The sequence below is a fragment of the Manis javanica genome, chromosome 11, assembly GCF_040802235.1.
Source record: "Manis javanica isolate MJ-LG chromosome 11, MJ_LKY, whole genome shotgun sequence".
Lineage (NCBI taxonomy): Eukaryota > Metazoa > Chordata > Mammalia > Pholidota > Manidae > Manis > Manis javanica.
The window spans coordinates 45,180,276-45,302,171 of NC_133166.1; the positions used below are offsets into that span (position 1 = coordinate 45,180,276).

Sequence of the window (121,896 nt, forward strand, 5' to 3'; positions counted from 1 at the left end):
AAGGGATTGTTGTATATAGAAATTACCCTAAGACTATATAGTTTCACCAGTGAAAATAAACCCACAGTAAAGATAGTAGACAAATTAATTATCAAGCAACTCTGAAATAAAAACAAAATTAAACAAGCAAAATCAACTATAAACGAAATCAGTCAAGGGATACACTAAATGTGAAGATTGACATCTAATAAGAAAAATGTGGAGGAAGATGAAGAAGAGAGAAAAGTACCTTTAGATTTTGTTTGAAATAGAGTAATCAGCAATTTAAGATAGAATATTATATAGCAAAAGAAGCTAATCCTTGAACATTTGGCAATCACAAAACTGAAGCCTATAAAAAATACACACACACAAAAAAATAAATCTTAAAAAGAGAAGAAATCCAATCACAATACTAAAGAAAAACATCAATAACAAGAGAAGAATATAAGAAAGGAAGAGAGGAACAGAGAGGAGATATAAAAAACAGCAGAAAGCAATTGATAAAATGGCAGTAAATACATGTCTATCAATAATCACCTTAAATGTAAATGGACTGAATGCACCAACTAAAAGACAGAGAGTGGCAGAATGCATAAGGAAACAAGTTACATCTATGTGCTGCCTACAAGAGACTCACTTCAGACCCAACAATATACACAGACTAAAAGTGAAGGGATGGAAAAAGATATTATATGCAAATAAAAGGGAGAAAAAAGAAGGACTGGCAGTAATTATATCAGACAAAACTGACTTCAAAACAAAGTAACAACAGACAAAGAAGGACACTACATAATGATAAAGGATCAGTCCAACAGTAGCATACAGCCATATTAAATAGCTATGTTCCCAACAGAGGAGCACCTAAATATATAAACAAATACAAACAGAATTAAGGGAGGAAACAGCAACACATTCATTTTAGGAGACATTAACACAACACTCACATCAATAGATCAACATCACAACAGATAAACAGACAGAAAATAAAGAAGGAACTGAGACACTGAGCAACACATTAGATTAAATGGACATAACAGATATCTACAGAACACTCCATCCAAAAGCTGCAAGATACACTTTTTCTCATTTTGTACATGGAGTATTCTCTAGAATAGAACACATACTAGGCCATAAAAAGAGCCTCAGTAAATTCAGAAGGATTGAAATTGTGCCAACCAGCATCTCAGACCACAAAGGTATGAAACAGTCTAAACTCACAATTAATGAAACTAGAAAAAGAACAAATGAGGCCCAAAGTCAGTAGAAGGATGGACATAATAAAGATCAGAGCAGACATATATAAAATTGATAAGAATAAAACAATAGAATCAATGAAAACAGAGTGGGTTCTTCAAGAAAAGAAACAAAATAGATAAACCTCTAGCCAGACTTATCAAGAAAAAAAGAGAGTACACACATAAACAGAATCAGGTATGAGAAAGGAAAAATCACTATGGACACCATAGAAAAACAAAGAATTATTAGAGAATACTATGAAAAATTACATGTTAACAAACTGGATAACCTAGAATAAATGGACAACTTCCTAGAAAAATACCACCTACTAAGACTGACCCAGGAATAAACAGAAAATCTGAATAGACCAATTACTACAGCAATAAAATTGAACTGGTTATCAAGAAAACTCCCATAAAACAAACTACATGGGCCAGATGGCTACACTGCTGAATTTTATCAAACATTTAGAGAAGACCTAACACCCATCCTCCTTAAAGTTTTCCAAAAAGTAGAAGAGGAGGAAATAGTTCCAAACTCATTCTATGAGGCCAGCATCACTATAATACCAACATCAGACAGAGACACAAGAAATAAAGCAAACTACAGACCAATATCCCTGATGAACATAGATGCAAAAGTCCTCAACAAAACATTAACACACTGAAACCAAAAATACCTAAAAAAGATTATCCATCATGATCAAGTAGGATTTATTCCAGGGATACAAGGATGGTACAATATTCATAAATTCATCAGTATCATACACCACATTCACAAAAAGTAGAAAAAACACATAATCATGTCAATAGATGCTGAAAAAGCATTTGACAAAATTCAACATCCATTCATGATAAATACTCTCAACAAAATGGGTTTAAGGGGTATGTACCTCAACATAATAAAGCCATGCAAGACAAACCCACAGCCAACATCATACTTAACAGTGAAAAGCTGAAAGCTTTTCCTCTAAGACCAAGAATGAGAAAGTATGCCAACTCTCACCACTTTTATTCAACATACTACTTGAAGTCCAAGCCACAGCAATCAGACAACACAAAGAGATAAGAGGCCTCCAATTTAGTAAGGAAGAAATTGAACTCTATTTGCAGATGATGATATTATACATAGAAAATACTAAAAAATCCACCAAAAACTACTAAAATAACTGAATTCAGCAAAGTTGCAGGATACAAAATTAATACACAGAAATTTGCATTCTTATATACTAACAATGAACTAGCAGAAATAAAAATCAGGAAAACAACTCCATTTACAATTGCAGTGATAAGAATGAGATACCTAGGAATATACCTAACCAAAGAGGTGAAAGACCTGTACTCTGAAAACTACAAGACACTCATGAAAGAGATTAAAGAAGATAATAAATGGAAATCTCTCCCATGATCATGGATAGGAATAATTAATATTGTCAAAATGGCCATCCTGCCCAAAGCAATTTACAATTTAAAATATTCAGCGCAATTCCTATCAAAATACCAACAGCATTTTTCAATGAACTACAGCAAATCATTCTAAAATTTTTATGGAACCACAAAAGACCCCAAATAGCCAAAGCAATCCTGAGAAAGAAGAACAAAGCTGGGAGAATTATGCTCCCTGATGTCAAACTCTACTAGAAAGCCACAGTATTGAAACAATTTGGTACTGGCATAAGAACAGACGCATAGATCAATGGAACAGAATAAAGAGCACAGATATAAATTCATACATATATGGCCAATTAATATGTGATAAAGGAGCCACAGATATACAGTGAGGAAAAGACAGCTTCTTCAACAACTGGTGTTGGCAAAACTGGACAGCTACATGTAAAAGAATGAAACTGCATTATTGGTTAAACCCATACAAAAAAGTAAACTCAACGAGGATCAAAGACCTGAAAGTAGGTCATAATACCATAAAACTTTTAGAAGAATACATAGGCAAAATCTTTTGAATGAACAACTTTTTCCTGAACACATCTCCTTGAGAAAGGGAAACAAAATAAAAAATGAACAAATGGGACTGTATCAAACTAAAAGGCTTCTGCTGAGGGTGCAAAGGAAATAAGTAGAAAAAAAAGGTATCCTCAGTATGGGAGAGTGTATTTGTAAATGACTCATCTGATAAGGGGTTAACATCCAAAATACATAAAGAACTTGTATGTGTCTCAACACCGAGAAAACAAACAACCCAATCAAAAAGTGGGCAGAGGACTTGAACAGACACTGCTCCAATAAAAAAATAGGGATGGCCAACAGGCACATGAAAAGATGCCTCACATTGCTAATAATCAGGGAAATGCCATTAAAAACCACAGTGAGATATCACCTCACATCAGTTAGAATGGACACTACCCAAAAGACAATAAATAACAGCCGGCGAGGGTGAGGAGAAATAGGAAACCTCCTACAGTGTTGGTGGGACTGCAATTGGTACTGTGGAAAGCAGTATGGAGGTTTTTCAAAAAACTAAAAGTAGAAATACCATTTGATCCAGTAATTCCACTTCCAGGAATTTACCGGAAGAAAACAAAATCCCTGATTCAAAAAGACATATATATCCCTATGTCTATCGCCACAGTGTTTGCAATGTTTAAGATGTGGAAGTAACCGAAGTGTCCTTCAATGCATGAATGGATAAAAATGTGGTACATATTCATAATGGAATATAATTCAACTATAAAAAAAGAAATCATGCCATTTGCAACAACATGAATGGATCTGGAGGGTATTATGTAGTTATTATGCTCAATGAAGTAAGCCAGGTGGAGAAAGACAAATAACATATGATTTCCCTTATTGTGAAATATAAAAACAAAGCAAAACAGAAGGGACAAAATAGCATTAGACTCAGAGACACTGAGAAGTGACTCGTCATTACCAAGGGGGAAGGGAGTGAGTGTGGGCAAGGGGGCGGGGGATGGCGATTGTTGAACTACTGTGATGTACATTTAATAAAAAAAAAGTCAGTATAATTTGTATGCCTTTTCTCCTGTTAAAAAGAACAAAGAAGGAATGAAGTTTGTGTTGCAAACACTATTTTCTCATAGTTTTTACTTTACTTGCTCACATTTTATATTCTATGAAAAATGATTTATGATATTCTAAAACCTATTAACTAAGTAAATGACTCTCTTAGTACCTGAAGCATAGAGGTAATGTAGTCTGAAGGTCACTGAATGTCGAATCAGAAGGCACAGAAGTTTATCCTGATTAAGAAATTGGCGATGAGAAGGAAGAACAGAGCCTGGGTGTTTATCATTATCACTGAGCAGCTGAACGGATACTAACAACTTCCATTCAGACTTCTTGTCATGTGAGAAAAATAATCCACTTTTGTTTAAGCTGCTGGAATGATCCTTTGATTTCCTGCAGCTTAATACAATTCCTAAGTGATTAGGCTCTATTTCTTAGTACTCAAAACAGACTCTTCTAGAAAATCTAATTTTTCTACCACAGTTTATGAAGGTGTTCCTATTTTCTACTCCTGTAGTTAAAGAAAACACATTTCCGTATTTTAAAGGGAAACACCAAAACTGTCTCATTTTAATTTTAATAATAAAGGTCAATCATTTAATAATTAAAATGTACAGATTTTATGCCTTTATGACATTGTAAGACTTCTTAAATAATGCATCTATAAGTCAAAAGAAAGTCACAACAATAAGCTTTTTCTGGCTTTGTGCCATTTTTTCCCCTAAGTATTTTATATGTTCTCTTTTGTTCCTATCAACTGGATCACTATTGACAGAGACTTTTCCCAGCATTCCTTTTAAATTCATTGTTCTGTAAATAAACACATTTGGGAAATATCACATATAATGCCCCTCTTCTGCAGATTGACAAAGCATACTAATACATTCAGGTTTTGGGAATTCATGCAGTTTAATCATTAATCATATCCCTGTCCTACCGCTGCTCCTATGTATAACACTTATTAACACCCCTGGGAATCAACTTTCATAAATGCTGAAGTTAATTATGCTATTGTAAACAGGAAAGTGTACCAGATATATTGTCTAAATATCACAAGTTTCAGCCACAGATTTAAAAGGAGGATGAAAATAAATAATATACCTGTTTAATGCACTAATAAACTTCACCTTCTTGTTCTCAAGTGTACATCAACCTACTGTTCATAAATTGTTACTTTCAAACTGAATTGTAATTAGCAATACAAAGTTGTAATAATTTTTCTAGAACTTTTGCATTACAAGAGAATTTACAGATAGAGGCAAATTTATGATCATGGTGAATGACGCTTCCATTTCTCCTTTTGCTAAGGACAAAAACCTTGGAGTTTCTCTTGATGCCTCTCTTTTTCTTATACCTCATATCAAACCTGTTTTCAAATTCTGTTAACTCTAAATATTTAAATGCATTCCAAAACCAGATTCATCAAAATATATCAGGATTTCAACTATTTCTTGCCACCTACATTGCTACAGTCTACTCACAGCCATCATCATCTCTCACCTGGATGACTGGCACAGCATGCTGACAAAATTCACTGCTGGATGCCCATCTGATCCACGCTGGATTCTTGCAGAACATGTATAGTCATCATTTTAAATTGGAGTTCAGATTGCATCACCCTTCTATTCAGAACCCTTCACTGGTGTTTCAGCTAACTCAGAGAAAGAGACAAATTTCTTAGACAGAATTATAGGCTCTCAAGCTACCCCCATGACTTCATCCCCTTTAACTCATCCTCTTTGAAGACTATTGCTCTCACACTGACCATCCATGGTCCTTTCCACATACCAGTTACACTTTCCTCAGAGCTTTGGCACCTGCTCTTCCTTCTGTCTGGAGTGCATTTCACACCACCATTCACAGGACTTACTGCCTCACTTTCTTTAAAAGGTCCTATTCAAAAGTCAGTGTTCAGTGAGGCCTTTCCTCACTGCTACATCTAAATATGTCTGCAGCCTCTGATACCCTTTGACTCCCTTACTCTTCTTTATTATTCTTGTTAATATTTATTAATTAAGATGTATGTGAGAATAGCCTTTAAGTGAAATCTTGTTCTTTTATCCTTGTAAGACCATTTGGCACAATTTTTATGCAGATTACTTATATTTTTCATTCTTTATTCATGTTACATGTATCAAAGAACAAACCAAAGTAAATGACATCAAAGACACAAATAACAACTTTCTCCCTGGAGAAAAAAAGTAAGATAACTCGCAAGAGACCAGTCTGGAAGTTATTAAGCTTTTAAATGCTTCTTCTTACATGCTACTCAGGTTCTAAGTAAATTCAACAACTGGCTCTTCCTAACTTCAACGCTCCCCTAACTTCAAAATAGACATAGCGTAGATGGTAACTTAAAAAGACTAAGACTAATTTACATTACAAACCTGTTTCTATAAATGTCATTTCCTAGAATTTCCAATAGCCTCTTTCTTGATGTTTGGATGATAGACATAAAGAAAAGTACTTGCAGTTCTAATAGTCACTGAGTAATTGATGAGAATATTTCCCTTTGTTATTGGCATATGAAGTGAGAAATGAATCATAAGAACAAAAGAGAAAACTCAAAAATACACTGAAATACAGATGGAAATCCAGGATTCAAAAATGTCTCAAATCACTGAGGAAAAATTGACTTTTTAAATAACTTGTGGTGGACAACCTGATAGAAATTCGGTAAAAGAAAAACTGAACAAATGCCTTGCACAATACACAAGAGTAAACTCCAAATGAACTATAGATAAAAAATAAATACATAAATAAACAAATACAAAGCCATATTAGTACTAAAAACAAACAAAAAAACAGATGAATTCTTTTATAACCTGAAGATGAAAACAGGTCCTCTCAACTATGTCATAAAAACTCAAATTCAATAAAAAAGTTAATAAATCCAACTATAGTTAAGTATTTATGAAAGCAAAAAACACTGTAAATAAAGTAAAAAAATAAAACAGGGAAATATTCCAAAAAGTATAAATGATAAAAGAATGAACTTCTTAATATAAAAGGATCTTACACCCCTTAGGGGAAAAAAAAAAATTCTGAACCACAATTTTAAAATGAATAACAGTATAACTGGTTGATAGTGCACAAAACAGATATACAAATGACCTTAAATTTATAAAAAGATACTCAAATTCTTCCATAATAACAGCAATGCAAATGAAAACTACACTGAGATGTAATTTCTGACCAATTGGCAGAAATTTCAAAAGCTTGACAGACATACCCTATGGGTCAAGCTGTTAGAAAACAGGCACTTTTTCTTGTGTTGCTGTTAGGATCACAACACTTTGGGAGAGGCATTTGTCAATATCTACACAAACTAAATATCAATTTATAATTTAATAATGCCATTTCTAGGAATCTACTTTGAAAGCTCCTCTTTAGGAATGTAGAAAAAATATGTACAGTTTTACTCACTGTGGCATTATTTTTAAAATGATAATACTGGGAACATGATCAAGGCCAAAATGGGGAGTGAATAAATAAACTATTACATATCCATAAATCCATACAACAGAATATCATTACTATGCAGTTGCCAAAAAGAATGAAGACAGTCTCTGACTGATTTGGAGTGATTTCAAGATATATTAGCAAATGGGAAAAGCAAACAGCAGAATAGTGTATATGATAAGCTAGCTTTTGTATTAGATAAAAGAAAAACAAAAATTGATGTTTGTGTTGTATGTGTATATTCATGTATAAATTATATATTAACATACATATATGAATATTTTCACATATGTATTCATAGACACACACACACACACACACATTAACTTATTTTGTTTTTCCTAAAAATGTTACTTGTCTGAATTCATTCTCCTCAGTTCTTAGCCCCACTGTAACAAAGAACTGAAAGACAGAGACACAATACCGAAGCAGTGTGAAAGTTTTATTTGAACACACTCCATGGGAGGTTTGGGCCAGAGTCAAGGTAGACAAAGGCCTTGATCCAGTAGGCAGGAGGCCTATATATTACATTCTGGCTGGTAGGAGTCGGTTTGATTGACAAGGTGGGGTTATTTGATTGACAGGTCCATTTATTTAGCCCTCCCTCTTAGTGCACATGTTCTTCCTCATGGTGAGGTGTCGTTTGAGCAGTTCTCAGTTTTGTTTGATTGTGCCCACATTGGGACAGGTTGGGACTGTTTTGGCCTAGTCCCAATAGGCAAGGAAGTTATCTCCCTGCAAAGCCTTTGTTCTCTTCACATCGGACTCCCTACTTGGGAAGAGTTTAGGTGTTTTTTCTTTGAACCTTATCTTCCCCTTCTCCCATTGCTCATGTCTATCTTCCTACCTAACATTCTTAACAAAAGGAATACAGGATGGGTGTTCTTACTAAAAATGAGTCAAATTGATCACCTACATGGGATCCTACTGGAAGAGAAAGGGAAGGAAATGTGGTTTTTCTTTTTTTTTAATTTCTTATTAAGGTATTATTGATATACACTCTTTTGAAGGTTTCACATGAAAAAAACAATGTGGTCAATACATTTACCCAAACTATCAAGTCCCCACCCATACACCAATGCAGTCACTGTCCGTCAGAGCAGCAAGATGCCACAGATCTACTATGTGCCTTCTCTGTGCTACACTGTTCTCCCCATGATACCCCACACCATGTGTACTAAACGTGATACTCCTCAGTCACCTTCTCCCTCCCTCCCCACCCACCCTTCCACACCCCTCCCCTTTGGTAACCACTACTTCATTCTTGGAGTCTCTGAGTCTGCTGCCAATTTGTTCCTTCAGTTGTGCTTCACTGTTATATTTCACAAATGAGGGAATTCATTTGGCATTTGTCTTTCTCCTCCTGGCTTATTTCGCTGAACATAATGTCCTCCAGCTCCATCCATGTTGTTGCAAATGGTAGGATTTGTTTCTTTCTTATGGCAGAATAGTATTCCATTGTATATATGTACCACATCTTCTTTATCCATTCATCTACAGATGGACACTTAGGTTGCTTCCATATCTTGGCTATTGTAAAAGTGCTGTGATAAACATAAGGGTGCATATGTCTTTTTGCATCTGAGAAGTTGTATTCTTTGGGTAAATTCCAAGGAGTGGGATTCTGGGGTCAAATGGTATTTCTATTTTTAGATTTTTGAGAAACTTCCATATTGTTTTCCACAGTGGTTGAACTAGTTTACATTTCCACCAGCAGTGCAGGAGGATTCCCCTTTCTCTGCATCCTTGCCACCATTTGTTGTTCTTAGTCTTTTCGATGCTGGCCATCCTTACTGGTGTGAGGTGATATCTCATTGTGGTTTCAATTTACATTTCCCTGGTGATTAGTGATGTGGAGCTTGTGGAGCACCTTTTCATGTGTCTGTTGGCCATCTGAAGTTCTTCTTTGGAGAACTGTCTCTTCATATCCTCTGCCCATTTCTTAATCAGGTTATTTGCTTTTTGGGTGTTCAAGCGTGTAAGTTCTTTATACATTTTGGATGTTAACGCCTTGTTGGATATGTCATTTACAAATATGTGCTCCCATACTGTAGGAGGCCTTTTTGTTTTGTTGATGGTGTCCTTTGCTATACAGGAACTTTTTAGTTTTATGTAGTCCCGTAAGTTAATTTTTGCTTTTGTTTCCCTTTCTTGAGGAGATGCGTTCAGGAAGAAGTTGCTCTTGCTTATATTCAGGAAATGTCCATGACTCTGTTCTTGTGATAGTACCAAACTGCCTTGATTACTGTGGCTTTGTAGTAGAGCTTGAAGTTGGGGAGAATAATCCCCCCAACTTTATTCTTCCTGCTCAGGAATGCATTGGCTATTTAGGGTCTTTTGTCATTCCATATGAATTTTAGAATGATTTTCTCTAGTTCGTTGAAGAATGCTGCTGGTATTTTGATAGGAAGTGCATTGATTCTATAGATTGCTTTAGGAAGAATGGCCATTTTGATAATATTAATTATTCCTATCCATGAGCACAGGATGTGTTTCAATTTATTGGTATATTCTTTAATTTCTCTTATGAATGTCTTGTAGTTTTCAGAGTGTAGGTCTTTCAATTCTTTGTTGTATGATCCTTTTGATATATTTTTGAATTCGGTTTGCTAATATTTTCTTGAGTATTTTTGCATTTACATGCATCAGGGATATTGGTCTGTAATTTTCTTTTTTGGTGGGGTCTTTGCCTGGTTTTGGTATTAGGGTGATGTAGGCTTCATAGAATGAGTTTTTTGGAAAACTTTAAGGAGAATGGGTATTATGTCTTCTCTGTATGTCTGATAAAATTCCGAGGTAAATCCATCTGGCCCTGGAGGTTTTTCTTGGGTAGTTTTTTGATTACCGCTTCAATTTCTTTGCTTGTAATTGGTTTGTTTAGATTTTGTGTTTCTTCCTTGGTCAGTCTTGGAAGGCTGTATTTTTCTAGGAAGTTGTCCATTTCTTCTAGGTTTTCCAGCTTCTTAGCATATAGGTTTTCATAGTAGTCTCTAATAATTCTTTGTGTCTCTGTTGGATCCTTCATGATGTTTCCTTTCTCATTTCTGATTCTGTTAATGTGCTTCGATTCTCTTTTTCTCTTAAGACGTCTGGCTAGAGGCTTATCTATTTCGTTTATTTTCTCAAAGAACCATATCTTGGTTTCATTGATTTTTCCTATTGTTTTATTCTTCTCAATTTTATTTATTTCTTCTCTGATCTTTATTATGTCCCTCCTTCTGCTGACTTTAGGCCTCATTTGTTCTTCTTTTTCCAATTTTGATAATTGTGATGTTAGACTATTCATTTGAGTTTGTTCTTCCTTCTTTAAATATGCCTGGATTGCTATATACTTTCCTCTTAAGACTGCTTTCACTGCGTCCCACAGAAGTTGGGGCTTTGTGTTGTTGTTGTCATTTATTTCTGTATATTGTTGGATCTCCATTTTAATGTGGTCATTGACCCATTGACTATTTAGAAGCGTGTTGTTAAGCCTCCATGTGTTTGTGAGCCTTTTTGCTTTCTTTGTACAATTTATTTCAGGTATTATACCTTTGGGGTCTGAAAAGTTGGTTGGTAGAATTTCAGTACTTTTTAATTTACTGAGGCTCTTTTTGTGGCCTAATATGTGGTCTATTCTGAAGAATATTCCATGTGCACTTGAGAAGAATGTGTATTCTGTTGCTTTTGGGTGTGGATTTCTATACATGTCTATTAGGTCCATCTGTTCTAGTGTGTTGTTTAGTGCCTCTGTGTCTTTACTTATTTTCTGTCTGGTGGATCTGTCCTTTGGAGTGAGTGGTGTGTTGAAGTCTCCTAAAATGAATACATTGCATTCTATTTCATCCTTTAGTTCTGTTAGTATTTGTTTCACATATGCTGGTGCTCCTATGTTGGCTGCATATATGTTTATAATGGTTATATCCTCTTGTTGGACTGAGACCTTTATCATTATGTAATGTCCTTCTTTATCTCTTGTTACTTTCTTTGTGTTGAAGTCTATTTTGCTGATACTAGTACTGCAACACCTGTTTTCTCCTTGTTGTTTGCATGAAATATCTTTTACCATCTCTTGACTTTTAGTCTGTGTATGTCTTTGGGTTTGAGGTGAGGCTCTTGTAAGCAGCATACAGATGGCTCTTGTTTTTTTATCCATTCAGTGACTCTATGTCTTTTGATTGGTGCATTCAGTCCATTTACAATTAGGGTGATTATTGATAGGTATGTACTTATTGCATTTCAGGCTTTAGATTCGTGGTTCTCAAAGGTTCCAGGTTACTTTCCCTACTATCTAAGAGTCTAACTTAACTCACTTAGTATACTGTTACAAAACACAATCTAAAGGTTCTTCTCTATTTCTCCTCCTTTTTCTTCTTCTTTCATTCTTTACATATTAGGTATCAAATTCTGTGCTTTTTTCTATCCCTTGATTGACTTTGGGGATAGTTAATTTAATTTTGCATTTACTTCATAATTAGCTGTTCTACTTTCTTTACTGTGGTTTTATTACCTCTGGTGACAGCTATTAAACCTTAGGAACACTTCCATCTATAGCAGTCCCTCCAAAATAGACTGTAGAGATGGTTTGTGGGAGGTAAATTTTCTCAGCTTTTGCTTATCTGGAAATTCTTTAATCCCTCCTTCAAATTTAAGATAGTCTTGCTGGATAAAGTAATCTTGGTTCCAGGCCCTTCTGCTTCATGGCATTAAATACATCATGCCACTCCCTTCTGGCCTGTAAGATATCTGCTGAGAAGTCTGATGTTTTTCCTTTGTATGTGATCTCATTTCTGTTTCTGGCTGCTTTTTAAAGTCTGTTCTTATCTTTGATCTTTCCCATTTCAATTATTATGTGTCTTGGTGTTGTCTTCCCTGGGTCCTTGTGTTGGGAGATGTGTGCACCTCCATGACCTGAGAGACTATCTCCTTCCCCAAGGTGGGAAAGTTTTCAGCAACTACCTCCTCAAAGACACTTTCTATCCCTTTCTCTCTCTTCTTCTTCTTCTGGTATCCCTATAATGCAAATATTGTTCCAATTGGATTGGTCACACAGTTCTCTCAATATTGTTTCATTCTTAGAGATCCTTTTTTCTCTCTGTGCCTCAGCTTCTTTGTATTCCTCTTCTCTAGTTTCTATTTCATTTATTGCCTCCTCCACCATATCCAACCTGCTTTTAATACCCTCCATCATGCTCTTCAATGATTGGATCTCCGACCTGAATGCCTTTCCATACCTCCATTAGAATGTTGATGATTTTTACTTTGAACTCCCTTTCCGAGGAGTCACGAGGTCCATATCATTTAAATATTTCTCTGGAGTTATGAATAATTTTACTCTGGACAAGGTTCCTTTGGTGTTTCTTGTTGGTATATGGGGTCCCCTAGTGTCTAGAAGCTCTATTCTGAAGCTGCTCAGCTCCTGAAGCAATGTTAGGGCTGCAGGGGAGTGGTACTGGTGCCTTGGGGGAGGAAAGAGCTGTTCCCCACCTCCTGGCTGCTGTGCCTGTCTACACTTACTGAGCCAGTGGGCCGGTCACACAGGTATAAGTTTTTGTCCCAGAGCAGCCAGATATGGATCCCTGCTTTCCACAAGCGGCCAGAATCCCAGTCTCCCAAGGAACTCTGCCTGTATTAACTTTCCAACCCGGTAGTCATGCGAGTGTCATGAAAGCATCATGAGATGTAGGTTTGTGCTCCCAGAGCAGATCTCCGGAGCTAGGTACCCAGCAGTCCCAAGCCTTCCACTCCCTCCCTGCTCCGTTTCTCTTTCTCCCACTGGTGAGCAGGGGTGGGGGAATGGCTCGGGTCCTGCAGAGCCACAGCTCTGGTATGTTACCCCGTTCGCTGAGGTCTGCTCTTTTCTCCAGGTGTGTGCTATCTGACACCGTCCTCTTTCCTGTTGCTCTCTCAGGATTAGTTGCACCAACCATATTTTCTAATTGTATCCAGTTATAGGAGGAAGCCTCTGCCTCTCCTCTCACGCCACCATCTTTAATCTGTCTGACAACAACCTATCTTAAGGCAAGGCAAGCAGTCCTAACTGGTATTTTCCCAGTGCTTGAGGAAAACAACTATCTTGGAGAAGAACAGGATCAATAAATTCCTAGTGATAATTTTATCTTACAGAATTATCTATAGGACTGACTGTGGAGAGTGGCATAATGTCACTCACTGGAGACAGACATCATGAGACTACAAGTCAAGCCTACGTCCAACAATGCTCCAGCCCTGCTGCACCGTCCTTTGCCCCGTTCTTGAAAGCCTTCAAAGACAGAATCCTAAGCCCTAAAATTGTCTCCTGTCTGAGGTTGCCTGCACTCTACTTTCATTCTCTGTGCACGTTTTGCCTTAAATAAAAAAATTCTCACTGCTCAACCACTGCATTTTTTCTCTGTGCTCTTCCAGTGGTGTCTTTGTTACTCTGCTATTTCATTCTATTTTTTAGACTTAAGCACAAAGTTCACTTTCTCTGTCTACTACAGATAAGTAGCTAGGGGCTACTGAGATGGCTGATTTGGGCTTGCAAGTTCCTGTCACCTGGGTGGCCTGGGCAGGTCTATAGCTGCAATATCATGCTCTTTAGTAGCATGCCTGAAAATCTCCTTTCTTTGCCTTTGCAAATTTCTCAGAACATAATCTCACTCCATCCAGTGCTCTGTGGCTCCCCTAAAACCTCGGCTGGTAGAGGCTTAGTTCCTATGTTGTACAGATTCATGTGGACACTGGATACCAGGTTGATCCTGGCTTTAGGAGTTGGCAAGGGATTTGTCCCTTGCCAAGCAGTTCAGTGAGCTTCCCTTTCCTCCCTCTGCTCTTTCTTGCTCTCTGCTGCCTGCAAGGCAGCTGTGATTCCCTGCTACTCTGCTTTAATGAATTCCTTTCTTACCTACACTCATCAGAACTGCTTGAGAATTCTTTCCCATTCAAAGTCAAGAAGCCTTCCCTGTCCTGGCTGAGGTTTCTTCCGGTGCTTCACCTACTGCACAGAAAGAGACCTCCCCAGATATAGCTGCTTGGCAACAAGAGCTAGTATAAATGATGCACTTTGTTGGCTTGAATGTATGGAAATGCTCAAAATATAACATATCAGAGGATAGAGAGGATTCAGGTTGAAAGGTCTGCCAATGGCCATATCTGAGACATATCGAAAATCAAAGGAAATAATGACTAATGAATTATAAAATATTCAATATAAAAAATTAAACTTATGAAGTAATCTATGAACACATGATGATACAAGCAATGCAAACAGACATAAAGGATGAGAACACTGAGAAGGGATATTTAGGCATTACAAAGAATATCAACAATCAGCTGTAGAAGTCATGATTGAATTAGCAAATCCCTATTTTAAAACCTGTATTTCAAAATAGCTTCAAGCAAGTAATATCAATAAATACTAAAATCTTTGGGATCATTCCTCATATTACTTAATGACAAGAGAAAACGCACCTTCACAGTGGAGACATTTGGGAAGATACCATCTTAATCTAGAGATCAAAGCTGGTATCATCAATAATGATACAAACTGATATCTCAATGTATCACTGCAGCACACTGAGAACAGTACAATATCACCTTATAAAATTCTAATTAAAAATAATCTGAAACCATAAAGAAACAGTAAGATAAATAAAAAAATATTAGAGACATTATGGATAACTTGTCCAAAATATTGAACATCAAATTGCATTTTGGGGAACAAAGATAAATTCAGTCTACAAAATTCAAGTGAGCATTTGTTTTAGCTGACAACTTCAATTTCACCTTCACTGCTACCATTGAGATCTTTTATTAGTACCAGTACTAAAGCAATTCCCTTGTTCTTTATAAATTAAACAAATAAACATGAACCTGTACTTGCAAGGTACACATAATCTGGGTTGATACCGTGTAAAAGAAAAAAAGCTACGATTTTTTCTTAAAAAAAACGGAGAAAGGAAAACAAACAAACAAAAACTACGGGGTGGCACCGTACTGAAAGTTAAGTGTGTTACTTTTCCAAGGGAGAGTTTTCATAGCTATGGTACATAAGACAACAGTTACCTGACAGTTCTTGATAGACCATCAGTGATGCTATCACCTGGGGGATTGTTAAAAATGGACCTGAGGTACCACACTCACAAGAAGCAGAGCTGGTGGAAGAACAGCAAGTAATCCAGTGAGGAAAGGATGATGATAGGAGAACTCAGGACTGGAAATTTAGATTGAGAGCACATTATATAGGACATTAAATGCCAGCTGAATGATTTAAATGCTATTTAGGTGGCAATGCTGAGACTTGATAAGATTCACTTACATTCAGCCATCCTAGTGGTATGAATGTTATTTCATGATTTTGATTTACATTTCTCTAATGAATAATGACATTAAGCATTTTTTTCATGTGCTTATTACCTATTTGTATATCCTCTTGAAGAAACGTCTATTCAGATGTTTTACCTGAAAGATAACTGGGCTAACTTTTTAGTATGAAGTTTTAAGAGTTCTTTATTATGTGGTTAATTGAAACTTGATTAAAATTGGTTAGGTTTCTGAGGAGATTTCAAGTACAAACTCTAGACCAATGTTATGATTCAGAATAAAACAGCAGCAGCATGAGAATTTAGACATAACACTTAAGTATTTTCTAAGTCTTACACCACATAAACTGTCTCATTGTTGAAGCCAGAGCTCTTTTCAACTTTTCTGTTTCAGAAATATGCTTTAATAAAGAGACTAGAAAATTTAACAGAGGATATCAGACGTAAGCAATTCTACACATACTGTTGCAATTTGAAATTCTTAAATATCAACTCCCAAGGACACTTCCTCCCTCATGAAACATTTTGTTTTCTCAGTTCTGAAGAAATATATTGGTCTTTTGAGACATTTTATTTCTGGCTTCTCTTTTTTGATGATGCCTTTGAATCTGACCTTTATTTTTATGAGAGGACTTCATGGACACCTTTGAAGTCACACAGACATTTAGAAGTAATGACAAATGCATCTTTAACAAGCAGAACTAGTTTATGTAAGTTTTGGATAAAGCCTGTGCTAAGAGAATTATTATGTTTCTATCAAACTTCAAGTATAGTTGAAATTTGACTCACATTATTTACTCAGACAGCCAAAACATTTTTGTTCAGAAATTTGGAACAAAAATTGTAATGTATACTTAAAGAATGTATTTTAGCAAAGAATCATCCTGACATTTCAAGTCTCTAAGGATCCATTTCAAAGAAAAAACACTTCCACAGAAGAAAGTGCACTGCAGAGGCTATAGACAATGTACAGCAAGTAGAGATTTCAGCAGTCACACATTCTGCAGCTTTGAGATGGCTCATGTTTACTCATTTGTTTTCTACAATTGATCAATCTAAATAGGTTTCTGAAAACAGCTATCCCATCAGGTGAAGCACTGGTTTCATTGAAAATGCTATCACCTACATCTTTAGCCACAGCTTTCCTGTATATGCATACTTATTCCTGTGCTTTTAAATATGTGCAGGTACAACCACAATGTTGAGAATTATAGTCAGTCAATAAAAATTTTTAAAAATATTGAGTGATTATTTTATATCAGGTATTTTTCTAAGAATTATGCCCTTATAAAGTTACTCTGATGACTATTATTGTTATCCTCATTTTACAGATGAGAATAGAGACACTGAAAGGTTAATTTGATTGTCTAAAATCACAGAAAGATTAAGTTTAAAAAGATCAGACTGGAATTTGACTCCAGGACCTACCATTTTAAACACTACAATAAACTAGATTCTCTAAGAGGCACTGTTAGCTGAATCAATAATCAATTTATTTAACTGCATTTATTCTAGGACTAATAATTCAACTACAGTGAAAATATGAAACTAAATGAGAAACATAACCCGACTGAATAGTTTAACCATGGGCAAGCAGGAACACTCATTATTCATATTCAACAAATATTCATGAGGTATTTACTCTGTCCCTGTGCTGGGACTGCAGTGACAGCCCTGAATGAGAAAGACTACAGACTGGCTCCCTGAAAGCTCCAATTGTGGAATAGGAGGGTAATAAATAAGGAAACAAAAAGAAATTATTTAACTTAAGTGGTGAAAATAAAATAAAATAGTCAATATGACAGAGAATTCCAGTGTGTAGCAGATGATTTAATGTGTTTTGGAAAGGTCCCTGAAAAAGAGGCATTTGATTTGAGACCTTGTTTGTGAAATGGAGCCAGACTAGGGTTAACCTAGTGGAAGGGCACTCCAAGCAGCTAGAACTACAAGTACTGAGCAATGAAGATGACAACACAGGCATTGGAGAACTCACACTGAACCCAAGTCACAGAACCATTTTCAAGAGCTGTATATTCGTGATTACATAGGTTAGCCCTGCTTCTTGGGCCGAAACCCTGAAGCAGTAAAAATGGGAGGTCACCACCTTATGGTTTCACATGAATTAGGATTTAGGATTGTAGGGGAATCTCAGATATTTGTCCAACCTCTTAGAAACCAATTAAGAGTGACCTCTGAGTTAAAAATTATATTTTTTTCTGTGTATGGAAGTAACTAATTATCAAGTCAATAGTTAAATAATACCTCCATGCATTTCTGACTTATAAAAAGAAGAAAAAAATTATCAGCACCCACTGCAATCCTTACTCTACTGTAATTTTTCTTTTTCCATCTTTCACCTTATAATATACTTTGTAAAATAAGTATTATATTGACTCTTAACCTAGAATATATGCTTCACAAGTACTGAGAGAGGGATCTGCTTTGTTCACTGATGTAGAACTTTGAATAATGTTTAGCCCATAATACATAGAAAGTAGTGAGTGAATAAATGAGTAAATGAATAAATATGGAATTATGTTCAGTTACTGAAAATTTGAAATAAAAAATGTCCTATGTGGTCATCAGTGGTGTGAGATTTTTTTTCAGAGTGGCTGGGGTTGGACCAAGTCATCTCTTAAGTTATTTTTAGTTATACTCATCCATCATTTGAGTCAAGACCTAACTTTGAACACTGTAAAAATATCACACTAAGTAATTATTTTGTTAACTTTTAACATTTTATTAAAAGAATTACTTTGACTTTCCAAGAATTCATAAAAATTGTACAGTAGGATGGCTGAGTTTTACATTTTAAGGATGTTTTCTCTTTGGGACCAGATAATGCCTATTGTAATTCAGTCTTCAAAAGGCAAGTTTAATTGGTCTGGATGTAGAGTAAACTCTGAAAGTGTCTTTCCATTGTGCTTGTATTTACATCCACATGCACATGATTTATGTACAATATAAATGGGGTACTTCTAAGTGGGAGATAAACATTTTCTTTGAATCTCTAGACTGTGTAAATGTGGAAATCTTGGCTTATATTATTCATATATAGTTTAAGTAACTGTCTTTGTAAATTGTGCAGTATTTTTTCTTAAAAGCCATTCACCAGAAAGGGAATATTATTTTAGAATCACAGAAGTTTCTAAATGTGACATTCCAAATATACTCAATTAAAAATAACATTTCTAAGTGAAGAAAAAAGACTAAAGTAAAAGCTATGAACCCCCAAAATAAGAATAGAGAAGAAATAAAGAATCACATCTTAAATTCAGCTCATGCCTTTGGCATATGTATTTTTATTCCTTGTTTTATTTCTTTATATTGGTAAAAAAAAATAATGATTTTTGTAGAGGATATAAATATATGAAGAAGAAAAGATATAAAGAAAACAATTTCTTCTCAAAATAACATCTAGATGTAAATTTCATCATCTTTATGGAAATCTTCAGTGACATATGCAATTTTAAACATGAAAGGATCTTCAAAATTATTAATCTTCCAAAATTAAAAAAAATAATTCCTTATGACCCATTTATTGTTATTGCTATCAGCCTTATTTTAAGTGCAGAGTATAGAAATAAAATAACATATAAATCTTGACTAATGAAAACTCCATTATCTTAGCAAGCAAAATTAATTTTTTAAATCAATAATTGATTATTACTAATATCAACTAATTAACAAAAGTATATCTCAATCTCATTGAAAAAAATAGTAACACAAGGATACTTTAATGTCAAATTGAGGCCAAACCTATATCTAAAACTTTTTTAAAAAGGGTAGAGATGTGATTAAGGCTTATTTTGGTCTAAAAGCTCCAAACAGAGATTTTACATTTGATTATAGTTTTACATAATTTTTCTTCAACCAATCCTTAAACAACACTACAAAGAAATTATTGTCTAGTTTCATTGAATAAGGCAGGACTCAGACATGATATGCAAATTCTCACAGCAAGAGAGTGACAACTACAGGATTTAAAATATTTGACTTACGAATTTTTAAGAGTACTGCCATTCTCCACTTGGAATTGTGAGTAGAAAGGAGATAAAAGAAGACAATGAAGTGACAGACTTGATAAATTTACATATTTGCATCACTGAATTACCGTCCAAACTGTTTTTGTGTCAATATGATAAAATTTAGGGAGTATATGAGTCCCTGTTTTATTCACTGATCTGTATTACTTGAAAATATTTTTAAGTGTTCTTACACTATGAGGACAGAGATGTTACCTGTTATTTACTATTTGCCTAGTACATAGTACTTTTCAATAAGCACTTTGACTAATTTGTGTAGAAATTTAAAGAATGAGTGGGAGTGACCTAGGCTGTGTGAAGCTTCTAAGTTAGAAGAAGACATCACCTCAATTCAAGGAACTAAAATGACTCATTAGGCTAGAGTGGGAAGGTACCTGGGTGGTGTTAGACAGGTGGGGAGATGCCAGGTACATACAGCTTTGCTGACTAGTGTCTAAGATTTGAGACTGTATCTTGAGAACAATATGGTTAGAAGAGTACAGGTTAGGAGGTATTACAGTCTATGGAAAAGATGACACTGCTTTAAGGCCAGGGTGATATTTTATATATATCCATATTTTCCCACAATATACATTCTATACAGAGAGGCATGGGTCATTAATGTTCAATTAATTTTATCAAAAACATAAATCAGTGAATGAACTTGAATTTCATAATGCTGTTATGTTTTATTCCCAGACTCCTATCTTGTTTCCTTAGTTCTGTTCTTCCCTTATATGGTCTATTCTCCTTGGGGCAATATGAGTGTTCATTTTATAACATACATATTGTCATGGGACTACTTAGTACAAAATTTCCCAGTGATCTCCCATGCTACTGAAAACATCAATTTACTATTGAATCTATACCCCCTAATGAGTACCTGGTTCAGAATAAGGGCTTCATAAGTATTTAACAAAATAATTTTTTGAGACTGAATTATTGACCCCAGGTGATTATCACAGATTTGGAAGTTATACACCATTCTACTTGGGGCTTTTATTAATATTGTGGTAAAAAAATATGTAACATAAAATTTATCATCTTACTGTTTTGTTTGTTTGTTTGTTTGTTTACATCTTACTGTTTTTAAGTATACAGTACAGTTGTGTTAGCTGGAAGGTCTTTAATTTTCCTTCAGTTCTGAAGTACTTTTTGCCTGATACAGTCAGTATTCCTAGGTGGCAATTTTTGTCTTTCACACTTTGAATATATCATCTCACTCCATTCTGGTTTATAATGTTTCCTTATCTGTAAAGTGGTTAATAATAATTTGTCACAGAGGTTACTGTATATATCAGATGTCACAATCAGTGGGGCCCTCAGTAAAATGCCTGACGCATAGAAAGCATGCAGTAAATGTTAAATGATGATTATGATGATGATAATAATAATAATAATGACATACCTTCCTCATAGTTCCCTGTGGGAAGCTTTTATAAGCACTGGGTAAAAATTTCTATTTGTTAATTACAGAACACTATGAGTAAAGTTAAATAGGCATGCCAAAAGAAAAATTTCTTATAATGAAAAAATTCTTTCATTTAAGTGTAATATAAATCTTTGCTCACATTTAATTAACCCAATTAGGATGATAATGTTGAAAGGGCTAATTTAAATTAGAGATTTATACTTGTGAATATATTAAAGTTCTGTGAAATATACAGACTCCAAAAAAGTAAAGAAAAAGAAAATTTGCAAACAACAAAGTCTCTGACTTACAGTGAGATCTAAATGCCTGTGATGTCAAGAGGTTAGGATGCATTGTGCTTGACTTTCTGCAATGGCCATTCATGTATCCAACAACCAAGTCCTTACTGTATTAAATCTAGACAGACAGATTTTACGAGCTTGCACATTTTTAAATTCTTTTTACACTATTTCTAATTCCTAGTGCTGAATTTTCATCGGGTGTGACATAAACTCTATTAATAAACAGTAAGTTTAAGGAATTAAGTACATGTTAAGGACACTGAGTATTTTATAGATAGATGGCAAAGAAGTTTCAGCTAACTGATCAAACACAATTAGTACTGGTGGTTGGATTGTTGCAGGGGACAGAAGGCTGAGCCCTCACAGGAACAGAATGCCATGGAGATGTCTGCTAGAAGGACATGGCATTCACAACTGGAACCATGCAAATCAAGGACTTTTTATCACTGGTTGTCTTTATATCCAGAATGGATACATGGGTAATAAGAGCTCTGATAAATATTAACTACTCACAAAAATTTGAATCTTTTTTTCCCCACTGCATGTCCTCACAGATTCTGTTAATTTATCTTAAGGTATATTTTCGTATTTTTAATTTGACTGCAAAGTTTTTGAAACTCTCTCACACTGTATGTGTATGATAAATGCATGTATGTCTACGTGTGTGTGTGTGTGTGTGTGTGTTTTGAAAATCACATTTATTGATGATCTGCTGATTACCAGCCAGGTGCTAAGTACTTTTTATCACATATAACTCTCATAATAAGTCAGAGTTGAACACTTAGCTCAACACTGAGAATACAGTGATCAAGAGAGAAATAGTACCTAATCTTTGAGTTAAGTCCGGCAAAAGAAGACAGGCATTAAATAGTTCATGAACGCTGATTAAATGTCACGGTGACTGAGTGACTGTGAGGAAGTTGGGGTTCCTATGGCCGGGATCCTCACTGAACTTAAACCACCTGATAATGTAACTGGCCTGTTGCGGGGCTGCCACTTCCACACCTTTAGGCAATAAGCTATTATTGCGCTATATAGAGAGCTCGCCCGAGTGCTCTGGGCGGAGGCAGAGACACTATTGCTCGACCAACCGCCAGAGAACAACCCGGGTAATAAACCCTTTCACCCCAAGAACGTTTTGCTGTTGATTCCTTTGGTCACACTGAATCCATAGCGAAATTGCCTGGGGCTGAAACCCATTGGCAAGAAACTGACTCAGGCCAAAATATCCCCAGCATGCTATTACATACAATCACACTTCGGAGATACTGCGGGTTCAGTTTCAGACCACGGAAATAAAGCCAGTATGGCAAGAAAGTGGGTCAAATAAATTGTTTGGTTTCCAGGTGCATATAAAAGTTATATTTATACCATCCTGTTGTCTATTCAGTGTGCAATATAGCATAATGTCTAAACACAATGTAGATAACCTTAATTAAAAAATACTTATTGCTAAAAACTGTCATCTGAGATTTCAATGAGCCATAATCTTTTTGGGGGTAGAGGTCTTGTCTCAATATTGATGGCTATTGACTGATCAGGGTGGTGGCTGCTGAAGGTTGGGGTGACTTTGGCAATTTCTTAAAATAAGAGAATAACAAAGTTTGCTGCACTGATTGACTCTTCCTTTCCCAAATGATTTATCTGTATCTTGAAATGTTTGATAGCATTTTACCCACTGCGGAACTTCTTTCAAAATTGGAATCAGTACTCTCACACTCTGATCCTGCTTTTATCAATTAAGTTTATGGAATATGGTAAATCCTTTTCTGTCATTTTAAGAATCTTCATGGCATCTCCACCAGGAGTAGATTCCATCTCAAGAAATCGCTTTATTTACTTATCCTTAACAAGGAACTCCTTACCTACTAAAGGCATGTCATGAGATTGCAGAAATTTGCTCATATCATCAGGCTCCACTTCTAGTTCTCTGGCTGGTTCCACCACAGTTGCAGTTAAATCCACTCAAAATCATCCATGAGGGTTGGAATCAACCTCTTCCAAATTTCTGTTAATGCTGATATTTTTACCTCTTCCTATAAATCACAAATGCTCTTAATGGCATCTAGAATGGTGAATTCTTTCCAGAAGGTTTTCAATGGACTTTGCCAAGATCCATCAGTAGTATCACTATCTATGGTAGCTATAGACTTAGGAAATATGTTTCTTGAATAATGACTTGAAAGTTGAAATTATCCTTTGATCCATGGGCTGCAAAATGGAAGTTGTGATAGCAGGTATGACAACACTAATCTTTTTGTACATGTGAAAGCTCTTAAGTGACCAGGTGCATTGCTAATGAGCATAAATATTCTGAAAGGCATCTTTTTCTCTGAGTAGGAGTTCTTAACAAAGGGCTTAATATATTCATTAACCCATATTGCCAACAGATGTGCTATCACCCAGGCTTTGTTATTACATTTATAGAGCACAGGCAAAGTAGATTTAAGGGCCCTAGTATTTTCAGAATAGTAAATAAGCACTGACTTCACCTAAGTCACTAGTGCATTAGCCACTAACAAGAGAGTCAGCCTATCCTTTGAAGCTTTGGAACTACATAATGATTTCTCCTCTCTAGGTTATGAAAGTCCTGGATGGCATCTCCTCCCAACAGAAGGCTGTTCTATTTATATTGAAAATCAGCTTGCTGCTCAGGTAGCCACCCTCACCAACATCTCAGCTGGAACTTTTGGATAACTTGCTGCAGCTTTTATGTCAGCACTTAATGCTTCACCTTGCATTTTACTGTTATGGAGATGGGTTCCTCTCTTGAACAAAACTCTGCTACCTTCAAACCTTCTGTAGTTTCCTCACCTCTCTCAGCCTTCACAGAATTGAAGAGAATTAGGACCTTGCTCTGGATTAAGTTTTGGCTTAAGGGAATGTTGTGGGTTGTTTGATCTTCTATGCAGACCCCTGAAACTCCCTCCATATCAGCACGCAGGCTGTTTTTACTTCCTTGTCATTCCTTTGTTCACTGGATTAGCACCTTTAATTTCTAAAGTAGGACTTTTTCTCTGTATTCCCAACTTGGCTGTTTGGCACAAGAGACCTAGCTTCTGGCCTACCTCTATTTTCAACATGTCTTTCTCACTAAGTTTAATCAATTCTAACTTCTAATTTAAAGCCAGAGGTGTGTGAGTGTTCCTCTCACTGGAACACTTAGAAGACATTGTAGGATTATTAATTGGCCTAATTTCAATATTGTTGTTTGTCAGAAAACAGGAAGGCGTGAGAAGAGGGAGTGAGATGGGGGAATGGCCCGTTGGTGGAGCAGCCAGAACACACAGTGTTCACACATTAGGTTTGCCAGTTTACGTGGATGTGTTTCATGGCAGACCAAAACAATTACAACTGTGCCATCAAAGATAAATGAGCATGGATCACCACAGCAAACATAATAATAATGAATTTGAAATGTTGCAAGAATTACTAAGAAGTGACATAAAGACATGAAGTGCACAAATGCTGTTGGAAAAATGGTGCCGACAGACTAGTGAAGGTTGCCATAAATCTTCAATTTATAATAAACACATGATGAGAAGCATAATGAAGAAAGGCACAATAAAATAAGCTACGCCATTACTCTAAGAGAAAGTCACTGAAAATCAAGCTGATATTGAATCATATGTGTATGGGGAGGACAGATCAGGAACGCTGACTCTCTGGGCACATGTATTCCCCTTCTGAGGCTTCTCTAAATGTAAGGCATGACATTATCTGGCATTTCTTTGTGGAATGTTACATTGTTCTGCATTTCATCAACTACAGAATGGAAGAAATGAGAGTTATCTAGAAAAATTATAAAATATTTGAGAGCAAATGATGTATGGAACCTACTCTTATATCTCTCATTACGCCAAAGAGTCCTGGTAACTTTGTCGACACACTGGCAATTCTAGCAGTGAGGAATTCTTCCTTAGTCTTATGTTGATTTAATAAATGTCACAATTATTCTTCATTAATAACTTACTAAGTGACATTTACATCATGGAATTCTAATGTAGTTTAATGAAATAATGGTTTTCTAGACCTCAGCGACATCTTCAGAACTGCTCGCTCAGGGAAGAGAAAACATTATCAACCCTGATTCTCTGATGGACCGTGCTGCTTGAAACACTGTGTTAAAAAGGATTCTGAAGACATATTTACCCTTAGAAGCAGATAATTGGGAGAAGTTATGATATCTATGGACATAGTAGAGTTACCTATTTGTAAATTGTCTCCCTGTCCTTTTACATAAAATCACATCAGTTAGTTTTCTGCCCATATTAGGCAAAGAATGTCTCTGAATAAAATGTGACCTAATTAAAAGTACATTGTTTTATTTAAATATAAGTTTCCAAATGTACTGTTGGAGTCAATGTTCAGCCCTGATTTTTTTATGCTAATGAAAATTGATCTGAATTCATTGACCTGAATCATCTAAAATCAAAATAAATTGAATGAACATGCAAACTAGTTAGAAACTATGACCATTCTTTCTATGATCCATTCGACCTATGTTTACCAAATGTTATTTTCACATCTTAACAGCATGGTAGAAAAAAATGAAAACTAAGCTAGCGTCTCCCCATAGTGGGCACACACAGTGGCAACTGAAATACATGGTTCATATGAGAAAGAGCTTGACATTCAGAAGCCTCTTGAATACATGGATTGATCTTTTCAATAACTATTCTGGCACCAAAGGTCACTGGAAAGAGTGTAGATTGTGGGTTCAAAAAGAAAGTGTGAATTCTAGTTTCACAGTTTCTTAATAATATGACCTTTGATACCTTGATTGCTTATCTCAGCTTGAATTTCCTTTTGTAAAGCATGATAAATGAGAATGTACCAAGCCAAGAGGACATTGAAATAATTAATGTATGTACAAATTTATTTCCTTTGTACACCAAAAATTTTTAATCCTCTGCTTATTGCATACATTTCTGCTTCATAATCAATAATCCCAGTTACCTAAATGAGTAACTTTACTGTTCACTCCCAGTCTTTTAGGCAAGCTGCTATTTTTGCCAGGATGCCTTTCCAACCCTTTTTGTTTCTTACTCATTCCTTTTTGTTCCTTGGTGCTCAGTTCAAACAACTCCTCCAGAAAAACTATTACCCCTGGGTTTACTCACATATTCTCTCTCTTCAATCCCATAGCATGCTGTGTGCCTACTTCTATTTACATGTTAATTGCTGACATAACTTCTGTCTCACCCAACAGTATAAGCTCTTGAGGGCAGTTAACAACTTACTGTAATTTGCATTCCATGTTCTCCTTGTCAGCTGCAGGGAGAGCTTTTTTCATATATACAATATATAATTGTTCCAATATTATTTTCAACTCCACTTAAAAAAATGCATGTTAAATTTTTAGAAACCAAAATGACCACACATTGAGTTCCAGTCCACTGAGAAATAGGAAGAACTGGACTACACGCAGCCTCGGAGCTAGGCTTCTGATGGCTTTGGTTGTACTCCTTTGTTATACTCTTTTACTGCCACCTTCTGACATGATCTACGTTTGCTGCTGGGGTCCTTTCTCAGTTTCTGAGCCTCTCCTCTTCATGGGCTAGTATGTAAGCAGCACTGAAGAATGTGAGCTAACGCTAGTGAAATGTTGAAGATTATGTTATAAGATACTTCACCTGACACTCAAGGCTCACACTGATTTATTTCCCTGATGGGAAAGCCTAGGTGACTGTCAAAATCTCTACTAAACTATTGCATTGGGATTAAACTATTAAAGTGAAAATATATTACATTATTCAATGTAGCATTTCTTTCCTTGGTGATGATTTTGTATATCCTGTGTCAGGGAGCAGAGATTCCAGTCCAGTTTGAACATGAAAAAGTCACAGGTCGCATGTCTATAAAATATGATTAGAAGTGACTGTCTTTAATGTTTTTTATAGGTATCAAATTTTATGAGTCTCTTTCATTTTATGGTATTTCATTCTAACTCAAGAATAACAGAAGACACAGACATGTTCCTCTATGAATGCATATTAATTGCAAAGCATGCTCACAGGGTTAACTTCATACATACTTTAACAATCCTATTAAGAGGGCAGGGAACATCTGACTTTTCCATTTTACAGTTGAGAAAACTTACACATGGATTCAAAGCTATAGAAAACTCTAGTTATAAGCCTTGTGTATTTCTTTCCTTAAAACAAATTACTTTGGTCCACTGAAGACTATTTTTAAAATATACAAAAATAAACATTTATATAAGATTGTAGAACTTGGACACACATAAGAAAAGATGGTATTTTGAGTCCACTCCAAAACAAAATCCTATAGAGATTTTTAAATAATAAAATGATCTACTAGAAGAGTATATGTATTAGTTTCTTCCAATTCTCTCTCACTACCGAGAAAAAAAATTGTAGTGATGTTTCTTAAGGGAAGAAGACCCAGAAATGTCTTCTTTAAAAATAAATCAGATAATTTCTTATTATCAGCCCTTATACAGAAATCAAGGGAAATTGATGAATGACAATTGTAACCAATTAAAACTGAGTTAATAAACAGACAATAGGATCTTGTAAACAAAGCTACTCATTATACTTTCCCATCCCAAATGTTTCATTCCCTGTTCCCATTTCAATCAAAAATATCTGAAAGATTTCTATCAGACTGCTTGATAAAAAGGGCACACACCCTCTGTATTTTCAAATTTCGGTAAGGTTAAATTGGAACTCTCCTTTCTTGTTTTGTTTCAACCCTAGGGTTGCCTTAGTGTGTAAGGTCTAATGAACAAAATTTATTCCTGGATGGCTAAGGATAATGAAGGGTCTTTGAATTACCAGTAGCTGTCTTAGATACAGCCCTTTCTGTCTAGTATATTGAGTCTTAATTATGGAAGATAGAGTGATGGTATATTTATCACAGAGCATGTATGTAAATTTTTATCAAAAATTAATTTTTGTTCTCATTATTGTTAATTGCATGTATGATAATTATAATAGAGACATTTTGAAAGACCATTTATTTTTTAGAGATAATCACCACTGCGATTTCCAACTGTTACACAACAAACCAGTCTAAAAGTTAATGACCTACAATAAAGAATAATTTCATTATCTCTCATCATTCTTGGGGTTGACTCAGGTCAACTCAGGAATTTTTATCCAAGATTATCATGTGGTGGTCAGCCCAATGGGGGATATGTTTAGATTCAGCTTAAAGTCTTCTTCAGTTATATGTCTTGCAGGTGAGATCTAACATTGTGGCTGTCAGCCATAATACCGACATAGGACCTCTACATACAGCCCCAGCTCCCATGCAGCATGGTGGCTGAGATAAAAGAGTACAACCGGACAGACAGAAAATGCAAGCTGCCAGAATCCTAAACCATGGACCTCGACACTGTCCTATTGCCACATATCAATTCTAACATGTACTACTGTTCAAGCAATGTAACACTCTAAGCAAGAAGAGGATAGACGGAATCCACCTCCCAATGGAACAAAGCTGAATGAATTTAGTGGCCATATTTTAAACTGACAGACTTGGTTCTCTGGTTAAAAATTACATACATACCAACAACATGCAAAAGACTCTCACCCACTTTTAAAACTCCCCACTCCAAAGTAACATCTCTCTCTGGATCAGTCTTACCTTGAGTCCTGAATACTGTTGTCTACATCAGGTACAGATCCATATGCACTCCTTAAATGTGGTTCCCAGGCTATGCTGAGTACAGTTCCTCTAAACATAAAGAACTCCCAATTAGAGAGACCAGTTTTTGTCCCTCCACTGACACACAATGTCAGAAAAGTCTATCTTTCACTCAAAGGGTGGGAGATAAGATTCACACAGAAGTCACTGTCCCACAGATATCTGGAAATATATCTGGTACAAGTTGCCAATCCCTTGATTAGGGCTCAGACCTACTCCCTGAGAATGATTCTGTTTGGCTTTTGGCTCTGCCCTGTTGACTATTATTATTAGCTCTGTCCTCTGAATCCACCTTTCCTTTTTCATAAGAAATTATCAGTCTTTACTCCTATATAGTTTTCTCATCCAGCTTTCTAACTTTAGATCAAGTGCCTAAAGTCCTCTTTTCATTTCTTGAGGTCTCAAGTACTTTTAGTACAAGCTAGTGGTACTTCTACCAGCATAACTTCCAAAATGTTGTAAAATTTCTGTGAATCAAACTTGGGTTTACTGGTTTAGATTAAAGCTACAACCATAGATCTTATTAAGGTAAGTCCTTCTCTACCTTGGCTCCCCGTGATGCTGCTATGGGACACAATCTTTATGATTCTTTGAAGCCTTATTGTTTAACAGTGTGATTCCATTTGATATACAAAATCCCTACAGGACCCTTTTATGTTTAAATAGTTCTATAAGATTGCCTAAGATCTTTCTGATATCTTAGAAAAGATTCAGAATAGTGTTCCCTTGGGTTTCTTCTACAGCCTGAAGCCCTTCTGCTCTCAGGAGGTACTTGGGATAAGACACTTTTATTTTTGTACCCAGCACGTCTTTGCTTCATTTTATTTAAGAGCTCATTCTTCACACATCTTTCTCTTATCATGTTCTATCATACAAAGCAGAAGAAAGCCAGAAGGCAGCCTCAATTATCCCACTTAGAAATCTGTTTATTTAGATCACCAAGTCTACTAGGAACATTTCCTATTTTCCATGTTATTCCATACAACACTGTTACTAAATTTCTGCCAGTATTTAACAAGGATAGCATTTCCTCCAGCTTTAAAACATTTTCCTCTCTTTGAACTTAAGGTCTTTTGGGTTTTCAATATCAGTTTCTTTGCTGCCCTTTAAGCTTTCCCACTGTCCTTGAGGCTCTTCTGACTTCCACCTGCCATCTGGTCCCAAAGCTAATGCTGTGTATTTTAGGTTGTGTCATACCACACAATTCTAAGCACTGAAATAAACCTGTTTGAGTTAACATTTGCTGCATCACAATCAGCTCAAATATTGAATCTGCTAGGTTCTAGGCAGAGCCCTCCTTGGTCCCATTGTCTGGTAGAAACCCAATGACTGCTCAGTAATCAGTCTATCAATAATTCTGGCCAGTGCAATTAGAACCATCTCTGCCTCTTGGTTTACAGACATGAGAAACCCACATAACTAGGAGACTCTATATTCTCTGACTCAATAATTCTTTAAGCACTAAGACTTCAAACTCACCAAACTCACTAAGACTTTGGGTGACAGGAATCTCAAATTTCTGGTCCAAACCTTGTATTTCTGGTCTGAGCTATCCTAATATCTGTAAAGGGCTGGCAAGTAAATATTTTAGGCTTTTCTGGCCTACATTCTCTATTGCAACTGTCCAATTGTGCCATTAGAAAACACCAATTGACAATGCACAGATGAATGGGAACAGCTGTGTTCCAATAAAACAAAACTTTTTCTTTTAAAGCTGGTAGTGGGCCAGGTTTGGGCAATAGTTTGCCTACTTCTGCTTCAGTGTAACAGATGTGTCAAGCTGAGCACATAATTGGTACTGAATCTAAAAACTCATATTCAGGCCTTGAGATTGATTTTCAGCCATATCTACTATTGGAGATAAGGCATTTTTGAAGATTGCTTTAGAGGTCTTCCAATTTTCCTCTTATGCTTTTATCTGAGCATTCAAAGCTTTTTTCATTGTTCTTTTCTTTGTGTACACACTCTAGTTTGGTTAGGAACTGCAGCACATAATTTAACTGTTTTTAATCATTATTATTAACAATAGTAACTACATGTGTTCTAGAAACTTTGTTTTTAAAACCTTGCTCTCCACTTACAGCATGTTTGTGGCTGGCTGGCTATATGATTGGTGGGGTTCAGGGCAAAATAAAAATGCAGGCTTCTGTAGAAACCTGAAAAAAAGTTTTTCTTTATTTTGTGGATAGAGAAACTATCATGGATGCTTTGATTTGTTACTACGTGTCACATTTTGCTCAGACATGGTGGAAGTTGTGGCCAAGTCCGGACCTGCCCTGTGACAGTGATGCAGAGTGTGCACACCTGACCTCTATTCTCCTGTGCCAGCACCTAGGTTCCCACCTGGGTAGGGCAGGGCAGCAGTCACTCTGCATTGGCAGGGGAACAGGTGGCCAAGAACCAGTCAGAGGGAGGTAGAGAGGCAGGGAAGGCAGAACTGCATGTGAACTGAAGCTCTAAGGCCCTGGCACATGCTCCATCATCATGGGACTTCACTCACATAACACAAATTCCAAGATAAAATTATTAGGAATTTCAAGAGGGTGAATAGAGAGTATTAAATTACAAGCAAAGGGCCTTTGTGACTGTAGTGTTTATACATCCAGAGTTGGTACTGACTACATTCTATATTTCCACATCACAAACAGTGAGAATTTGAGTAACTATGATGCCTCAATATATGTAACTGAAAGCCATGGATTAACATTTTTTCATGTTTTTCTCACAATAAAGATATCTATGTGCCTATCAAACATATGTGCAACTTGATCCATGTACTCATCAAATATATATGCAAGTGGGAGAGTAACTTATTAAAAGATTTCCATTTGGAAGTCATTTACTGTGGCCATTGCTGGTCTAATCATTTTATTAGTGAAGGTCCCAGCAGGAAAACAGTCCATCCACTCAAAGGTGGTGATTAAATAATTCAGGGAAAACACTGTTTATGGAGTTGTTGGGCAAGGTTAAGGAAGAATAACAAGGGAGGGTTCCACACACTGGAGCTAGCTGGAGGGAAAACAGTACCACTTTTAAGTCTGCATGGATAAAGGCAGGGAGCTGTTTTCAGAAAGAAAACTCTGGTTGCAGAACAAGCAACAGTAGAGGAACCTATCCACAACCAACCATACCAACCACATACAGGAAGCAGGAGTTGTTGGAAGAACCATTTCTCTCTCTTCCTCTACCCTCTGACGCCCCACTGGTGCTACCCATTCGACAACAAAAGTGTTTCAAATGCTACATTTCATGAGACTCACACTTCTGAGGCACAGAACAATACAGAGGGAGTTATAAAATGGAATAATAAAACAAATGGAAGATACAAGGCATTTTCACTTTTGTGCCTACACCTAACAGTGCCCTACTAAACCACCACCAAAATGTTTTTTTAATTAAAAATCAATAAAAGTGCAATTCTGTGGAGTAAATGTGCTGAAGTTTCATATTTCTAGAACAAGACAACTAGGCCTCAATAATTATCACATTCTGAAAATTAAAGTTAAGAAATCTCTTAACTGGGAACTAACTGTGCAGCTGACCCATACATAGCTTCACATGCATAATTATGGAGTTGAACTGAAGGACAAGCAAGCTCTGAAGTCATTTGTCAGGGATGGTTCTTTCTTCCTAAGAATAATAGTAATGATAATACACAAACAGTAATAGACAAATTAGGTGCTAAAGTGGACTATTTCAAATAAATTTTCATGGTGGCAATTTGAAATGCATTGTCAGAGACAATACTTCACATACTCTCATATTATGCCAGACTCTTTTCATAACTATTTGGTATACTTAGAATAAAGATACAATATAAGAGGTTTGGAGGCTAAAATACATCAGCAAACAAAATTTATGTTATACAGATTGTGATTACTTAATAGAACAAATTTTCATACTCAAAGTCAATCTTATGAATGACTGTATATTCTAACAACATATGTGCATCAATTCATTAGTATTTTCTCAGTACTCTTCAAGTGCAAACACTGTTCTGGTCTGTCTTGAAACACAGACAAACTGTTATGTATTTCTGCTTAAAAGCCAATTAACTGACTTTCAAATTATTTAGAAAACACAATGACCCCTTAACCAGAGGTTTCTATTTGAAAACAACAGAAGCCACCCCAGTTAGTTCAGGTAGAAAAGCAATTAAAAGGTATCTGTGGATAATATTTGCCTCAGGCTGGGAACACACTTTTCCCCCAGAATTAGAGTATCTAACAAAATCTCTGGGATCAGATATTAGGTTTAAAGGCTATCTGACTAAAGAAAACAATAAAACTACATTGCTGAAACTGGGAAATGGGTATCAAAACCTCAGGCACTCAACCCCCAAAATTGTATGTTTTTGTAACCGACATCACTAGAAAAAACAGATTTTTTAATGTATCCACATCACATTGCTTACCTCTGAATCAAGGTCACACACTGGTGACTCTGTTTGTTGGGTTTAGATTTTTTGTCTTTGTTTTGTTTTTTTCTAACTGCAAGAAAACCTAAGAAATTGATGTTCTGGTTTCTTACTTAAAGTAAATAAATAAAATTATGGAAAATACTCCCAACATTAAAAAGTCACAAAAAGGACTTCTCCATGGAGAAATAACATGCATGGGTTAGATTTACTTTCCACTATAGAAAAACCAGAAAAGAGGACATTGTCCAACATATAATTACTTTAAAGATTAAATAAATCCATTTTTAAATAACCCATAGGTCAGAGAGAATACCACAAGGAAACTGAAACATTATGATCTAAAAAACAATGAATCAAAATTTATGTTTACATATTACACAGTACTTAAATACAGGGAAATTTATAGACTTAAATGTCTATATTAATTAAGAAGAAACATCCAAAATCAACAATCTAGGCTTCTACTTCTTAAAAAAGCTAGGAAACAAAAGCAAAGTAAGTTCAGAGTACATAGAAAAAAAGAAAAAAAAAAAGAAAATTCAACCAAATAGGAAAAAGACAAAAAAAAGAGAAAAAATATTAAAACCCAAAGCAGTTATTCTGAAAAGATCAACAAAACTTAAAAGCCTTTAGTTGGACTAGTCAAAAATAGAGAGACTATGGAGGTACCATAATGGGAATAAAAGAAGAGCCATTACTACAAATGTCACATACATTGAAATCATTAAGTAAAAAATATATGATCACAATTTCATGCAAATAAATTCCACAAATTACATGAGTTGGAAAAATTTCTTGAAAGATACAAATCAAAAGGTTGATGCAAGAAGAAACAGCAAATCCTAGTAGTGCTACATTTGGTAAGAAACTTAAATTTTTAACTTAAAAGTTTTCCATGAAGAACACTTCAGGCCTAGATGGCATCTTTGGTCCAACCCATCAGACATTTAAAGAAGACTTATCACTCTTTCACTAAATCTTTTGGAAAAAAATAAGAAAGAAGGTACATAACCAAACTCATTTTATGTGGCTAGCAACTGATACCAAATCCAGACCAAGATATGTCAAAGAGAAAATTAAAGACTGATATCCATCACTGATAAAGAAAAAAACAGGCTTAACAGAAAATTAGCAAACAGAAGAAGAAAATACATTGGGAACAAGTGTATTTCACCAGAACCAATTAAAAATGAATAAGTGTAACTTGCCACATTAAAAAAATAAGGGAGAAAAACCATATGATTTCAATAAATCGCATGATCATTTTAATACATGCTGAAAACGTTTAAAAAATCAATAACCACTCATAATAAAATTTCTCAAAAAATTAGAATTAGTGGGAAATTCTTCAACTTGTTACAGGGTATTTATCAAAATCACATATAACTTCATATGTAATGGTGAACGATTCTCCCTTATCATCAGAAACAAAATAAGACGTCCACTCACCAGTTCTATGAAACATTGTATGGTAAGTGAGAGTCAAAGGAAAAATAAATACTGCAAGGGGTTTGGAGGGAGGGTGGGATGATTAGGTGGAACACAGGTGATTTTTAGGGCAGTAGAATAGTTCTGTATAACTCTGTAATGTTGGATACATACAATTACATACTTGTCAGAATAGCAGAAGTTATGAAGCACATCGGTGGCAACAAATGCACCACACTGATGTAAAATGTTAGTAATAGGGGAAAGTGTGTGTGATGGAGAGTGAGGGGCTATATGGGAACTTTCTGCACAATTTTTCAGTATGCCCCCAACTACTCTAAAAAATAGTTTATTCATGTATATAAATATAAATAAATATGCATATATAAATTATATAAGTATATATGTATATAATAAATACATATAAATGTAAAAAGAGGTGAATCCAGCAGTACAAGGGGTGTTGCTTTGTAGTGTTCAACTTTCCAAATTATAAGCTGGGGGAAATACTTAGAAGAGTATATAAAGCAATCTATAAAATTATATTTAAAGATATAAAATATAATCTCAAAAAATTAAAAAGTTGTGTATTGTCTTTGGGAAATGTAATCCTGTCACATCCTGACTTAAAATCACTAGTTTCCCACTGTTCCTGGAATTCAAACAAAACCACTGAAGGCAGATGAGGCCTAGCCTGGCCGTGGCCCTTGTGTCTTCCCTGCTGTCTGCTCTCTGGCATACCCGGCCATCGATGCTGCTCTCCGAGCTCCAGTTACACTTAACTTCACCCTAACATGGAGGGAACGACACCCCTAAGTTCTCTTTCCTCCTAGCCTTCGCAAGTGCTGCTGCCCCAGGGAGGCTAAGAGGGGCCACAAAGTAATTTTCACGCTGTCTCTTCCAGACCCTCCATCTCCTCTTTTCAATTTTCTCCTCCCTCAAGTCTGTAAACTAATGTTTCCTTAGCATCCCGTGCTTACTCCCATCATAGCTTGTAGCACATGCTTACTTACCTGGAATCCTGAGGACAGGGCTTGTCTTTATTTCTCAGCCTTCAGCACTGGGTCTGGTGCACAATATAGTTTTTTCAACAAATGTACCAAACTACCAACTTCTTTTATGTGAAATAGAGGAGTCAGACTAGGACTGTTGACAGTAACATCCACTGGATAACCAAACCGCAAGAACTACCTTAGTCTTTACTTCCCTCTGTCTCTGAGCGTCTGACCGTCGCGGCTCCGGAGAAACCGCTACTAGAGATCCCTCGAACCGTTGGGACATCACGTGGCCTGCTCCGGCCACCTCCAATCCATGAACTCCATTTCCCAGCATGCCTCAGCACGCGAGGACCATGCTTCCCCACCCGAGCGCGGCCCCAAGCCGTGTCTGAGGTAGGGGCCAAGGCTGAGCGGCCGCGGCGGCTGCAAGGACCATGGAGCAGTCGCGCAGTCTCCAGTGCTGGCTGCATCTGTGGTCTGTCCCTGCGCAGGGCGGACTCATGGATCCCTGATCTGGTGAGGCTGCCGTTGGTGGGAAGTTGGAAAAAGGACGTGAGCCCCGAGGTGGTGGAGCCTTTCAGGCCTTTCAGTGAAAGGAGAACCCGTCAAGGAGCGAGATGCGTCTCTTCATGGCCGAGGTAAGTTCTAGCCGAGAGGCTGAGCTTGTCCACGCCGCACTGCCAGACAGCTGGCCAAGCTTGTCCTTATGCTGGCCATCCAGCTGCGGACCCCCACCTGCCTAGAGGATGGAGTACGCTTGTCTGGGCACGAGCCGCCTCTGCCTGGGTGGGAGCAGAAAACTGGAGGAACTCCCTGAACCCCGGGAGAGGCGGAGGAGCAGGCTCTTGAACGGGCCAGGGGAGAATTAATCACCGGGGCCTTCTTCCCCTCCAAACTCTCTGGGGTCTGTTAAGTCTAAGGACTCCATACAGCCCCATTCTACTGGCACATATTAATGAGAAACACCAATTTATTCAGGCCAAAGCTAACCCAAGGAAAGGGCAGAATCGTTCAGGACTACTCACACCAGACTTACCCAGTTATTCCTTATTTGATGGTGAATAAGGAACCACACCTAGCCTGATGAGTTGGACACAGTCTTGTGTGTTAGAAAAAAAAAAATATTAGAAATAAGATGACATTCCAGATGACAGTATTCTATATAGGAAATCTGTAAGTACATATAGAAACAACTAGATGCAATAAGATAATTTATCAATATCAAAAGATTCAAAGCAATATGCATACTATTGTATCCCTATATTTAAACAATGAATGGTTGTAAATTGAAACTAAATACCATCTAAGTATATTAAATAATTTTGGAAAAAATAACCTAGAAGAAATGCGCAATATATGTACCCTGAAACATAGAAACCATTGCCAAAAGAAATTAAATTTTCATTCTAAATTGCTCTATATATTGAACTTAAGCTCAAAATCCCAGTAGTCTGTATTTTCTGCAATTGAAGAAGCTACAATTTTAATAGATGTGGAAATTCAAAATATTTTTGAAAAAGAAAAAGACTTACACTATCTGATTTCAACATTTACTATAAAGATAGAGCAAAAAAAAATGTGGCATTTGTGTAAGAGTATGCAAATATATAACTTGAACAGAAGAGAGTCCAAAAATAAACCCACAGGTATGTGGCCAGTTGTCTTCCAAAAGAGGTGCAGAGTCATTCATGGGGAAAGGGTAATGCTTGCAACAAATGGAACAATTAATTATCTCTTGTAAAAACATACTGTATATCACACTATCTAAAATTGAATTTGAAATGTATCATAGATCTAAAATTGCATTTTTTTAGGTGAAAACCTAGGAAAGATAATTTATAAACTTGGGCTACCCAAATATTTCTTAGGAAACAAAACATGAATGATAAAAATATTAAAATTAAATGTAGTCAAAATTTAAAACTTATGTTTTCTGAAGACACTTAAGAAAATGAGAAGCCTACTCACAGTCTGGAAAAAAACAAAACAAATTACTCATGAAAGATTAATATCCAGCATATTATACACATATACATGCATGCATGTATACATAAAGACATATGTAAATACATATGCATGTGTATGTGAGTACTGAGTTATAAGATTGTATATATGTATACAATTCAATAATATAAAATGAACCGGTACAATTTAATAAAATGGGAAACATTTTAAGCAGACACTTCAGCAACGAAGGTCTACTTTTGGAATATAACTAAATGAATGATCATCAACATCACGGTTCATTAGGGAAATGAAACTAAAACCATAGTGATGTATAAACACATCCACTAGATTGGCTGAATCTAGACATGCCAGCCAAGATGCAGAATAACTCAAATTTGTATACAGTCTTGGAGGGAATGAAAAATGCTATAGCTACTTTGGAAAACACTATGCTAGATTATAATGAATATAAACTATAGTGTATAAAAATGATAGCTACTATATAGTAAGTTAAACATTCAATTGAACTAAATCCCACTCCTAGGTATTTACCCAGAGAAATGAAATTTGTCCCCCTAAAGACTTGTACCTGAATATTCATGACAATTTTATTCAAAATACCTCAAAATTGCAAATGACCGAAATGTCTGATTAATGAATTGAAAAACAAACTGTAACAGTTCATACAATGGAATTCTACATAGTGATAAGAAGGAACAAACTACTAATGCATAGGAAAAGATAAATAAATCTCAAAGGCATTATATTAAGCAAAAGAAACCAGCTAAAAATTGTCACATAGCTAAGCCATTTATATTACCTTCTGGAACAGGAATAACTGTAGGGACAGAAATCAGATCAGAGGTGTGCCAGGGTCTAGATGCGGTGAGAGGTGATTGATAGTAAAAGGACATAGTGGGTGATGGAATTACCCTGTATCTTGTTTGTGGTGTATATTTTAAGACTATTTACACTTGTTAAAACTCATTAACCTGTGTACTTAAAGGAGGATTATTTTGTGAATAAATCGGACTTAAACTTCCAAAGGAAAAAAAATATGTGTGTGTGTGTGTGTGTGTGTAAGTGTGTATTATATATATACACACACATATTTTGATGGTAGTGTGGGAATACAGGAAGGCAGAAGAGGGAAGAGGCAGTTAGGAAAGACTTCCCAGAAATGATGCTTGAGCAATTTGTTAAAGAACAACTATGAGCTACCCAGACATGTGAAGAAGCAGGTGGGGAGAAAAGAGGGTGCATATGAAATTTAAAGAGAGTTTCAGCAGCTTCAACAATGTATGAAAAGCCACTGAGATACAGAAAAGAGAATTGAATATTGGCTCAATATAATAGGAGTTTAGGGTGTGAATGAGGATTTAACAGGAAATCATGCTGGGTGTATAGGCAGATACTAATGGACAAGGACCCTGGAATCGAAAGCTGAGATTTTAAATTGTATCTTTTATGTGATGATATGTAACCAAGTGATTTTAAACAGGAGACTGACTTAATTAGATTTAGTTTTTGTAAACTCTGGTTGCAGTACAGATGTCAGACTGTTAGATGGGGAGACTAGGTGTGAAGGCTAGTCATAAAGGAAAGACGAGGGTCTTAAACATGACATGGGCAGTTACAGTCAGCCCAGACAGTTAGAAGGTGATGTGATTCTGCACGGAGCAGAGAGGGAGGGTCAGAAGGTGAGTGTGATTTGTGGGTTGGACGTGGTGGTGTTTCCTGGGTTGAGGACTATAGCACAATGGTCAGATTGGCTTTAGGAGGACAAATTTAATGATCAAAGGTATAGTCTTAACTATGCTGAATCTGAGATTCCTGTGGAATAATTTAAGTATTGGCTGATACAGTTCCTTTATTCATTCCCCACAAAATTGCATTCATTTTATACTTTGTTTCTTTAAAACCTATTTTGTCTTATAAGCTTTCTAAAATTGACTTAAATTTATTTTTCCCTATCCTCTCTCTTGATCCTCTTTCCTCCTTCTACTGTAAAATTGTTTACTGTAATGTATATAGTGACTGTGTATGTAAATATACATACACATCAAATGCTCTCTAACAAACAGGTGTAATTTTAAGTATCCTCTCTTCTTTTGATTAAGGTCAGAGCTTTAACTTTCTCCTTAAAATGTAACTCTTGAAAATCCCTCTTATAAAACAGTTCTAATTCTAGTCAATTAGGAGTAATACCAATAAGTTTCTCAGTGTTTAGATTGGATGACCATGTTTTCTTGTGGCTGCTGCTGCTGTTTATCCAGGGGCAGGCTGCACTTATTCACTTACCGATACATTTCAGAGCTAATTAAGCTTCTATCAGAAATCAAGCAAAGGAAGTGAGAAGAGATGCTACTTAAATTAACTACATCTATTTTGAAATTGATTTTGAGCTATGAAGTACACATTGGATTGTTAGAACTCTTCTTTTAGGCATCCTTGTACTCCATATTTCTCTTGAAACCGAAGGTGCCTGTTTCTTTTCCCATCCCACGCTGGGAGTCTCTGCTTCTACTGGAGCTCTCATCCCTGAGTGCTGTGTTCGACACTACATTGCCTTTCTCTGTTCAACCATTCATGGTTAGAATTCTTCCTCGGTAGTTCTTTTTCAACTCCTATTTGATAAAATATTTTAGTCCTACTTTTATTTCTCCTTGTATCCTCTGATTTGTTTGTACTTCTCATTGCAAATCAGTGATTTTTATTTTGTTTTAGTCCTTTTATTCCTTTTTCAGCTTATCCTATTGTTCTGGACATGAGCATAAAAATATACAATTAAAATGTTTCAAATAATAACACACTTTAAATTTTGATGTCACTAATGTCAATTTCCGCTCTTTCTCCCAATGGCAGGTTGTCCATCTAAATCAACAAATCTTTCAAGTTAGAGTAAATTTTTTCTCATGCTTTAGGTTTCACGTATACGAGTAAATCTATAATTCTGAAAGACATTACTAATTAAGAGAAGAGGAAAGAAGTAATCTCTTGCGAATCTCATTTTAATAGTATAACAATGGCAATTTAGGGAATATTTACTTTTTAGCCTATTGGTGAACCCTCCTAAACACATGGCAATTTCTTATTTAGAGCCATCACTAAGTTAATCACAATAATTAGTGTATCTTGTCAACTACACAGAATTTCCAAATCATTGGAAGAATTATGTACAGCAGTCTACTAGTTGAAACTGTCAGACCTGAAGCAGATAGGCATAGTGAAAACCCTGCTAAATAAAATTGAAGTGGAGAGATTGTGTTTCTGGAAAGAAAGCTCATATGAATATCTGTTTATTTCAGCATTATCTGTGTAACAACTTTTTTTAGGCCTAAGATCACTGCTTCTGTTTTTTTGCCTATTCATGATATAGTTAAATTTAGCTTTGAGTACATAAAGCAATACATTTCTCCTAAAATTCACACTTTTCTTTTTACCTTTCATTGATTTGTCAAGCTTAGAGGCTTCAATATGAAGTGATTTATTTCTGTTTTAATAATGTTTAAATATTTGGCTCTTATGGTCAAAGCATTTATATGTTCTGCAGTTTTAAATACTTCACAAGATAAAAAACATAGAGGTGGCTGTAAAAGGATATAATGCTGGTTTGAAATCTTGGAATGGGGTCTATGGAAAAATTTGCTTTTAATCTACAAATGACAAACCCACTTATTACCTGATAATATGTCCACATCAAAATCAATAGAATGTAAGATCTGATAATTCTCTTTTTATCCTACTCATCCAATATCATCATTTGCTATTCTCATAATGCATTTTCTCTACCGGTGGTGAATATCAGGTTTGATTGTAAGAAGACATGCAGGGTAATCAGATACTCATTTATTAACCTAATGAATATATGTTATATGCCTTCAATATGCCAGGCACAGAAATTATATAGTATAAAGTGTCCAATTTAGTTCTTTTTCAAAATCATTTAAAAGAACCTATCAGGAGTTTGCTTGAGGTTTAGCTAAATCTATAATTAATTTAGGGAAAGTTTATATCTTAACAATATTGAATCTTCAGATTATAGGCATGGTATGTCCAATTATTATTTTTTTGCTAATACATAAATGCTTATACTAAACTTTTGGGAAACTCACTTGTTAGTTCTAGAGGCTTTATGCATTCATTTTTATTCCTCAAGGTTTTCTACATAAAATATCATACCATCTGCAAATAGAAACACTTTTATTCCTTCCTTTCCATTATGTGTAACTTTTATTTTTCTTCCTTTACTGCATTGTCATCTGGTGCAATGTTGAATAAAATTGGTGAGATACTGTTGCCTTTTTCTGGCTTTAGAAGAAAAATAATGGCTTTCATCATTAGGTATAATGTTATCCAAAACTTTTCTTTGTGTGCATTTTTTCAGGTTAAAAAAGCTACCTCTTTCCCAATTTGCTGAAGATTTTTTTGCTATCCCTTGAAGTGGAGCCAAGAGATGAAAAACAGAGGAAAAAAGGTGAGTTAGGGATTGTTGGACTGAAGCTGTTTCTTTGTGGTTGCAGTTACTATAGTTTCTAAACAATTATCTCAATCTGGCTGAACTATGCATTTTAAGCTCCTGTCCCCCTCTTTAAAATCCACTAACCTTGTCCCCATCACCTACAGGATAAAATTCAAATTCACTTAGCATGGTGGTCATGACCTCTGCCTTCAGCTTCATCTCCTTATTCTTCCTTATTATCTTGCATGCTTTTCTATACTCTTGGTATTTGAACTATGTGCATTTCCTAAAACATACAATAACTGTCACAGTTGCTTTGTAACTGCTATTCCTTTTGTCAGGAATGTCTACTCAGTTTGTACTGTGGGAGAAAACTTAAACTAACTTAATTTAAACCACCTCTATAAACCAGTCTCAAATATTTCACACCTTATTATAAACAATTGTCTCAGAGCACAATGTACAATTGCTATTTTCTAGTCTTCCTTGATTCCTCCACTGGACTGTGGACCTATAGTGGATTCTACATGGAGTGTTTATATCCTGAAGACCTAACTCACTGGTGTAATGAGTGGCATACGTTAATAGTTCAGAATGAATTCTTGAAGGAGGCAGTTAACCTGTATTGGTGAAGGCTGGGCACAGGCATTGTAGCAGAGACAGTTTGGGTTGGCTTTTCCTGGTATTTATATATAATGATATCTGAATGGAGTCTTAACTTTTGAATTTATAGATGTAAGAAACAGATTTATTATGAATGTCTGATTATTAATTTTGGAGCAAGAATGGGTTTTTACAATACATTACTAAGTATAGAGTTAATTAATACAACTCTTTATATAGGGAATCTGAAACAGTTTCCATCCCTTCCTCTCTAGTAATGATCTAACTAGGTAAAAGATACAATTTCTAACAGATCTAGTTTTGAATACATTTATAAAACTTTTCAGTCCTTCAAGTAGTGATTTTACAGCATCTTACTATGTTGATGGACAGTGACTGTGAACGGGGATGTGGGGGGTACTTGGTGAAGGGGGGAGCCTAGTAAACATAATGTCCTTCATGTAATTGTAGATTAATAATACCAAAATAAAAAAATTAAAAAATTAAAAATAAAAAAATAAAAAACTTTTCTGTCCTTATGCACAGCTAGAGTATATATTCTCTATCTTTCTAAGCATCACCAGGTACTTGACTTCATTCTACCCCTTACTTTCCCTGTCATTAGCACTCTGGAGAAAACACATTCGCTACTCTGCCTTACATCAAGAACAGTGCGGGTGTTAATTTCTACAGGGTGATTTTCTAGGGACAGATCAATTTGTAGCTGTGTGTAAGGCTATGGAAACTGAGAGATTCCTGCTTTTGTTTCAGGGTGTCAAATAAAAGGTGAACTATAGTAACTGCCTAGCCAAAATTGACAAATAAAAGAGTGACAAGGGACTGAAATATGTCTTTGATAGATGTGTTGTGTTGGAAGAGTAAGTTTTCTGACATGCAATAAATAAAGTCCTTTAGAGAAGTGTTTCCTTTAGAGATGTGCTCCATATGAACCTGCTCAAATTGCAGCCATTAATTCCTAACTGGGCTTGTAATTGTGTCCTATTTAGGGCCAGTTTCTTCAGCCAAGTGAGATAAGGATACATCCTTTGTTCTTGCCACCATCTGTGGCACATCCTTTGAAGCAATGATTTGTACAGTTTAGAGTTTCATGGAGTCCCTACCCTAATTACCCTGTAGCCAACAGGTTTTTGTCAAATAATATTTGACTTCCTTTCAGAAAGGACCACTTGAGAATGTGGCAGACTTCATCCTCAGTACCACCACTTTACTTTAATAAGAGGCAAGGGTTTGTTGTCTGGGAAGCTCATGACAGAACATTATAGCCATAAGATGTTCTGTTAATGTTATCAGATGTTTGTCTGACACTAAGTTTCCCATTAGCACTTGCAGAGAGTTCCAGAAAAAATCTCAGTAGATATATTCAGACTGTTATGATGTATGTAAATCAGACCTTTTACTCATTTTGTTCTCATATATTCAATTTTCCCATGAAATTAATGTCAAAATATGTTGGCACATCTGTAATAAAGTGAGGTTATGTGCAGAAATAGCTGAAAAAACTTCATTTTCCCTTTAGTGTCTTGCATTGTTTTATTTTTCTAAAGTAATAATTAGGATTAAAGACTAGATGATGAGTCATTAAGAAACATCAGATATTAGAAAATAGAAAACTCCATTTTAAGTTGGTGATATGTAATTACAAAATTCAAATACCTGAATAGTGGTACAGATTTGAATATAGTGATCTAAGATACATGTTAACAAAATTTTAGAAATAAAACAAAATAATATTTAAAAAAGCAGGAAGTAATGTCAATGTGTAGATGAACAAAACTAATAACTTTTTCTGGACAAATGAGTAATCTCTAGTGTTAAGAACACAGCTTCTTTTCTTTCTTTAACTGTAGGCCAGAGAAATATCTTTGTATAGAAGTATAGCCATTATGTTAATATTGGCAATGTAAGAGAGAGATAGTATTATATTTCATTGTTTAGAATCACTGAGACAGTTTATCATTTGCTGTGTTTTTAATGATCTAGTTACTTCCTGTTGTCAAGATTCTAAACTGTGAGTTAGAACTTCAGGTTCATGTCACTAATGAAATAGGGAAGATGCTACTGGTTTAGCATTGACTAATCAATTAAAAAAATAATTAGCTTCCCGATGTGTGTTTTTAATACTGGATTGGAGACTAATTTTACTATAGTCCGAACTCTGGAGGGCAGTATTTCTCAGTTTTGTTTACCACCACCTGAAGCAGAATTAACTAAAATGCAGTTTTCTAAATCCTAACTGTAGAACTTCTAAACCAGAATTTCTGAGGGAATGGGATGAAGAAGAAATATCTAATGTTAAATAATTCCTCAAGAAAATTCCTCACATTTTTTTTTAGAAACATTGTTCAGAACTATATTATATTAGGTGAGTAATGGAGTTTACTCTGAAATTTCCTCTTAAACTTCATAACCCCAGATGTAATCTGTCTCTGAATCAGATCATTTGCATCACTTTACTGACCCCGACTCTTACTGACACAAGCAACATGCTGTAACTCAGACATACCTTATTGCTGTGATTAGGTCTGCATTATTTAATACAGTAGCCACAAGCCCCATATAGCTGATGAGCACTTGACTGAAAAAATGAAGCTTTGATTTTATTTACATTACATTATTACAGTTTATTTTATTTACATTAGCTCAATTATAATTTGTAAATGAATACTTAATTCATATATTAGAAAACTTTTAAACTTAACCAACTTGGAAATATGAATCTACTTTTTCAACAGACAATTTTATGAAATCTCAATGTAAAAGAAGCATTGCTAATGTAAATTTAGCATGCAAATTATATATATGTTAAAAAAGTAGCAGATCTCAAAGATTTAGTACAATAAAAGGAAGACAAACTATGTCATTAATAATTTAATATTGGTTACATACTATAACAATAACTTGTTATATATTTATCTAAGTAAAATATATTTCTATTCAACTTTGTTTCTTTTTAATTTTCAGTGGCTACTAGAAAATTCATAAATTGCTCACATGACTCATATTTCTGTTGGAGAGCTCTGATTCTCCTAGAGTGAGGAAGCACATTATCATTAGTATGAGCAGGACCATTCCTAACCACTAGTGAAAGAAACATGCTTTCAGAAAAGCCTAGAAGATGAAGGGTAACGAAAAAGAAAAGTTGGAAGGCAACATGGGGATAGTTAGGATAGGTAAATTGTAGGAATGGGGTGATTCACCTACTTAACATTTAACTTAATAATGAAGTAAACAGGAATACCAGTATCAGATTTGTTTTGCTAACTACTTAAGAATTTTTTCTCAGTATGAAGGACTTGTTTTTCCTCCATGTAGGATGGACACCCAGCAATAATAATCAAGGAATTGAGGATTACATAACTGGGAATGACTTTCTTTATAGAGTAAGCTATAGGCAATGTTCCAGTCATTCAGTTTCATAATGTTGTCATTAAAAATTCTGCTTAAGAAATGTCATCTTCATAACTGTCCTTCAATTTTATATATTAGCCATTTAAGGAGAACACACTGAGGAAGTATAAAAAGTTGAGAGGAGGGCCTATGAAACAAAAGATTCAGTAAGGCAATCTCAGTATGTGTGAAAACTGTGAGAATGTTGTCCTTCTCTTTTTATTCCACTCCTTCTCTTCCCTTTTCTACATTTGTATCTCTTTCTCTCCCTTCCTTTGCAATCAAGTCTTAAAGCCATTTAGTATGGCCAAGCAAGATAACAGTCTGCACTAAACGGAAAAGAGTCATGGTGGCTCAAAGCAGGGGTCAGAGCCCAGGGGGATGAGGAAGGCATTCACATGGGAAAGAAATAGGAGTAAGGAATGGAAGTCCCAGCAAAGTGAGAAGGAAATGCTGTCAAGTATGGGATACTGAATCTAAGTGAGGCGAGTTCTACACAGGTGGGTGGTAGTTGAGACTAGGTGTAGAGCTGAAGTAGGGTGTAAAGGGCATACACACAAGTGAAGGAGAATATGTCAACTATAGCTTACTGAAGTCAATTAGTGGAGCTAAACTGGATTATATACACAGATATTATTCACTCAGAAACAGTCATTCTGTTGAAATAACTTGTTGAAGTTCTGAAGTTTTATTTCTTTGTTATAGTCTTTATTCTATGGAAAGCACCAGTCTTTTGTATTTTCTTTAGATTTTTGCATACCTTTTAGATATGAACTATAACTAAAACAAGGATAAAATACCGACCATGACTTACATTCACTATTGAAAATATCTTCAAAATATTTTGTAATGGAGGCTGATTACCTACCTGTGCACTGGGGCATAATGGATATTGATTGCCATATTTGAACAGGACTCAATCCAGGTGTCCTTCAGTAACAATGCGTACCTGCAGGGTTTTGTTTGCACTGGACTTTGTGAAGACAACAAAGGATTACTTTTACAAAATGGAATTTATTCTCTGGAATGCCAATTGAACACTTTCTAGTATATAGTTAACATAAGAGATGATATATATATGTATATATATATAAACACATTGACAAGGATATAGTGATATTCTGATAGTAATTATCAGTTGCTACACAAAGGAACAGAGGGAGAGGCCTTATCCAACTTTGGCTAAGGGAGTGAATTATATAGTGTTCCATCCCTATTACCAATTCTATGCTTTTTTGGAGTGATGAGGTGATTGTGCTAAACTAATTGATGCTTTTTTTTTAAAGGACGGGTCAGAAAGGAAATATAAATACTTTGAGAATAGCTATGTCCTTAAATATGTTCCATATTATTTAATATACTGCCTGTAAGCTTTTCTAATTTATAAATTTGTAGAAATTTTACATTAAGTGATCCTTATTGAGTTCTAAGAAAATAATTTCCTGTAATGTAGACTGAACTGGGCTGCAGGACAAACCCAGAAATCATAGTAGTTTAACACAGATGATGTACTTGTTTTTTTACCATGCAAAGTCTGCTGTAATTGCCTACTAAGCAGTGTCTCAGGTACCTAGTTATGTACTTGAGGCTTTGTTCTCTCAACACATGACCACTTTTACTGTGACAGAAAGAAGGGAGAACACAGGGAGAACATATGTTGTTTCCCCTGACTGAAGTGACTTGCATCACTATCACTTGTGCCTACAGCCCAGTGGCCAGAATTGTTCACTTGGACTCAACCTAAAAGCTATGAGGGAATCTGGGAAGTGTAGGCTAGCATTTGGAGTATTTGGTGAGCAGTAACTTTCTTTACCACTTTCTTTGCAAAAGCCCTGCTCATAAAACTAGGAAAAGCTTGCTTTTCTATTCACATGTTTTTGAAGTTTTTTTTCTCCTACAGCTCGCAGCACTTTGTTTTCTGGTTGGCTGCCTCGTTGTTCCATGCATTTGTGGTGGTGAATAGAGAGAAATACAGAAAGAGTCGAATCTGTTGTCTCTGAAGAACAGTAACCATTCAATTGCATTTTGAACTGCAAAAGCCCATGATAGGCATAGATCTTGAAGTGTGACATGTTTGAGCACCCCCTAGGTCAAAGTACTTCATGTATTCCTGCTTAATCTTCTTGTTTCCAATATGAAGACTATAGTTAAATTATTAGTCTTCCAAGGGATACTATTTTTTAGCATTTCTACTGCCTGACACATACATTTGCTGTTGTAAGCTGATTTTATATGAAAATTTCTGTTGGATTCATCATTGCCATTATTCAACGTTGAAGGAGTTTACCACCTGAAAGATAGTGTTGAGGTACTAAATTGACAATCAGGAGAACTGAATTATCTTGTTAGTTGTGTCACTAGCTAGTTGTTTTCCTCTCTGGACATTTCACTTAACTTCTCCACATATTTCTCTCTTTATCTGTTAAATGAAGGTGCTATCTTAGAGGTCCCTTCCCAAATTTTATACACGTGCATGCACATAAAACCTGTTTTATTTATATTTTTAATGAAATCTGTCTTTATACTCCTAAATATAAAAAGGAAAATGAAAATTTTCTAACTCAAAATGGGGTAAAAGGAGTGAAGGTTACTTTTGTACCCTGGCTCAAAATGTGAGAGCCAACTGATTCTAGATCTTTAAAGAATAACCATTAATATGTACTGAATCACATGTTTTCAGAAATTTTCCAACTCTTAATGTTTATGATTTGATAATTCAAAAAGAAGAATGAGTTTTAATTTATATACATATATAGAGATAGATAGATTAGATACATACATCGAAGTTAATAATTTACTGCAAACACTAACCATGAATTGGGTTTCCCTTCAATAAGACATTTCCCTGCATTTTTCTAACATTTAAAATAAAAGAGGATAGAGTCAGATTTTAAGTTAATGAGCTAGTGCCATATATAGTTAATGCATAAAATATTTTCAATGTTCCTTGTTTTTTGTTTTTCCCAGAGAAGAAGATGTGTCCTTAATTTTTATACCAAAGATTTAATTATGCAATTAGGAGAATTATTCTCCTATGCAACCCCAAGATGTTTTGTTTTCATAAAATTAAATTCAACTTTAGCTTGACTCCAAAAGAAACTCAGAAGATTGCATTATTTAATACAAATTTTAAAAGTGATATGCTCTCGTAGTTACTGACTCATTCTGATTCTGGTGTAGGAATACATAAAAATCATCATGAGAAAAGACATTCTGAAGACACTGACATCCTAGCTATGGATTACTGAAGTCCCTACAGGAAATCTCTTTTAGTCTTCAGATAATTTTCCCGCTGTGTTCTGAGTTCAGAAAAGTTCAGAGTCTCTTATGCAGTGAAGCTGATGAAAACCTTGAGAAGAGACATGTAAATTTTGTTCTTTAGTTTTCTAGTATTTAAATTTGAGCTGTTTTTAAACTCTTCCATGGAATACTATTTCCATCACCTCCTTTAGAAAAGTGAGTCAATATAATGAAAACATTGATAATTTGGTGCTCCTAATCATTTAATTTATATTCTTTTATTCTATCTAAGAGTTTTCACATACATTTTCATGCATATATTTGGACACGTCCCACATCTCTGATTATACATATTAGACAGATACACACATGCATTTTACACAACTTCATGCCTGTTTTTCTTCAGCACTCACCCAGTGAAACACATTTCATTAAAGTTTATAAAACCACATTTATAAAACCACAATTTCATAAACTTCTTTTGATCTTTTCATATTATTTATAAGGTCTGAACAACATTCACATTTAAAGTAGAATGCTAGTATGCTAGCACCCCAGTAAACCATTTAAATAGTTGCAAGACTCACATATTACTGAACCGAAAGCACTTGAATGGTGTGCAAATCAGAGCTTCCTTTGTTAGATTTTAGTTAATTGAAAGCCAGATTCCACACAGGATAGTGGAACTGGGGTAGCAGCATCCTGTGTGGCACAAAGATGTTAGGAGTTGAATTTCTTTAATACTTCACGTTGTGATGACTGGATCCACAGAAGGACCTTCTCACTGCACTATCTTTGGTAGAAGCCATTGTTGTGGCCCGTGGCACTTTTCAGCACACACGAACACAATAGTTACGCTATTTCCCCAATGCTTTCCAGCTCTAGAAGAGTATTCTGAATACATAAAAAAATAATAGGATACTTATTGGACACATTTTGACAGTTTACAATAAGAGAATGCTTTATTTTGAAATCACCTTAAGAAATTAATGAGTTGATTGCCTTTTCTTTGCAGATGAAGAAATTGAAATTAAGAGATAATGACAGTTTTATCCAAGGCCCAACATTCAGTCAATGCTAAAGATGGGATATGAGGCCAAATAATCTGATCACTAATCCACTATACTACCCAACCCTGTGTTTGCCAACTTTGAAAGCAAATCTCAGGGTTAGAGATGAGTCAGCCACTCCCTGAGCTATCTGGGCTTCATGGACAAGGCCTCTGGTTCATTTGTTTGTTCCGTCTGATATGTTGGATGCTGAGTAGATCATATAGGGGCCAGGATGGTAATTTGGGAAAATACAAGAAGGCGTGCTCAACATTAACACGCAGTGCTAACCAAGCATTTGCATGCGGTGGTTTCATTCCGGGAGGAATTGCCAACACCTGGATTGTGCTTTATGTTTTGGATTCAGCCATATGGAAACAAATTTAACATGCCAGTCTTTCAATCTTCACAAGGCTGGAGTGTTTCCTTTCAAGGCTGATGACTCACTAAGGCTGCAGTATTTCCTGGGAAGGTATTATCAGGTTAATATCATCATGCACTAAAGTAAAGGTTATAGCTACCCCAATTCAGTCAGTTTCTTTGTGTCAGAGAGCCTAAATATTTTAAAATCTAATATAGTGATGCACTCTTTGTATGAACTAGAATAACTTTGAATGGAGAAAGATAAATGGACATACAAAAGAATAAAAAGTAGAGCTGGAGAAATAAACTCTCTGGGCCAGATACTCTATCTACATTTAAAATGACCAAATTATAATGAAATTATCTGTTTCTGTCTAAATTCTTCAAAATGATTATGAACTTTGCTATTATCTTAGTAGGTATTACTTAGTACACGTGGTGTAAAACTGAATTACATAAATATTTAATTATTTCTGAAGCTTGGTATTTTATTGCTGGCTGATAGTACTCAGAATTGAGTTTACTATTATGCTATTTTAAATATCTCTGTACACTTTAAGAACTTGAGACAAGATCTGTTTTAATCTGGAATGACTCTTTAATAAAGAGCACACTCCACATAGATACTAATAAGATTTAATAAAAAGTCATCAATGTAAATAGCAGGGTTTCCATATCCAATTGAATAATGTGGGGTTAAAAATTATGTGACACTCAGGAGGTGATACTAAATAATTCAGTGGAAGATGTTATTTTGTTCTAGGCATCCCTGCATAGCACACTGATAGTGTTTCATCTCATTTAGTCCTCAGCATAATCATTTAAGGTTGGCCTCAATATTCCAGTTTTATAGATGGAGAAACAAGTTTATCAATGTTAAAAAAAAGTTGCACAAATGGAGTGATTGATCCAGAATTCAAATTCAAGCCCTCAGGAAAGCCCATACTTTGTTCATTACTTTAAGCCATTTCTCTGTCATGTGTTCAGTCACCAGGTTTATCACCCTCCATGAGGAAATTACCAGACAGCTAGTTAGTGTTGCATCCCTTCCTGCACTTGTTAGAGATTCATTAGGAAAGCTACTCAGGTATTTGTGGAGTGATTAAACATCTTTTAATCTTATCTTCAGACAGCAAAGGCATTTTGTCCTTCTAATTTTATTTTGCATCCCTCTGTCTGGCATGATTCCATGGTGAACACTAGTATAGAGACAGAGCGATGTTGTGGGAGAGGGGAGGATAGGCTATGGTTTAGACAGACTTAAATACCACCACCAGCGTTTCTAGCAGTTGTGTTTGATAAACTGACCCAACTAAGATATTTTTTGGATTCTTGTGAGGATGTGCACTGCTTATGGATCATGCACTAAATTTGATATATATTCAGCATCTCCTATTAGGCCGTGAGCACTGTGGAGCAACAGGGGTTGATATTTCAGTGTATTTGCTTTCCTTGGGTGACACGGCACTTGAAATATGACAAGCATTGAATGTTTACTGAATAAACAAGTGACTGGAATGAATGAAGTTTGTCAGCTTTTTGCCTTAATTTCCATCTGCAATGTGATTTTCTTCTATCTTGTTGCCCATCTTCATTCCAACATCAAACTTTCTCTAGTTAGCATGTGCCAACACCCTGCTTCCTCCATTGTTACCTCTTTGTCTCCTGCCCCCACCTTTACTCTCCAATATCCAAAATGTAAATTTGCATCATACAAAAATATTTGAGATCTAACTTTACAAAATGCTTTTCGAATTTGTATTTATGTCCAAATACATCCCCCATCCTGCTCTGAGTCACACATTAAACATGTAATCTCTCTTGCTTTCAGGTTTCTTCAAACATTGGCACTAAAAAGCAGAAGAAAGGAAGAAATTAGAGAATTTCTCTTTCTCTGCATGTGTTGTATCCTTTCCTTAGACACAGTTCCCATCAGAGAAGCCTGCCTTACTTTCAGATTCTGCTGGGCTATCCCCTGCCTTGATTTGCAGTAACCCTTCCGTTTCCTGTCACTCATCCCAAGAGCATGAGTTCCTTACTAATGTTAATCACTTTTGGGTAGCTTCACACTCCCTCATTTGGCACCTGCTTTCCCACAGCCTGAGCATGTTCTTTTATTATATATATATATATATATATATGGTATCATTGATATACACTCTTATGAAGGTTTCACAAGAAAAACAATGTGGTTATTACATTCACCCTTATTATTGAGTCCTTTATTTTTTAATACCTAGAATAATGTTTTCCAGCTTAGATCTTGACAAAGTAAATTTAGAAATATGGGTAGTAAGTGGCCAGTTTCTAACCATGTATTTCTGAATTACAGTGTTAATTCCATGTTTTCTGAATGACTGCAAGGGCTCTACCCAATTCACATCATATTGGTTTCAATTACTGGGAGCTCTGTGGAAACTGAAGTAATAGCAAGTACAAATGAAAGTAACAGACACATGATTATCATTTCACATTTATAATGATTACCATAGCTGCTTACTAAGTCAAAGAATTGAATTCATCTAGAACAAGTATTACTTCATGCTTCTATAATCTCAGGTTTATTTTGCTAAAAGTCAACCAGTCATGTTTAGTTCCATATAAAATTATTTACCTCATTAAAAAGAGTGAAATTAAATATTCTTGGTTCTATAATATTAAATGTCATATAATTTGTTTTCTTTGTTTCCTGGGGGCTGGGGATGGGACAGTTATCATGTGGACTAAAGTGGTAAAAATAGATTGCTTGGGAGATTCTGCAAGTTACTCAAAGAAAAAGAAAGATACTGGCTAGTAGATTTTTGTAGTATTTCCAAGGGATAAAACTAGAACATTTAGCTCTGGTTTAACCAAGAGCCCAATTTATTCCACAATTTTAATTAAGTGAATCAAATGATTGGAAGCTTTATCAAATATTCATGCATGGAAAAGCTATTGATATCAAAAGCTATCAAGATAACATATGTCTAGGTAAAAATTTGGCATATGATCTTTGAATTCCAGGGAAATACAAAAATATTACAGCAAAGACAACAGTACCAAGACCCAGAGGAAGTTAATGAGTCAACTGCTTTAGTTCCATTTTTACTATGCAAAAATGAATGGAAAACCTTTATTTTTGTATTTTTTATATGAGATTCTTTACTTATATACCACTAGAGGAGGGACACTTGGAATGTTATTCATTGTTAGTCGTTGAAGGTTGGACCACAGACTCAGTGGCTTGAACAGAAGAAATTTATTTTCTCCCAATTCTGGAGATTACTAGTCTGAGATTAAGGTGTCAATAGGGTTGGTTTCTTCTGAGTGCCTCTCTCCCTGGGTTGTAGATGGCCATTTCTTCTTGTGTATTCACATGTCCTTCCCTTTGTATGTATCTATGTCCAGATTTACTCTCCTCAGAAGGACAGTAGTCATCTTGAATTAGAGCCCACTGTAACTCTGGCGGGAAAATCCTGGAGCAAAGTACCTTTGAAACTGAAATCAGTTGAAGGGAGAAATAAAGTGAGAGAAACACATTTATTGCTTACACACAGTCAGTCATCCACTTCTGCTCGCCTGTGTCTCTCCTAACTGGCTGCAGAAGATAAGAGATCCCGCCCAGCCTCTCCGGCCCTTGTGTTTACCTATTGATATAGAGATGGACTATTTCTCTCCACCCCTTCACCCCTTGGTAACACCGATTAATAGGAAGATGTAGTTAAGCCAGGTGAGAGATTCTGGAAATATTGCATTTTACCCATGCCCTCCAATACCTCATTTAACATAATTCCATTTTTAAAGGCCCTATCTCCAAACATAGTCATATGATGAGGTACAAGGGAATAAGGACTTCAACATATAAACTTTGGGGAATATAATTCATCCTGTAATACATACAGTAATTGAATTTTTCTTTTGAAGATAATATATACATTGCACTTGGTTTTAGTGGCAAGGATGACATAAAGGGGGAAGAGGTAAGCCAGGTATCAAGTAAACAAACTAGATAAAAAGAACAGTAAAATTGCTTCTTACTATACTACACTCAGACATGGACCCATGTCATATTCTTTTCCACATTTGTGTACATTTTATATCGTTAATCATTTCTTCATTTCTTACATGACTAATTCCTAGATACTGTTACATAGCATCAGTTACCTTTGCCAATTTCCTTGCCCTTCTTTATGGTCCCCAAAATAATTTTATTGTACTTTTTTACAGACTTTTTCCACTAGGTCCACTGAGCAAAAATTCTGAGATAAAAAGTTTTCTGCTTAACCTAATTCTGTCTACAGAATTTTGTAACATCTTTTTGTCTCACTTTGTTCTTTCCCTTTGATTTCTTGTCATATAAACCTTGAATAATATGCTAAGATGAAACTTTAGTAAAGAAACTGTTTTAGAATTCTAAAAGAAATACGTGAATAGTTATGAGCAATATTCAGCAACACAGCACTAATTGTATAAAGAGGGTTTGCTATGGATCAGGAAACAGACCTAGATTCTATAGTAACCATACTGGTCTGGAAAAAAATATGGGAAAATCAACATTTAGAGTGTTTACTATGTGCCTGGCACTCTCATAAACACCACCAATTATAAAAATATAAACAAGTAAAGAGTTGGTCATTTCAAATATTTGTTCCAAGATCATAGAGCAGAGTAAATTATGTCTGAGGCTAATATTAGGTAGATCTGATCCTAAAGAAAGCCCAAGTGCTTTTCAGTTTCTATTCTGATTGAACAGATGGTATCAATGTCCAGTCTCCGGCAGTTTTAAAATCTGACAACTAGAGATGACATCATCTATCCATGTGATTGTTGTGAACACTGTATGAATTAATGTATCTGAACCACTAGGGATGGTGCCAACCATTAAACCCAGTAATCACCGTCATCTTTCTTCTGGTATATACCTCTAGCATAAGAGATTCTTCTTAGGCAAAGGAAGAAAGGCTTTATATGAGAATGCCAAGGCCCCTTTTACCTGCAAAATTATATCTACTGGAGTGTTAAGCCAAAGGTGTTAGCCTTGACATATATAAATACATAAATATTGGCTTATTGGCCTTTTAAAATACTGAAATTAAGAGGAGATTATTAGAATTAATGATATGAGGGTCTTGTTGGCTGTCTCTGTTGGCTGCCAAAGGAGTTGCAAGACTAGTTCCTGATAGCGCAAACACCAATACTGAGCTACATTAGGGTGAGCAGGTTCCTTTGCTAAATGGTTTCACTGGCAGCATGACTTCCTCCATAGTCCCACTCACCATGGTAGAGGCTTAATGGAGCCGGAAGGGAGTAAGAGTAAGTCACTGCAAGGCTGTGATGTGGGCCCAACTGCAATGGTGATGGCCCGGTCACAGCATCTCAAAGGAAAAATACTCCTCATACATGAGTATGGTACTTCCCACCACTCACAGGCTCAGAATCTTGGAGGAGTTTCCCTTAAGCACTTAGTTATTAATTGGTTTGGAGAGTGACCAAAAGCCTGTGTGTGATCTTTCAGGCCCAACCACAGGCAATTACAAAGGCTTTACCTGAAAAGAGGGAAAGTGCCCTTTGGGAACAGGGATTTGTGCAGAGCCACTGCACTGCAGGCTTGAAGAGAGTGGCCGTCAAGGTCGTAGCTCCTCTTACCACCCAAGCTGGCCATGCTCTTACATACGCGCTGAGTTCCTAGGACAGGCCCTCCATGGTGGGCTCTTTATCATGAGCTTTTGGAGAGGCTTTTCTCTAGTACCTCTGCATTGGTCTCATTAATGAGGGCTGGAAGAAGGGGCCTTAGATATTTTTCTTCACTCTGACTCAGTCCTCAGTGATTGTCCACTCCTAGCCCCTCCCCATTTATTTTCCTCTCCTTCCTGGACCTCTCAGAAGTGAGGCAACCCCCTCATCTGTGCTGATCCAGCTGACTAGCTCAGCATGTTCCATGCGGAAAAATGGAACACGAGGGAGGCAATGCTTTCTCCAGTTTAGCTTATACTGGTTTTGCTTATACTGCAGCCCTAAGTGGGTTGAAGGCATAACTGTTACTTTTCATTGTGGCTTATTTTCTTTTTGTTGTTGTTGTTTTGTTTTTAAATGCTTCATTTTTAAAAATTTTTTTATTAAGTTATTATTGATATACACTCTTATGAAGGTTTCACATGAAAAAACAATGTGGTTACTACATTTACCCATATTATCAACTCCTCACCCATACTCCAATGCAGTCACTGTCCATCACTGAAGCAAGATACCACAGTTCCACTATTTGCTTTCTGTGTGCTACACTGTTCTCCCCGTGATCCCCCACACCATGTGTACTAAACATAATACCCCTCAATCCCCTTCTCCCTCCCTCCCCACCAGCCCTCCCACATCCTTCCCCTTTGGTAACCACTAGTCCCTTCTTGGAGTCTCTGAGTCTGCTGCTATTTTTTTTTTTTTTTTTTTTTTTTTTTTTTTTTTGAGAGGGCATCTCTCATATTTATTGATCAAATGGTTGTTAACAACAATAAAATTCAGTATAGGGGGGTCAATGCTCAATGTACAATCATTAATCCATCTCAAGCCTAATTCTCGTCAGTCTCCAATCTTCTGAAGCATAACGAACAAGTTCTTACATGGTGAACGAATTCTTACAGAGTGAATAAATTCTTACATGGTGAACAGTACAAGGGCAGTCATCACAGAAACTTTCGGTTTTGATCATGCAATATGACCTATAAACCATCAGGTCAAATATGAATATTCATTTGATTTTTGTACTTGATTTATATGTTGATCCCACATTTCTCCTATTATTATTATTATTTTTATTTTTAATAAAATGCTGAAGTGGTAGGTAGATGCAAGATAAAGGTAGAAAACATAGTTTAGTGCTGTAAGAAGGCAAATATAGATGATCAGATGATCAGGTGTGTGCCTATGGACTAAGTATTAATCCAGGCTAGACAAGGGCAGCAAGACATCCACGGATGCAGAAGATTTCTCTCAAAGCAGGGGGGGTGAGGTTCTGAGCCTCACCTCTGTTGATCCCCAAATTCTCACCTGATGGCCCCCCTGCGACTGTGCCTGTCTTAGGTTGTTCCTCCCTTGAGGAATCTTACCCGTCTCTGGCTAACCAGTCATCTTCCGGGGCCATACAGGGAAATGTAAAGTTGGTAAGTGAGAGAGAAGCCATATTGTTTGCAAAGGTTAGCTTTTTACTTCTTTGCAGATTTATGCCCTGTGGCTTCTATGCCCAGCACTTGTCTCGAGGTATCTTTACCACCTGGAGGAATTATGATACTCGGTAAATTCGATATGAGGCACGAATTCTATTTAAAGTTTGTAATTAGGAAGGAAGAAGAAAAGCTATAGATGTAGCATATGAAGGAAACTTGGGAGGATTGATTATTTCTTTGACATATCTTCTTGTATAGTACCTTAAGTATGTATAGGTTTTAAACTACTAACTAATTTGCACACACATATTGACATAATAGGAATACGGTGACATAAACAAAGCAAATCTATAATTACCAGCCATCTCCAGTGAAGCCAAGAAAACCATTTAGGCACCCTAGGCATTTGTGAAAATTTATCTATGATATGATGGATATTTTCCAACTGTACTTGAACCATCAGACAAATTAAAGCAGCCCATTTCTGGGATCTGTTCACATCCCATATGTTCTTTTAACCATAGATAGTCTATAGTCATGAGATTTTGGGGTGCTACAACTTGCACCCCTCCCAACTCCTGGTTGAGTTCCAACAGTACAGATCCAGTCAAATTCGTTGTCTCACTGTATGCACATGCCAGCCTAGACATCTCCCTCCTCCTTCTCATGGCAAGTCCAGGAGATGGTGGGCTGGATGCAGCCACAACCGCAGCATCGTCCGGATCCCTGTGGAGGCTTTTTGATGATCATCCCCCGGCACGAGTCCTCCAGAGAGTGCTGATGCCGGAAGCTCCTCCTCATATCGTATCTTAGTTCATTTTCTGGGTATCCAAGCTAGGCCTTGATCTTCTGCGTAGAAACAAACAGACCCTTTGCCCACACTTTGACATGCCCTCTATACCACTGTGCAGAACTCATTGGAGGTCAGCACACAGTAACTGCTTTTTTTTTTTTTTTTTAATTAAGAGAAAGGAATATTATCAGAAAAGAGTACCTCCATAGCTGATCATCTGACACCCTTTAAGTGATCAACATTAAGGATATTTAAAGCATGCGTTGATCTTTGATTTACCAATAGTTTTATCCTGTTAAGGAGTAATCCCCCTTTTCTTTCTTTCTTTCTTTTTTTTTTTTTTTAAATTTTTAATCTACACTTACCTGAAGAATACTATGTTTACTATGCTCTCCCCTATATCAGGTCCCCCCTAACAACCACATTACGGTTACTGTCCATCAGCTTAGCAAAATGTTGTAGAGTCACTACTTGTCCTCTCTGTGTTGTGCAGCCCACCCTCCCCTTTCTCCCTCCCCCCCATGCATGCTAATCTTAATACCCCCCTTCTTCTTCCCCCCCCTTATCCCTCCCTGCCCACCCATCCTCCCCAGTTCCTTTCCCTTTGGTACCTGTTAGTCCATTTTTGGGTTCTGTAATTCTGCTGCTGTTTTGTTCCTTCAGTTTTTCCTTTGTTCCTATACTCCTCAGATGAGTGAAATCATTTGGTATTTCTCTTTCTCCGCTTGGCTTATTTCACTGAGCATAATACTCTCCAGCTCCATCCATGTTGCTGCAAATGGTTGGATTTTTCCACTTCTTATGGCTGAGTAGTATTCCATTGTGTATATGTACCACATCTTCTTTATCCATTCATCTACAGATGGACATTTAGGTTGCTTCCAATTCTTGGCTATTGTAAATAGTGCTGCGATAAACATAGGAGTGCATCTGTCTTTCTCAAACTTGATTGCTGCGTTCTTAGGGTAAATTCCTAGGAGTGGAATTCCTGGGTCAAATGGTAGGTCTGTTTTGAGCATTTTGATGCACCTCCATACTGCTTTCCACAATGGTTGAACTAATTTACATTCCCACCAGCAGTGTAGGAGGGTTCCCCTTTCTCCACAGCCTCGCCAACATTTGTTGTTGTTTGTCTTTTGGATGGCAGCTATCCTTACTGGTGTGAGGTGATACCTCATTGTAGTTTTAATTTGCATTTCTCTGATAATTAGCGATGTGGAGCATCTTTTCATGTGTCTCTTGGCCATCTGTATTTCTTTTTTGGAGAACTGTCTGTTCAGTTCCTCTGCCCATTTTTTAATTGGGTTATTTGTTTTTTGTTTGTTGAGGCGTGTGAGCTCTTTATATATTCTGGACGTCAAGCCTTTATCAGATCTGTCATTTTCAAATATATTCTCCCATACTGTAGGGTTCCTTTTTGTTCTATTGATGGTGTCTTTCGCTGTACAGAAGCTTTTCAGCTTAATGTAGTCCCACTTGCTCATTTTTGCTGTTGTTTTCCTTGCCCGGGGAGATATGTTCAAGAAGAGATCACTCATGTTTATGTCTAAGAGGTTTTTGCCTATGTTTTTTTCCAAGAGTTTAATGGTTTCGTGACTTACATTCAGGTCTTTGATCCATTTTGAGTTTACCTTTGTATATGGGGTTAGACAATGGTCCAGTTTCATTCTCCTACATGTAGCTGTCCAGTTTTGCCAGCACCATCTGTTGAAGAGACTGTCATTTTGCCATTGTATGTCCATGGCTCCTTTATCAAATATTAATTGACCATATATGTTTGGGTTAATTTCTGGGGTCTCTAATCTGTTCCACTGGTCTGTGGCTCTGTTCTTGTGCCAGTACCAAATTGTCTTGATTACTATGGCTTTGTAGTAGAGCTTGAAGTTGGGGAGTGAGATCCCCCCTACTTTATTCTTCTTTTTCAGGATTGCTTTGGCTATTCGGGGTCTTTGGTGTTTCCATATGAATTTTTGAATTATTTGTTCCAATTCATTGAAGAATGTTGCTGGTAATTTGAGAGGGATTGCATCAAATTTGTATATTGCTTTCGGCAGGATGGCCATTTTGACGATATTAATTCTTCCTAGCCATGAGCATGGGATGAGTTTCCATTTATTAGTGTCCCCTTTAATTTCTCTTAAGAGTGACTTGTAGTTTTCAGAGTATAAGTCTTTCACTTCCTTGGTTAGGTTTATTCCTAGGTATTTTATTCTTTTTGATGCAATGGTGAATGGAATTGTTTTCCTGATTTCTCTTTCTATTGATTCGTTGTTAGTGTATAGGAAAGCTACAGATTTCTGTGTGTTGATTTTGTATCCTGCAACTTTGCTGTATTCCGATATCAGTTCTAGTAGTTTTGGAGTGGAGTCTTTAGGGTTTTTTATGTACAGTATCATATCATCTGCAAATAGTGACAGTTTAACTTCTTCTTTACCAATCTGGATTCCTTGTATTTCTTTGTTTTGTCTGATTGCCGTGGCTAGGACCTCTAGTACTATGTTAAATAACAGTGGGGAGAGTGGGCATCCCTGTCTGGTTCCCGATCTCAGTGGAAATGCTTTCAGCTTCTCGCTGTTCAGTATAATGCTGGCTGTGGGTTTATCATATATGGCCTTTATTATGTTGAGGTACTTGCCCTCTATTCCCATTTTGCTGAGAGTTTTTATCATGAATGGATGTTGAATTTTGTCAAATGCTTTTTCAGCATCTATGGAGATGATCATGTGGTTTTTGTCTTTCTTTTTGTTGATGTGGTGGATGATGTTGATGGATTTTCGAATGTTGTACCATCCTTGCATCCCTGGGATGAACCCCACTTGGTCATGGTGTATGATCCTTTTGATATACTGTTGAATTCTGTTTGCTAATATTTTATTGAGTATTTTTGCATCTACGTTCATCAGGGATATTGGTCTGTAATTTTCTTTTTTGGTGGGGTCTTTCCCTGGTTTTGGTATTAGGGTGATGTTGGCTTCATAGAATGAGTTTGGGAGTATTCCCTCTTCTTCTATTTTGTGGAACACTTTAAGGAGAATGGGTATTATGTCTTCTCTGTGTGTCTGATAAAATTCCGAGGTAAATCCGTCCGGCCCCGGGGTTTTGTTCTTGGGTAGTTTTTTGATTACTGTTTCAATTTCTTTGCTTGTAATTGGTTTGTTTAACTTTTGTGTTTCTTCCTTGGTCAGTCTTGGGAGGTTGTATTTTTCTAGGAAGTTGTCCATTTCTTCTAGGTTTTCCAGCTTGTTGGCATATAGGTTTTCATAGTAGTCTTTAATAATTCTTTGTATTTCTGTGGAGTCTGTCGTGATTTTTCCATTCTCATTTCTGATTATGTTGATTTGTGTTGACTCTCTTTTTCTCTTAATAAGTTGGGCTAGAGGCTTATCTATTTTGTTTATTTTCTCAAAGAACCAGCTCTTGGTTTCGTTGATTTTTGCTATTGTTTTATTCTTCTCAATTTTGTTTATTTCTTCTCTGATCTTTATTATGTCCCTCCTTCTGCTGACTTTAGGCCTCATTTGTTCTTCTTTTTCCAGTTTTAATAATTGTGATGTTAGACTATTCATTTGGGATTGTTCTTCCTTCTTCAAGTGTGCCTGGATTGCTATATACTTTCCTCTTAAGACTGCTTTCGCTGCATCCCACAGAAGTTGGGGCTTAGTGTTGTTGTTGTCATTTGTTTCTATATATTCCTTGATCTCTATTTTGATTTGTTCATTGATCCATTGATTATTTAGTAGCATGTTGTTAAGCCTCCATGTGTTTGTGAGCCTTTTTGTTTTCTTTGTAGAATTTATTTCTACTTTCATACCTTTGTGGTCTGAAAAATTGGTTGGTAGAATTTCAATATTGTGGAATTTACTGAGGCTCTTTTTGTGAGCTAGTATGTGGTCTATTCTAGAGAATGTTCCATGTGCACTTGAGAAGAATGTATATCCTGTTGCTTTTGGATGTAAAGTTCTATAGATGTCTATTAGGTCCATCTGTTCTAGTGTGTTGTTCAGTGCCTGTGTGTCTTTACTTATTTTCTGCCCGGTGGATCTATCCTTTGGGGTGAGTGGTGTGTTGAAGTCTCCTACAATGAATGCATTGCAGTCTATTTCCCTCTTTAGTTCTGTTAGTATTTGCTTCACATATGCTGGTGCTCCTGTATTGGGTGCATATATATTTAGAATGGTTATATCCTCTTGTTGGACTAAGCCCTTTATCATTATGTAGTGGCCTTCTTTATCTCTTGTTACTTTCTTTGTTTTGAAGTCTATTTTGTCTGATATTAGTACTGCAACCCCTGCTTTCTTCTCACTGTTGTTTGCCTGAAATATGTTTTTCCATCCCTTGACTTTTAGTCTATGCTTATCTTTGGGTTTAAGGTGAGTTTCTTGTAAGCAGCATATAGATGGGTCTTGCTTTTTTATCCATTCTATTACTCTATGTCTTTTGATTGGTGCATTAAGTCCATTTACATTTAGGGTGACTATTGAAAGATATGTACTTATTGCCATTGCAGGCTTTAGATTCGTGGTTACCAAAGGTTCAAGGTTAGCTTCTTTAGTATCTTACTGCCTAACTTAGCTCGCTTATTGAGCTGTTATATACACTGTCTGGAGAGTCTTTTCTTCTCTCCCTTCTTATTCCTCCTCCTCCCTTCTTCATATGTTGTGTGTTTTGTTCTGTGCTCTTTTTAGGGGTGCTCCCATCTAGAGCAGTCCCTGTAGGATGCCCTGTAGAGGTGGTTTGTGGGAAGCAAATTCCCTCAGCTTTTGCTTGTCTGGGAATTGTTTGATCCCACCATCATATTTAAATGATAGTCGTGCTGGATACAGTATCCTTGGTTCAAGGCCCTTCTGTTTCATTGCATTAAGTATATCATGCCATTCTCTTCTGGCCTGTAGGGTTTCTGTTGAGAAGTCTGATGTTAGCCTGATTGGTTTTCCTTTATAGGTGACCTTTTTCTCTCTAGCTGCCTTTAAAACTCTTTCCTTGTCCTTGATCCTTGCCATTTTAATTATTATGTGTCTTGGTGTTGTCCTCCTTGGATCCTTTCTGTTGGGGGTTCTGTATAATTCCATGGTCTGTTCGATTATTTCCTCCCCCAGTTTGGGGAAGTTTTCAGCAATTATTTCTTCAAAGACACTTTCTATCCCTTTTCCTCTTTCTTCCTCTTCTGGTATCCCTATAATACGAATGTTTTTCCTTTTGTATTGGTCACATATTTCTCTTAGTGTTGTTTCATTCCTGGAGATCCTTTTATCTCTCTCTATGTCAGCTTCTATACGTTCCTGTTCTCTGGCTTCTATTCCTTCAATGGCCTCTTGCATCTTATCCATTCTGCTTATAAATCCTTCCAGGGATTGTTTCACTTCTGTGATCTCTTTCCTGACATCTGTGATCTCCTTCCGGACTTCATCCCACTGCTCTTGCATTTTTCTCTGCATCTCATCCCACTGCTCTTGCATTTTTCTCTGCATCTCATCCCATTGCTCTTGCATTTTTTTCTGCATCTCTGTCAGCATGTTCATGATTTTTATTTTGAATTCTTTTTCAGGAGGACTAGTTAGGTCTGTCTCCTTCTCAGGTGTTGTCTCTGTGATCTTTGTCTGCCTGTAGTTTTGCCTTTTCATGGTGATAGAGATAGTCTGCAGAGCTGGTACAAGTGACCGCTGGAAGAGCTTCCCTTCTTGTTGGTTTGTAGCCTTTTCCTGGGAGAATAGCGACCTCTAGTGGCTTGTGCTGGGCAGCTGTGCGCAGACAGGGCTTCTGCTTCCTGCCCAGTTGCTTTGGGGTTTATCTCCACTGTTGCTGTGGGCTTGGCCTGGCTGGGGCTGTTCCTCCAAAATGGTGGAGCCCCGCTAGAGGGGGAGCAGCCAGGAGACTATTTATCTCCGTAAGGGGCCTCTGTGCTCCCTGCTGCCCAGGGGGTTAGAGTGCCCAGAGATCCCCAGATTCCCTGCTTCTGGTCTAAGTGACCTGTCCTGCCCCTTTAAGATTTCCAAAAAGCACTCTCCAAACCAAAACAACAACAGCAACAATGAGAGAGGGAACAGAAAGGAAAAAAAAAAGAAAAAACACGCGATTTTTTTTTTTTTCCTCAGGTGCCGGTCCCAGGCACCCGCGCACTGGTCCTGCTGCCCTGTCTCCCTAGCACCAGGGTCCCTGTCCTTTCAAGGCTTCCAAAAAGCACCCACCCACCGGTCCCGCAGGGAAGGAACGCTCAATATTCTTTGTCCTCAGGCACTGGTCCCACGCACCCGCTCACCAGTCCTGCCGCCCTGCCTCCCTAGCACCGGGGTCCCTGTCCCTTCAAGGCTTCCAAAAAGCACTTGGCAAAAAGAGAGAAAAAAAAGGGGAAAAACGCGCGATTTCTTCCGTCCTCAGGTGCTGGTCTCAGGCACCCACCCACCGGTCCCACAGGGAAAAATGCGGGATATTCTTTGTCCTCAGGTGCCGGTCCCAGGCACCCGCTCACCAGTCCCGCCGCCCTGCCTCCCTAGCACCGGGGTCCCTGTCCCTTTTAGGCTTCCAAAAAGCACTCGCAGAAAAGAGAAAAAAAAAAGGGGAAAAATGCGCGATTTCCTGTGTCCTCAAGTGCCGGTCTCAGGCACCCGCCCACCGGTCCCGCAGGGAAAAACGGGGGATATTCTTTGTCCTCAGGCGCCGGTCCCAGCCACCCGCTCACCAGTCCCGCCACCGTGCCTCCCTAGCACTGGGGTCCCCGTCCCTTCAAGGCTTCCAAAAAGCGCTTGCCAAAAAGAGAAAAAAAAAAAAAGGGGAAAAACGCGCGACCTCCTCCGTCCTCAGGCACCGGTCTCAGGCACCCGCCCCCAGGTCTCGCAGGGAGAAACGCGGGATATTCTTTGTCCTCCGGCGCTGTTCCCAGGCACCTCCTCACCGGTCCCGTCACCCTGCCTCCCCAGCAACGGGGGCCCGTCCCTCTAAGGCTTCCAAAAAGCGCTCGCCCAAAAAAAAAAAAAAAAAAAAAAAACCGCTCCTGTTTCTCTCCACCCGCCGGGAGCCGGGGGGAGGGGCGCTCGGGTCCCGCCGGGCTGGGGCTTGTATCTTACCCCCTTCACAAGGCGCTGGGTTCTTGCAGGTGTGGATGTGGTCTGGATGTTGTCCTGTGTCCTGTGGTCTCTATTTTAGGAAGATTTTTCTTTGTTATATTTTCATAGCTCTATGTGTTTTTGGGAGGAGATTTCCACTGCTCTACTCACGCCGCCATCTTGGCTCCCGCCTCTGCTGCTATTTTGTTCCTTCAGTTTTGCTTCATTGTCATACTCCACAAATGAGGGAAATCATTTGGCATTTGTCTTTCTCTGCCTGACTTATTTCACTGAGCATAATGTCCTCCACATCCCTCCATGTTGTTGCAAATGGTAGGATTTGTTTCTTTCTTATGGCTGAATAATATTCCTTTGTATATATGCACCACATTTTCTTTATCCATTCATCTACAGATGGACACTTAGGTTGCTTCCATATCTTGGCTATTGTAAAAAGTGCTGCGACAAACATAGGGGTGCATATGTCTTTTTGAATCTGAGAAGTTGTATTCTTTGAGTAAATTCCAAGGAGTGGGATTCCCAGGTCAAATAGTATTTCTATTGTTATTTTTTTGAGGAACTTCCATATTGCTTTCCAGAGTGGTTGAACTATCTTACATTTCCACCAGTAGTGTAGGAGGGTTCCGCTTTCTCTGCATTCTTGCCAGCATTTGTTGTTCTTAGTCTTTCCGATGCTGGCCATCCTTACTGGTGTGAGGTGATATCTCATTGTGGTTTTAATTTGTATTTCCCTGATGATTAGTGATGTGGAGCACCTTTTCATGTGTCTGTTGACCATCTGAAATTCTTCATTCGAAAACTGTCTCTTCATATCCTCTGCCATTTGTTAATTGGGTTATTTGATTTTTGGGTTTTGAAGCATGTAAGTTCTTTATATATTTTGGATGTTAATCCCTTTTTGGGTATCTCATTTACAAATATATTCTCCCATACTGTAGGATGCCTTTTTGTTCTGTTGATGGTGTCCTTTGCTGTACAGAAACATTTTAGTTTGATGTAGTCCTATGAGTTCATTTTTGCTTTTGTTTCCCTTGCTTGAGGAGATGTGCTCACAAAGAAGTTGCTCATGCTTATGTTTAGGAGATTTTTGCCTATGTTGTCTACTAAGAGTTTTGTGGTTTCATGACTTACATTCAGGTCTTTGATCCATTTCAAGTTTACTTTTGTGTATGGAGTTAAACAATAATCCAGTTTCATTCTCTTGCATGTATCTGTCTAGTTTTGCCAACACCAGCTGTTGAAGAAGCTGTCATTTCCCCATTGTATGTCCATGGCTCCTTTATCATATAATAGTTGAGCATATATGGTTGGGTTTTTATCAGGCCTCTCTAGCCTGTTCCATTGGTCTATGAGTCTGTTCTTGTGCCAGTACCAAATTGTCTTGATTACTGTGGCTTTGTAGTAGAGCTTGAAGTCAGTGAACATAATCCTTACTGCTTTATTTTTCCTTCTCAGGATTGCTTTGGCTATTTGGAGACTTATGTGGTTTCATATGAATTTTAGAACTGTTTGATCTAGTTCGTTGAATAATGCTGTTGGTATTTTGATAGGGATTGCATTAAATCTGTAGATTACTTTAGGCAGGATGGCCATTTTGACATTAATTCTTCCTATCCATGAGCATGGGATGTGTTTCCATTTATTGGTATATTCTTTAATTTCTCTTATGAGTGTCTTGTAGTTTTCAGAGTACAGGTCTTTCACTTCCTTGGTTATGTTTATTCCTAGGTATTTTATTCTTTTTGATGCAACTGTAAATGTAATTGTTTTCCTGATTTCTCTCTCTGCTAGTTCATTGTTAGTGTATAGTAATGCCATAGATTTCTGTGTATTAATTTTGTATTCTACAACTTTGCTGAATTCAGGTATTAAATCTAGTAGTTTTGGAGTGGAGTCTTTAGGGTTTTTTATGCACAGTATCATGTCATCTGCAAAGAGGAACAGTTTAACTTCTTCCTTGCCAATCTGGATGCCTTTTATTTCTTTGTGTTGTCTGATTGCCATGGCTAGGTCCTCTAGTACTATGTTGCATAGAAGTGGGGAGAGTGGACATCTTTGTCTTGTTCCCCATGTTAAAGGAAAAGCTTTCAGTTTCTTGCTGTTAAGTATAATGTTGACTGTGGGTTTGTCATATATGGCCTTTATTATGTTGAGGTACATGCACAATATCATGTCATCTGCAAAGAGGAACAGTTTAACTTCTTCCTTGCCAATCTGGATGCCTTTTATTTCTTTGTGTTGTCTGATTGCCATGGCTAGGTCCTCTAGTACTATGTTGCATAGAAGTGGGGAGAGTGGACATCTTTGTCTTGTTCCCCATGTTAAAGGAAAAGCTTTCAGTTTCTCGCTGTTAAGTATAATGTTGACTGTGGGTTTGTCATATATGGCCTTTATTATGTTGAGGTACTTGCCCTCTATATCCATTTTGTTGAGAGTTTTATCATGAATGGATGTTGAATTTTGGCAAATGCTTTTTCAGCAGCTATGGAGATGATCCTGTGGTTTTTGTCCTTTTTGTTTATGTGGTGGATGTTGTTGATAGATTTTGGAATGTTGTACCATCCTTGCATCCCTGGAATAAATCCTACTCGATTATGATATATGATCTTTTCATGTATTTTTTAATTTGGTTTGCTAATATTTTGTTGAGTATTTTTTGTATCTATGTTCATCAGAGATATTGGGGGAATTTTCTTTTTTTGTGCTGTCTTTGCCTGGTTTTGGTATTAGAGTGATGCTGGCCTCATAGAATGAGTTTGGACGTATTCCCTCTACTTCAACTCTTTGGAAAACTTTTAGGAGGATGGGTGTTAGGTCTTTAAGAAATGTTTGATAAAATTGAGCGGTCAAGCCATCTGGTACAGGGGTTTTGTTCTTAGGTAGGTTTTTGATTATCAGTTCAATTTCATAGCTGGTAATTGGTCTGTTCAGATTTTCTGTTTCTTCCTTGGTCAGTCTTGGAAGGTTGTATTTTTCTAGAAAGTTTTCCATTTCTTCTAGGTTATCCAGTTTGTTACCATATAATTTTTCATAGTATTCTCTAATAATTCTTTGTATTTCTGTAGTGTCCATAGTGATTTTTCCTTTCTCATTTTTGATTCTGTTTATGAGTGTAGATTCTCTTTTTTTTTATTCATAAGTCTGGCTAGGGGTTTATCTATTTTGTTTATTTTCTCAAAGAACCAGTTCTTGCTTTCCTTTATTCTTTCTATTATTTTATTCTTCTCAATTTTATTTATTTCTACTCTAATCTTTATTATGTCCCTCCTTCTACTGACTTTGGGCCTCATTTGTTGTTAATTTTTCTAGTTTCATTAATTGTAAGTTTAGACTGCTTAGATGGGATTGTTCTTCTTTCTTGAGGTAGGCCTGAATTGCAATATACTTTCCTCTTAGCACGGTCTTTGCTACGTCCCACAGATTTTGTGGTGTTGAATTATTGTTGTCATTTGTCTCCACATATTGCTTGATCTCTGTTTTTATTTGGTCATTGATCCACTCGTTATTTAGGAGCATGTTGTGAAGCTTCCATGTGTCTGTTGGATTTTTCAATTTCTTTGCATACCTTATTTCTAGTTTCATACCTTTGTGGTCTGAGAAACTGGTTGGTACAATTTCAATCTTCTTGAATTTCCTAAGGCTCTTTTTGTGACCTTCTATATGATCTATTCTTGAAAATGTTCCTTGTGCACTTGAGAAGAATGTGTATTCTGCTGCTTTTGGGTGTAGAGTTCTGTAGATGTCTGTTAGGTCCATCTGTTCTAATGTGTTTTTCAGTGCCTCTGTGTCATTACTTATTTTCTGTCTGGTTGATCTCTCCTTCAGGGTGAATGTAGTGTTGAAGTCTCCTAGAATGAATGCATTGCATTCTATTTCTCCTTTTAATTCAGTTAGTATTAGTTTCATATATGTATGTGCTCCTGTGTTGGCACATAGATATTTACAATGGTTATATCTTCTGGTTGTACTCGGGGATAGGATTTCAACATATGAATTGGTGGTGGCGGGGGGGATCCAATTCGACCCATAACCACGAAACATGGAAAGGTGGCAGAACATGAATTTGAATTCAGACTCCAGGTCTGTGACTGTTCTGGACCACCACACCTCATGCTTCCATGCAGTATGAAACTGTAAAATGACTGTCAGGAGCTGGAAATGAGCTTCAGAGAGCTGAACTTCTGGGTTGGACTAGTTAACTAAGAAAATAAGCCACAGATAAAAAAACAAGATCCATCTATATAATGCCTTCAAGAGACTCACTTTAAACCCAAAAACATATGCAGACTAAAAGTGAAAGGATGGAAAAAGATATTTCATGCAACTAATAGAGAGAAAAAAGCAAGAGTCGCAGTACTTGTATCAGACAAAATAGACTTCGAAACAAAGAAAGTCACAAGAGACAAAGGATATTGCATAACCCCGAGTACTTCAGAATGTGATTATACTTGAATGTTTTTGAAGAGATACTAAAAATAAGTCCATTGGATTGGGCCCAAATCCAATGTGACAGTTGTCCTTATAAGAAGATGACAGACACAGAAGATCATGTGAAGACACAGGGAGAAGATGGCCATCTACAAGCCAAGGAAACAGGCCTCAGAAGGAACCCACTGTATGGACATATGATCTTGAACTTGTAGCCTCCAGAACTGTGAGGAAATAAATTTCTCACATTTTAAAGCATGCACCTGTGGTGCTTTGTTATAGCAGGTCTAGGAAACTAATAAAACAGTGATTGTGTTACTTTTCCTTGCTCATGTTTTTCTCTTATATATATTGGAAATAAAAAAAATAATTGAGTTACAGCACCACCATTAAAAAAAAAGGCAATCAAATAAAGAGTCTTATAAATATCCAAGAAATAGTAGCTTTTGTTTTAGGCTTTGAAATGTATCACCTTCAGCTCTCTCCTGATTAGCTTTCTTGTTCTAGAAGTTCTCACTTAATGTTGTGCATATACTGGAAGATTACTATTTAATCATATCACTCATCTATGCTAAATGATTTAACAACTCCTAGATGTCCCAAGGACATATTTAAACATCTTGATCTGGGTCTAAAAACAATCTGCTAAAATGGTGCCATCTTATTTTTCCAACTGTGTTTTCTACTAGCCAACTCACATTTACTTCAATTACAATCATGCACTGTCTTCTCCAGAACCTATGATATTTTAGCATTTTTGCCTTTGCACATACTTTTGTTTTGTGCTTGATATCTTCTCCCTCTTTTTCTATTCTCAACCCTCCTCATTCTTTTGTGCTTAAGTTGAAGAAGCATTTTCTTACTCCTGCCTATTTCAAGGAAGTGTTAGGAAATTAAATTATTTAGAGATATATCACAAACTTATTTATTCATCAAACAATTACTGAGAATTCTCTACTAAGAACTGAGCTAGATTTGGATATAGGCAATGGGAAAAATATGACTTTTTCTCCAAGGATTTATAATCTAGAGGGGGAGGCAACTATATTACATGCTGCTAAATATCCTGGTTGATATATGAAAAGGTTGCTTTGTACACAGAGAGGAACATATACATATGAAAGAAGGGCAAAGATGACTTTTAGGAAGAGAGAATATTTGAGCTGAATCATGAAAAATGTAGAAACATAAGCCAGGAAATAAAAGTTTCCAGAAAAGGGCGATATTCAGGGATGTCCTAGTAATTAAACAGAACTGAAGTGTATAAAAAAGAAAACAGTAGGAGGTGGGGAGGAGAAATGAGAAGGAGAAAACCTCAGACATGATAAAGATGTGTTTGATAAATAGAATTCACCATAAGCCAGCCTGAGGCCAACTTGTGACCTTTTTTCCTACTTTGGTCATCCGAGGCCGAAACATACTATGGTCAGTCTATCTCCACCTGCTTGCAAATGGCTCATAGTTAGATACAGAGGTCTTGATATAGGGCATATTATTAATTTTTATGTTTAAAAATACTCTAGTAGAGGAAAATCACAATAAAAATGACATTCATAAAGATTCAAGGATTTCTGTTACACAAGAGAACATATGATTTGGTGACTTTTTCCCAGGACAACAAATAAATGCAGTGCTTTATTATTCTCTTCCCTTTTTCCCTCCAGGCTCTTTCTGTAATTTTTTAAAATCACTCATCATTGTCTGGTCATCCTTTCTTTGATTTCTTGTATAATTAATAATTTACAGGTATAATATCATCGCTTGAAGAAAGAAATTTAGTGGATCTTTATAAGTGTGTTACACTTAGAAGTTTACTTTTAAATGTCATTTTGAGACTTTGCTGTACATGTTATTTTCCTTCTAAAATCATTTAAGGTAAATATTCTTTCACCCTAGACAGTAATTAATATACTTGACAATTTCTGGGCAATACTTAGATGTGAACATAATTTCACATAAATCTGAATTCTGAATAAATAAGAAAGAACAAATAGCAATATTGAGTACTGAGCATATTTGCTGCTCTGTGTATTTAGAACTTTATCTCATTTACATCTCCTAAAACCCGGAAAAGCAGGGATTATTAGCTGGAATTTTATGAATGAAATAAGTGACCATTAAGAGATATTAAGTAATTGACCTTCACTTTGTAATTCTATTTTACAAAACTTCAGTGTTGCCTCATGCATTTCTATTGACAGATGGCATGTTTTCAACTAAACTATGGCTAATTAAAAAATGATGGCATGAGGGGCTTAGGATGATAAACTTTATCATGGACTACCTTACACCTGAGTGCTATCTAAAATCATAAAGACTTTCCCCAGTTTTAATGAAATAACATGTTTGTGAAACTGATAGATTTCTTTGCTTGGATTTAATTAAATGCAATTGGTTTCATATATTTTACTTTGTCTTTTTGTTTTGTTCTGCTTTTATTTTTGTTTTTTGAGTTGGTGCTGAAATGAACTAAATCCATAAGGGGTTAGAGGAATTCACCAAAGGAAGAAAAGACATATACTATATAGGATCTCCTATTGCATGATGATGGATTTTATAAATAACCAGTGATAATGTTATTTTAAGATTCCCCATGTTAAAAATAGCAAAACAGAGATATAAGTAGTTAATTAGTAAACCTAGGTAACTAACAACTAGTTAATATTGTTGAGAATCAAGTACAGTTGATACAATATCAAACACTCTTCTTTGTCCAAATCTCCATGCTTTTCCAGTCACAATATTTCAAAACGTATCTCATCTTAAATTTTAACAGAGAATTTATGATTTACATTCTATCAATAAAAGCTTTAAGTAATTATTCTGGTCATGCTATAATTTTTCTGAATAAATTCTAAAATAGAAAATCCATGTTATATAAGGCTTTATCGTGGGCTCCACAGAGCAGCATATGTGAAAGTAGTCACATGAATTATTAAGTAAAGATCTGTCCTGCACAAAGAATTCATATTTGATAAGAAAATGTTCTCAAAATATATACCTAAAATGCCCCGGAAGATGACTGGTTAGCCAGAGACCGGTAAGATTCCTCAAGGGAGGAACAACCTAAGACAGGCACAGTCGCAGGGGGGCCATCAGGTGAGAAATTGGGAAACAACAGAGGTGAGGCTTAGAACCTCAACCCCCCCCGTTTTGAGAGAAATCTTCTGCATCCGTGGATGTTTTATTGCCCTTGTCTAGCTTGGATTAATACAGACACACACCTGATCATCTACATTTGCTCTCGTACAACACTAAACTATGTTTTCTACCTTTATCTTGCATCTACCTACCACTTCAGCATTTTATTTAAAATAATAATAATAATAATAAAGGGAGAAATGTGGGATCCACATATAAATCAAGTATAAAAATCAAACGAATATTCATATTTGACCTGTTTATAGTTCATAATGCATGATCAAAACTGAAAGTTTCTGTGATGACTGTCCTTGTACTGTTCACCATGTAAGAACTTACTCACTATGTAAGAATTTGTTCACCATGTAAGAACTTGTTTGTTATGCTTCAGAAGGTCGGAGACTGATGAGAATTAGGCTGGGCGTGGATTAATGATTGTGCATTGCGTCCCCTGTACAGAATTTTATTCTTGTTAACTGTTAACAACCATTTGATCCATAAATATGAGAGATACCCTCTCAAAAAAAAAAAAGAGTAGAGGTGATACTTTGACAATAAACAATGAATAAATGGCTAGTTCATTACAAATATATATATACCTAAAATGAAACTGACACCATCCTAGAGAACCATCATTGTCAGGCTTCTCCCCATAATATACTTTCAGAAATTACGTGTCTTGATAATGTTTGTCTCTTATGTCATCTTTTGATGACATACTATCTGGTTATAAAAATTTTAGTTATAAAATTTCTGTATACTTGCTTCTAAATTCATATTCTTGCAAAAAACCTAAGGTCAGTTTATTTTCAAAGTTTGTAAGTATCATTCTCTATCTATCTACTTGTGTGTTTTTTTTGCCCACTTATAATTTTTCTTTACCCTTAAAATGCAACCGCTTGATTCTATTTGTTAAGTGAAATGGGAAAATAATGATATCATTTATTTCAAATAGCTAAACACCAGGACTGGCATGGACATGAAGAAATAGAATATATACCTGAGTTGACCCAAATTCAGCTGATGATATCCAAAAGTGCTGAAAAGCTTAAAAAGACTGAATTCCTTATGTAACATGAGTCTGCAAGGTGAGGGGGAAGAAAAGTATGTTTAAATATTGTCAGAGAATAGATCATCCTTCCCAAACTCTCTTTCTTCTTTTTTTTCATAAATGATCAAAAATTAAAAGGACATCAACTTCTAGCTTGCTATCACAGTAATATTTTAAATCAACTTTTTTCAGCATTTTGGTGAAAAGAAAGGCTATTTAACAAACAAGAATGATTTGTGTTGTTTGTTAAAATTGTGAGGAAAATGCAAGTATATAAAGATAATTCTGTGGTTTTCATGTCTAAAAATATTCTATATAATGTGTATTTATTAAACCTAGTCCAAAAGAAATGTGTGCATGAGGATTTCTTTTGATGTATGTTCTGTCCAGCATTATTCTGGACATGTGAGCAGAAGAGATGCCTGCCACTTTCCAACAAAAAAGTTGTTCTCCATGTTTTTTCCTTCCCTCTGCTATGATACATGCAATGTTCTGGATAGTGTCTGTTGCATAAGTTTGTAGTGATAGTGTAGAATTGATGGATTCACAGAATCCATCACAGAATCATATAGGGATCAGTTTCCCAATGAATAAGCTCCCGTAAGATAGACATACCCTCAGGGGTCATATTTTAGTACTAGATTAGCCGTTATGTTCAATTACAGCAGCACTTCCCATTCTGTTCTGTTTGTTAGGATAGCACCAGGTTAGAACATGTTTTCAGTAGCCAATTTAATGTGTCTGAAAAATGCCGCCACCTTTCTCCTATAGAGAGAAAATTGGTTACTCTTGACTCACCACCCCCTTCTTCAGCCTATTGGCTGCAGTAGTGTAACTATGAACAAACCTTTGTTGTTGGAAGCCACTGGTGTTATAGAGTCATTTGTTCTTACCACAGCATAACTTGGAGGTGACACTAAGAGAGTAACTCCATAGTGCTGATGTGGTTAATATGAACGTTCTACATTCCCAAACTCTGAACATGAACACTTCATAAAACTGAAGTAGCTATATTAAAATGATATATGATGCCATCTGCTGGTGACTATTGTATTCACTTTTACTTTAGGTCAGGGCATCAATTTGCTTTTTGAAAAGGTATAAATTCAAATAAAGTACACAAAGACACTTCACTGGTATACAATTTTTAATTTTTTAAAAGACTACCTTCCTCCTCATTCTACCTTCTTCAACTGTGGATTTACCTACATATATATACATATATATATATATATATATATATATAAAAGAATACACAATAAACTGTGAACCATGGTTAGGAAGTGATGTGAGAGCGGAGGAATGAGGAGACATAATTTTTTACCTCATATAGATACATATTATTATTTATAAAAATAGTGGTTTAGCTTTTGGTAATAGTTTCACAAATCTATACTTGTCTCCACACTCATCAGGTTGCATATATTATGTATAGTTTTTTATATGTCCAAAAAAATACATAAAACTGAATGGCAGAGGAATATATATATACATATGTATACATATATAAATAAATGTTCATAAACATATATATGTACATATATGTATATCTATGTATATATGGCATCTATCATTTAAAAACAATAATTAAAAAATGTTTTTAAAAGACTACATTAAAATGCTGTTATTTCACTTTACCCCTGTGAACATCATCAAGGATTTTGGAGGTATTTTTGTAAGTCATTTGATTTTGAAGGATTAATTTTTTAGGCATTTGTGTGTTTTGTTCATATTTTAGTGAGACCAATATTATATGTATATAAAATGGAAATCTGGATTTGATTTCTAAGCTGACATATTTAAATGCATGCTACTGAAGTGAAATACAGTTTATCAAAAAATGTTTATTTAATGGAAATGGCCAAATATACTTAAGAGAAAATTAGCCATAATTCATTTTTATGCTATAAAATTTCATGAGTACAATATGACTAGAGTGAAATATGATTCTTTAGAGAAACCTAAAAAAATACACAATATTTTTTTCAGGATTTTTGTTCAGTTTATTTTTGGTAGAGGTGAAATGCCTGACCTTCTTTTGACTTCAAGTGCTGAAGCTCATAGTAGTTTTAAATATCCTACAAACACATCTGTAAACAAAATAAATGCATATAAAATTTATTTGAAATGGATTTCTTACAAGGGGAAACCACCAGGAGTTCTTTTCCCCCTCTTTCAGAACAGAGGCAAGACTTAAGGTTTTCTTTAAAATCTTTTTGTAGGTCAGAAAGTAGCTTTTACCCCATGTAACTATGGAGGGCAGGTCTCAGGATATTGGGTGAATGTTCTAGAATGGCAGATTTTAATTCAGTCTTGGTTGGAGGGGGGTGCTTTCTGACATCTAATCCAATAATTGCAGGTTAAGAAATAATAAGGAAATTAATACACGGATCCTAGTAAACTTTTAAATACTTACCACTTCCCCTCCTTCTTAGTTAAAGAACTTAAATAGATCTTGCTTTTAATTCTGTCTTGGTTGCTTCCCAAGCCTGTGACCTTGGATGAGTGTACTAACTTCTCTGAAACTGTTCTGATTTGTAAAAAGAATAACAATATATTCTTCACTGGCTTAGGGGAGATTAAAATACAGTAAGATACACACAATACTTGGCACAGTTTATGACCAAATACAGGCATCCACACAAGGGAGACTGCCTGGTTTATGAAAGTATGTATTTGTAGGTGAGCAAACCGATGACTTACTCAACTGCGCTTAGGAATCACCCTGCGGAAGTACATCACACAGGTATCATGCAGGTATCCCAGATGATGCTGTGCTTTGGTTTCCTCAAATACCATGACACATGAAGAGATTTGACTAAGAATCTTGTCAATCATGCAGATGCCCAGACCTCACCTCAGAAATTCTGATTAGGAAGACCTGGGATGGAACCTAGGAATTAAAATTTTAGCAATTTTCTCCAGTGGAGTCTGAGCAGGTAGCCTATCTGCTCCCCTTTGAGAAGCTCTTGCTTCATTTTTGCAGGCAAAGTTGGTATTTGTATAACTTTTAGCTCTCTCCAAAAATAATCCAAGGTTTTATCTGAAATGATACTATCTTAATATGCTCATGCTTATATTCATATAGGGATCAGGTTCCCAATGAGTAAGTTCCCATAAAGTCGATATGCCCTCAGGGGTCATATTTTAGTACCAAATTAGCCATTATGTTCAATTACAGCAGCACTTCCCATTCTGTTCTGTTTGTTAGGATAGCACCAGGTTAGAACATGTTTTCAGTAGCCAATTTAATGTGTCTGAAAAATGCTGCCACCTCTCTCCTATAGAGAGAAAATTGGTTACTCTGACTCGCCGCCCCCTTCTTCCTTCTAGAGACCACTCCATCAAAACGACACTTTTTGCCTCTCTGGTTTTCATTGCCTTTGGGATTTGATGGGTATAATCGGTCACCTTGTCTTGAAAGTGACTCAAATGATATTTCACCTCTTGTCACTTGATAGACTGATCTCTCCCTTTACAGGAATGGGTTTGGGTTTCTAACCTACGCTTAGGTCACCTTTGTTGCTCAATCATGCCCTGAATTAAAGCAGCAGTTTGCTAGGTGGTCACAGCGCGAAGTAAGCTTGCCCTCTAGTGGTTTCCGTCCAAATTGCATGACGGGTTTTTTTCTGCCTTCACTGCTGGGAACGGGGTCAATTTAAGTCAGAAATAAATTCATCCACACAAAAAATATATATGTATCTCAGTTCCACCAAATAATATTGTAATTACTGTGAGGGTTTTCCTCGTAGTATTACTTTGGATGAACTGGCACATGTGACACTTCAATAAAAGTAAACTTATTAAGGAATTCTTTAAGAGTTTAAAGGATATTCTTATCGTATAAAGGCAGGAGGAAGCAACTTGCAAGGAGCAGATAGAATTTCTCATGCTCTATCTAGACTTTAGTACCGACAGATTCTATTATAAAACACTTCATTATGGGTGATATTAAAGAATTCATTTTGATTCCCAGGATGTCTGAATTTTCATCTCATCATCTCTCCACTCTGTTAAAAACCTTTCATTGGGTTCTTATTGCCAACAAGTTAAAATATAAACTCCTTGAAAAACATGAATGAGACTCCCAATTTGGATAGCAACAATATGTTAAATCTTTTACTACTCCTTCACTTTGAATTCTGAGATTCTAGCCAAATCATATGTTATCTAGTCAAGTTATATCCATTCATACTTCTGTGCTTTTCCACATGCTGTTCCTTTTACTTTAAATGTCTTTCTTCCCTTCTTCCTTCTTTCCCTCCTTTAGAGACTTGTCCAAACACAGAATTCCTTCTTAACTTACTCTCTGTAGCACTTTCCTGATTTTTCCTTTTCCCAGTTGTGCCTTGAACATTCTACTACATCAGAACTTAATACACTAGCCTGAATTTTTGAGGTCTTAAAGACTGGCAATGTGCCTGTGATCTAAAGCATACTCAAGTAAAACACGCTTATGAATAAAAAATTGATTTAATATGTAAATAAGCTGCATTGTATTTCCAAGTATAAACTGGTGTACCTACTCCGAACTTCTACTTACAACTTTCCTTCTAAAATATCCGTGGTGGTATCTGTCATTTTTGCAGGCCGGTGTCCCTCTCCCAGCGTTTCACTAAGGACTCACAGGGCCATCATGTAGTAGCAGTTCCCGGATTGTCTTCCTATGCTTCCCTGGATTCTCACGTGCATCCAGTGATGTTGACTCCATCCAATTCTGCTTCAGTTAACGATCGTGTGATTTCAGTCTGACTGATGAGAGCATCATATTTTTCTGGCCTTGGTGACTGACTCAAGGATGGACAACATTGAGATCTTTACTAATTCTGGAAAAGAGATTTGTACTTTTCTGCTAACTATGAATCTTGAAAGATGTGAGGAATGGAGCTCCTACCACTATCTTGCTACCACACTAAGCGAACAATTCAATGACAGAGTAGAGAGGCAGAATGTCAATTGATGTTGTTGAGAATATAAATTAAGTCATGCCTCAATAAAGCATATTTTGGAATATGACAAAATTAAAATCGGTTTTTCTCTATTTGTGGAGTCCAGAGGGTCATATCGGTTATGTATATTTTAGTACTTACCCTCACCTAGTCCTTAGTGTTTATCCTTACTGAGCTGGGCTCAAGCAGCAAGAGAGCAAGCAGCCATCCATTGACAATTCTCAATGGTTGGCATAAAAACGCTATGACTGGTTTGGCCCTCAATTTTACTAATTCCAAGATACTGAATTTTGCACCTGTGTCTCAGAGTTCCCCCATGCTTTACACTTCAGTGACCCACAGTGGTAACTTTGCAGTTAGTACACCCTTTGTTATCTGTCTTCCCTGTATCACTTCCACACTTCTCTGTTAGTGGTCCCTGCACCTTCCAAGCAAACTACTTGCACCTGAAATTTTGTCTCAGACTCATCTTCTAGGGGAACCCAATCTAAGTCTAAGACTCTGGGTGTGTGGGTGTGGGTGTGTGAGTGTGAGATATGTGTACTGTATCCTGGGACTTGTATACTAGGACTCTTTTGTAACACTAGGACTCTATGTAGACATCTCACTTTCCTACCTTTATGCTCTAGCTCTTAGAGATCATCACATCGCTTCCAAAAGCTAGTTTAGGGAAATTCCATTGTCCTAGAAAGGGGCAACTTTGTGTATAGGATGGACTGAAGGTGGAAGAAATTGGAGGCAAGAAGGAATGTTTGGTGATCACTGTAATAATCCAGGAAAGAAAAAGTTATATGCTTTATTTCTTGAGTTTCTAAGGTTTTTCTTATGAGTCCTGTCTCAGCTAGGTCCCTTTCAGGTGGTGAGGGATATCAGGTCCAGAAATGGAGAAGTTAAAGATTCTTCAAAATTTTGCCTAGGTCATATTTATTATGTTATAACATTGAAAATAACATTGTGAAACAAATAATACATACAAATAGTTATTTTGCCAGACTGCTGCCTCTCAGAATTGTTATCTTTTTAAATCTAAGTCCTTGAAGGAAAAGATATCCTGTGGATACACAACTGTGCAAATCATACACCTAAAAAAATATTTCATATCCAGAATATATGAAGAACACTCTTGCAGTGTGACAAAAAAAAAGGGCAAACAACCCAATCAAAACTTGAATAGAGATTTCTTCAGAGAAGGCATATAAATGTCCAATAAGCACATGGAAAGGCACTCAATATCATTTGTCTTTTTGCAATATGTGAACTCTAAATTGAGTCAAATGAAGACAGCCTTGCAAATAGGGTCTTCAGGGAACCATGATAAGGGTCAAATGACAGTTATCTGGAAATGATTCTTTGAAGGACTCCAGGCCCATTCTGTCTCCTTCATGTGGCTGCCAGGCTGTGACTATGGGCTGTTGTAGTAGGTTACCATGGAGCTAGAGAATGGGATGGGAATAGAGTAAGTCAAAACACCCCAAAGCTTGCTGTTCTTAATGAGATTCAGCCATTAAAAAAAAAAAACCTTCTTGGGTTGCTGTAAATCTTTGGTTGATTCCAAAGATCTGAGAAAAATTAATTCCGATAATAGTTGTTTTCTCATTGGTAATAATGGAGCTTTATTCTGATAATGGAGTTTTCTCATTGTTTTGTGAAAGAGATTTGGGGTGGGGACTGTCCTTGCTCCACCATTTTTTTTATATCGTTAAGGTACAATTACTTGAACAACATTATTGTTACTCAACTCTCCCTGTTATTAAGTTCCTACCACATACGCCACTACAGTCACTGTCCATCAGCGTAGTAAGATGCTATAGAATCACGACTTGTCTTCTCTGTACATAGTGCCTTTCCCCTGTCCCCTTTAGATTCATAATGACAAAAGGTTCAAGGGTAATTCCCTTACTATCTAACAGTCTAATTTAACTCACTTCATATGCTATTACAAATACAACCTAAAGGTTCTTTTTTTCTTCCTCCTTTTTCTTCCTCCTCCATTCTTTGTATGTTATGAATCATATACTGCACTCTTTGTCTATCCCTTGGGTGACATCTATTTAGCCTTAGGAATACATTCATCTATAGTAGTCCATCCAAAATTCACTGTAGAGGTGGTTTATGGGAGGTAAATTCTCCAAGCTTTTGCTTATCTGAAAATTGTTTAATCCCTCCTTCAAATTTAATTGATAACCTTGCCGGGTAGAGTATTCTTGGTTCGAGGCCCTTCTGCTTCATTGCATTAAATATGTCATTCCACTCCCTTCTGGCCTGTAAGGTTTCTGTTGAGAAGTCTGATGACAGTCTGATGGGTTTTCCTTTGTATGTGATCTTTTTTTCTCTCTCTAGCCGCTTTTAAAAGTCTGTCTTTATCCTTGATCTTTGTCATTTTAATTATTATATGCCTTGAGGTTCTCTTCCTTGCATCCCTTGTGTTGGGAAATCTGTGCACCTCCATGGCTTGAGAGACTATCTCCTTCCTCAGATTGGAGAAGTTTTCAGCAATTACCTCCTCAATGACACTTTCTATCCCTTTCTCTCTCTCTTCTTCTTCTGGTACCCCTATAATGCGAATATTATTCTGTTTGGATTGTTCACACGGTTCTCTCAATATTCTTTCATTCTTAGAGATCCTTTTTTCTCTCTATGCCTCAGTTTCTTTGTATTCCTCTTCCCTAATTTCTATTCCATTTATCATCTCTTCTACTACATCTAATCTGCTTTTAAATCCCTCCATTGTATGTTTCATTTCAGATATGGAATTTCTTAATGATTGAATCTTCGACTTGAATTCATTCCTGAGTTCTTGAATATTTTTCTGTACCGCTATTAGAATGTTTATAATTTTTATTTTGAACTCTCTATCAGGAAGATTGGTGATTTCAGTTTCATTTGGTCCTTTTTCTAGGGTTTGTGAGATTTTGGTCTCAACCAGGTTCTTTTGACATTTTGTATTTCTGTGTGGTGCTCCTAGTGCCCAGAAGCTACAGTCTCTGGAGCTGCTCAGCCCCTAGAGTGAGGTTGGGGGTCATAGGGGAGCAGCACTTGTGCCTGGGGGAAGGAAAGATCTGTTTCTGATTCCCATATGCGATTCCTGTCTCCAGTGGCAGAGCCAGTGGGCCGAGCACACAGGTGTGAGCCTCTGAGCTTTGCATCTCTAGCTGTTGTTGGCAGGGCCTCCCTCGGGCTGGCCTGACGCCAGCATTGAATCTGCCATTTTATGAACTCCAGACGCAGGCTAGGAGGTAGGCACAGCAGGCTACATGGCACAGTGGGGGGCTTTGGAGCTGAGTAGGCAGCCAGGGGGATGGGGCACCTGAAGCTCCTCAAAGTTCCCAACCTGCTTGGCCAAGTTTGCCCATACAACCTTGTCCAGCTCTTCCCTCTCCCAGGCAGCAAGCTCTGTACAAACCCTGCTCCTTCAGCAGCCCTTTTGCTGCCAGGAAGCCTCTCAGACCGCCTGCCTTTCCTCTGACACAGAGCAGCCTGGTGTGGATCCCCTCCTTCACAAATGGCCAGAGTCTCAGTCTCTAAGCTCTCTGCCTGTCTGAGCTCCCCAATGTCCAGAGCACCACACAATGTAGGTTTCTGCTCCCAAAGCAGACCTCCAGGGCTGGGTGTCCAGCAGTCCCAGGCTTCCACCCCCTCCCCTCCTCCGTTTCTCTTCCTCCCGCTGGTGAGCTGGGGTGGGGGAAGGGCTTGGGGTCCCGCCGGATTAAGGCTTTCATATGTTACCCTGTTTCGTGAGGTCTGCTCTGTTCATGAGGTCTGCATGCAGTCTGGTGTAGCCTTCTTTCTTGTTGCTGTTTTAGGGTTAGTTGTATTAATTAACTATATTTTCATACTATTTGTGGCTTTAGGAGGAGTTCATCTCACCTCTCACACCGCCATCTTGAATCTCCACCCTTGCTCCACCATTTTTGATGAAAGTTTTCCCCAAATGCTACCTCATCCTGAACTATAGTATAATATAGAAGACAAGAAACATCCTTTGGTATAGTATGTGTGTATGTGATATTATTATATCTGTTGTTTTGTAAACACTACTGATATCAAGATATGGAACTATTAACACACCACAAAGTTTTCTCTTATGCTGTGTCTTTATATTCACCCCCAACACCACCTTCACTATTGCCAAACCTTGTTAACCATTAATCTCTCCTATAATCCACATCACCTGTTGGGAGAGTTCCTATTTCCCCTGAATGGTGCTTCCCTACTCTCCATGCCACACTCAGTTATTTCCAGGAGCAGCTGACACTGCTTCACAAAAATGGCAGTAGATTATAGAGCACAGCAACTGGCTAGCTAGTCACTTGTGCTCCTAGACCCAAAGGTCTGAAAGGCTCATTTCCATGGTGGTCAAAGTCAGTAAGACCATGTGTAACATCTGTCTCAATCTTTGTTTTATCTCCAGCACTTGGTACATAGGAGTAAACATACTTCACTGTGCTCCAAATACAGTTCAAAGTTCTTTTCATATAATGGCTCAATTCTTACTATAATCTTATGAAATAATTAACATTATTAGCTCCATTTTACAGATGAAGAAATAATGTAAAAAGGGCAAGGAACTTATCCAAGGCCGTAGAGCATATAAATGACAGGCATGCTGGCTTCAGAATTTCTGTGGTATTTATAATGCTGTACCAGGCATTCTGTTTCTGTTAAAGAATTTAATGACTGAATAAATACAGAACAGTTATTTTCTCCTCATATTCATATTTGGGACAGCATTTCTAATTTAATCTGAATTCCTCATGAGAACAGGAAAATCAAGAGACCAAAATAATTGAGAGGCCTAAAGGGAAACTACTTCTAATTGTCATTAGTTAAAACTGTCCAAATCACACCTCAGATGACTTGAAAGATATTTTTTTCCTCTTCAGACTTACTTTAAAAACATTATAGAAAACTTGAGTTTCACAAACTAAGATTTGGCAAAGATATTCTAGTCTGGAGTAATTTTATATAATCACTTTTTCACCCCACTACAGTAATTTGGGGGAAAGTAAGGTTCAGAAAAACATTTTGGCAGGAGAGCATGAAATATTTATGTTTATCCAAAGAATAAACAGAATTAAAAAGCCCCAAAACTTGTCAGTGTGCTGATAGGTTCCTGAAAATACTGGTTGAAGAGACTTAGCCATGCCCTTCATCCTTCTGTGGCCCCTCCTCCAACTAGAGACAGGCAGGCTTTCTAGTAAGGCAATTATTATTAAGACTCTCATCTCTTTCAGATGTCTGCTCAAGCCCAGCTCATGTGCTTATTGAAACACATAGCTCATCAATGATAGGATCACCTAGATTGGCCATAATTCGTATCTTCATACACCAAAGAAAAAACATGAAAGCCATTAGTCTGTGCCTGCACACTGCCTGATCTGTTTTGCAATTAGCATTAGCGGTAGGGAATGGGGAGAAGCACGTCTTTGGACAACATTACTTTGTCAATGGAACTCTTTTCTTCTAAATTTCATTTTGTTATTAGATCATCAGCCTGAAATGCATGGTGTTAGACAAAAATTTCTCAAACTACTTACTTTCAATTGAGAATATAGTTGGCAATACTGTTCTGTCATTATGGACTATTCTCATAATACGCTAAAGAAGAATGTAACATCTGATGCCTGGAAGTCAATCTGAGCTGTGCTTTTCTCTAAGCAAACAGCTTTCTGTTTTTGTTTTTTTTACATAAGTCTATTAGCTTAACTGTATCTTAAAATACTGTATCTCTATATCTATTTATTTATTTATCTAATCTTTATCAAGGTGAATATTTTTTCTAGAGTCCCTTTCTTGGTCATGGAAGACCCAAGGAGAGGAAGGAATCCTGACACCTAAGGCTTATTAGCTTCATATAAATCTGTTCGGCCAGCACAGGAAGAAACACCATATCTTTAGTTATTTACTTAAAGCCTTTAACAATTAGGTCAACATAAATAGTAGTTCATAATTTCTACTAGAAATGAGAACTAATAGAGTCCACATCTTTCTAAAAGATAAAAGGATTGACATTTGGTGAGGGCCTACTCATGCCAACCTGTGCAGAATAATCTATAAAAATGAGTCCATCTACAAATATATTTAATACATAAAGTCTCTGATTCTCCAGGGTTCTAGAAATCTAATAGTCAATAAGACAGACTTGGTACCTTAAGTTCTGATGAGGGAGACATAATAAACAAACCAACAATGACAAATCATAATGCATACTCTGAGGAAACAAATAGGGTGCTATGAAAAAGCAGAATTGAGAGGTAGCAGACTAAATTTATAAATCTATAAAGCATTATTTAAAATGAGACAACCAGACACAAGAAAAATGACCAGATTGTGGTCAGGGGGTGGGATCAGTTTGTGTAAAGACCCTGAGACTTAAAATATTATGACTTATTTGTGGCAACTGAGAAAAAAGCGTTGTGCTGAGTCGAGTGGGTGGGGAACAGGCAGCTTCCAGATCACTATAGTCTTGGATGCCAGGAAAAGGAGGCTTCTGAGGCCAGTGGGAGGCAATCTGAGGGTTGGCTCTGAGGCTGGCATGGCAATACTTCCATTTAGTCTACTGTGTGCAGCACGGAGCACATGAAGACAGCAGGGAAGTAGGGAGGGCAGTTAGGAGTTTGTTCCAACAGAATGGCTAAGAGGTACTGGTGTCTTGCACCAGATAATAGATTGCAGATAGAAAGGTATGGTATAAAATGAATGGTAGTGACTGATGAGTACAGTGTGAAACAAAGTACAGGAGAAAGAGGATTCAACTTTGATTCCCTGGTGTCTTACACTTCAACTGATGTGGGGAAAGACTGGGGGAGAAACAGATTTCATTTAATCCTTAATCAACTCTGAGCTGAGTGTATTTGTATTCATTACATATATGTGAAAGTGGATAGAGCAGTAACTTCCCCCCATCCTCCAATTTAGAAGTGGAAGAATAGAAATAAACTTACTTCTGTGTTTCCTGCCTTTAAAAATTCACATTTCGAAAACGTATTTTCCTTTCTCCCACCTAGTCTTTGGATATTTGGCGTCGTTGTTCTCGAGGTATGGTGCTCAAGCCTATAAATATAGAATTACACGGTTAGAGCTGCCTTGTCTTCAGAATTTCCACTAGAGGGCGCTAGCACAATGCGTTTTACTTGTGTCATGAGTTTGTAGAAATAGTTTATTCATAGTTTGTGGTAATTGTCGTGAAGTTAGTACCTCCCATTACCAGTAGACGTAGTCCTAATAAAGTTCACTTTTTTTTTATCTTTTAGAAAACAATATGCATATTTTAAACAAGAGACTGGGGTCTTGATAAAAAACTTTTTGGAAAAAGAAAATGTAAGACGTGACAGAAAATGTAGGACATTAAGGGAAAAAAGGAAACTTAACTACTTACACAATTGACAACAAAGTACCTAATTTAAACTGTGGTGGAGGAAGAATCTGAAAATGTTTTAGTAAGGCATATAAAGTTATATAAAGTTTAATAGGGACCATTGTTATTACTTTAAAGATGTATACAATTTTTCTTAGTCACTAAAATCTTTCTTAGTTATTATGCTATCTTTATTTTTTTCAAATTTTAAGTAAATATTTAAAAAGTATTTAAGAACAATTAAAGGTTACCTTTTAATATGTTCCAGGAATCTCTTTTTCCTATAAGATCATACATTACTGAATATAAAATTTTTCTACCATAGGAGTTTTCAGAGCACTGATTCTACAGGGTAAATATCTCCAATTTAATACATAATACAAAATAAGGATGAACAAGACAACAATAAGAAGAAGAATAGCAACCATTTGGGTACCAGCTGATCTGCCAATCACTTTACGTATAGAATCTTATTTAATCATTTCCATTAGATCTAAAGTGTTGGTCTCAGATACAGTGCAAGACAGGGTGACCCTGGGGTGTCCCTCCCCTTTGTCATGTACTGAATCAAGAAATGGCGCATGATGAGTACCTTCTAATGATGTGTTTGTTTCTAACTCTGGGATGGTCTTCTTCCCAGGTATCTGACACATAAGGTGTAATGACTTCCGAAAAGCCCTCAGATTTCATTTGTTGCCTCCTGATATCAGATAAAGTGACAAATACCACCTTTTGAATCTACATTGCCCATCCTAACAGATGGCTATTAGCTCAGCCTGCTGGGGAATCAACATTCTGTCCATCTGAAAATACGCAGGTCAGCTCTCCTTATCCTGAAATTACAGCAGGAGAAATAGCCCAGAAGAATCTGAAAACATCGTGTGGCAATAAAATCTGGGGAAGAAAACTGTCTTAACCACAGAACAATGTGTATTTGATATATCTTAACATTTTTGTATTCAGAGTACACAAAACAAATCATATATGTTGTTTTATAAAGGCCTGGGATATGTCAGTACTTAGCACAGTGGTTTTGAATTCTGGGTACACACTGAAATCAATTGGGAGAATGTTAATAATCTAAGATGTTCAGGCCACACACTTCATACCAACTAAATCAGATTTGCTGGGATTGAAACCTGGGCATTAGTCATGTTTTAAGTTTTACAGGTAATTCCAATGGGTAACCAGATCTGAAAAATCACTAATATAATATAATGCCTCCCAATTCTTTATGTTTAGGCATCACTTGGAAACTTGTTAAAATAGACTGTGATTCACTAGTTCTGGGGTGAAGCCTAAAATTCCCAGAAGATGGTAATGTTGCTGTGAGACACTACCCCACGTAGCAAGGGTACCAGACAAGGTGGGTGGGCTTTCCTCTCTGTGATAAACACAGAGCCTAAAATGCTGGGACTCTCTCTGCTCATTTCATGATATGTCTGCTACTTAAACATGTAGGAGCTCTTAGATTATTGACAAAAACATCAGTGCATCTTCTACGAGTCTTTAGTTTTGCTTCAGAACCTACTAAGATTCTCTGCTTACATTATTTTTTTTTCCAAGGAAACTGGCCAACAGATGTGCAGATTTTTATAAACCACAAAGTGTATGTAAGTTAATGGAAACACAGTGAGTTTTTACCTTATCCACCTTATTATTGTGTCACTTGTATAGTACATAAAATTACGTCCATGTTTATTTGAGATGCTTTTACACCAAGTCAGAAATAGTGGCACAGAGGAGTTAAACAACTTATGCAAAGTCACACAGTTACTAATTGGTGAAATCAGGGTTTAAACCCAGGCAATAGGTATTTCTGCATCTCTGTTCCTAACCATAACTTTATACAGCTTTGCAGTAAACCTGATAGTTAAGAATCAATTAATAAATGGAAAAACTAGAGTTCTGAAAATTTAAGTGGCAAACTCAAATATCAAAAAACAGTCAATGTCCAGGGTTGGGTTGAAACTCAGATTTATTTTCTTTCATTTGTGAAGCCCAAGTTGTTCTCCACCTGGCTACTGAAACCAAGGGAGAATTTTGTCAAATAATGGAAAATACCAACTTCTGAAAAGTCATGAGACTCCTCTGTGGATTCAGTTTCCCTTATCTTTTCTTCTCCGTATGTTTTTTTTTTTTTTTTTTTTTTTTTTTTTTTTTTTTGAGAGGGCATCTCTCATATTTATTGATCAAATGGTTGTTAACAACAATAAAATTCAGTATAGGGGGGTCAATGCTCAATGTACAATCATTAATCCATCTCAAGCCTAATTCTCATCAGTCTCCAATCTTCTGAAGCATAACGAACAAGTTCTTACATGGTGAACGAATTCTTACAGAGTGAATAAATTTTTACATGGTGAACAGTACAAGGGCATTCATCACAGAAACTTTCGGTTTTGATCATGCAATATGACCTATAAACCATCAGGTCAAATATGAATATTCATTTGATTTTTGTACTTGATTTATATGTTGATCCCACATTTCTCCTATTATTATTATTATTTTTACTTTTAATAAAATGCTGAAGTGGTAGGTAGATGCAAGATAAAGGTAGAAAACATAGTTTAGTGCTGTAAGAGGGCAAATGTAGATGATCAGATGATCAGGTGTGTGCCTATGGACGAAGTATTAATCCAGGCTAGACAAGGGCAGCGAAACATCCACGGATGCATAAGATTTCTCTCAAAGCAGGGGGGGTGAGGTTCTGAGCCTCACCTCTGTTGATCCCCAAATTCTCACGTGATGGCCCCCCTGCGACTGTGCCTGTCTTAGGTTGTTCCTCCCTTGAGGAATCTTACCCGTCTCTGGCTAACCAGTCATCTTCCGGGGCCATACAGGGAAATGTAAAGTTGGTAAGTGAGAGAGAAGCCATATTGTTTGCAAAGGTTAGCTTTTTACTTCTTTGCAGATTTATGCCCTGTGGCTTCTATGCCCAGCACTTGTCTCGAGGTATCTTTACCACCTGGAGGAATTATGATACTCGGTAAATTCGATATGAGGCACGAATTCTATTTAAGGTTTGTAATTAGGAAGGAAGAAGAAAAGCTATAGATGTAGCATATGAAGGAAACTTGGGAGGATTGATTATTTCTTTGACATATCTTCTTGAATAGTACCTTAAGTATGTATAGGTTTTAAACTACTAACTAATTTGCACACACATATTAACATAATAGGAATACGGTGACATAAACAAAGCAAATCTATAATTACCAGCCATCTCCAGTGAAGCCAAGAAAACCATTTAGGCACCCTAGGCATTTGTGAAAATTTATCTATGATATGATGGATATTTTCCAACTGTACTTGAACCATCAGACAAATTAAAGCAGCCCATTTCTGGGATCTGTTCACATCCCATATGTTCTTTTAACCATAGATAGTCTATAGTCATGAGATTTTGGGGTGCTACAACTTGCACCCCTCCCAACTCCTGGTTGAGTTCCAACAGTACAGATCCAGTCAAATTCGTTGTCTCACTGTATGCACATGCCAGCCTAGACATCTCCCTCCTCCTTCTTATGGCAAGTCCAGGAGACGGTGGGCTGGATGCAGCCACAACCGCGCATCGTCCGGATCCCTGTGGAGGCTTTTTGATGATCATCCCCCGGCACGAGTCCTCCAGAGAGTGCTGATGCCGGAAGCTCCTCCTCATATCGTATCTTAGTTCATTTTCTGGGTATCCAAGCTAGGCCTTGATCTTCTGCGTAGAAACAAACAGACCCTTTGCCCACACTTTGACATGCCCTCTATACCACTGTGCAGAACTCCTTGGAGGTCAGCACACAGTAACTGCTTTTTTTTTTTTTTTTAATTAAGAGAAAGGAATATTATCAGAAAAGAGTACCTCCATAGCTGATCATCTGACACCCTTTAAGTGATCAACATTAAGGATATTTAAAGCATGCGTTGATCTTTGATTTACCAATAGTTTTATCCTGTTAAGGAGTAATCCCCCTTTTCTTTCTTTCTTTCTTTTTTTTTTTTAAATTTTTAATCTACACTTACCTGAAGAATACTATGTTTACTATGCTCTCCCCTATATCAGGTCCCCCCTAACAACCACATTACGGTTACTGTCCATCAGCTTAGCAAAATGTGGTAGAGTCACTACTTGTCCTCTCTGTGTTGTGCAGCCCACCCTCCCCTTTCTCCCTCCCCCCCATGCATGCTAATCTTAATACCCCCCTTCTTCTTCCCCCCCCTTATCCCTCCCTGCCCACCCATCCTCCCCAGTTCCTTTCCCTTTGGTACCTGTTAGTCCATTTTTGGGTTCTGTAATTCTGCTGCTGTTTTGTTCCTTCAGTTTTTCCTTTGTTCCTATACTCCTCAGATGAGTGAAATCATTTGGTATTTCTCTTTCTCCGCTTGGCTTATTTCACTGAGCATAATACTCTCCAGCTCCATCCATGTTGCTGCAAATGGTTGGATTTTTCCACTTCTTATGGCTGAGTAGTATTCCATTGTGTATATGTACCACATCTTCTTTATCCATTCATCTACAGATGGACATTTAGGTTGCTTCCAATTCTTGGCTATTGTAAATAGTGCTGCGATAAACATAGGAGTGCATCTGTCTTTCTCAAACTTGATTGCTGCGTTCTTAGGGTAAATTCCTAGGAGTGGAATTCCTGGGTCAAATGGTAGGTCTGTTTTGAGCATTTTGATGCACCTCCATACTGCTTTCCACAATGGTTGAACTAATTTACATTCCCACCAGCAGTGTAGGAGGGTTCCCCTTTCTCCACAGCCTCGCCAACATTTGTTGTTGTTTGTCTTTTGGATGGCAGCTATCCTTACTGGTGTGAGGTGATACCTCATTGTAGTTTTAATTTGCATTTCTCTGATAATTAGCGATGTGGAGCATCTTTTCATGTGTCTCTTGGCCATCTGTATTTCTTTTTTGGAGAACTGTCTGTTCAGTTCCTCTGCCCATTTTTTAATTGGGTTATTTGTTTTTTGTTTGTTGAGGCGTGTGAGCTCTTTATATATTCTGGACGTCAAGCCTTTATCAGGTCTGTCATTTTCAAATATATTCTCCCATACTGTAGGGTTCCTTTTTGTTCTATTGATGGTGTCTTTCGCTGTACAGAAGCTTTTCAGCTTAATGTAGTCCCACTTGCTCATTTTTGCTGTTGTTTTCCTTGCCCGGGGAGATATGTTCAAGAAGAGATCACTCATGTTTATGTCTAAGAGGTTTTTGCCTATGTTTTTTTCCAAGAGTTTAATGGTTTCATGCCTTACATTCAGGTCTTTGATCCATTTTGAGTTTACCTTTGTATATGGGGTTAGACAATGGTCCAGTTTCATTCTCCTACATGTAGCTGTCCAGTTTTGCCAGCACCATCTGTTGAAGAGACTGTCATTTTGCCATTGTATGTCCATGGCTCCTTTATCAAATATTAATTGACCATATATGTTTGGGTTAATTTCTGGGGTCTCTAATCTGTTCCACTGGTCTGTGGCTCTGTTCTTGTGCCAGTACCAAATTGTCTTGATTACTATGGCTTTGTAGTAGAGCTTGAAGTTGGGGAGTGAGATCCCCCCTACTTTATTCTTCTTTTTCAGGATTGCTTTGGCTATTCGGGGTCTTTGGTGTTTCCATATGAATTTTTGAATTATTTGTTCCAATTCATTGAAGAATGTTGCTGGTAATTTGAGAGGGATTGCATCAAATCTGTATATTGCTTTGGGCAGGATGGCCATTTTGACGATATTAATTCTTCCTAGCCATGAGCATGGGATGAGTTTCCATTTATTAGTGTCCCCTTTAATTTCTCTTAAGAGTGACTTGTAGTTTTCAGAGTATAAGTCTTTCACTTCCTTGGTTAGGTTTATTCCTAGGTATTTTATTCTTTTTGATGCAATGGTGAATGGAATTGTTTTCCTGATTTCTCTTTCTATTGATTCGTTGTTAGTGTATAGGAAAGCTACAGATTTCTGTGTGTTGATTTTGTATCCTGCAACTTTGCTGTATTCCGATATCAGTTCTAGTAGTTTTGGAGTGGAGTCTTTAGGGTTTTTTATGTACAGTATCATATCATCTGCAAATAGTGACAGTTTAACTTCTTCTTTACCAATCTGGATTCCTTGTATTTCTTTGTTTTGTCTGATTGCCGTGGCTAGGACCTCCAGTACTATGTTAAATAACAGTGGGGAGAGTGGGCATCCCTGTCTGGTTCCCGATCTCAGTGGAAATGCTTTCAGCTTCTCGCTGTTCAGTATAATGCTGGCTGTGGGTTTATCATATATGGCCTTTATTATGTTGAGGTACTTGCCCTCTATTCCCATTTTGCTGAGAGTTTTTATCATGAATGGATGTTGAATTTTGTCAAATGCTTTTTCAGCATCTATGGAGATGATCATGTGGTTTTTGTCTTTCTTTTTGTTGATGTGGTGGATGATGTTGATGGATTTTCGAATGTTGTACCATCCTTGCATCCCTGTGATGAATCCCACTTGGTCATGGTGTATGATCCTTTTGATGTACTGTTGAATTCTGTTTGCTAATATTTTATTGAGTATTTTTGCATCTACATTCATCAGGGATATTGGTCTGTAATTTTCTTTTTTGGTGGGGTCTTTTCCTGGTTTTGGTATTAGGGTGATGTTGGCTTCATAGAATGAGTTTGGGAGTATTCCCTCTTCTTCTATTTTGTGGAACACTTTAAGGAGAATGGGTATTATGTCTTCTCTGTGTGTCTGATAAAATTCCGAGGTAAATCCGTCCGGCCCCGGGGTTTTGTTCTTGGGTAGTTTTTTGATTACTGTTTCAATTTCTTTGCTTGTAATTGGTTTGTTTAACTTTTGTGTTTCTTCCTTGGTCAGTCTTGGGAGGTTGTATTTTTCTAGGAAGTTGTCCATTTCTTCTAGGTTTTCCAGCTTGTTGGCATATAGGTTTTCATAGTAGTCTTTAATAATTCTTTGTATTTCTGTGGAGTCTGTCGTGATTTTTCCATTCTCATTTCTGATTATGTTGATTTGTGTTGACTCTCTTTTTCTCTTAATAAGTTGGGCTAGAGGCTTATCTATTTTGTTTATTTTCTCAAAGAACCAGCTCTTGGTTTCGTTGATTTTTGCTATTGTTTTATTCTTCTCAATTTTGTTTATTTCTTCTCTGATCTTTATTATGTCCCTCCTTCTGCTGACTTTAGGCCTCATTTGTTCTTCTTTTTCCAGTTTTAATAATTGTGATGTTAGACTATTCATTTGGGATTGTTCTTCCTTCTTCAAGTGTGCCTGGATTGCTATATACTTTCCTCTTAAGACTGCTTTCGCTGCATCCCACAGAAGTTGGGGCTTAGTGTTGTTGTTGTCATTTGTTTCTATATATTCCTTGATCTCTATTTTGATTTGTTCATTGATCCATTGATTATTTAGTAGCATGTTGTTAAGCCTCCATGTGTTTGTGAGCCTTTTTGTTTTCTTTGTAGAATTTATTTCTACTTTCATACCTTTGTGGTCTGAAAAATTGGTTGGTAGAATTTCAATATTGTGGAATTTACTGAGGCTCTTTTTGTGAGCTAGTATGTGGTCTATTCTGGAGAATGTTCCATGTGCACTTGAGAAGAATGTATATCCTGTTGCTTTTGGATGTAAAGTTCTATAGATGTCTATTAGGTCCATCTGTTCTAGTGTGTTGTTCAGTGCCTGTGTGTCTTTACTTATTTTCTGCCCGGTGGATCTATCCTTTGGGGTGAGTGGTGTGTTGAAGTCTCCTACAATGAATGCATTGCAGTCTATTTCCCTCTTTAGTTCTGTTAGTATTTGCTTCACATATGCTGGTGCTCCTGTATTGGGTGCATATATATTTAGAATGGTTATATCCTCTTGTTGGACTAAGCCCTTTATCATTATGTAGTGGCCTTCTTTATCTCTTGTTACTTTCTTTGTTTTGAAGTCTATTTTGTCTGATATTAGTACTGCAACCCCTGCTTTCTTCTCACTGTTGTTTGCCTGAAATATGTTTTTCCATCCCTTGACTTTTAGTCTATGCTTATCTTTGGATTTAAGGTGAGTTTCTTGTAAGCAGCATATAGATGGGTCTTGCTTTTTTATCCATTCTATTACTCTATGTCTTTTGATTGGTGCATTAAGTCCATTTACATTTAGGGTGACTATTGAAAGATATGTACTTATTGCCATTGCAGGCTTTAGATTCGTGGTTACCAAAGGTTCAAGGTTAGCTTCTTTAGTATCTTACTGCCTAACTTAGCTCGCTTATTGAGCTGTTATATACACTGTCTGGAGATTCTTTTCTTCTCTCCCTTCTTATTCCTCCTCCTCCATTCTTCATATGTTGTGTGTTTTGTTCTGTGCTCTTTTTAGGGGTGCTCCCATCTAGAGCAGTCCCTGTAGGATGCCCTGTAGAGGTGGTTTGTGGGAAGCAAATTCCCTCAGCTTTTGCTTGTCTGGGAATTGTTTGATCCCACCATCATATTTAAATGATAGTCGTGCTGGATACAGTATCCTTGGTTCAAGGCCCTTCTGTTTCATTGCATTAAGTATATCATGCCATTCTCTTCTGGCCTGTAGGGTTTCTGTTGAGAAGTCTGATGTTAGCCTGATTGGTTTTCCTTTATAGGTGACCTTTTTCTCTCTAGCTGCCTTTAAAACTCTTTCCTTGTCCTTGATCCTTGCCATTTTAATTATTATGTGTCTTGGTGTTGTCCTCCTTGGATCCTTTCTGTTGGGGGTTCTGTATAATTCCATGGTCTGTTCGATTATTTCCTGCCCCAGTTTGGAGAAGTTTTCAGCAATTATTTCTTCAAGGACACTTTCTATCCCTTTTCCTCTTTCTTCCTCTTCTGGTATCCCTATAATACGAATGTTTTTCCTTTTGTATTGGTCACATATTTCTCTTAGTGTTGTTTCATTCCTGGAGATCCTTTTATCTCTCTCTATGTCAGCTTCTATACGTTCCTGTTCTCTGGTTTCTATTCCTTCAATGGCCTCTTGCATCTTATCCATTCTGCTTATAAATCCTTCCAGGAATTGTTTCACTTCTGTGATCTCTTTCCTGACATCTGTGATCTCCTTCCGGACTTCATCCCACTGCTCTTGCATTTTTCTCTGCATCTCATCCCACTGCTCTTGCATTTTTCTCTGCATCTCATCCCATTGCTCTTGCATTTTTCTCTGCATCTCTGTCAGCATGTTCATGATTTTTATTTTGAATTCTTTTTCAGGAAGACTAGTTAGGTCTGTCTCCTTCTCAGGTGTTGTCTCTGTGATCTTTGTCTGCCTGTAGTTTTGCCTTTTCATGGTGATAGAGATAGTTTGCAGAGCTGGTACAAGTGACCGCTGGAAGAGCTTCCCTTCTTGTTGGTTTGTAGCCTTTTCCTGGGAGAATAGCGACCTCTAGTGGCTTGTGCTGGGCAGCTGTGCGCAGACAGGGCTTCTGCTTCCTGCCCAGTTGCTTTGGGGTTTATCTCCGCTGTTGCTGTGGGCTTGGCCTGGCTGGGGCTGTTCCTCCAAAATGGTGGAGCCCCGTTGGAGGGGGAGCAGCCAGGAGACTATTTATCTCCGTAAGGGGCCTCTGTGCTCCCTGCTGCCCAGGGGGTTAGAGTGCCCAGAGATCCCCAGATTCCCTGCTTCTGGTCTAAGTGACCTGTCCTGCCCCTTTAAGATTTCCAAAAAGCACTCTCCAAACCAAAACAAAAGCAGCAACAATGAGAGAGGGAACAGAAAGAAAGAGAAAAAAAAAAGGAAAAAAAGGGAAAAAACAAGCGATTTCTTTTTTTTTTTGTCCTCAGGTGCCGGTCCCAGGCACCCGCTCACTGGTCCTGCTGCCCTGTCTCCCTAGCACCAGGGTCCCTGTCCTTTCAAGGCTTCCAAAAAGCACCCACCCACCGGTCCCGCAGGGAAGGAACGCTCAATATTCTTTGTCCTCAGGCACTGGTCCCACGCACCCGCTCACCAGTCCCGCCGCCCTGCCTCCCTAGCACCGGGGTCCCTGTCCCTTCAAGGCTTCCAAAAAGCACTCGGCAAAAAGAGAAAAAAAAAAGGGGAAAAACGCGCGATTTCTTCCGTCCTCAGGTGCTGGTCTCAGGCACCCACCCACCGGTCCCACAGGGAAAAATGCGGGATATTCTTTGTCCTCAGGTGCCGGTCCCAGGCACCCGCTCACCTGTCCCGCCGCCCTGCCTCCCTAGCACCGGGGTCCCTGTCCCTTCAAGGCTTCCAAAAAGCACTCGGCAAAAAGAGAGAAAAAAAAGGGGAAAAACGCGCGATTTCTTCTGTCCTCAGGTGCTGGTCTCAGGCACCCACCCACCGGTCCCACAGGGAAAAATGCGGGATATTCTTTGTCCTCAGGTGCTGGTCCCAGGCACCCGCTCACCAGTCCCGCCGCCCTGCCTCCCTAGCACCGGGGTCCCTGTCCCTTTTAGGCTTCCAAAAAGCACTCGCAGAAAAGAGAAAAAAAAAAGGGGAAAAACGCGCGATTTCCTCTGTTCTCAAGTGCCGGTCTCAGGCACCCGCCCACCGGTCCCGCAGGGAAAAACGGGGGATATTCTTTGTCCTCAGGCGCCGGTCCCAGCCACCCGCTCACCAGTCCCGCCACCGTGCCTCCCTAGCACTGGGGTCCCCGTCCCTTCAAGGCTTCCAAAAAGCGCTCGCCAAAAAGAGAAAAAGAAAAAAATAAAAAAGGGGAAAAACGCACGACCTCCTCCGTCCTCAGGCACCGGTCTCAGGCACCCGCCCCCAGGTCTCGCAGGGAGAAATGCGGGATATTCTTTGTCCTCCGGCGCCGTTCCCAGGCACCTCCTCACCGGTCCCGCCACCCTGCCTCCCCAGCAACGGGGGCCCGTCCCTCTAAGGCTTCCAAAAAGTGCTCGCCAAAAAAAAAAAAAAAAAAACCGCTCCGGTTACTCTCCACCCGCCGGGAGCCGCGGGGAGGGGCGCTCGGGTTCCGCCGGGCCGGGGCTTGTATCTTACCCCCTTCACAAGGCGCTGGGTTCTTGCAGGTGTGGATGTGGTCTGGATGTTGTCCTGTGTCCTGTGGTCTCTATTTTAGGAAGATTTTTCTTTGTTATATTTTCATAGCTCTATGTGTTTTTGGGAGGAGATTTCCACTGCTCTACTCACGCCGCCATCTTGGCTCTCCTCTCTTCTCCGTATGTTTCATGGGCTGTGCGTACCACAGAGAGCGAACTAATGTTTTCATGAAATTAATCAAATGATTGTGGAAAGCAGATAGTAGCCCTGCCTCCTGTTGACTATCTGAATGGTGCCGGGCCAGGAGGCTGAGTACACAAGAGAAAAGTGGGCAAAGGCAAAAAGACCCTAGAGAGATGGGCTGGTAACACTCTACCCATGACAGGGCAGTGAACTTTGAGGGAAACCATCAACCTGCCTTCTTAACCTTCTTTTGAGATAAAAAAGATGGAAGTTTACTTTGCAGGTATGTTCCTGCTGACACTTGAGAGAATGGTTGTTCAGAAAGGTACAAATGGACCCTGTATCAGTAGGTAGTGAAAGTAGGGTTTTCCATTATCATTTTTTAAAATATTCTAAGAAAGTGCCTGTAGGAGAAAACAAATCTGCACTCTAAAATTGTCATTTTTCTGTGAGTGGGTAAAAAAGGGATAGATTGCTTCCTATCTTTTTTATAATAGGACCAGAAGAGCTAATAATTCTAGCTCCAATAATAATGACACGAGCTAGAATGGATGGGTAAACTTCCCCTGGACTCTACCCTCTGTCCAATTTCAGACCAACTTCACTGGCCATTGTATGCCTGGAACAATAAGAAAATATCCAAAGCAGATTATTTGCCTCCTTAGATCTATAGTGTGCCCCAGAAAACAGCAGGGTAGGAGATAGAGAGGAATATTGCTTTGCAAACTGGATACACTAAATCATTGAACACTGGTCTTTCTAAGTTGAAGAATTAAATGGTGCTGTGGATCTAAAATGCAATGTCTATTAACCTGCAAATGACCTCCTGGGAAACTACAGTAGGTGGGTTAAGCCTAATACCAAAAAGTTTATTACAACTTAGCACAGTTTTTGTTTTCTTGATAGATTGCAGTCTAGTGAAAATTCAATAATAAAAAGTTCCTTAGTATATCCCTCTTTCACACCTTTGCTGTAAGGATCAGAAGTCGTATAAGACAAACACTGAGCATAGAGAAGCCACCCAATTAATGGTAGTTTTTTCATTTTGTAAATATTTATTGTGTGCCTTTCATTTCCCAAATAGTTCTTAAAAATAAGGAATAAATAAGATACAGTTCTTGCTCTTCATGAATGTACAGTGTAATAGCAAGATGCCTATTGAGAGAGAAAGAGAGGCTAAGACAGGGGTAAAAATGTGATGCTCTTTGTTTCTTACTATTGTTATCATGGAGTTCGGCTTCTTTTTAGACCAGGCCCTTTCTGCACTCTCAGCTCACTTACACATTTAGTCCACTTAATCCTGAAACCATGTGCCAAGGACCATAAATTAATGGGTCAGATAGTGCTATTTACTAGAATAAAAACATCTTGATTGGAGCAACAATTTAGTATTAGAAGCCTCAGTGGCATTATTTTTATGTTCCAAGATCCCTTAAGTAATAGTCCTATAAGATCTCTCTCTTCATTCCCTGGATAGGAAATACTGTTTTGATTGAAGTGAAATGAATGGGATTTCTTATAGCGGAATTTTATTCTGCTATGGAGCTTATTTTGAAAATTACAATTAGTTTCAATGCACATGAGCTATTGGAGAATAATTTGACCTTAATATGAAGTTTGCATTGGTATGTACATGAGGTCATCTGCAGGAAACACTAGGTGAACACAGAAAACTGCACCTAACTGAACCCAGCCATGTAGGAATACACATGTGCTAATGCACACCCCTCCATTAGCAGCTACGTCAATCACTTTGTGTGTTATGAGCCACATGTGTGTTACAAATTCCCTTAGATTTCAGACAACCATCCTGCTCCCATTGCCCAAACTACAACACAATAAACATTTTTATAAGCAAGCATTAGGGCTCTGTCAAGGTAAATTCTCATGTTTATAATAGTATTTAGGTATATCCTAACCACTTTATATAAACAGTGCTTTCTTTTTTTTATTAGGTTTCAATTTTTATGTCACCCATGAAGTATTTGAGTGTTGTGTCCCTAGTCCTATGTTCCCTTAAGCCCTGTAGTTTTAACTGTGCATTTTGTGTAATGTGTGATCTGTACGTATATTTCTATCTTGTTATAGCCAAACTGTTTCTATTCAAAGGATTTCAAATTATTTAAATTCTACTATCTACCTTTGAAAACTAATATTCTTTTAGAATCGCATTTATAATACTTAAAAAAAAATAAAGGTCTCCATGCCTGAAAAATAATTAGATGAGCTTGCTAGATGGAATCTAATCATGCAGCTGACCCTTGAATAATGTGGGGAGTAGGGCCACTGATTCCTGCACAGTTGAAAATCAACATATAATTTTTGGCTCCTCAAAAACTTAGTAATTGTGTGCCATTGACTGGAAGTCTTACCAATAATAGTTGATTAACACATATTTTGTATGTCATATGTATTGTATACTATGATCTTACAATAAAGTAAGCTAGAGAAAAGAAAATGTTAAGAAAACCACAAGGAAGAGAAAATACTTCCACAATACTGTACCATATTGAAAAAAATGTGCATATGAATGAACCTGTCCAGTTCAAATCCATGTGTTCAAGGGTCAATTGTATTCTTAGAGATGTCTGAAAAGAAGCAAAAAAGTCCATTATATGATATGCCTATTGACCTTGTGAGACTGAGACATAAAATTACTTTCAGAAACCAGAAAAGGTAGATAGAGCCTCTTTTTCTCTTCAATCTTTTACTGTTAAAAATAGCAATGCTAATATTATGCTGTTGTCAGGAGAGTGACTGAATGAGTAAACACGTGCTATTACCTAATTTAATGTCTCAGCAGGACCTGAGATGAGCATTTTACATTTATGGATGTGATTATATTCAATTTCTGGGGAGACAAAAGCTGTTTAATATATGATTTGTAGCTTTCATTTTTCAAATGTCTGTGCTCTGTAGCTTCTGCCCAATGATCAACCTGTTGAAGTAAATGAATGAAATAATATGAACTATATACAAACAAATCTCAGTATTAAAATTTTTAAGATGCATATTTGTTATTGGGTAGACTGTATTTTAGGTATGTGGTTTCTATTAATATTTTAAAAGTATAATATGAGGAAATTCATAATAGTATATAGCTCATCTGCTTTCATATATATTCAGTATAATTTCCAGTGCATATTATTCTATTAAACTGATACAGGTTTCAGTGGAAACATGTCTCATCTCCACACTGCCCATCTGGAAATAAATCTTCCCTTTACCTTAGGACAAATGTAGACCTGTAAAAGAAACCAGGCAATGGGGAATGGTAAAATAACATGACATATGAGATACCATGTGATTTTCCATGCCGGTTCCTTTCAGAGGAGATAATTAATTTGTATTTAGATTTCAAACAAATGTGAAATCTATATTTTGCTGCCAAGATACAGAGAAATCAGAGACCAGCACTATAAGCAAAGAGGAAACTAAAATTCTTTGCTATTAATCTAAGATTATTTAGAGAATCTTTTACCCAGAATCTGTACACCCCAGGAGTAGGCAGTCATCATTCATATATTAGGATTGAGTGTTATATTCACTGCCTAAAACTGCACAGATGCACTACCCAAAACTGCACAGAACTTTTACTGTGCTGTGTGATTTTGTACTTTTTTAGGAGAGCATCCGCAACTTTCATCCTATTTTCAAACTGGCTACTTCTGCATTGTTAAAAATCACCCACCAGCCTCCAGAATAGTCTTATATCTCCCTCACTACTTTATATAACAGCTGATAGTGTCTTTCTTCACCAAATACACTATCCTTCTTGAATCTTCAGTGGCCATTCATTTATACATTAATTTATTTGACCATTTACTGACCACTTAAACTCTTGCAAATCATATACCAATCATTATTTGGATATTCAAAGAAATCCCTCTTTTGAGCAGTTCACACTCTAATGCAGGATATGGCAAATAATAAATTTTATTTGAATAAAAAAAATAATATGCAAGAGATGTTTATATTTGAGTACAAAAATCTAATATGGAAGAGGGATATCGAGGAAAAGTATGTAGTTTTATCTTTTGGCAGGAATTTTGCATTAAAAGCTTACCAGAGAAATCAACAATTAAGCTCAACATTGAGGCACTAAGAAGTACTAGTCTACAAGAACTTCACTAGTCAGGTGAACGGATATGCAAAGATTTTTAGTGATTACGAACACTGGGGAAAGGCAAACAGGTAGATAATGCTAGAACGCAATGGGGAAATAGTTGGGGGAGTGAGAAGCAGCTTTGCATACTTATCTAAGAAATGTTGGTTAATTCTATGGGCAATAAGGCACAATTTCAAAACTGTTAAAATGATGAATGATGTGACTGGGTTTTATATTTTAATGTGAGTATATTGACAGAATATATAGCAACAATTGGTGGATAACTCATGTAAATGACTTCTGAGGCATGCTGGCCAGGAAGGAAGAAAACAACTTTTCAAAAAATAAGTAAATTTCTCACTCTATTTTGTATTTCTGTACTCTGTGACTGCATTGTGTTTTGGGTTTGTTTTGTTTTTTTGGGCTGGTATACCTCATACTCTCCTGTTGACTTTCAAGCAACTATTTGTGAACTAATTCATGCCTAACTTTGGACAGAAGGAATAAAGCACACTTTAATAATCCAGATTCAAAATGTATAATATGGCAATAATTCAAGTTTGAGGTAATGGGGGGCCTGAACCAAGTTAATAGTAACATGAAAAGGAAAGAGGTAGCAGATGCTAGGCCCATATTGAGAAACCACTGACAAGATTTGGCTCTTAGTTGAAAATGGAGGACAAAGGAGGAGTCACTGGTTTATGGAAGGCTGTTTTGCCTGGGTTGTAGAGATGCCATTGGGAACAGGGGCAGGTGGAGCTTGTTTGACTTTCTAATAGATGACATTGATTTTGCATATAATATATCAGTATGTTAGCAGATTAGGAGATTACAAATCAAGTTTAGAATGAGTAGCCCTGATGTTTCATGGGTCTCTGATGATTAGTTGTGAGATTCTGAGTCAAAGTTAAATGGAACTATTACATTTCATTTGAGAGGTGATTCCAGGGAATAAGGGTAGGAAAGTGGAAAAGTAAGACATGGTACAGAGGAAACTATAGATTAAAGTCACCAGTGTGGGTATCTGAAGCTTAGTCCTGCTGGGAATCCAAGTGATTTGGAAATGGCACAGCACACATGGCTCAGATTTACCCATATCAGGGCCAGGGACCTGGGGCATTTATCTACTAATGCCTATGAGTTACTGGTTGAGTTATATTCCCAGGGGTGCAATTCCCTAGAACCCTAGTCTGCCTTTCACTTGAACAGGATAAGTATAGATGGTGCAAGAAACCTTTCAGTCAGAGACGCAGATCCTGGCAACAAAATTTAGGAAGGCATAGCTGAAAATGGCAAAGGCGAGGCATTTATGACAGCAGTCTTTGTGGTTATGTGTGCTAGGAAGGTCACAATAAAGAGTCAACATTATTTGCAAACACATTTAATGCTCAAGTGAAACCATTTGTCTTGAAAAATATGATAAAGGCTCATTTTCATACTAACATATTAACAGCAACTCTGTTGCTGGCATGCAGGCATGATAATAGTCACTGGAAATAAAACTAAGAAAAGTACACACCATGAAGTTATATTGACTCCAGAGGAACAATTATATATGGAGAAAGAAAAAGTCTGTGCTTCTGTCATGAACTTTTTACTAGATTTATAACCTAGTATCTGTGTGCATTTCACATGGGTTTATGTGTAAAAATAATACATATTTATGATGTTTAAGTTACTACTAAAGTAATTGCACCTGATGATTTCCACATATATCAGAAATAAGCTCTTCCTCTTCTTTGTCCCTGGTAATCCTGAAGACTTGGAAATTTCTCAGACATTCAGCTAGGTTATGTTCTGTTTATTAAAACTCTAGTGTGTTACTTTTCCATATCCTTATTAAGTGACTGTATTTTACTATCTATCTATCTATCTATCTATCTATCTATCTATCTATCTATCTATCTATCTATCTATCTATCTATCATCTATCTTTCTATCTAATATATATGATGACAAAGAATTTTGTCAAAATAGTTTATCATTTAAATGGTTTACCAACAGCTTTTCACTTGTTCCATGAAGCAAAACACTGAAAGAAGTACAGATTGAAAAAAGATGAGGTGTATGCTTGACCTGCATGATTAACAGACTCCAGTGATATTATAATTCAAAGTTTTGAAACAGCCTCAGAAATGGAAAATTGGACAGGATTGTTAAGAATAAATTGTGACATAAAATTTTATCCCCCTCAGTACTACTTACAGAAAGATATTCATTTGGTGCATTAATATTGGCAAATCACTTGAGTGATAAGTATTTAGTTATCTAAAACAAAAAAATTCTAATTTTCTTGAGAGATGTTTTAATTTTTCATTAAAGTGATCATTAAATATTAAATGTATAAATTTGATTGTGATCTTCAAAAATTGAGGAATTTATTTTTTTACATACACATCTGCACAACTAAAATATTATCAGATAGCATGTCTGAGTTTACAGTTTAAGAAATATGATCACTGATACTCTGAAAATCCAAACTTTTGCTGACATAAAACATGAAGTAGGGTCATGAATCTTTGATCTTAAGAATAAGAATTGCTATTTAAAAATCACTTAAATAGAGTCACATCCCAATACCTACTTGACAACTCCAATAAATTTTGCCTTTCCCCAGCTAGAAAAAGAGTAAGTCTTATATATTGAACATGCTAATTCCAGTTTGAGAATAAATTGATGACCTGTTAAGTCATATTGCTTTCCAAATGCCCAAATCAGGTGTAGATCCTGTGGTTTGACATTTTGCACCATGAGACTGGGAAACAATTCTGGAGCACATCCCCTTTCCCAATCTGTACTTAATGGTGCAACATGCACCCACTCCTGTACCCAGAACTGGCCAGGGGCAGAAAGAATAAGAGAACAGGAGGAAGTTCATCTTCCCTGAACTCCCAAATATGTCCCTCTCTCATTCCTACCATTTTGTATTACTGAATGACATTTTTCTTAAAGTAAGCATAGCAAGTGCTCATTGTAGAAAAATTTTTAAATATACAAATATGTCATGAAAAAAACAATCAAAATTAACCGTAATCCAGCCACCCCCAAAGTCACTGTTAATATTTTAGGCTACACTCTTGCATTGTTTGTTTTCCCTGCATAACTATGTGCTTAGAAATACATCTTTGTGTACCTAACTATTGCTTTTATTGTACTTCCAAAATATCAATTATCAGAAGAATGATTATCACTTGATAGGCTATGAATAAGGAGTGACAATTTAGTGGTAGATTTTGGCTGTTGATAAGTAGGTGTCTGCCTTCTCCATTAAAGCAAGTGACCCAGTTGTATTTATATAAATAGTATCCTAAAGCTTCATTTCATGAACACATCCAACTGCCCATTTTTATTTTACCTTTTTTTGTGAGTAATTTGACACATTTTTTTCATCATAAATTTATTTTTTATTTTTTTATTTTTTTGAGAGGGCATCTCTCATATTTATTGATCAAATGGTTGTTAACAATAAAATTCAGTATAGGGGGGTCAACGCTCAATGTACAATCATTAATCCATCTCAAGCCTAATTCTCGTCAGTCTCCAATCTTCTGAAGCATAACGAACAAGTTCTTACATGGTGAACGAATTCTTACATAGTGAATAAATTCTTACATGGTGAACAGTACAAGGGCAGTCATCACAGAAACTTTCGGTTTTGATCATGCAATATGACCTATAAACAATCAGGTCAAATATGAATATTCGTTTGATTTTTGTACTTGATCTATATGTTGATACCCCATTTCTCCTACTATTATTATTATTTTTATTTTTAATAAAATGCTGAAGTGGTAGGTAGATGCAAGATAAAGGTAGAAAACATAGTTTAGTGCTGTAAGAAGGCAAATGTAGATGATCAGATGATCAGGTGTGTGCCTATGGACTAAGTATTAATCCAGGCTAGACAAGGGCATCAAGACATTCACGGATGCAGAAGATTTCTCTCAAAGCAGGGGGCGTGAGGTTCTGAGCCTCACCTCTGTTGATCCCCAAATTCTCACCTGATGGCCCCCCTGCGACTGTGCCTGTCTTAGGTTGTTCCTCCCTTGAGGAATCTTACCCGTCTCTGGCTAACCAGTCATCTTCCGGGGCCATACAGGGAAATGTAAAGTTGGTAAGTGAGAGAGAAGCCATATTGTTTGCAAAGGTTAGCTTTTTACTTCTTTGCAGATTTATGCCCTGTGGCTTCTATGCCCAGCACTTGTCTCAAGGTATCTTTACCACCTGGAGGAATTATGATACTCGGTAAATTCGATATGAGGCACGAATTCTATTTAAGGGTTGTAATTAGGAAGGAAGAAGAAAAGCTATAGATGTAGCATACGAAGGAAACTTGGGAGGATTGATTATTTCTTTGACATATCTTCTTGTATAGTACCTTAAGTATGTATAGGTTTTAAACTACTAATTTGCACACATATATTAACATAATAGGAATACGGTGACATAAACAAAGCAAATCTATAATTACCATCCATCTCCAGTGAAGCCAAGAAAACCATTTAGGCACCCTAGGCATTTGTGAAAATTTATCTATGATATGTTGGATATTGTCCAACTGTACTTGAACCATCAGACAAATTAAAGCAACCCATTTCTGGGATCTGTTCACATCCCATATGTTCTTTTAACCATAGATAGTCTATAGTCATGAGATTTTGGAGTGCTACAACTTGCACCCCTCCCAACTCCTGGTTGAGTTCCAACAGTACAGATCTGGTCAAATTCGTTGTCTCACTGTATGCACATGCCAGCCTAGACATCTCCCTCCTCATTCTTATGGCAAGTCCAGGAGATGGTGGGCTGGATGCAGCCACAACCGCAGCATCGTCCGAATCCCTGTGGAGGCTTTTTGATGATCATCCCCCGGCACAAGTCCTCCAGAGAGTGCTGATGCCGGAAGCTCCTCCTCATATCGTATCTTAGTTCATTTTCTGGGTATCCAAGCTAGGCCTTGATCTCCTGCATAGAAACAAACAGACCCTTTGCCCACACTTTGACATGCCCTCTATACCACTGTGCAGAACTCATTGGAGGTCAGCACACAGTAACTGCTTTTATTTTTTTTTTTTTTTTAAATTAAGAGAAAGGAATATTATCAGAAAAGAGTACCTCCATAGCTGATCATCTGACACCCTTTAAGTGATCAACATTAAGGATATTTAAAGCATGCGTTGATCTTTGATTTACCAATAGTTTTATCCTGTTAAGGAGTAATCCCCCTTTTCCTTCTTTCTTTCTTTCTTTCTTTTTTTTTTTTTTTTTTTAAATTTTAATCTACACTTACATGAAGAATACTATGTTTACTATGCTCTCCCCTATATCAGGTCCCCCCTAACAACCACATTACGGTTACTGTCCATCAGCTTAGCAAAATGTTGTAGAGTCACTACTTGTCCTCTCTGTGTTGTGCAGCCCACCCTCCCCTTGCTCCCTCCCCCCCATGCATGCTAATCTTAATAACCCCCTTTTTCTTCCCCCCCCTTATCCCTCCCTGCCCACCCATCCTCCCCAGTTCCTTTCCCTTTGGTACCTGTTAGTCCATTTTTGGGTTCTGTAACTTCACTGCTGTTTTGTTCCTTCAGTTTTTCCTTTGTTCCTATACTCCTGAGATGAGTGACATCATTTGGTATTTCTCTTTCTCCGCTTGGCTTATTTCACTGAGCATAATACTCTCCAGCTCCATCCATGTTGCTGCAAATGGTTGGATTTTTCCACTTCTTATGGCTGAGTAGTATTCCATTGTGTATATGTACCACATCTTCTTCATCCATTCATCTACCGATGGACATTTAGGTTGCTTCCAATTCTTGGCTATTGTAAATAGTGCTGCGATAAACATAGGGGTGCATCTGTCTTTCTCAAACTGCGTTCTTAGGGTAAATTCCTAGGAGTGGGATTCCTGGGTGAAAAGGTAGGTCTGTTTTGAGCATTTTGATGAACCTCCAAACTGCTTTCCACAATGGTTGAACTAATTTACATTCCCACCAGCAGTGTAGGAGGGTTCCCCTTTCTCCACAGCCTCGCCAACATTTGTTGTTGTTTGTCTTTTGGATGGCAGCTATCCTTACTGGTGTGAGGTGATACCTCATTGTAGTTTTAATTTGCATTTCTATGATAATTAGCGATGTGGAGCATCTTTTCATGTGTCTCTTGGCCATCTGTATTTCTTTTTTGGAGAACTGTCTGTTCAGTTCCTCTGCCCATTTTTTAATTGGGTTATTTGTTTTTTGTTTGTTGAGGCGTGTGAGCTCTTTATATATTCTGGACGTCAAGCCTTTATCGGATGTGTCATTTTCAAATATATTCTCCCATACTGTAGGGTTCCTTTTTGTTCTATTGATGGTGTCTTTCGCTGTACAGAAGCTTTTCAGTTTAATGTAGTCCCACTTGCTCATTTTTGCTGTTGTTTTCCTTGCCCGGGGAGATATGTTCAAGAAGAGATCACTCATGTTTATGTCTAAGAGGTTTTTGCCTATGTTTTTTTCCAAGAGTTTAATGGTTTCATGCCTTACATTCAGGTCTTTGATCCATTTTGAGTTTACCTTTGTATATGGGGTTAGACAATGGTCCAGTTTCATTCTCCTACATGTAGCTGTCCAGTTTTGCCAGCACCATCTGTTGAAGAGACTGTCATTTTGCCATTGTATGTCCATGGCTCCTTTATCAAATATTAATTGACCATATATGTTTGGGTTAATTTCTGGGGTCTCTAATCTGTTCCACTGGTCTGTGGCTCTGTTCTTGTGCCAGTACCAAATTGTCTTGATTACTATGGCTTTGTAGTAGAGCTTGAAGTTGGGGAGTGAGATCCCCCCTACTTTATTCTTCTTTTTCAGGATTGCTTTGGGTATTCGGGGTCTTTGGTGTTTCCATATGAATTTTTGAATTATTTGTTCCAATTCATTGAAGAATGTTGCTGGTAATTTGAGAGGGATTGCATCAAATCTGTATATTGCTTTGGGCAGGATGGCCATTTTGACGATATTAATTCTTCCTAGCCATGAGCATGGGATGAGTTTCCATTTATTAGTGTCCCCTTTAATTTCTCTTAAGAGTGACTTGTAGTTTTCAGAGTATAAGTCTTTCACTTCCTTGGTTAGGTTTATTCCTAGGTATTTTATTCTTTTTGATGCAATGGTGAATGGAATTGTTTTCCTGATTTCTCTTTCTATTGATTCGTTGTTAGTGTATAGGAAAGCTACAGATTTCTGTGTGTTGATTTTGTATCCTGCAACTTTGCTGTATTCCGATATCAGTTCTAGTAGTTTTGGAGTGGAGTCTTTAGGGTTTTTTATGTACAGTATCATATCATCTGCAAATAGTGACAGTTTAACTTCTTCTTTACCAATCTGGATTCCTTGTATTTCTTTGTTTTGTCTGATTGCCGTGGCTAGGACCTCCAGTACTATGTTAAATAACAGTGGGGAGAGTGGGCATCCCTGTCTGGTTCCCGATCTCAGTGGAAATGCTTTCAGCTTCTCGCTGTTCAGTATAATGCTGGCTGTGGGTTTATCATATATGGCCTTTATTATGTTGAGGTACTTGCCCTCTATTCCCATTTTGCTGAGAGTTTTTATCATGAATGGATGTTGAATTTTGTCAAATGCTTTTTCAGCATCTATGGAGATGATCATGTGGTTTTTGTCTTTCTTTTTGTTGATGTGGTGGATGATGTTGATGGATTTTCGAATGTTGTACCATCCTTGCATCCCTGGGATGAACCCCACTTGGTCATGGTGTATGATCCTTTTGATATACTGTTGAATTCTGTTTGCTAATATTTTATTGAGTATTTTTGCATCTACATTCATCAGGGATATTGGTCTGTAATTTTCTTTTTTGGTGGGGTCTTTTCCTGGTTTTGGTATTAGGGTGATGTTGGCTTCATAGAATGAGTTTGGGAGTATTCCCTCTTCTTCTATTTTGTGGAACACTTTAAGGAGAATGGGTATTATGTCTTCTCTGTGTGTCTGATAAAATTCCGAGGTAAATCCGTCCAGCCCCGGGGTTTTGTTCTTGGGTAGTTTTTTGATTACTGTTTCAATTTCTTTGCTTGTAATTGGTTTGTTTAACTTTTGTGTTTCTTCCTTGGTCAGTCTTGGGAGGTTGTATTTTTCTAGGAAGTTGTCCATTTCTTCTAGGTTTTCCAGCTTGTTGGCATATAGGTTTTCATAGTAGTCTTTAATAATTCTTTGTATTTCTGTGGAGTCTGTCGTGATTTTTCCATTCTCATTTCTGATTATGTTGATTTGTGTTGACTCTCTTTTTCTCTTAATAAGTTGGGCTAGAGGCTTATCTATTTTGTTTATTTTCTCAAAGAACCAGCTCTTGGTTTCGTTGATTTTTGCTATTGTTTTATTCTTCTCAATTTTGTTTATTTCTTCTCTGATCTTTATTATGTCCCTCCTTCTGCTGACTTTAGGCCTCATTTGTTCTTCTTTTTCCAGTTTTAATAATTGTGATGTTAGACTATTCATTTGGGATTGTTCTTCCTTCTTCAAGTGTGCCTGGATTGCTATATACTTTCCTCTTAAGACTGCTTTCGCTGCATCCCACAGAAGTTGGGGCTTAGTGTTGTTGTTGTCATTTGTTTCTATATATTCCTTGATCTCTATTTTGATTTGTTCATTGATCCATTGATTATTTAGTAGCATGTTGTTAAGCCTCCATGTGTTTGTGAGCCTTTTTGTTTTCTTTGTAGAATTTATTTCTACTTTCATACCTTTGTGGTCTGAAAAATTGGTTGGTAGAATTTCAATATTGTGGAATTTACTGAGGCTCTTTTTGTGAGCTAGTATGTGGTCTATTCTGGAGAATGTTCCATGTGCACTTGAGAAGAATGTATATCCTGTTGCTTTTGGATGTAAAGTTCTATAGATGTCTATTAGGTCCATCTGTTCTAGTGTGTTGTTCAGTGCCTGTGTGTCTTTACTTATTTTCTGCCCGGTGGATCTATCCTTTGGGGTGAGTGGTGTGTTGAAGTCTCCTACAATGAATGCATTGCAGTCTATTTCCCTCTTTAGTTCTGTTAGTATTTGCTTCACATATGCTGGTGCTCCTGTATTGGGTGCATATATATTTAGAATGGTTATATCCTCTTGTTGGACTGAGCCCTTTATCATTATGTAGTGGCCTTCTTTATCTCTTGTTACTTTCTTTGTTTTGAAGTCTATTTTGTCTGATATTAGTACTGCAACCCCTGCTTTCTTCTCACTGTTGTTTGCCTGAAATATGTTTTTCCATCCCTTGACTTTTAGTCTATGCTTATCTTTGGGTTTATGGTGAGTTTCTTGTAAGCAGCATATAGATGGGTCTTGCTTTTTTATCCATTCTATTACTCTATGTCGTTTGATTGGTGCATTAAGTCCATTTACATTTAGGGTGACTATTGAAAGATATGTACTTATTGCCATTGCAGGCTTTAGATTCGTGGTTACCAAAGGTTCAAGGTTAGCTTCTTTAGTATCTTACTGCCTAACTTAGCTCGCTTATTGAGCTGTTATATACACTGTCTGGAGATTCTTTTCTTCTCTCCCTTCTTATTCCTCCTCCTCCATTCTTCATATGTTGTGTGTTTTGTTCTGTGCTCTTTTTAGGGGTGCTCCCATCTAGAGCAGTCCCTGTAGGATGCCCTGTAGAGGTGGTTTGTGGGAAGCAAATTCCCTCAGCTTTTGCTTGTCTGGGAATTGTTTGATCCCACCATCATATTTAAATGATAGTCGTGCTGGATACAGTATCCTTGGTTCAAGGCCCTTCTGTTTCATTGCATTAAGTATATCATGCCATTCTCTTCTGGCCTGTAGGGTTTCTGTTGAGAAGTCTGATGTTAGCCTGATTGGTTTTCCTTTATAGGTGACCTTTTTCTCTCTAGCTGCCTTTAAAACTCTTTCCTTGTCCTTGATCCTTGCCATTTTAATTATTATGTGTCTTGGTGTTGTCCTCCTTGGATCCTTTCTGTTGGGGGTTCTGTATAATTCCATGGTCTGTTCGATTATTTCCTCCCCCAGTTTGGTGAAGTTTTCAGCAATTATTTCTTCAAAGACACTTTCTATCCCTTTTCCTCTTTCTTCCTCTTCTGGTATCCCTATAATACGAATGTTTTTCCTTTTGTATTGGTCACATATTTCTCTTAGTGTTGTTTCATTCCTGGAGATCCTTTTATCTCTCTCTATGTCAGCTTCTATACGTTCCTGTTCTCTGGCTTCTATTCCTTCAATGGCCTCTTGCATCTTATCCATTCTGCTTATAAATCCTTCCAGGGATTGTTTCACTTCTGTGATCTCTTTCCTGACATCTGTGATCTCCTTCCGGACTTCATCCCACTGCTCTTGCATTTTTCTCTGCATCTCATCCCATTGCTCTTGCATTTTTTTCTGCATCTCTGTCAGCATGTTCATGATTTTTATTTTGAATTCTTTTTCAGGAGGACTAGTTAGGTCTGTCTCCTTCTCAGGTGTTGTCTCTGTGATCTTTGTCTGCCTGTAGTTTTGCCTTTTCATGGTGATAGAGATAGTTTGCAGAGCTGGTACAAGTGACCGCTGGAAGAGCTTCCCTTCTTGTTGGTTTGTAGCCTTTTCCTGGGAGAATAGCGACCTCTAGTGGCTTGTGCTGGGCAGCTGTGCGCAGACAGGGCTTCTGCTTCCTGCCCAGTTGCTTTGGGGTTTATCTCTGCTGTTGCTGTGGGTCTGGCCTGGCTGGGGCTGCTCCTCCAAAATGGTGGAGCCCCGTTGGAGGGGGAGCAGCCAGGAGACTATTTATCTCCATAAGGGGCCTCTGTGCTCCCTGCTGCCCAGGGGGTTAGAGTGCCCAGAGATCCCCAGATTCCCTGCCTCTGGTCTAAGTGACCTGTCCTGCCCCTTTAAGACTTCCAAAAAGCACTCTCCAAACCAAAACAACAACAGCAACAAAAAGGAAAAAACAAGTGATTTTTTTTTTTTTTTTTTTTTTTTTTTTGTCCTCAGGTGCCGGTCCCAGGCACCCGCTCACTGGTCCTGCTGCCCTGTCTCCCTAGCACCAGGGTCCCTGTCCTTTCAAGGCTTCCAAAAAGCACCCACCCACCGGTCCCGCAGGGAAGGAACGCTGGATATTCTTTGTCCTCAGGCACTGGTCCCAGGCACCCGCTCACCAGTCCCGCCGCCCTGCCTCCCTAGCACCGGGGTCCCTGTCCCTTCAAGGCTTCCAAAAAGCACTCACCAAAAAGAGAGAAAAAAAGGGGAAAAACGCGCGATTTCTTCCGTCCTCAGGTGCCGGTCTCAGGCACCCACCCACCGGTCCCACAGGGAAAAACGCGGGATATTCTTTGTCCTCAGGTGCCGGTCCCAGGCACCCGCTCACCAGTCCCGCCGCCCTGCCTCCCTAGCACCGGGGTCCCTGTCCCTTTTAGGCTTCCAAAAAGCACTCGCAGAAAAGAGAAAAAAAAAGGGGAAAAACGCGCGATTTCCTCTGTCCTCAAGTGCCGGTCTCAGGCACCCGCCCACCGGTCCCGCAGGGAAAAACGTGGGATGTTCTTTGTCCTCAGGCGCCGGTCCCAGGCACCCGCTCACCAGTCCCGCCACCCTGCCTCCCTAGCACTGGGGTCCCCGTCCCTTCAAGGCTTCCAAAAAGCGCTCGCCAAAAAGAGAAAAAAAAAAAAAAAGGGGAAAAACGCGCGACCTCCTCCGTCCTCAGGCACCGGTCTCAGGCACCCGCCCGCCGGTCCCGCAGGGAGAAACGCGGGGTATTCTTTGTCCTCCAGCGCTGTTCCCAGGCACCTGCTCACCGGTCCCGCCACCCTACCTCCCCAGCAATGGGGGCCCGTCCCTCTAAGGCTTCCAAAAAGCGCTCGCCAAAAAAAAAAAAAACCGCTCCGGTTTCTCTCCACCTGCCGGGAGCCGGGGGGAGGGGCGCTCGGGTCCCGCCAGGCCGGGGCTTGTATCTTACCCCCTTCGCAAGGCGCTGGTTCCTTGCAGGTGTGGATGTGGTCTGGATGTTGTCCTGTGTCCTGTGGTCTCTATTTTAGGAAGATTTTTCTTTGTTATATTTTCATAGCTCTATGTGTTTTTGGGAGGAGATTTCCACTGCTCTACTCACACTGCCATCCTGGCTCCGCCCCCTCATCATAAATTTTATACCCACTAAAGTATTTTGATTTTTTTGTGTCTCTGCTTATTGCATGGGAGTTATGACTCAAGGGCTTTAAGTTTGGCTGAAATAACAAATTTAAACAGTTTAGAATTTATTGACATTGATTTTTCATAACAGGCAAATTAATGACTAAAATGTGCTTTTGACATATGAAGAAATCCTCCTCAGGTATGGCTATGAATATGCTAACAATGGCTCATGATTAGCTTCAAAATTATCTTTTTTTGTCTTAGTATCCAAGGCCCCTATCAAATACGGTCACAATTTCCATTTCTAATTTGTCCTAAGGATTTTTCTTCATGATATAAAATAAAATACAGTATTTTTGAAAGAATATGGTCTTTATGTTTAGCTCTGATCTCAACTTCTCACCAGAGTAAGTTTGTCCTCTCATCTTGTGAGTAATTTATTTATTTTTTCAAACTCTAACAATATGCACCTACTTCACTGAATTCTTTAAAGATTAAATGAAATAAGGCATATTGTGTGGAATACACAGCAAAGTGGCTAGGAAGAAGGAAAACACCCAAGAATGTTATTCACCTTATCTTTTCTTTAATGAGCTTCACACTCAGGCAAACTGAAATTTATGCTGGCTTCTGGGCTTTTCTACCCATTTCCCTCCCCTACAGAATTTGCTCATACAGTCCTCTCTGCTTCAGGGGATACCACACTTCTTTTCACAGTTGAGACCATTCTATCTTAAGAGATCCAAGCCATAACATTTTCTTCACAAGGTATTTGTTCACACTGCCCCTGTAAGAAATAATACAGTTTTTTAAAGTCCATCATGATGCTTTATCACCTCTTCTCTTTGTTTTTCCGTGGTCATTATTATTTCTATCATCCATTGTAAAAGCAAGCTGCAAGTTATGAAAAGCAGAAGCTTTTGACTATGAGAGGCATAGCTTTTATCACATTCTATTATTAATTTGTCATGTATCTTTGAAGTGAGATTTCAACCTCCCTGCACTCTGGTTCCCTCTGCTTTAAAACAGTGGTAGAAATAGTACCCGTTGGTGAGGTTGGTGTGAGTATAGTGCCTGACACAAAGGATCTCAATGATGATGATGAGCTTTGTGAGGACAACTCCAATGTCATCAATTTATTTAATTATGATGAAGCTGGCACTTAACCATAATTAAATGGGAGAATGAGTAACATGTATGTGTTGAAATATAATATTAGGAAACAAATGGCATGATGTTGTGTCCTGCTGTCACATTCTCTGCTGTGTTCCAACTAACACTTGTAACAGTGTGGTCTAGCCCACTGTTCATCTCTTAGTGCTCTTGATGTGTCTTCCTTTGCCAAGCTGTCAGAAGCTTCACATTTCCTGTAGCTGTTTGGAGGAACAGTTATCTCAGTGTTATCATACCATGCTTGTATGTGGCTTGAATACTTAATACCCATTGCACTAAAATGGAATGTGCTACATCACATTCTTATTTAATTCACAGAAGTAAACATTATCTATTGACATTTTTGTTTGATAATCTCTAGTTCTTCCTTGCCTCATAACTAGCAGATAGAAACATATAAGCCAGGAGTAGATAGATCTTAAAGTGGTATATTGGGGAAGTCGCTGACAAGTATTAAAAAGGAAATGTGCACTTTCCACTCTTGTGAAATGTGAGAAATAGAGGAGAATTGTATAAAGAACAAAGTGGTATGATACTAGGGTTCAGAGTCTCTTCTTCTCATGTAGTCACCTAGTAGGTGGTTAGTAGAAATACCTATAAAGGTATGGATGGTCTAAGAGTCCTTCTGCTATTAGTGTATGTGCACAAGCATTGACTGAGGACTTAAGAACCTCAAGGGAAACCTAAGCTTTGGTTTTGTGCCTAGGCATATGATATAGGGAAGAAAAGGAGGTAGTCATATTGAAGGATCTCAGAAAGTTTCCCAGGAATCCTGTGGTCTGTGGATGGTTTGCAATGGATTTAGAACTTTCTGCCCACTCTGCTGAAGTGGCATGGAGAGATTTGGGAAGATACACTAAACCACAAACTCCTACAGATCATAGTATGCTCAGGAGTTTAAATTTCCCTTCTGTTCAGTCATTACTAGAGAAATAATACTAATCTTAAGGGCAAAAATGTTCAGAAGCCAAAGCATCTGTATATATTGTTCTTGCTTTAGTTTTCTACTCAGTGTTTCTCAGCCCTAAGTGTGCTTAAGAATTATTCTATAGGTTTATAAAATCACAAGTATATATGAATATATAAAGGTGTTTTCAAGGTCAATTTGATCCATCTATGATTTGTTTATCTTATAGTGATTAGAGGATTCTAATGTGTTCTCATCTAGCATTCTGCTGGAAAATAACCTAAAGCAGTAGCTTGAAACCATATGGACCCAAGTCCTCTTGAAAAACAGATGAAAGTTATGAGCCAACTCCCTAGAAACAAACATTCATACACAAAAGTCCTGAATATAATTTTAGGAGATTGGAGAATCCCCAAAGCCGAATTAAATGCCTGAAGTCATAATAAATCCTCCTTTCAATTCTATTGTGGGCCTTAATACAGTTTGCCATGGAAGTAGGAACTATTTATACTTGTTAAATTCTAAACCCTCTGGCACCAACATTTGTACAAAAGAAAAAAAAGAGAATTATCTTATGCAGTAATAATGAAGTCAGTCATACAATATTATGAGATTGGTATTACTAATACCAATTATAGGTGAGGAAATAAATCCTAGAAGTTATTAAATAACTCATACAAGTGTATAGCTGGGACTTTCACATTCTTCACCTAAGAATGATTACTACTTTCTGTTGCCAACATTTCAGATTACACTTCAATGCAATAGTTTCTTGTGTTGGGAGGAGAAGGCCACAGGAAGATGGTGCATTTTGGAGCATTGGTGGGAGATGAGTAGTGGAAACTGAAAGAACAAGAGTACAAAGTGGGCTCTGTGGAAATAAAATATTTTTAAAGGACTGCCATCCACACAATTTGGGAAATTATTATTATAGTGTTTTCATAGGGGTCAGAAATTGACCTATTCTGAAAATATGAAGTTTGCCTCAGTACAATTCTTATTATCTACACTGACTTTATAAAACTGACTGAGAGCCTTTGAGCGACTCTCAGGTCCCTGTGTTTCAGGACTTATCTGCAACAGCCATTGTCCTAGTGCTTTAACTAGCATGATCTCACTGAATCCTCACAATAGCACTGTTTTAGCCATTAATGTTTTGTAATTATCATTATCACTCTCCAAATGGGGAAACAAAAGGATCAATAGATTAAGCAACTTCCACAGGGCCACACAGCAAAACTGACTGAACTAAGATTTAGACCCTGTTCTCTGATGACACCACCTACAGGTTGCCTTTGCCCCTCATACGCACAAAAATGTCTGTGACTTACCGCAGTGTGATGTAAAATTCTCCTCTGAAACTTAAAAAAATACAACTTACATCTTTTTTTTTGCATGTCTTTAAGAGACAGAAATATAGCTGAGACAATAGGTGTAGATGTCACCAATTGACAGCCTACCACTTCTGTCATTTCTCTAACACATTTTTTATAACCCCCTTGTGATAAAGCCTTTGTTTTTTTCCCTTAGCAGCTATCAAATCCATTTGAGGCAAGACATTAATAGAGAGCAGTAAGGCTAATAAAAGGCTTGAAGTGTATTTTAATAACACTTAAAGCTATCATTTAGCCAAGAAAGAAATAAAGGTTATTGATATTTCTTTAAAAAGTCATGTAGAAGTTATGTATTTCTATAAAAAGTCTAAATGTGAAATGAATCAACTCATAATTCTATTAGATATCAGATCAGAATGAAACTTTCAAAGATGCCTTTCATGTATTTCTGGGTTTTGTTCTTACAGATGTTATTGTCTGGAAATAAGTGTGAGGAAACAGAGCCCGGGGGACTCAGCCAAATTCCTCCTTTTGCGCACCTTCACCCGTGCTTCCCCCTGACCTCACTGAATCCTCACAATAGCACTGTTTAGCTCTGCTCTTCATGAGATGGCTTCTCCTGCTCTCAGACTAAAGAGCTGATTCTCTCTAGGTGATTCTGTTTTTATTTATTAGCCTGGAAATTCTCTAGTGAAGAACACACACCTGGAAGAAGGCATGGTAGAAAGAGCTACTTAAAGAGCACTGCCTCTGCTGTCTCCTGCCCAACTATGTATTTTTATTTTTAATAAAGGAAATAAAATTAATTGGTTTAATATTATCTGTAATAAAAGCAGTGGGTAGCAGAATCACTTTTTCTCTTGTATTAATAACTGCTCTTATGTGTTTGATTTACATATAAAAATGTTCCTAGTATAAGAGGAAAATAAGCTCTCATTTATTGAATTTATTTATTAAAGCATCACTGCCTTGCACAAGTTAGCAGTTTCCTTATGAGTCCCTGAATGTAAACATCTCTAAAATAAGAAATGAGAAAATGCCTACATGAGATGCCAAGGCTGGTTGTGGCCCTAGATTAGCTGACATCCTTTAATGCTTTGGAGGGTGACTAACATTTAAGTCATTGAAATTCAAATCATGTTTCTCTTTTACCAGTCCAAAAGGGGAAAAAAAAGTGAATATGCTCCTAGGGTAGAGTCCTACCTGTGAAATAAATTACCAGTCACACAGATTGAGTTTTTCCTTAAGCCTGAGATAGTTTTACCATGAGACTTGAAGTTTTTACTGAAGTTAGGAGTTAGAAGAGAAGGGGGGTTAGTCATCTTGCTATTTTTGTGTTAGGTGACAGAAAATCATCCCATTGGTGAGAAGTCGTAGCTGCTTCTGTTACATTCCACTGCAGTGTAGTTATCACGGAATGAAGGCAAAAGCCTGCTTTGAGAAGCCCTCCTATTTCTGAAACCAGTAGGGCCTTAACAATTAAAAAAGATTTTCATAACTGATAGTTGAGTAAAGGAATCTAATTTTACTATGGAAAATATTATTAGCTTCCAAGTCACATAAATGTGAGTTCTCTCAGGGCCCTTGAGTATCAGGAATTGGGAGACTAGAAGGCTTTTAAATATCATCTATAATTCCTAATATTATTCACGAATTCTCTCTAGGGCTACTCCAAGGCAGTTCATGCCTCATTGGGTAACTTTTAAAATTATATTGGTCCAAATATTTACAAAGTATTCTTTAGAAGTTAATTTAGAAGATTACTCCTGTCATTTAAGGGCAGCAATCACTCACTGGCTGCTTACAGCTTTTTTCCTTGGCCAAATATCCCCAAGTTGGCTCAACTATTCCACATGTGTGTATGTGTGAATTTTGTTTTTATCTCTAGTATTTTAGTATTTCCTTTTGTTACCTATAAGTACCCTTGAATAGACTCTTTTTTACCTTGCTGACATCTATGAAGGTCATTTTAAATTTAGCTTTATAAAGGGACATGTTTTAGTAGTGAATATTTCTGTTAATATCAAAAATAGCCAGTGAGTGTCACTGTTCTAACGCAGACCGATGCTTACGGGTTTGTTGTCATGTGAGGATCACCAGCATCCTTGTAGAAGCCACAAACGCCTCGTTCTGCAGAACCTCGGCAGTGGGCTGGATGAATCAAGGGTCCTCTTATTCTAGCCTCATCAACTACTATAGAAATTTTGGACAGAGTTACTAGTGCCTTTTTGTCTTCAGTAGTCTACTTGAGTTTTGCAAGAAGATAATTTATTTTGCTATTCCTTTAAAACAAAAGACTGGTCATTATTCCCAAAAGGCTGTTTCTACCACTCAACTGTTTATGATCTATAAATAACTTTCTCAAACCTACTAGTAAATCTTCTTATTTCTGACTTGATTTCAATAATTTATTCAATGGATTTTTTACATAAATGGGAAGAACAATAACTCTGAAGATACGTTTGTATCCAGTTTCCTGCTAAGCAGTCCATATATATTATTTATTATAACTCCATAGTAATGCAATGAGGGAATCGTTATTCGTGTCATTCTATAGATCAGAGAAAATAGGCTCAGAGAAGTTAAATAATTTAGTTCATGGTGACCTGGTCAATAAGTAACACATCTGACATTAGAAAGCAAGACTGTCTGACACCAGAGCCCCATTTTTCCACTATATTCTCCTGCCCTCTGACTATACATGCAAAAATGGGAAGTTTAGAAATTACTATCTCAATTCCTGAACATGTTGGGATTTTAATGGACTTCAGAGATAGTCTCTCTCACATGCCTGAAATCTAAGCCAATTGAAAAACAGTGCTAGAGACAGACAGATGGATATCAAAAGGTCAGCTGTGTAATTAATAAAATCTAGGAGAACAGGACTTTGATGTGTAGCCAAATGATCTTGCTCAGTTTCCTCTCCTTAGTCTAGGACCTACCCATCAAGTAAGTGACACAGTTGGGAAACCTCAGGTACCCCCCACTGCATCAGACCCAATATTATGTGGTAGGAGAGAGGGAGCAGACCAAAATGAAGAAGAAGAAACTGCTGAACCAAAAATTGCTGACTCCCTTTTATCCCAAACTGACAAGTCACGTAACTCAGATAAACCATATTTTTCACGAGGGAAGAGAGTCCAGAAGTGTACTCTATTGAAGTCTGTCCACATGGGAGGTGCTTTTCTTATATGCAATTTTATAATGCAGATTATTCACAGAGAACAATGAAAGGAGTACTGAGCTCATCCTTGCCATGAATCCAGGTGATATTTTTTCTTTTTTTAAAATTTAAACAGCCCACGTTTATTACTGATAACAATCAAAAAATGTTTAAAACACTCTCAGTATAGTATTACCAAGAATGAGGTAATGTGTTTACAAGACATAGAATTGGATAGTGAAGTTAACAAGAAAAGTGAAGTAAGACACTGGTAGTTCTTTAGGAATCATTAGTGTTGATAAAAGGGTGAAATGACAGCAACATTTTAAAAGAGTATAGGGTACTGGAAGTATAAAGACATGACACAAACTATATAATCAAATTATATATTTTCTGTAGGTCCCTTACAAAGATAATCAGGTATTGAATTACACTGAGTAAACCCTGTAAGCATTTGTGCAGTGTGCTTTGAGCTGTTAAAGATACATTCAGAGAGCGATGTGGAAAAACTATTCCATGAAACAGATGTGTTTTTATGTCTACAATGCCAAGTGAGATTATTTCAGGCCTTGTAGGGCTTGTTGTCATATAATAATTATAAGAACTTTGGCTTTAACTGTGAGTGAAATGGGAGTTCATTGAATGAGATGTTTCAAGCAAAGGAATCATATTAAGTAGACTTCATTTTAAATTAATCTGTCTCATGTCTACTCATTCTCAACCCCAGAGCTACCTTCATGCTGGACAATAGTGACAATAAAGAGAGACTTGCAGCAGTGCAGATGGTAAGAAGTCATGGT

At 37.3% G+C, this 121,896-nt stretch overlaps 1 long non-coding RNA gene across 2 annotated transcripts; it reads left to right on the forward strand.

Moving 5' to 3' along the window:
- The first annotated feature begins 36,570 nt into the window (after positions 1-36,570).
- LOC140844259 (uncharacterized) lies at positions 36,571-118,693 on the forward strand. 2 transcript variants are annotated; one of them, XR_012122408.1, is made up of 3 exons: positions 36,571-36,839; positions 42,536-42,625; positions 118,401-118,693. It is a non-coding gene; the product is annotated as an uncharacterized lncRNA (long non-coding RNA). The 2 variants fall into 2 exon arrangements; XR_012122409.1 differs by lacking the exon at positions 118,401-118,693 and adding an exon at positions 79,473-79,867.
- Positions 118,694-121,896: the final 3,203 nt, after the last annotated feature.